Here is a 144,179-nt window from a genome sequence, read left to right as displayed (position 1 = left end):
ATTAGTAATTTCTATTTTTCTTGCCTGCCCTAACCTTCTAAAACTCAAATCATGAACTCAGATATTTTATTATTGATAGAATAGATGTCAAATGGCTTGATCAATAACCAGTTAGGAAGGTTGTTCTTACTGTAATAATCCCAAAATCTCAGTGTCACAACATTATAAAATTCTATTTCTCCGTATCACAGTCCAATGTCAATTGGGTGGCTCCTCTTGGTGTCTCCTCTGTAAGTAGAAACTTGAAGATCCAGATGCCTTTTTCCTTGCAATGTTTGCGTGTTAAATATGTGGCCTCCAGGGATTATTACAGAAGAGAGGGAGGTTCTTACTGAAGATTTTAGAAATCAGACCTGAATATGTTGTGTATTCCTTTAGGCCACATTATATTGCCCAGAATGAGTCATATGATTTCAGCCTACTGCAAGTCTTACTGTGTGTCCAGGAAGTGGAGATGGAATCTGTGAATACGGTGGTTTCTTTTCTGGACACGGGGCTGAAACGCAGCCACTGTGCATCAGTATGCTGAGAGTCTGTTCTTACTGGCTGGTGTCTTTGCTGTTGCAGTTGTTCAGTATTATGCTGGCTGAAATTGCTTGTTATAGTGATTAAGGGCAGTGTTGAAATAGGTTTATGTTTTGTTTCATTTCATTTCATTCCCTTCCATTTTACTTTATTTTATGAGGAGAGTGTAATTTTATTGCCACAAATTACCATCCCATATGTCTTGTAATTGTAGTCATAGAATATGTAGCCTTTCAGATCGAGGTTTTCACTTAGCAGTATGCATTTAAAGTTCATCCATGTTTTTGATAGCTTGATAACTTATTCTTTTAATCGCTTTGTTGAATTGGTGTACCACAGTTTGTTTATCCATTCACATACTGAAGGACTTGGTTGCTTCCAGCTCTTGGCATTTATAATACAGCGGCTATACATATTTATGTGCAGATTTTATGTATATATAAAGTTTCAAATCAGTTGGGTAGATACCTAGGAGCACAAGTGTTGGATTGCATGGCAAGACGATGTTTGATTGTGTAAGAGACTGCCAAAGTGTGCAAAACGTACCATTTTGCATTCCCAGCAGCAACAAATGAGAGTTCCTGTTGCTCCATGTTGTCACCAGCAATTGGTACTGTCAACTTTTTAAAAATTTGTCATTCTAGCAGGAGTGTAGTTGTTAGACATCTTTTTAAAGCTTCAAATATTCTGGGACCACTATAAACACAGCCAGACAGTGGCCTAGCAAATCCTCTTGACATTGACATTATTCACTCTGAGTGGGTGACTGGATAGGTGATGATGTAAGGGAAGATATAATTTTCCCCATGCAGATTGGATAAGCAATTGCACAGGGTTAAGCTGTATAAAATACTCATTCATTAGAGGGCTGAATGATCAGCTGGTAAAATCTCTGATTTGACCCGTCTCTTGGGCACAGTGACAGTGCCCACCACAGACAGAGTGGTGTTCTCTAAATCCGTCTCCTTCACACCTTCTTGGAACGTAAGTTTGTTGCTAGAGCATCTCTGTAATCTATTTTCCATGGCAGAATTAGAGATAGACAGATTTAAATTATCACTTAAATTATATAGAAAATCCTGACTCTAGGGTTTAAGGGAAACACAGAGGCTCGTTCTTATAGAAACCAAGAAATTGATTTCTAAGGAAAAGAATGCCCCCAGGGAAGAGGACATAGCAGATATGATAAGAAAGAATCTTGAGTCAATACCTCAGAAACTAAGCTTCCAGCTATTCAACTTTCTCTTCTGTTTACACAAAGCAAATAGCTAGTATGAAAGAATGGCCTCCATTCAAAGATAATTGATAACATCATAAGATTCAGTATTTTACCTATGTATGATACATAAGTGCAAAAACATGTGGGAGTACCTATATGAACAAGCCTTCACCCCATACTCAGAGGGAAATACATTACTGAAACCAGGCAAAAAAGAATATAAAATGTACAATCAGAAGAATAAGTGAAACCATAAATTATTTAAAAATATTCAGAAAAAAAAATCTCATTGTCTGGAAAGAAAAAAGTTAACTTCAGTAAAGAAAGAAGTCCATCAAGTATTATAAAAGAAGAAAACAAGATGATAGGGTACAGACATAAAAAGGGAACTAAATTAATTTTTAAAAAATTTAGAGGAGAATAATAAAACCATTAGAGAAATTGAATCATCATTAGAAGAAAAAAAAAAGTAGGATTAAAACTTTACCAAACATCAAAATTTGTGAAGGACAAGTTTAGAAAAATAAGATAAAATAACAAGAAATAGGAAAACAGTAAAAGTGATCCAAAAAATATAGCTAGGATTATGGAAGAAAACAACCATATAAATGATTAATGTTTCTGAAAAAGAGAACAAATTGGGTAGAAAACAATATTTATAATGTAACAGAAAAACATTGAATTAAAAAAATACATACACAAAGTGAAAGTGTGTACAAAGTCTTCAAAAATTTGATTTAGCAGAAAAACATCTAAAGAGAAACGTATCAAATGTGAGACATAGCTGTATAAGTTATTGTTTCTAAGATAAAAAACGACTCCTAAAGGCATTCAAACACACACACACACACACACACACACACACACACACACACACTCCCCTATGGAGAGGGGAATGAGGAATAGACTAGTTTCTGCTGGTTTTTTTTTTGTTTTTTTTTTTTTTTTTTCTAGGCAACAGTTGATGCTAGTAGACAGTGAAGCAATGTAGACAGGCAAGGTGTACCCTGCTCTAGGGGAAGGGAAGTGTGACCCAAGGACTTCGTGCCATGCCAAATTGGTGTTCAAGAATAAAGGCAATCAAAAGCCATTTTTATACATGGTAGAACTCAGAGTAAATGTCACCCATGAGCCTTTCTTGAAAAAAGATGTGGTCATAAAGTCCAGTCAACCAAGAAATGAAGCAAAATAAAATGCATAGAAATGGAGGAACTATAGTAACAAAGTTCTGTGTACTGAATTTACTTTTATTTGAATTAACTTGAAAGAATGGTTGGAATTTTGGTTAATATGCAAAATGCTGAGTATTATAAACCATGAAAATATATATGAAAATGAAACTAACGCAAATTAGAAGTGAGAAACAGGGAGGTGGATGGAAGTTTGTGTGTGTGTGTATTTGTTTGTATGTGCACACGTGCTAATTTTTAAAAGTTTTCATTGTGGTTGGATAATTTTATAAATATTACTTATATCTGAGAAAGGAAAAACTTATAGACATCATTAATAAAAATGAATGTAGCAAATAGGGTTTTACTTTTATTGTTAAAGAAACTTCTAAGTTATCAGAAGGAAACCAGAAATATAAAAGGAAACAACAAAACAGATGCCCAAAAGCAAAACATAGAAAATATAATGGCACAAAAATCAGAGATAAACATAAAGTAAAATGATGGAATGAAATCAAAACCAGACAGGTTCAATTACAATGAGATGAACTCACATATTATTTTTAAAAACCCATCATATTGATTCAGAAAACAATATGGAGTTAGGAGAAGTTAAAACAAGTGTCTCCAAACAATTGTAAAATACTAAATAGAGGCATACTAGTCTAACAAAAATAAATCAGAAATTAAGTTACAAGCATAAGATAAAATTGAAATCAGAGTTAAAATAATTAAAAGAAGAGCACTTTTGAATGATAAAACAATGGAGGTCTCATTGTCATGAATTTTTATGTTTCTAATATCACAGCATTGATATTTTTAAAAATGTAGGCCGGGTGCGGTGGCTCATGCCTGTAGTCCTAGCACTTTGGGAGGCCAAGGTGGGCAGATCACTTGAGGCCAGGAGGCCCGGACTAGCCTGGCCAACATGGTGAAACCCCATTTCTACTAAAAATACAAAAAAAAAAAAAAAAATTAGCTGGGCATGGTGGCAGGTGTCTGTAGTCCCAGCTAGTCGGGAGGCTGAGGCAGGAGAATCACTGGAACCTGGGAGGCAAAGCTTGCAGTGAGCCGAGATCACATCACTGACCCCAATCTGGGCAACAGAGTGAGACTCTGTCTCAAGAAAAAAAAAAAAAAAGTAAAAAATGTCAAAATTAGCACATACAAACGACATTGGTGAGGCTTTCCAATAAAACTGTCAGCTGAAGAAAAATAAATCAAGTAGAAGAAAAAAATTAGATGCAAAGATATTATGTAAATAGCATAACTAATAAGGCACATATTATTAATTTTATACCAGAGAACAGCATATTCTTTACAAATGCCCATGGAACATTTACATATCCCAATCTTGTGTTGATTTACTTCAAACTTGAAAACTTCAAAGTTAAAAAAAAGAAATTGCATAATTAAATTTCTGCTCACAATGAAATCAAAATGGGATTGCGAAGGCAAGATCAGAAACTCCATTTATCCCACACTCCAAATGATTCTTAGAACAAAAAGAAAATTACAACTAAAATTATTGAATATCTAGAAAATAATGATAACAAAAATACCATAGATCAGGCTACATGTCATAGAGTTATAATTATGCTTAGAGAATTCATAGTTATTAAAGTATTTATATATAAAAAAATGAAAATAAATTACTCATTCATCTAAAAAGTTTAGAAAATGAAGATCAAAGTAAACATCAGCAAGACAAAAGGTGGGAATTAATGAGCAAAAACCAAAATTAATTATTTTGAAAACAGAAATAGTAGAATTAAAAAACACAATGACCATAGTCAAAGGTTGTAGCTTTGGAAAAAATATTCCTTAACTATCTAATTTTCTAAAAAGTGTATGCATGTTTGTATGTGTTAAGGATGGCATATGTGACTAGAAAATGACAATATCAATGCTAAAACCAGATAACTGGAACAAAATAGAAAAATATAATATATCACATCTCTGGATATTGTTATAAAACTCTAAAGTCTTAGCAAATAGACTCCATCTTTATATGAATAAGGTAAACACATTATAATCCAGTTGTTTTCTTTTTTCTAGGAAGGAAAGAACTATTCAAGATCAAGTATTACATTAATATTATTCAATATCTTAATAAAGCAAAGGAAAAAAGACTCAGCATGTGGTTATCTCAATATACAGTCAAACAAATAAACTATAAAATGTATGTAATTTAATTTGTATATGCTTAATAAAATAATGGAATAGAACTTCTTTTTTTTTTCTTTTTTTGAGACAGTCTCACTCTGTCACCAGGCTGGAGTGCAGTGGCCCAATCTCGGCTGACTGCAACCTCTGCCTCCCTGGTTCAAGTGATTCTCCTGCCTCAGCCTCCTGAGTAGCCGGGACTACAGGCACGTGCCACCACGCCCAGCTAATTTTTGTATTTTTAGTAGAGACGGGGTTTCACCATGTTGGCCAGGATGGTCTCCATCTCTTGACCTTGGGATCCGCCCGCCTCAGCCTCCCAAAGTGCTGGGATTACAAGTGTGAGCCACCACGCCCAGCGGGAATAGAACGTCTTTAACCCCGTGTAAAACAAAAAGTTGTGAATTTTGAGACAGTAGAGGCATTTTTATTAAAGTCAAGAACAATGAAAAGAAAATACGGTGTAGGCTACTAAAAGTTCACAGTAGTGTTCTTTGGGGTGTGGACTTTTCAGAGAGACTGATTTTTGCATTATTTTACCATTTAAACCAAATATTTACCATATGCATGCATTTCTTTATAGTAAAATACCTAAAGGAGGTATTTTGTCTAAAGGAGACAAAATGGCCATACTTTCCATTGAATAAGTGAGAGCTATATTATATAATTTGTAAAGGATATTTTATAGTTTTTATCAATTAATTTACAAATAAATAAAATTTATTTTATCTTGAATAAAAGGAACTAATAGATGATTGATAAACTGTAACATAGTGGTTAAAATATTAGTCTATGGAGGCATGCAGGCTTAGCTGGAGTCATCATCCTGTCACTAAAACATGTGTAATCTCTAGTCTTCTTTTCAGCAAGCAACTATGCTCTAGGCGGTTTGCTTATTTTCTATGAACCTCAATTTCACATTAAGATGGGGATAATAATAGTAATAATAATAATGATAATTACATTAATACCTATCTCATAAAACTATTATGAAGATTAAATAAGCAAATGACCATAAAGCTTTTAGCACAATTTCTGACACAGTAATTACTTAAAGTATATTAGCTATAATCAAAAAGAGTAGAAAAAATATGCCAGCCAGTCACCTTCTCACTTTAGGATTACCTATTAAGAAATAAGGTGAGAGAGAGAGAGAAGGAGGGAGAGAGAGAAAGAGGGAGGGAGGGAGAGAGGGAGAGATCTGAGAGACACCTATGTAAAACAGACATGCCATTTATCTTATTTATCTTCTAAACAAAGTGGCATTCATATAGTTTGAAAGCCTGATTTTACTCATTAGCAATGTATTGCCAATATCTTTCCATTTCAGTAAGCACCCTTTTGTCTCTGCTGCCATGCCTTGATTCAAGCCACCATATTTTCTTGCCTGAATCTTTGCAACAGCTCCTAACCTGTCTCCTTGCCTCTCTTCTATTTCTTGTTCATGGTCATGTTTCTCAAATTCTTCAAACTTGTCAGCATTCCCCACTTCCCACAGGGCCCAAGCTCCATTATATGGCATAGGAGGCACTGGATGATATAATATTTGTTTATTTGCAGAGCTTTTTATTTCATCACATTCCTCCATGAACTTTAGGCTCTTATCACACCTTACTCAGCAGAGCAAAAGACTCTAGCACTTGCTTCTAGGAGGCAAAACAGTGGAACTTGGGCTTGGAAAGCACATGGACTTTGGATCCAGACCAATTTGTGTTTCTAATCTTGGTTTCAACACCAAGTTGATGTGTGATGTGTTGCCATAGGAAATTCATTTGATCTTATTTGCTAAGAAAATTTGCTTTTGATGAGAAAAACTTTTCTTGTTTAAACATCTAAATAATTGTTGGGCTTACAAACCAGAATACAGCAATAACTTGCAAAAAGCACAGTCTTTCCCAGATAGTAATAATTGGCTTTTTTTCTCCTTACAACAGAGGCAGGCTTTCTAATAGCTGGACTTTTCTTTAATTTCCACTATCAGTACCTTAGTTCCTTTAGTTGTTCTTACTTGGATTATGACAACAGCTTTCTAAACTGGTCTCCAAATCTTGATTTGGTCCCTCCTCCTATCCTTTCTTTCAGATTCATCTTTGTAAACATTTCTCTGATCATGTCTTTCTGCTGTTCAAGAATCTTCAATGATTTCCCATGACCCCAGACTAAGTTCCTACCTCCTAACAATCAATATGCTCTTCCAGCCCATGGTATCCCAGTCCCCTACCTTTGTCTTTGCTCCAGCATTCTCCAGATCTTTCCCATCTCTGTGTCTGTGCTCAAATTGTTCCTGTTTCCAGAATGTTCTACTCTAACCACTGCCTTTGGGGATATTACTCCACCTTTGTGCCCATATTGCCAACACTTCCATGAAGCTTTCTTGGACGCAAATGGGTTTCACTTCTTCATATTGGCACCACATTGTTCGGATGATTCTCACATGTATATATTATATGTTTACGTTATAAATCTTTTTTAAACCACCAGTAGATTAGGAGTTCCCTATGAACAAGGAAGATAACATTCATCTTTCTAATTCCATCATATGGAACCATAGTTGGAACACTACGATAATTTAAAAGGTGAAAGATTTATACGATTTGAAGAGAAACCGGAGTATAACACTATGATAATTTAAAAGAACGCTCATTAAATTAAGTGAGTGAATAAATGGCTCAGGAGCATCACTTTACCTCTACCTCACTACCAACATTGTGTGGTTGAAGTTCAGTTGAATAATGACTTTACTGCTGTGCCATTGTATGGAAGGCTTAACAGCAATAATGCCTACATTTTTTGACACACTAATTTTTGAAAAATTAACATATACATATATACAAATAATATGTATGTGTGTATATGTATTTGTGTATATGTATATACATATGTGTGTGTGTGTGTGTATGTGTGTGTGTGTATTTCATTTTATGCACATGGGGTATCTGGAAAAAGACATCAATTTTATGCTGGGCACTGTAGTAGTTATTTTATATTTTGGTCACATTTCATTCTAACATCCCAACTAGACCCATTTCATTATCCCTGTTTTACAGATGAGATAACTGAGATTCAGAGATGAAAACCTAGCATACTTGCCTCTGGCATTATACATTTTCCTGTTACATTACATAACCTATAGAAATACAGTTCCTTTTTCATGGCATAACAATGACATGCCAGCTTCTGTGTTTGGCCCGTTACATCTGTCTCTTCTTATCATTATGCCCTTTTGTAGGACATGAGATTCCAGAGGTTAAATGATTTTTCTCAAGGCCATTCACCAATAAAAAAAAAAATTAAAACTCCTATCTGTCTGGCTTTAAAACTCTCGGTGCCCTAGATTAGACTCCATCACTGCCTTAAAAGACATGCCACAAACTATTTTATTCCACTGAATGAGATATGATGTAATAACTAATTTGTTAGGCTGGTTCATGAGGTTCATACAGCAGCAAGTTAAGAGACAAAGTGTATAAGAATCAGATCACCAGGAATTTTGCATGCCATATGGTGCAGTTTGGACTCTCTCCTGTAGGCAAAGAGAAAACACTAACTTTAGCAGAGGATACACAAGCAGAAGAGATAACTATTGGGACTGTTGATGGTGGCTAAAGTATAGGTGATGAAGAGGAGTGGACTGAACTGAAAAAAAATATTTGGAAGGTTGTCCATTCAACACCTCTGACAATTGCCTCTTAAGCAAACTTTGCAACAATATGAAGTTCATTTCAGCCTCTAATGTAACTGTTAAAACTAAAGTGAAATTTGTGGTTACTATTGCCCATAGACCTCTTTCACCATTAGTGGGGATAAGATACTCTCCAATAAGAAAAATGATCATTTTACTTCACAACATCATTACATCATTTTAGGAGATAGCAAGATACTGCCCTCAGGTTGGTGTACAAGAGTCAGTCTTTCCTTTGTAAAAGAATCAATAGCTGTTCTACTAGCAATGGCTACAAAGCACCTTTTAAAAATAATAATCATGGAAAGGCCGAATCCTTCATAATAAAAATCTTTAAAACCTTTATAAAATCTCTCAGTAAAGCCACTTTCCTGGGGAGACCTATAATTATTGAAAGGCAAGATGAGAGCATCAGCCCATTTCACATAAACATGGGCAGTGTGAGCCTCAGCCAGGAAAGCTGAGGGCAGGGAAATAAAACTCAGATCTGAGAAAATGAACCAGGATCAATTTTTCTTCCCAATGTATTTTGTATTATACAAACAATAAAGCATAAACAGCTTCTGATTTCCCACCAGACTCTGCTGATTTTTTTCTAAAATGCTGTGTACTAACATTAAATCTCAAATCCTATCATTCTAATATACACGCCACATTCAAGCTCCATGCATTCTGCTGAAGTTAACCCTATTTTCATGCTGCCTATTGTACTTGAATTTTAAATTCAGGTATTTAGTTAACATTTAAAATCTTCTCTGGGAGCAGTGGCTCACACCTGTAATCCCAGCACTTTGGGAGGCTGAGGTGGGTGGATCACCTGAGGTCGGGAGTTTGAGACAAGCCTGACCAACATGGAGCAACCCCACCTCTCCTAAAAATACAAACTTAGCCAGGCTTGGTGGTGCATGCCTGTAATCCCAGCTACTTGGGAGGCTGAGGCAGGAGAATTGCTTGAACCCGGGAGGTGGAGGTTGTGGTGAGATCGCATCATTGCATTCCAGCCTGGGCAACAAGAGTGAAACTCCGTCTCAAAAAACAAAAAACAAACAAATCAACAAAAAAATCACAGTGGTGGGGTTAATCATACCCCTTCAATCTCTGCTCAATATACTAGATTAGTTGTTATTCAAAAGGCAATGAGAAGAGAAGCTGGTTAAAGTCAAGTTCACCCCAACTGCCCCTCCAAGCAATACTTCTGCTTTTAGCAACATTTTTCAAGGTGCTGTTTCCAACAAAGTCTTACAGGACTTAGACAAGTCTTCTTATTTTATACTGCATGGGCAGAAGAAAAAAACAGAAGGCCAAGAAACCAAAACTCTGTGTGGCCTTGGTGATCTATTTCATCACCTGGGTGTCAGTTTATTTAGCTCAAAAATGAGGGTGTTGGACCAGTGCTTTGAGGAGATATAGTTTTAATCTCTTGGACCAGTTGTGATCAATCAATAGTGACTGCCTCAAGTGTTGCCTGGATTCTGAAGTACACTCCAGCCTCAGGAGGGGAGGATATCATGATTGATTAGAGGTGTCTACCAAAAGTGCAAGATGTGGTAGCAGCAGCATAAATGCCAATTTTTTTATATTCTTGGAATATGGTACTTTTAGTTCCTGTGTGATTCCTGCTACCATTAGAAAAGAGGAGAAAGGCTATATACCTTAGACTGAGCATGTGGATTCAAGAGTTGTTGGAAGAGGAATTCAATATTCCAGAAAATGATGACAAAATGGGTATTAAAATAGAATCCAGAGACAAGTTATTGATCATGAAATAAGAAAATCAGGGAGATGAAACTGGAGAGAAATACACACAGGCATATAAATGGGCTGACAATTGAGATAAGTCATGCTGTATGCAGTTGGTTCTCCCTGGCGTGATGCTTGAGGTTTAGCTGTATATGATGGAACCCTCCCCCTACCAGAAAGACATATGGAAATGTCCCAAGACATTTTTGATTGACATGACCAGAGAGGAGTGCTACTGGCATCTAGTGGGTGGAGGCCACGAATGCTACTGAACATTCTACAATGCACATGACAGTCCTGCATAAATAATTATCCAACCTCAAATTCAATGATGTCAAGGTTGAGAATTTCTGTATTGAAAGAATAAATCAAAAATAAATAATTTAAATCCCCATTCTGCATGTAGTCTACCGTGCCAGGGACTCCAGTGTTCATCCACATGCTTGAACTTCTATTCTTCTTTAACCCACATCTGGATCATGTTTTCCATCCATTCTTTAAAGTCAGCTATGACCATATGATAGAGTTTGGTTCAATGGGATGGGAATGAAAGTTACATATGACACTTCTGGGACTGACCCTTTAATAAACCTTCCAATCTCTCTTTTTCTTCTTGCAATAGCTGAATGGAGAGGACTCGCTCACCTAGAGCAAGAAAAGCCACAAAATGAACGGAGTGTGGGCTTTGAATTACTGTGCAGAGAAGAGCATCCCCTCAACCCTTAATTCCTCACATTGAATTGTGTCGTGCAGGAAACATAAACTTTAAACTTTTATTTCATCAAACCCTTGAAAGGCAATGGTGATATACGACAGGAATTTGGCCACTTGAGTAAACAATTTAAAATCTGACCAATTGGACTGTCTTAGTCCATTCAGGCTGCTGAAACAAAATACCTTAGATTAGGTAATTTATAAAGAAGACAAATTTATTTCCTATAACTCTAGAGTCTGGGAAGTCCACTGGGAAGACATCAGTGGATTTGGTGTCTGGTGAGAGCTGCTCTCGGCGTCCAAGATGGCTCTCTGCTGCTATGTCTTCACATGGTGGAAGAGCAGAAGGGCAAACTCACGCCCTTAAGTTTTTTTTACAAGGACATGAATCCCATCCATGAGGTTGGACCCGCATGGCCTAATTTCCCCTCAAAGGGTCCACCTCTTAATTCCATCACCTTAGGGTTTAAGTTCCAACATATAAATTTTGGAGGGACACATGCAATCAATCCATAGCATGGACTGGAAGTTATTCCCTAGCAGGATCAGAAGATCAGAATTTTTTCCAGCCTAGGTCAATCAGTTGGTTTGTTTCTATTTCTCTCTTTCAACTGTCTTGTACATAGATGGAAGTTTTGTCAACTTCCCTTTTACGCTCTTTATTATCAGTGTAAACTTCCCCATTTGTAGGAACTCACTGTGCATCTTTTTTCTTTCTTTCCAAGCAGGTTGACAATCTGCCTTAGTAGCTACAATGTCTCACAAGCAGGAACAAGGGGATAAGTACCCCGCCCCCACCCTTTCTTATAACAGGATTTCCTAGATCCCTGAGGCATCCTGACTTCACAACAGATTACAGGCGCCTTGTATGATTTTATTTTTAAAAATGTAAAGTACTACACTAGGCTCTATGGGTGATATACATGTGTTTTATATGATCCTTGTCTTCAAAGAATTTATATTCTGGTAAAATAAACGTAAAAATGCAAGGAAAGCTAAGATAAATACATTATAAGAATTTAAGAATGTCCCAGAAGACTTCACAGAGTATCATATGGGGTTAGAAATTTCATAAAATGATGAAGTGAAGCACTGTCCTTTAAGGTTCGGGAATGGGTAGAACTTTGATGGTAGTATTTTGATGGTAGTATTTTTTTGATGGTAGTATTTTGATGGTAGTGTTTTGATGGTAGTATTTTTTTGATGGTAGTGTTTTGATGGTAGTATTTTGATGGTAGTATTTTGATGAGTGTTTTGATGGTGGTATTTTGATGGTAGTGTTTTGATGGTAGTGTTTTGATGGTAGTATTTTTTTGATGGTAGTATTTTGATGGTAGTGTTTTGATGGTAGTATTTTTTTTGATGGTAGTGTTTTGATGGTAGTATTTTGATGGTAGTATTTTGATGAGTGTTTTGATGGTAGTATTTTGATCGTAGAATTTTGATGATAGTATTGTGATGGTAGAATTTTGATGGTAGTATTTTGATGATAGTATTTTGACGGTAGAATTTTGTTGCTAATATTTTGATGAGGCAGTAAGGTGTCAATTATACTACGGGGCAGCAGAAAGCGTTATTGTTTAGTTTAGAGCGGTAATGTCCAATAAAAATGTGAGTCACAAATGAAAACCAGATGAGAATTTTTTCAAGTAGCCACATCACAAAAAATAAAGTACAGATAAAAATAATTTAAACAGTTAATTTTAACTCAATATATCAAAGATATTATTTTTCAGCATATAACAAATACAAAAATATTAATAAAATATTTTACTTTTTTCATGTGTAATACTTGAATTCTGTGTTATATTTCACACTTCTGTCACACCTCAATTTGGACTAGTCACCTTTTAAGTGCTCATTCATCTCCCATGTGCCTTGTAGCTATCATATTGGATGGTACAGGACTAGAGAACATGTAGGTTCAAGGACTTTATCATTTTAAAAATTATCTGCATTGCCCAGAGCACAAATATTTTTACAGTAGAGCTCAATGTGATCTGTTAGGAAGAATTGTTTTAATACATATTTCCATGGGAGACACAGGTTTATGAAGCTTCTAAGACAGACTTTTCTGTTGTGTTATAGAAAGAGCTATTTCACCACAGAAGAAAGTTTTAATTGGTTACCCCCTATCACCTTTCTGAATGCCAGTCTCTGATATTTGACTTTGACATTTTAATGCCTATCTTTCTGTCTCAGCTACAAGAGACTCATTGCAGTGAAGTCACCAACATCACCCTGGGACAGCAGGCTTTAACATTCTTAGACTTGTGAGCAACATCACCAACTTTAGTCCCTGAACCATGTCTGGGTCTTCCAGAGCTAATTCTGTGGTTCTGAGGGTTGCTGAAAATCACTTTTAAAACTTTTGGACATTCTGGATTTAAAAATAATTAAACCTGATGTCTGCATTTTCTGTTTTTTAAATTTTCTATTTTGTGTCTACAGTCATTTTTTCCCCCTTTGAACCCATGCTTGTCTAATCACCCTTGTCTTCTTAAATTATCTGCAAAAGTGTTTAATGTGCATAATGGAACTCTCCCCCAACCCAAAGGACATATGGAAGTGTCTGAAGACGTTTTTGATTGACATGACTAGAGAAGAGTGCTACTGGCATCTAGTGGGTAGAGGCTAGGAATGGGTAGTATTTTGATGGAGGAGTGAAGGCCAAGGCATTTTTCTTGTTCAGATACTCACTGCTTACTTGATTTCAATACCCTTCAAATTGACCCTCTGACTTAAGTCTCATCCCCCTCCATCGATTCTCCACACTGTTGCTTGAGTAGTACTTCAAACAAAGTTGGGGCGTGTCCTTACTCAAAAGAGTACCACTGCTTCTGCAGTGCTCTCAAATTATAGGTCTCAAATTAGAGGCTGCTTTTGGAGTTTTCTTTTATTTAGCCATGAACTGTGTATAATAAGAGTCATAAAACATAATTCCTTCAGGTGCCCTGCTGATTTCACCTCTTAACTGCAACTGCCTGGAATTTCCTTCTTAGTTCACTTAGCCTCCTTTTTGTGAATCGGAAACCCTAGGTTTATGGAACCAAGTCCAAACTTTTCACATTGATGGCTAATCAGTGTGGTCTCAGGTTACCTTTTACAAACTTGCACAAATTTCTTGATGCTTCTTATATTTATTGTTCCTGAATGCAAGCAGTAAGAGCTGAATAAAATTTCAGTGATTGTTATGTGCCAGGCACTGTGCTTGAAATGCAAGGGTTGCTTTAATTCTCAGTACAATCCAATGAGATAGATGACATTTTCTAGAGTCAGAAATCAGGGCTATGACCTTAATGAGGGTCACAGAGCTACTACATATGAGAGTGAGATTTCAACTGTAAGTACTATCAGATACTAAAGTCCAGCAGTTAAGTACTCAGCTGTGTTTTGACATCTCTGTAGTGTTACTCATGGCCTTCTATCACCCTAGAGAACCCCTCACTCCAATCTCCAGGTGGCAATACCTTTCTTATTTCATTAGGCACAGGCTAATTTCACCCTTCTTCATCTATGAAGCCTTCTGTGACATGTCCTGATAGATCATCCTATCCCTTCATTTGTACAAAAGGATTTGGCAAATACTTCACTAATACTGTCCTTTACATTGGTAGCTGGTTCAAAGTATTTCACCTACTGGCTCTTAATAAGTCACTATTTCTTGCACCTCAATTCCCTTTTCTTGACATGTATGTTCTAATAGTACATGTCTCATCATGTTGTTGTGAGAAATAAGTGCCAATGAGATAATTCTCGTAAAATCTTTAAAACAGGGACCGGAACATAGGAAATTATCAATATTAGTTAACAGCTTTGCTATTATTAATTATCCTTACCATTATTACCATTAGACTGTGTATAAAGTAATTTGGTTTAGATATTTCTATACCCCCTGTGCCCAGCATCACATCTTTGACACAGTAAGTGTTTCATAAATGTCTGGTGAGCTGAATCATGGTGAACTGCTATTTCTTCCATCTTTCTTGGACTTCTACTCTGCAGAGCCTCTTATATCTATCAGCTTTTTGCTTTTTACTTCATGCAAATTTCCATATTCTTTGTTTTAGAATATCTCTATCTGCTCACTCTAAATCTAGTTTCTCAATTTCTTTTTTTTCTTTTTTTTCACTTCCCCTGTTTTGTTTGTTTGCTTGTTTTATTTTTTCCTAAAGGCTGAAAATGAAGTAAGAAACAAGATAAGTTATTTTTTATTTATATGTAGCTTACTTTCTAGTGGATGAGAAAATGATATACAAGATAACAAGTAAATATACATACTCTGAAAAAAATCAGTGTACGATAATAGACAATATAGATTAATTGGGGATGGGCAAGCTATTTTAGTAGGTTGAATGGTTTCTCTGATGAGACTTCAGTGATAGATGAAATGAATCAAAAAGCCAAATAAAGGTGTTTCCAGGTAAGGTGCTTAAAGTAAAAGGTCTTGACTTTGGAATAGGCTTGGAGCTTACCAAGACTAACAAGAAGAGAGAGTGTTAGAAAACTCAGCCCGTGAGATTGAGTGATGCCAGCTGATTTATGGTCATATTATAGACTAAAGTATACATTTTTTCCCAATGATTCTTGGGTTGTGAACAGAGACACGATCCAATTTACATTATAAGTGGATCACTTTGGCTTCAGTGCAGAGAAAAGAAAGTAGGAGGACAGGAGAAGCTAGACCAGTTAGAAACCACTAGAAACTTCCAGATCATGGTTATGGCTTGAAATAGGGGCAGCAAGAGAAATAATGGGCTGTGTTTGTATTTAAGATAAGCCTTAGGTCCTGTCTACTGTTATATATCCTTCCCTTCCCTTCCTTCCTTCCCTCTTTCCTTCCTTCCTTCCTTCCCTTTCTTTCTCATTTTCTCTCCCACTCCCTCTCCACAGCAGGGGTTGGCAAACTGTTCCTGTAAAGGGCCAGATAGTAAATAGTTTCAGCTTTTAAGGCAGAAATTACTGTCACAATTACTCAATTCTGCATTGCAATGCAAAAGCACTCATAGACAGTATGTAAATGAATGAGAGTGGGTGAGTTTTAATATAACTTTATTTATAAGAACAGGTGGTAGCTGAATTTGGCCGATTGCCCATAGTTAATTGACCCCTGCCCCAGGGTCCTATGAGGTAAATACCACACATCTTATCCTATACTTCAATAATTAATTCAGTAAGTATCTCTAATAGATCAGAACTCTCTCTTCTCCCTCCTTCCTCCCAGTTTTCCTCATTTTCCCCTCCTCCTCATTCTTATTACCATATTACTATTATTGCACAACAGAATTATGCAATTCTTATCATGTAATACTCAATCTGTGTTTAATATTTCCACATTGTATAGTTTTTATTCCCAAATCAGAATCTGAACAAGATCTACACATTTAATATATTTGATATGCTTATTAAGTCTATTTTAATCAGTAACAGTTCTCACTCCCTCTTTATATTAGTTAATTCAAATGTTTTGGTTTAGAGTTTACTAATACACATCCTAAGTCTATATATCAGTACATTTTACATAGCCATGTCTGTAGAAGTACATGTATGCTCCTTAGATCACACAGATTATGAGCCAGATGATGTCTAGCCATATGCTCCTTTGAGCCTATATGCCCCCTGTAAAGAACCACCATTCTATTCTTTATAGTATAACTTACTTGTGCCTGTTTTTGAACTAGACATAAAAGGAATTTTTTTCTCTCTTACAGAATTAACATTATTTTTACTTTAGAGAAAAACTGGGCTATCTGTCATGCAGAATTTCCCACGTTATGTATCTTATCTGATTGCATCTTTATAGTGTTATTATATGTCCCCTTATCGTGCGTATTTCCTAAAATCTGAAAGCTATGTCTAGAGGATTGATTAGATTCAGGTTAGTAGATAGTAATGGGGACTTCCTATTGCATTCCAGGGACACACGGTCTGGTGGCCACTCTTTAAGTCACATTAAGGCTGACTAGTGGGTTGTGAATTATTTTCCCCTCTATATTGAGATCTCCTTCGGGCTGGGTCAGTACCTAATATATTCCTGAAAGTTAAACACCTTGCTTTTTGCCTGGCAGAGAGGAGGCACTGAATCAATAATAATGGAGGGAAGAAAAGAAGAAATGGCAAGTGGAAAACAAAAGTTTGAAAAGGAGGAAGGAAGGAAAAAGGGAAGGAAGGAGGGAAGAAATGAAGGGAAAAAGGAAGAAAATGATGAAAACTAGAAGGAAGGAAGATAGGGAGGAGAAAAGGATGAAGGAATGGGTTAAGGAAATGATATGGATGATCTTTTTTACTAGATGGAGTTTCTTAAGACTAGGGTAATTTTCCTGTTCATCTTTGTATCTCTAGTCCTTACCAAAGAGTAGTAATTATAAAAATAATAATAATAAATCCAACAAAAACACATTATCATGAGGTCATTCTTGTTTGCAAACATTTCATTTCATTCACAATTCACAGAAACTTTTAAAATTGAATACTTTTTCTAAACCATTATTTTTTCAGATGAATAAAATGAGGACCTAAGAAATGAAGTCACGTGCTCCTGGTCATTAAAATGCCAGAATCAGAATTTATTTATTTTTTTCCTGCGAGTCTCCATAATATCTTCTTGGGCTCAAAAGGCAGATAATGTTTGTTGAATGAGTGAATGAAGTTATAACTCAAGTGACTGGAACATAGTAATGGCTTATATAATGTCAGCCAATCTCATCATTAATTTTCTACTCATTTTTAGGGTCTTTATAAAAGGCCTCCTTCTCAGTAAGACCTCCCATGTTACCAGCATATATGGATCCTGCAACTGTTCATACTCATAACTTATTCACTAAATAGTTCATACATTTCTGTCTTGTCTTTTAGACTCAGTGAAAAGCACCTTGTGTGCAGAAACAGCATCTGAAAGGTTGTTATGTCTGTCACTGTTTTAACTCCAGTGCCAGCTAAACAGTAGGCACTCTATAAATGCCTCTGGATGGATTGGTTGAAGTTTAATCTGGAAGCAGCTCTGTGCAGAAGGAACATGAGATTGACTGGCGAAGGCTCCAATTCTGGCTCAATTACTGGCTGTACAGGATGAGGGGGCCACAGGAAAGCCAATTAAGTTCTCCGTGCTTTGACTTCCCAACTATAAAATTGAAACGATAGTCTCTATCCCCATAACTCTCAGGTGTATGGTGAGGTTCAAATAGGATAATACAAACTGTAAATTTCAGCGGCGATACAAGGTTTTATTATCCCAGTTACATTATAACCCTCTCTGTCTACTTGCTACATATTACCACCTTCTCACTTAGGTGAACACTCAATATTCACCAAATGATTTTACCTAAATCAATAATATAAACAAAGAAAACAAGATGATCTAGTAAAAGAGGCTCAGGAAATTGACTCTCAGAGTGTATGTACAGTATTCTCTTGGAAAGGGAGGCTGATATAATATGCCACTAACTCTCTAAGTCAGAGAAGAATTTACCAGAAAGCTTGCAAGTAAATGCATTTTCCACAATTCACTCTAGCACAGCAATTCTCGGGAGATAACACCATTAATACTCCATTTCAAATTAAAAAACATATGCTTTTTCCTCTTTAAGAAAAAAAGCAAGGGAACATGTCCCATTTTCTTCCCTTTACAAAAACAAAAGCTTTTAAAATGATAAAAATTGCCTCTGCTTGATAAAACAGCCATCTGTATCTGATTTAGTTAAGCATTATTCCTGTATCTTTTTGTATTATTATTATTGCTGGTTGGGGAAAAATGCATACATACAAAGAGAGGTCTTTGGAAAGGTCACACTATTTCTAGTTCAGTCATCCCTGAAACTTCACCACACCTTCAGATTGACCTTAAAATTGAATCCTAATCCTCAGTAGAAAAATTTGAAATAAAGCTTGAGAAAACGGTGCTCATTTTTTATATAGGATGTCTTACCTTCTCCCTCCCACACTTTTACGATGTTGGTGAAGAGATGAAGAAACTTTAGAATAAAGAATCCCTATTGCATTTGGCATTTATACGACCCTCTATTATTGTAATCATTTTTATTAGTTACTTCTCATGTCAGCTCTGGGAGACAGATTGGATAAGCTTAGTATTCAGAGTGGGTGAATTCCCCATATGCTGTTAACTCCAGAATGATGGTCATAAACACCAAATGGCATGCCACATGAAGCAAGCACAGGGCAGGTTTTCCAAATATGCAATTAAGATAAGGGGAGATGCCATCTCCTATACAAATGCTACAACAGCTTCAGAATTAATCTCACGGAAATAATTCCTTTGAGTTTAGAACAAAGAGAGCATGAGAGAAGGTTTATTGATAATGCCCTTAAATGGGCTGCATTGATATTACCAGCTGAACTCTGAAGATAAAGTAGCTGTGAGAAATGGGGCTGGGTGTGGTTTTGAATGTACATGTTTATGCTTTGATTAAGAGGTGGAAATGGTATTACATCAGATGAAGAATTAGAAAATCTGAAGACACGGATTCTGGTGCCCTGCTCTGCAACCTACACACTTCATGACTCAAATCCTGTTTCTTATATTTTTGTCTTCTGTAGAATGGGTATAGTGACTCTAGCATGTCAGCATGTAAAAAGTGGTCTTGTCAAAACAGGGCAACCTAGATAAGCAGAGTTATCAGAGCATTCTAAGCAGAATGAGCAAAGACACAGAGGGGAACAGTCTCTATGTATCTGATGCAGGAGGCTCAGTGTAATGCCATCTGATAGAGCAGTGGGATCTAAGATGAGACCAGATCATGGAAGAGTGGGGACACTGTGCCAGGAATTGTGCAAAATGAGCCGAGAAGCTGTGGCTTGCTTGCTTTTCCTTATAGTTCTTGGTTGGTTTGTATGTTTATTTTTTAGCAAAGAAGTGAAATGTTAAGTCTTTCAGGAAAAAAAAAAATTAATCCAATTAAGTAAAATGGATTGGTAGAGGAAGAAAAAAGGCAGGGAGGTCAGTTAAGAGACTTTTGAAAAATTTGGTTCAAATCAGGGCAATTGGAAAAGGAATGGAAGGCAGTGGAGAGTTGCAAGGAACAGAGTTGGGATTCTGCACGCAGCCCTTTCTGCATGACAGATCTATACAGGCAGGATGTGATATCCGTTATAATTTCCTCCGCTGGGCTGTCCTTCGCCATTAGGAGATGACCCCTCTGATGATGGTGACTGTGTTGTGTGCAGCTGTGGCTGAAGAAAGTAACTTGAGGGAGCAGGATTTATCACACAAGTCAGAAGGCAGCCTTGTAGAGATGAGTCTGTAAGGAAGAGCAGGCGTTTGCTCCCCTGACCTCTCTTTTCTTTCAGAGCTCTCCCAACCTCCTCTCACTTCATGTGCCCAGGATCCCTGTCTTCATAACGATAGAATCCTAGATGGTTAGAGCTCTGAGGGATGGACTCATAAAAGAAGAGTGACATACATATTGGCAGGTGTTGGACTAGAAGATAGTGAATTTCGAGAGGCAGGATGTTAGGTTCAAATTGTGTTTCTGTGGCATCCCCATAGTTTGCTGTACTATAATGTATATGTACTATACATTATATATGTTATATATGTGCATATATATAACATATAGTGTACATGTACTATAATGCATAAATGCATTAGTTTCTGAGCTTAGGCAAAGATAAATCATCTCTTAGCCTCTGTTTCCTCACTTGTAAAGTGGATATACAAATGCTTAAATTACATGTATTATTGTAGATTAAATGAGATAATGCATGTAAAACATTGAACACAGTGCCCTATGAACACAGTGTTTATGGAATGAAAGCCAAGAAAAAAAGGTAACTATTCTTTTTTTTTTTTTTTTTTTTTTGAGACAGAGTCTCAGTCTGTCACCCAGGCTGGAGTGCAGTGGCATGATCTCCGTTCACTGCAATCTCCGCCTCCTGGGTTCAAGCATTTCTCCTGCCTCAGCCTCTTGAATAGCTGGGACTACAGGCATGCACCAGCACGCCCAGCTAATTTTTGTATTTTTAGTACAGATGGGGTTTCACCTTGTTGGCCAGGATGGTCTTGATCTCCTGACCTTGTGATCCACCTGCCTCAGCTTCCCAAAGTGCTGGGATTACAGGCATGAGCCACTGCACCCAGTCGAAAAAAAGGTAACTATTCTAATGAGTAGGATTAATATTGCTTGCTATGAATGTCACATTTCCCCCTCTCATTTTCTTTTCTCTCTCCATTTTCCTCTCTTTCTCTCAATGCCAGTGAATATCCCCAAACAGGTTGCTCTCCTCAGAGAGCACCTTTTGGGATACTGAAAAGGCATCATATTGGAGACTAGCATGGTTAGTATGAAGCAAAAACAGGATGATATTTAGATGACATGCAGCCAGTGCACACTCTACATTCTGACATTTTTGAAGCAAACATCAACAAGACCTGTTACTGTGCAATAGTCTTGGCATACTATGATAATGAACTTGTAAGTAAAATGGACATTTTAAAATAAAACTTACAACTTAAAAAGTTTAGTTTTTAAAGGAGAAAATCAGTCAAGAGAGGGATTGTTAATTATGGTGGACATCGTGATTGATTCTCAAATGTTCAAGTTTATTGGTCCTATCCAGTGGTTCTCAACCCAGGGACAACTTTACCCCCAAGAGAACATATGGTAATGTTTGGAGATTTTTTTTTTTTCATAACTGGGGAGGAGTGCTATTGTCATCTAGCAAGCTAGGGATAATGCTTCTTCAATGTTCAGAATAGCATCCCCAGGACCAAGAATTGATTGGTTCCTAAATGTCAATAGTGCCACGGTTGAGAAATCTTGGTTTTAGTAAATCATGCTGACTCTTCTCTCTTTACCATTGATGGATTCAGGAATCCAACAAGCCAATGAGTGTATCTCATTGTGTTGGTACCTCTTATTCATCGAAAGGTAGGCACACATCAAAAATAGGCTAAAGGAAGAAGCACATTTCAAGATTAGGAATTTTGTTCCCTGCTCAATGTACACAGAGAAAAACAACATCGCATTTGCCCCGTGTCCTGAACTTCAGGAAGTTAGTCTGAGATTAAAGTTTATATTTCAAAAGTAATAGAGAGGAAGGACGGAAAAGATTCCACTTCTTGAAGACACTGAATCTATTTGCATGGAAGTCTACCCTACATTCAGAAATTTCATAATGTGAATAATAAATACCATCATTGCATAAGTTGGTTTACATTGGAGCTTTTCTTTTTTACTTGCAAACGTAATTATACCAACTAACATTCTGCACAGGTGATCTCATACTTTTCCAGGAGTTTTGTCTCCTTCTATGGTTTCCTGCTTGGAGTGCAATAATTTCCAAGCAATATACTCCTCCAGTACAATGCTTTGGCCCACCAGTTGGTACACAATTCTCCTTCTTTCTATTTCTCATTAATAGAGTTGAGACCAGATAGGATTCTATTTTTTTTTTTTTTTTTTTTTTTTTTTTTACACAGAATCTCGCTCTGTCACCCAGGCTAGAGTGCAGTGGCACGATCTCAGCTCCCTGCAAGCTCCACCTCCTGGGTTCACACCATTCTCCTGCCTCAACCTCCCGAGTAGCTGTGACTACAGGCGCCCGTCACCACGCCCAGCTAATTTTTTGTATTTTTGAGCAGAGATGGGGTTTCACCATGTTAGCCAGGATGGTCTCGATCTCCTGACCTTGTGATCCACCCGCCTCGACCTCCCAAAGTGCTGGGATTACAGGCAGGAGCCACCACGCCCGGCCAGGATTCTTAAAAAAAGAAAGAAGAGAAGAATACTTTAAAAGAAAGAAGCAAAATAAAACTCAGGAGAGGAAAAAGGGAAGTTTTAAAATGAAAGTTAAGTTACAAAGTCTCTAGCCCCAATGACTATCACAATTCAACTCAATTCAAAAAGCATCAAGCATCTATTCAGAAACACTGAGAAATTCTGTAGAGGCTGAGGATATATTGGTCAGAAAAGGCAGAAATTTTTTTCCACAAGGAGTCCAGTATCTTGTGTGTATGGGAGTAGATCAATAAGGAGTTATGAGAGTATGGTGGGATGGGCTCAGTAAGAGCACAGGGCATAAGGAAGATAGCCACCCAGAGGAAGGAGTGATGTAGCTGATCACTTTGCTGATTTCTTTCTTTGCATCTCCTAATCTATTTCAAAGTGAACAATTCAATGTTACAATTAACTGCATAGAATTATCTCCCAGCCACCGTGATCCCTTTATGATCAAGATCACTAAAGATAAATTCTCCACCCATCTACCATTCATCCTTTTGGTTGCTTTCTGGTTTGAGAGACACTATACACCATGAAACCCTGAATGACTGTGCCTTTCAGGGAAGAACATGCATACAACACCACACAGGCGAGGAGGGATAATCAGTCCAAGCATGCTTTACATTAATTACAATATGATTCAAAACAATAAGTGATTATGCAGTGCAACAAAAAGTTGTTGAAATAACAAAACTTACACAAATGCAGATGTAGGGGAATCATCCTTTCATAAACGCATACTAGGGACACAATGTAGAAATGCGAAGAGAGGTGAACAAAAAAATATGTTTCTAAGGAAGAATCAATAGGACTTAATGACATGAGGAATAAAGTAGGGAGTGGAGTGGAAATGCATCCAGCATTTGAATACCAGATTAACTGGAGAATGATTGTTTCACTCACTAAGGACAGGCTTGGGGGAGAGGTTAGGAAGAGAAGATGGTTTAGGAAAGTACTAAATAATTTATCTTGGTCATATTGCTTCATATCTACTAGGATTGCAGCCTACTGTTGTCACATTCCAGGACTAATTAAAGGAAGAGCCTGGGAACAGATGTAAGGAAGGAAACTTAAGAAAAAAAGAAAGAATAAAAACAAGTTTTTTCCAAACTCTGTCTACCAGTGGTCAAAGATATCGTGAGTTGATATGTCTCTTCTGTTTCCCATCCCTCCCATTTCTGTCAAGCACAAAAAATAGACCAATTTGTCACTGTGTCTGCATAATGTTGGATATGTGCATACTGTTCTCTTCCTTTAGCAGAGGTCACTGAAAAGAGTGTCTCTAAGATTGTCTGAAGGAAAACAAATGAGCAAGCCCAGAGATTGGAGGCAAGGTGCTCTGCTGCAGCAGGGGAAATGCAGAAATGATGACTTTTGGAAAATTGCACTGGGTTTATCCAACACAGGACTGTTTTAATCACTGCACCAGGGGACCTGCTTCAAGGACGGATGGATAATGCATGATTCAGAAGGCTGATAGGGAGATAGTGCGCATCCTCAAACGTCTTGAGCAGACCATTAAGCGAGCAAACATCCTTGGACATCGGCTTGGGGGCATGGGGCTCAGAGTTTCAGAGGAGACCTCAAGGTTTCCCAGTGGGCTCAAAGGAGCACTTGGGGAGGCAGACAGACTGTAGCAGTACTCTGGAGAGAGAGGAAGCACGTTCTGCTAAGTTCAATCAGGTCTTAACATTCCCCAGATCCACAGACAGTAACTGGAAGACAAATGATTGATAGGCAGATGAACAGACACTCTGACAGATACGTTGACCTTGTTATACTCTCATCTCCTAACTTCCCAAACCTTTCTTATGGAACTGATACAGGTGTCAAGGATTTAGGGAGGCACAAGGGAATGTGAGTGGGGGCTTATATCTACTGTCAACCTTGTGATTTTAAAGAAACAGAGAGAGCTGCGACATTGATTATCCAGGTTTATATCCTAGCTTTATTACGAATTACTTGGCAACCTTGAAGAGATCTCTTAACCTCTCTGGTTCTTCTCTTGTAAGTGGAATAAGTGTTCCTATCTGATGGCACTTGCAAACCTAAAAGGTTATACAAATCTTTGTTGCTATTACAATTATTATTTTTTAAATTTTTAGTGTTATTTTCTGATGAAGGAATTGCTTTCTGACTGTGGAAATGTCATATCACTTCTCTGGATGTTAATTTTCTTATATGATAAATTAAGTAGCACCTTGATTAATAACATAAACAATAATAATAATGATATTTAAGGAGCTCTTAATATGTGCAAAAATTATTCTAAACATGATACAGGCTCACTATACAGGCTACTTTGGGAATGTTGGAGATTTTGCACCAGACCGTTGCAATAAACCAAATACCACAATAAAGTATGTTACACAAAGTCTTATTTCTCAGTACATATAAATGTTGTGTTTACACTCTAGTTCAGTAAGTGTACAACAGCATTATGTCTAAAAAAACCAAAGTACATACCTTAAGTAAAGATGCTTTATTGCTAAAAATGCTAACAATCATCTGAACCTTTAGCAAGTTATAATCTTTTTACTATTGGAAGTCTTGCCTTGATGTTGATGCATGCTGACTGATCAAACTTTTCTTCTGCAGCTTCCTCACCTCTCTCATCCTTCACAGGCTTGAAGAGAGTTAGGGCCTTGCTCTGGATTAGGCTTTGGCTTAAGGGAATGTTGTAGCTGTTTGATCTTCTATCGAGACCACTAAAACTTTCTCCATATCGACAATAATGCTGTTTTGCTTTCTTATCATTCATATGTTCTCTGGAGTAGCACGTTTAGTGTACTTCAATAACTTTTTCTTTGCATTTGCAACTTGGCCAACTGTTTGATGCAAAAGGCATAGCTGTTGGCCTCTCTTCACTTTCAACATGCCTTCCTCACTAAGCTTAATCATTTCTAGTTTTGATTTAAAGTGAGGGACAAGCAACTCTTCCTTTCACTTGAACAATTAAGAGCCATTGTAAGATTATCGATTGGCCTAATTTCAATATTGTTTTGTCTCAATGAACAAGGAGGCCCAAGGAGAGGGAGAGAGATGGGGGAAGGGGTGATCGGGGGGCAGTCAAAACATATACATTTATCAATTAAGTTCGCTGTCTTATATGGGCATGGTTTGTGGGGCCCCAAAACAATTACAATAGTAACATCAAAGATCACGGATCACCATAACAGATATAATAATAATGAAAAGGTTCAAAATATCATGAGAATTACAAAACTGTGGCACAGAGCCTCAAATGGAGCACATGCTATGGGGAAAGTGGTGACACTAGATACACTTGCTTCACGCGAAGTTGCCATAAACTTGCAATTCAAGAAAAACACAGTATCTTCAAAGTGCACTAAAGCAAAGCACAATAAAACAAGTAATGCCTATAAATGAATTTACTAAAAAATAAGCTTATGCTATAGGTAACATTATTATCTATCTTTTGAATTTGAGAAAAATGAGGCACAAAGAGGCTGAGTTTCTTACCTCAAGGCACACAGTTTGCAGAACTGGGATATTATTTTAGACATTTTAACTTCAGGGCCACCTATCTAACCTCTTTAGTACCTTGTCTAATGTGTTAATCCATTTATGTGTTACTGTAAAAGAATGCCTGAGACTGGACAATTTATAAAGAAAAGAGTTTTAATTGCTCACACTTCTGCAAAATGTGTAGGAAGCATGGCATTGGCATCTGCTTCTAGTGAAGCCTCAGGAGTTTACAATCATGGCGGAAGGTGAAGGTGGAACCAGTGTATCACATAGTGAGAGCAGGAGCAAGAGAGAGAGAGAGAGGGGAAGTTCCAGATTCTTTTCAACAACCAGATATTACGTGAGCTAACCAAGTGAGAACTCACTTATCACCAAGAGGATGGTGCTAAGCCATTCGTGAAAAATCTACCCCCATGATCCAATACCTCCCACTAAGCCCCAACTCCGACATTGGGAGTTGCATTTCAACATGATATTTGGAGGCATAAAACATCTAAGCCATATCATTCCACCACTGGCCCCCCAGATTTTATGTTCTTCTCATATTTCAAAATACAATCATGCCTTTGCAATAGTCTCCCAAAGTCTTAACTCATTCCAGCATTAACTCAAAAGTCCCAAGTCCCAAGTCTGATGCACAAAGTTTTATCTGGAGATGAGTTCTTTCAACCTATAAACCTGTGAGATTTAAAAAATGAGTTATTTACTCCTGAGATACAATGGCAGTACAGATATTAGGTAGACATTCTCATTCCAAAAGGAAGAAATTAGACCAAAGAAAAGAGCTACAGGTACCACGCAAGTCTGAAACTTAGCAGGACAGTCGTTAAATCTTAAAGCTCCAAAATAATCTCCTTGGACTCTGACCCACATCCAGGGCACACTGGCATGAGGGATAGGCTCCCAAGGCCTTGGGCAGTTCTACCCTGTGGCCTTGCTGGATGCAGCCCACATGGCCGGTTTGATGGGTTGGAGTTCAGTGCCTGCACCTTTTTCTAGGCTAAGGATCCAAGCTGCCACTGGCTCTACCATTCTTGGGTCTGGAGGGTGGCAACCCCCTTCTCAGAGCTCCAGTAGGCAGTTCCCTGGTGGGAACTCTGTGTGGGGGCTCTAACCTCTAGTAGAGGCTCTCTGTGAAAACTCCACCCCTGCAGTAGGCTTCTGCCTGGCACGCAGGCTTTCCCAGATATCCTCTGAAATCTAGGTGGAAGCCACTAAGCTTCCTTCACTCTTACTTTTTGTGTACTCGCAGGCTTAATACCACATGGAAGCTGCCAAGGTTTATGGCTTGTGGCCTCAAAGCAGTGTCCCAAGCTGTACCTAGGCCCCATTGAGGCAAGGCTGGACCTGGAGTGGCTGGGGTGCAGGGAGCAATGTCCTGAAGCTGAGGAGGGAAGCAAGACCCTGGGCCTGGCCCCTGAAATCATTCTCTTCTCCAGGCTTTCTGGGTGTGTGATGGGAGGGGCTGTCTCAAAGACTTTTTTTATTTTTTTTTATTTGAGACAGTGTCTTGCTTTGTCACCCAGGCTGGAGTGCAGTGGAATGATCATGACTCACTGTACTCTCAATGTTCTGGGCTCAAGTTATCCTTCCACCTTAGCCCCTCAAGTAGCTGGGACCATAGGTTCAGGCCACTGTGCCTGCTTATATTTTATTTTTTATTTTTTTGTAGAGATGGGGTCTCCCTATGTTGCCCAGGCTGGTCTCAAACTCCTGGGTTCAAGCAATCCTCCTATCTCAGCCTCCCAAAAGGGTAAGCAACCAAGCCCAGCCCCAAAGACTTCTGAAATGCCTTCCAGGCCTTTTCCCCATTGTCTTGGATATTAGCACTTGGCTTCCTTTCAGTTACGGTAATCTCTTTAGCAAGTGGTTGTTTTGTAGCCTGCTTAGATTCTTTCTCTACTACTTGTCCAGGTTACAGATTATCTAAACTTTTATCCTCTGCTTTCCTTTTAAATATAAGTTCCAACTTCAAGTCATTTCTTGGCTCTTGTATCTGATTATAGGCTGTTAGAAGCGCTGCTTAGAAATTTCTTCTGCCAGATACCCTGTTATCACTCTTAAGTTCAACCTTCCACAGATAACAAGGGCACAATGAAGCCAAGTTCTTTGCTAGGGCTTAACACAGGTGATCGCTACTCCAGTTCCCAGTAACATCCTCATTTTCTTCTAATATCTTGTCAGTCTGGCTTTCACTGCCCATATTTCTAGCAACATTTTGGTTGCAACCATTTTACCAGCTCTAAGAAGTACCAAACTTCTCTCTGTCTCTCTTCCAGTCTCTAAAGTTTGGAACTTATTAGAGACTGAGAGAGAGAGATGGTGGGGGAACTTCTTAGAGACTGAGAAGGATAGAGACACAGAGAGAGAGAAAGTGAGAGAGAGAAATAAGTGGAGATGCTAGGCTTTTAAGCAAACTACTAACTGAGCGAGAATTCACTTATCACCAAGGGGATGGTGCTAAGCCATTTGTGAGGGATCAACCCCCGTGATCCAATCACCTCCAACCAGGCTCCACTTTCAACATTTGGAATTACATTTCAACATGAGATTCAGAGAGGAAAAACAGCCAAATCATATTATCTAACAATACATGACATGAGAATAACACAGGGTCAGAAATGGCTTCTTTACTGGTCTTTGTTTTGGTCTCATGGATATATCTTCCTCTCCAAACATGTCTTATAATTAACCTTAGAACAGAAACCCCTGATAGCACTAGCAGCTTCTCTTGGTGTGTAGATCTGAAAGACTAGAAGGGGAATTACTTTAATACAGGTAATGAAAACAGCATTTTTAGAGAATCTTTTGAGGAGGGAGCTGTAGAGTCATGGAATGTATCAAAGATGGAAGAGGCAAAATAATCCACTTTTCTCCATTTCTAGGTGGTGAAACTGATAGAGAGACAGGGAATCTGGCCCAAACTTCTGCTAGTTAGAAAGTAGCAGAATAGGGACTGGAATTCTGCTGATTCCTAAGCCAATTCTCTTTCTCTTACATCATATGCCAAGCATTGAACTCAGACCTCAGTACAGTATTGAGTCCTTGCTATGATCTTTTATGTGCATAAGATTAAAACATTATTGTCAAAATACTAGTTTATTTTCATTTACAGACTGAAAAAATTGACTTTGAATAACGTGGAATATCTCTGTTGAAGCAAACACTTGGTTAATTGCTTAGTACATGATTGGGTACACAGCAGGTATTTAATCAATACTTCTCAAATTAGACTGAATGTCTTGTATGGCAGACACACAGCTCTTCCATCTGTCTTTAAATTGTTCCTTTCATCTCAAGTCCTTAGCTGAGTTTATACTTCAAGGACATAATTTATCCTCATAATTTGTGAATCAGCAAATGGATCATACTTTATGTGATGAGCAACTTGAATTTAAAAAGACAATATTGAGGTCCTAATGCCATGCCATTGAAAGAGGGCCTGAGCACAATTCCTGTCTCACAGTAACTCTCCATAAATATTACCTATAGTATTGTTATTGTGAGAGCCCATAATACACTATAGAGATAAATGGTGACTAACAAAGTTTTGCCATTTTCTCCAGGAAGCCCCAATAATGGGGATATTGCCACATTAACAAATACTTATAATACAATTATTATTGGTGAGATGACAGATAAATGTAAAAGACATGTGGTTGTTAAAAGGGAGTAATTAATTATTCAATGTTCTTAAAGGCAAGCTCAAAGTGGACCTCATAGAGAGGAGATGTTGAATGGGGTCTTGATGGGTGAGTGGGAGCAAGGAAAGCTACTCTAGTAAAATCAAATCACAATGGGAGACCACAGGGCTCAGATCATGAAGAACCTTCATGGAACTGAAAATAGACCATCAGTCATTGAGCAGAAGTACTGCATGTCTGTGTTGGAGCAGCGTCGGGCAGAGATGAGGCTCCAAGGTAGGAAGGGGCTGACTCCTTTATGCCAGATTCAGAAATTTGAGTTATAGACTGAATGTAACAGGGAACCTGTGTAAGGTTTTAAATGGGAGAGCAACATGATCAAATTTCCATCTTAGAAAGATGACAAATAGCAGCATAGATACTAGGAAGCAAGGAAGCAGTTGCAGAGAAGAGGGAATTATCTGGGAGGCTTTTGAAATAACATAGAAAAGATTATGGAGGCCTGAATACTTGGATTTTGTTGAGAGGCAGACAGAAATTTAAGAAACTAACTTGTCGAGCCTTGGTAAGAGATTGAATGTAGAAGCTGAGGGGGTGTGGGTGGAGCTTACTTCCCATGGTGTGATGAAACATGTACCTTAACAGACTCCTCCTCTCTCTAGTGAGCTCACATTCTTTCCAGCACAGGTATTCAAATTCCCCTCGTTTGCAAGAACTAAAATGTAAAAGATGTTTGCTCTCTTTCCAGAGCCAGCTATGAGTGAGGATGCTGAAAAAATCTCCCTCCTGCACCTCTCAACCCTGTTGTGTTTATCATTCGAGCTATTTGTCTTTGTTGAGTGAACATGACCATCTGTTACTACAACCCAACTATGAAAAAGAGATGCTTTTATTTTTCTCATGTCACTTTGTACTGCTTGGGTGACACCTCAAGGAAGAAAAAAGGGCAGAAAGCAACAACAAACAGCATCCGTGATGAAAAGGAAGAGGCTAAGCTTCCATTCCTCACACATTTTTGCAACTAGCCACATAAAAGAACGCACAAGATGTGCAGTAATATCAGTGCAGATACTCATCCAGCTGTCTGTATACATTGTGGCTCTCACAGAGCCCATTTCTTACAGTGAAGTTATTTTTTTTTCCTTTCTTTGTAATCTCTTCACCTGGCAACAAATGTAAGTTTGTAAAAGCATACTCTAAGGTCAATAAGTTTTCTGAATCTCTCTTTAACACATGGTGTCTATGCTGGAATTATTTAACCTGTCAACTAAACCTCTTTACAATACAAACTCAACTTACTTTTCCCTCACGAACTCCCAATTTGCTTCCTCAGGTATTCAAAGTCCTTACCAAATGCAGTTACCTGTATTTCTAAGGAAAGTTTATGCCTTTTTTCCCCCCATATCTATTCCGTAGCCCAGAATATCCCTTCCTATTGTCCCTTCTTGATTCTTGACTCTACTTAACTGACCTTGTTTCTATTCCACAGACACCAAGCTCCCTCTCTCTTCAGGGCTTTTGCACATGACAGTCCTTCTACCAAACTCTCTGACCTCCATTTAACTCAGTCACTGTAGACATCAATGCATTGTCACTTCTTCATGCATTGGACACGCTTCCCCACTCTCATTGGATCACATCAAGTCACACTGAACATTTCCTTTTTTGTTTTTTAGCTTTGATTTTAGGTTTGGCGGTACATGTGGAGAATTGTCATATAGGTAAACTACATGTCACAGGGGTTTGGTATACAGATTATTGTCACCTGGGTAAAAACTACAATATCCAAGAGGTATTTTTTTTTATCCTGTCCCTCCCCCAACTCTCTACCCTCAAGCAGACCTAGTATCTGTTTTCCCCTCTTTGTGTCCATGCATTCTTGCTGTTTAGCTCCGATTTATAAGTGAGAAAATATAGTATTTAGTTTTCTGTTCCTTTGTTAGTTTACTTAGGATAATGGTTTCCATCTCCTTCCATTTTGCTGCAAAGGATATAATCTTGTTCTTTTTTATGGCTGCATAGTACTCCATTGCATATATGTACCAAATTTTCTTTATTTGGTCTACCAATAATGGGCATTTAGGGTGTTTCCATGTCTTTGCTGTTGTGAATGGTGCTGCAAAAAACATGCGTGTATATATATCTTTATGGTAGAACAAATTATATTTCCTTGGCTATATACCCTGTAATGGGATTGCTGGGTTCAATGGTAATTCTGTTTTAAGTTATTTGAGAAATTGCCACACTGCTTTCCACAAAGATTAAACATTTCTTATTATGTAATAGTTAGAATCATTGGTAATGACACGTATATGTGATCATTGGATTAGTGTCTATGTCCTCACCTAGACTGCAAGCTCCATTATGCTCACCATCCTATCCTCAATGGCTAGCATAGTGTGGGTACAACATATAGTTTCAACAATTATGTACTAAATAAACAAAGAACTAGAGAAGTGAATGAATTAATACATAAATGTGAAAATCGTATTCATTTCTCAAGGACTATCTCTAATGTCACTACTCTTATAAAACCTTTTCACATGTTTCCTCTCATCATCTTAAAACAAAAATGCCAAAAGTGATTTCTTAGTCATTTGAATATTTAGAACAAATTTTCTATTCTTTCTTGTGCAACTTGGAGGATGGCTTCTATTGGAATAGTAGCATTACTTTTTGGATCCCAAATTAATGGCAGAGTTCATAGGAAAACTTCTCTTAAAAATTGCTCTTCCTTCTTATTTTTTTAAGGTTAGGCAAAGACATGACTTCTGAAAACTTTTCTGGGATTATCTATTAAATAGAGCCCCCTAAAATACCTCTAAGGTATGTTCAAACTCTGTGTACCTATTTTTAAGTGGTTCAAATTAAAGATGAGGAATTTGTGATTTCTAGAAAGGAAATAAGTCGCTAGCAAGTTAGCGGCAAAATGTGATCTAGTGCCCAGTTTCCCAACTTCCAGTTTAGTCCTATCTTTAATATTCTATGTTTATTGTCATATAGATACAAATAGATATTAATATGGCCAAAAGAAAATAAATAGCTTATTTATTTCCCCCAATTGACACACATTTTCTTAATGGGACACCCAAAGATATTATTTACCTTCAACGGTGGGTTCCAATTTTAATACACCAAGCCTTCTTGCCAAAACTGGCAGGGCAATTCTCTACAAAGTTGCAAAGAATCTGTAAATTAGCCACATCCATCACACACTGACATGTTCCTGGGATGACACAATACTGAGAACCCGGAGCCCCAGTGTAGGTGTCATTAATAACAAAAAGTAATTTCACAAAGCAGAATACTAACAGAAAGACTTTTGTAATTTTAGAGCTGGAAATTGTGTTGGAATCATTACTGATTTTACTTGAATATATATGTATGGAAGAGATGGTAATCGAGACTGTTTTAGATTTAACTCATTTTAGGAAGACAGCATGGTTTGCTGGGAAGAAGTCTGTTCTACCACAAACTTGCTGTGTAACTAACCTTGGGCAAACCAACTCTTCTCTCAGTTTCATAATTTGTAAAATGAAACTATGTTGTCCCATGTAAATGCTAACATTTAATGAATCATTTTGGATTGGCTTAATAGAGAGTTTCTCCATAAATAACTCCAGGCGTTCACAGTTCAGTTGAACACACAGTAAGTAAAGACCTACAACGTGAAAGGCACTGTACTGGTGTTTTAGTCGTAGAAGTAGGCAAAGCATAATGCCTGACTTCAGGGTGTTCACAGACTAAAGAACAGGACTCATATATAAACAACCAAATTAAATGAGTGTAATCGAAAATAGGAGAAAACTCAAATAAACCACGATAGGAAACAGAAATAACTTATAACCGTGGATACAGAGAAACTATATATGGATGAAAAGATGAAAGAATGATGGGTGAAAGAATGTAATGTGCAATGCTTTGCTAATAAACTTTAAAATATATAGAAAATTACTTCTGAAATAAATATAAATTATAAAGATTGATGTAAGCATATGTTGAAAGTACCCATGGATGTAATGTGAAAATTATTCAAGTAATACAGAGACAGCAACGCCCAGAGTGTTTAATAGAAAGGTCTTTAAATTTTTTTAAATGCAGTTTCTATGTAGCTTAGTTATTTAAAACAAAAGGAATTTTTAAAAATTTATTTCACTAATTTGGAATAAACACCATACTTATTCTAAAATGTGATAAATATAGTGTATGATTTTTTTTTTTTTTTGAGACGGAGTCTCACTCTGTCACCCAGGCTGGAGTGTAGTGGTGCAATCTTGGCTCATTGCAACCTCTGCCTCCAGATTCAAGCAATTCTCAAGCCTCAGCCTCCTGAGTAGCTGAGATTACAGGCACCTACACCATGCCAGGCTAATTTTTTTGTATTTTTTAGTAGAGACAGGGTTTCACCATGTTGGCCAGGCTGGTCTCAAACTCCTGACCTCAAGTGATCTGCCCGTCTTGGCCTCCCAAAGTGCTGGGATTACAGATGTGAACCACTGTGCTCAGCCAATATATTATATAATTTTATCTATACATATAAATGAAAAATAGCACAAGAAAAACTATTAAATCAGGGCATGACTTCTAATAATGACTGCATGATGAGGACAGGTGATTTCTTTCACAGAAAATAATGATAAAAACTGGAGAAGATCAAGGTACAGTATGATGTTACAATGCATGTATATTATGTACAATTATTGTATCAATTATAAATTTAAATATAGTTTAAAAACTGGACATTAGTTTAAAAAAAATTTAAAGATGAGTAAAATAATAAAGAGCAGGTTAAAACTGGAGGAAAGCTCATGCTTCAGAGACTGTCATGCACCAAAGAAGAACCAGGAGATTGTGGCTTTCTTATCCCAGCGTCTTGTCCAATCCTCACAGATTGGATGATGGGAAACCACAGCCTTGTTGGTTTGAGGGTAAAGATGACAGAGCAAAGGAAATACTGGAAATTTAAAAGAGAGTTTTTGAAGTCAGAAAGCCATTGAAAGACTTATATCTAAAATTTGAGTAATAAGGCTGCTCTAATCCCTAGCTGGTCAATAAACTACTCACACGGAGGACCTCAGAGAGCTCATCAAAAGAATAAGTGAAAACTGAAAGGGTCTACAGTTGAAATAAAAGAACTACTCCTAATATGATTTCTGTATTTGCTTTACCTTTGACTGAGTTATTTTCCAACCCACACAGAATTTCAGTGAAACCGTCTTGGCTTACAGTGTTCAAGTAGCAACAAGAGCTGATAAAGGAATCAGAAAATTAAGTGAGAAACCTTGGGATCATGAAAATCACAGAGAGGCTAAACCCCCCCAAATCTGAGGATAGAGTCTACCCTAAGTTTTGGCTGACCACTAAAGATATGCAGATATGGGAAATACCCGGAAGATGTGCCTTAAAAAGCAGTAGCTTGGAAGCCAAGATAAATGAGCAAATATATCGGCTGCTGTACACCACAGGCAGACAGATTTCATAGTTTCAGTAAAGGCATGTTAACTGCCTGTTAGAACAATCAATTGACAGTATTCAGAGGAACCCAACAAATTCCAGAATCCCTATAACATATTATCTGCAATGTTCCATTTTCAATCAAAAGATATCAAACATGCAAAGAAGCATCATCAATATATATGCAGAAAAGCAAACAAAGAAACAAACAAAACCCAGTCAATAGAAATTGACTCTGAGTGTGTCCATCTGTTGGATTTAGTAGTCAAAAACATCAAATTAACTAATATAAGTGTTGTCAAAGATTTAAAGGCAAATAAACTTGAATAATTAAGACTATATGATATTAATGAATTAACAGATTTAAAAAACTGAGAGAAATAGAAACTATAAAGAGTAACTTAAAACACTTGAGATCAGAAGAAAAGTATAACAACTGAAGTGAAAACAAATCATTAGATGGGTTCAACAATGGATTTGAGATGGCAGAAGAAAGAATATCTGAACTTAAATGTAGATCAATAGACATTTTCTAATCAAAATAAAAGAGAGGAGAAAGATTGAAAAAAAAAGTAAGAAGCCTCAGAGACCTATGGTGAATATTGAGCAGCCCAACAATTAGAATCCCAGAATAAAAAGATAGTATAGTGCAGAAAAATACTTGAAGATGTAATGATCAAATTTTCCCTAAATTTGTTGAAATAAAACATTAATTTATTGATCCAAGGAGTTCAAAAACTGTCAAGGAGTATACGGATGAGTACACAACATGCACACACACATACACATGCTCACACACATACACATGCATACACACACAAGCACATCATAGTAAAATTGCCAACAGCCAAAAATAATACAAAAAAAGCAGCAAGATAAAAAACAACACATTACATGCAGGGACACAATGATATGATTAATGCTAAATGATCATTGGAAACAATGAAAGGCAGAAGACATTGGATTGAGATATTCAAAATGCTGAAAGAAAAAAATGTATGGTGTAATGAAGTCATTTTCAGTTAAACAAAACTGACAGAATTTATTGCTATGAAACACAATTTAGGAAATGATAAAGGAATCATTTCCAGAAAGAAAAAAATAGTATCAGATAATGACTTTCGTACTTGTATATATAAGAAATGATAAAGAATACTAAAAATGGTGGATATATATATATATAAATCAGTGTTTTGTAGTTTTTCTTGTACAGAACTTTCATCTCCTTGGTAAATTTATTCCTAAGTATTTTAATTGTTTGTAGTGATTGTAAATTAGATTTGTTTTCCTGCTCTTTTATTGTTGATATATAAAAATGCTACTGATTTTTCTATGTTGATTTTGTATCCTGAAACCTTACTGAATTTATTTATCAGTTCTAAAAGTTTTGGTGGACTTTTTAGGGTTTCTATAGATAAGAGTATGTGGTCTGCAAACAAGGACAATTGGACTTTCTCCTTTCCAATTTGGATGTCCTTTATTTCCTTTGCCTAATTACTCTGGCAAAGATTTTCAGTACTATGTTTAATAAGAATGGTGAGGTGGGCATCCTTGTCTTCTTTCAGTTATCAGAGAAGAAATTTTCAGCTTTTCCTCATTCAGTATGATGTTAGCTGTGAGTTAGTCACATATGGCCTCTGTTGTGTTGAGGTACCTTTCTTCCATATCTAGTTGGTTGTGTGTCTTTTATCATGAAGGGATATTGAATTTTATCAAATGCTTTTTCTGTATCTATTGAAATGATCATATGATTTTCATCCTTAATTCTGTTGATGTGATATATCACATTTATTGATTTGAGTATGTTGAACCATCCTTGCATCCTGGGGATAAATCTCACTTGATCACAGTGAATGCTTTCTAATGCGCCTCAGTGTTTGGTTTGATAGCCTTTTGTTGAGGACTTTTGCATTTATGTTCACAAGGAATAGTGACCTGTAGTTTTCTTTTTATGCTGAGTCCTTGTCTAATTTTGGTATCAGGATAATGCTGACCTTATAGAATGAGTTTGGAAGAATTTTTCCTCTTCAATTTTCAGCATGTTCTCTTGAAGGTGATCCAGGAAATTCCTCTCCATAGTGATTACACTTTATTACTTTAAAGGCTGTTTAAAGCAAAAATTATGACAATCATTTTGGGTTTATAACACATATCTGTGAAATATAAATATAGATGTGGACTCATGCTATATATAGTGTATATATATATATACGCATGTGTATATATATACACATGCGTATGTGTGTGTGTGTGTGTGTGTGCGTGTGTGTGTAATATATGGCAACATAGTACCAAAAAAGGATGAAGGGTGGATAATTGGAAATTTACTGTAGCCAGAATTGTCTATCCTTATTTTAGTAAACAGAAGACATTCAGTATTAAGTACATTGTGACAAATTAAATATACATATTGTGTTTGCTAGATCAAACAAAAGTAACAATTCATGAAAATGTATTCAAAAATTCATACACTAAAATTTTTGTTTAAAACAAAAGGATGAACAACAACAAAAAACCAAAATGGGACATTTGGAAAAGAAATCATAAAATTGGTGGACCAGGAGACACAGTAATTCTATGTTTGTATGCACTTAATAACTGTTTCCCCAAATATATAAGGCAATGAAATAACTCAAGAAGAGAAATAAATAAATCCACAATTGTGGTAGGGGGTTTTAAGGCACTTCTCTCCTGAATTATAATGAGAGTACATAAAAGATCAGAAATATATAAATATATGAACAATTTTTATGTTCTCACACCTCACTGCACAAAGACAACAATTGACATATATAAACACTGCATTCAATATTCTTAGCTGAGACATATAAAGTAGTTACCTAAAGTGATTATGTGATAGTACATAAAGCAAACCTTAACAAATTATGAAGACTTGAGATCATGGAGAGTAAAATCCTGACCATAATGGGTTTAAAACTGAAAATCAATAACAAAATATAATTTGAAAAATCTATAGGGCCGAGAAATTAAATAATTTTAGGCCAAGAAAGAAATTGCAATAAATATGTTAAAATATTTGAACTGAATAATATTGAAAATGTGACCTGAAATTTTGTCACATGCATCTGAAGCCATGCTTACACTTAAAATATTTAAATACAGTAGATAAGGAGTAACACTGAAAATCGATGATCTAAACTTTTACCTCTTGATATTAGAAAAGGAAAAGCAAATCTTGTTGTGACTATAAAGAATAAAGAATGAAATAGCAAAAGCAGAGGTTAATTAAATAGAAAACAACAATTTAATAGAGAAAACCAACAAATCCAAATGTTAGACATTAATATATTAAGGAAATGTATATGTTATTAACTTCTAGTTAAGATGTATGCCCTTCCTGCCCTAACAACATAAAAAAGCCAGATAAGCTAACCCTTTGGATAGCTGTAGACCCAAAGAAACCTACATAAATTAATTTTTTAAAATGAGACATTCTTAGTAAAGCAGTAGCTTGCAACTGCTGTCGTCTTGTTCAGAACAGAAAGAGGCAGAAGAATCTGCCATACATGTGGGTAAAGTGAAAGTAGCCAGACATTTTACCAAACTTTTTATATCTATGTATGGATTATTCTGATGGATTGGAATCTCAAGACAGCCCAGCTACAGAGTAGGCCTGCACCCACTCACCAATTCTTTCCCATTGGCCTTTACCAAGTAAGTGAGCAAGACAGGGTAGGATTGCTGAGAGACATCCCTTCTTTGGTAGGTTGTGTCTTACCAAAGTACAAGCCAGTGGTCTACTGAATGCTTAGAAGAGGTTAGGAGAGTCGAAAGAAATTTCTCAAAGTCACATTCTTGAAGGTATTTTACTGCACAACAAGTAAAATAAATAAAGGGCATATTAATTAGGAAAAAAAGTAAAATGTAAATCTCCTTCTTCTTTTTTTGAGACAGGGTCTCGCTCTGTCATCCAGGCTGGAGTGCAGTGGCCCAGTCACAGTTCACTGCAGCCTCCACTTCCCAGGCTCAGATGATTCTACTACATCAGCCTCCCAAGTATCTGGGACTACAGGTGTGTACCACCATGTCTCGCTAATTTTTGTATTTTTTTTTTTTTTTTTGTAGAGATGGGGCCTTCCCCTGTTGCCCAGGCTGGTCTTCAATGCCTGGGCTCAAGTGATCTGCCAACCTTGGCCTCTCAAAGTGCTGAGATTACAGGTGTAAGCCACTGTGTCAAGCAATTGTTTCTCTTTGCAGATGATATATACGCATACAGTTGACCCTTGAACCACAAATGTCTAAACTGCTCAGGTCTGCTTATATACAGATTTTCTTCTGCCTCTGCCACTCCTGAGACAGCAAGACCAACACCTCCTTTTCCTCCTCCTCCTCAGCCTACTCACTGTGAAGGCAACAAGGATGAAGACTTTTATGATGATTCACTTCCATGTAAGGAACAGAAAATATATTTTCTCTTCCTTATGATTTTTTTAATGGCATTTTCTTTCCTGTAGCTTACTTTATTGTAAGAATGCAATATATAATACATATAACTTATAAAATATGTGTTAATCAGCTATTTATGTTGTCAGCAATGCTTCCAGTCAATAGTAGGCTTTAGTAATTAAATTTTTTGGGAGTCAAAACTTATATGTAGATTTTTGACTGTGTGTGGGGGGGCATTGGTGCCCTTAGCCCACACATTGTTCATGGTTCAACTGTATATTTATATAAAGGTTGTAACATATAATTCTGATAAATCTAAAATTATTAGAAGTAATAAATGATTTCAGCAAAGTCACATCATATTTCTGAAAAGTTGCAAAAAATAGAAAATTAAAGTTAAATATAGAATATTACTTACATTATCACTAACATTGTAAAGCATGAAGTATATAAAAATAAATTTGACAAAATGAGTGAATTACACACTAAAATTATAAAAAATTATTTAGAAAAGCCAAATAAGAAAAAAAAAAGACACATACCATTTTCATGGATTGTAAGTAACATACAATACTTTCCCTATATTAAGTTTAGGTTCATTGCAATCTCAATGAAAATCACAGCTGTAAGTTTTTGACATAAATTGACAAGCTAGTTCTATAATTTCTGTAGAAATGCCAAAAACCTAGAATAGGTAAAACTATTTTTAAAATAAAGAATAAAATTACAAACTTTTACACTATCTGGCTTTAAGACTTACTATATAGCTGCAAGTGATCAAGGCCGTGTGCTATTGAAAAATAACAGACCTATAGATCAAGAAACAGACCCACACTTATAGGTTTAATTGATTTTAGAGAGAGTGTCGTACGTAATCCAATAGAGAAATTAGAGTATTTTCAATAAATGATGCTTAAACAACTGTATCATTATGGAAAAATAAACACCAACACATAAATCATAGCAGTCATATCATTATGTGATGAGAATGGATCATATATGCCTAAATATAAAAGGTAGTAGTATAAAAGTTTTAGGAGAATAAACATAAAAAATTATCTACAGACTTAGGGTAGGCATTTATCATAATAGGGAATTAGACTTCACCACAATTAAAATATTTTTTCTTTCAAAAACTAAGGTTGAAAAAAGCAAACACAAAGAAAATATTTTATACAAACATACACGAGAGTGTGTATATATATGTATATAGTTTATATAATTATATACGTGTATGTGTGTATAATCTGACAAAAGACTGCTATTCAGAGTACATAAAGACCTTTTCAACTCAATAAGAAAACAACCAAATTTAAAGGTAGTCAAAGGTTTGAACAGATGTTTTAAAATATGAGATAAACAAATATCTAAAAAGCACATGAAAAGACATTCAACAACCTATTTAAATCTGTATGTCTTTTTAAAATTCAAAACCACATAAAATTAATTAATGGTGTAGAAGTCAGGACAGGTTTGATGTGTGGGAAGTAGTAATGAGTAGAAGAGGGCACAGTGGGGCCTCTGTGTGCTGGTCAGTTTCTTGGTCTGGATATAAATTGCACACGTTTGTTTGTGGTTTATGCATATATGAATGTTACAGCTCAATAAAAAGTTTACTAAAAAAATCAAAAGCTGTTTTTTTATAAAGTTGATAATGTTAAAGTTTATCTCCAAGAATGAAACTTCTGAAAATAGGTACAAAACATTTTTGGAGCTGAGTAAAGTATATGGATTTGGGAGTTTGTAGTTGTGGTGTCAGGCTGACCTGAGTTTTAATCTCAGTTTTACCAGATAATAAATAATATTCACCTCAGTTTCCTTAGGTGAAATACTTATATAATAATTGCACTGACTTCACAGGATTGTTGGGAAGAATAAATCCGACATATTTTGTAAAAGTAGTAAGCATTGTATATTGAAATATATATTTTGGCCATGATCAATAAATGGTAGCTATTAAAATAATAACAGTATGTATGAGAATAAGAATAATATTGATATGAACCAAAATCATTTTAAAATAGAGTAGTGATAGGGGAACAGGCTGATGGATTATTCTTAAATGTTCATAAACTGGTCTGAGTATAGATAGGAATCAATACATAATACTGGTAGCATTTCAAGCCATGGGGATTAGATGAATTGAATCATAAATCATTTTCAGACTCAAAAGCAGACAGCAAAAGGTGATAAAATTTTCATGTGGCTTACATGACAGACAAAGGATGATATAAAAAACTCACGAATCAATGAGAAAAAAAGATAAACAACTCAGTGTAAAGTGAATCAAGGACCCAATTAGGAAAATCACAAAAGAAAAAAATATATTTAAATACTATATACATAAATTTAATATGCAAAATAAAGCATATTCGCATATACCCCATTGTTATAACCCCATCACAGATGAGTTATATCAAATCAACAAGCTATATACTTTTTGCTTATTCAATGGCTTATCAAAGATCATATATTCATGTTACCTTTGAGAGGAAGCAGATGTACTTTGCGTTCGAAAGTGAAAATTGGTAGTCTTTTTGGAAGATAATTTGGAAATATGTACCAAAAAGCTTAAACTTGTGCATCTTCATTGATCCAGAAATTAGTTTTGTTAAAATTTATCAAAGAGAAGTAATTGTGATCATACTTAAGGGTTTAGATACAAAGAGAATAACTGCCTTCTCATTTGTAACGTGAAACTTTGGTTATAACTGTAGTTCAGATAATAGAAAATTATTCCATTCATCCAAGGAAATACTTTTTAGCACTGACAATGATACTAAGAAATAAGTTTAAACACAGGAAATAATTTTTACAATATATTCTTCCATTTCAAAAAAGCCCATTACAAAACAATATGGATAATATTATTCTATTTTTGCAAAATAAACACGTATGTTTGGAGAAAAGACTAGAGGCAGAGTCCCACAGAATATTAAAAGTAGTTGCATCTGAATGACAAAATTATGGATGATTTAATTTTTTTCATTCTGCTTATCTATATTTTCTCAAGATTTTATAAGGTACATATATTACTTTACAATAAAAAGAAAGTTACAATATTTCAGTGCAATTTATGTAAAGGTAGCACCATTTGATGCACTGGTAGTAAAAATAAGGGAGTAATATATGCTCTCTGCAAGGACAAATGCTATCTTTTCAAAACCAGAGTTTGGTAGTCAAAAAAAGACAATAGGCATGCAGAAATTGTGGAAAGCCTTACAACAGGCAAGGGAACATTATCTAAAAAGGTCAAGGAGTTGCAAACCATTTGGCAGACAATGGACAGCAATTACATGCCTACAGTTGCTGAATCTCTGCCTCTTGGTTAATCTGGGTTAGAGGTGAAGTGGGAGATACAAGCAGAAGTCAGATTCTGCTAGGTCAGCCGATCATGTCATGCTAAGGAATTAAAACTTAATCCTGTAAAAACTGGAAAATAATTGAGTTAGCAGAGATCATGACCACATCTGAGTTTTTAAAAGTCCTGGTAGCATCGTTGGGGATGAATGGTATTGCTGGTGAGCAAATGGATATCACTTACTTAAGATGTCATTGCAATGGTCCATGCATCAGTGAAGACTTGTAATAAGGCAGTTATGATGGGAGCTAAGGGAAATGTGAGTCTGAGAGAAATTTAGGGTGTAGAATGAACCGAAATTGGTGATTATTAGAATGCAGAAAGTGGAAGTGAGAAAAACATCAAGGAATCTCCAATATGCTATTTTGAAGTATGAGGTATAGATAATGTTAATATTGCCTATATGCTCTGTATTTACCAGATTTATATGGATAGATAGATAAATAGGAACTAGGCAAAGCCAAGCTTATACAGGTACCAAGTATATATGGATAGATAGATAGATGCCTATCCATATATATGTATATACACACAATTAATATATACATACAATTAATTAAATTATACACACAATATATACACACAATTAATTAAAGACATTGTGGTGATTCCTCAAAGACCTAAAGACAGAAATACCCTATTTGTCTCAGCAACCCCACTACTGGTTATATACGCCAAGGAATATAAATCATTCTACTATAGAGACATATGCATACACATGTTAATTGCAGCACTATTCACAGTAGCAAAGACATGGAATAAATCTAAATGCCCATCAGTGATAAACTGGATAAGGAAAATGTGATTCATATACACCATGGAACACTATGCAGTCATTAAAAAAAAAAAACGAGGTCAGTCCTTTGCAGGGAAATAGATGGAGCTGGAGGCCATTATCCTTAGCAAACTAACACAGTAACAGAAAACCAAATACAGAATGTTCTCATTCTTATAAGTGGAAGCTAAATAATGAGAACACACGGACACATAAAGGGGAACAACACACACTGGGGCCTATCAGAGGGTGGAAGGTGGGAAGAGGGAGAAGATCAGAAAAAATAACTACTGGATACTAGCCTTAATACCTGGGTAATGAAATAATCTGTACAACAAACCCCCATGACACGTTTACCTATGTAAGAAACCTGCACATCCTGCACATGTACCCCTGAATTAAAAATGAAAGTTAAAAAAAAATTTTTAAATATGTCTTTAAACTTACCCAAACCAAACCAAAACAAATAAAAATAATTAAGGTAAATAGGGGAGTGAGAAATGACAAGAAAGAAACAAAACTTACAAAGAAAATAGGAACCAGGCCAAGCCAAGCTTATATAGGTACCAGGTAAAACCTTTTGGCCACAGAAGCGCTTGTGAGTGGATCTATGAATCAGAGGATTAAGAAAGCACAGACAATGTTTGCTTGTGTGCTATAGATTCTGGTCTTCATGTAGAACCACTTTTTTTTCTGAAAAAAACAAAACCCGAATGCATTTTTCATGTTAGATAATGCAACTTGATTTCTTCCATTTTTTGTTTCATTTTTATTTAAAGTTTTTCACGATTGTTACTGCTTGTTAAGAGCATAACTATAGCATTATATAAGTGTTTGCTGTAATCATGACTTTTTGTGCTTTTGTGGAAGAATTAAGTGTGGGCAGGAAGGCACCTTGGGTGGAGCAGAATGTACAGATTTGCTAGTCATAAGAGCTTTTCCTGGTGTCTGTAGCACCCACTCCCGTCATGGCTGTTTACACAGCATACAATGAGCTGTTGCTTACATTTCTGTCTCTCCCATTTGAGGGTGCATAATGCAAGATGAGGCAAGGGCTTTCCTAGGTAGACAGATGGATGGACGGACAGATGGATGGATAGATGATAGATAGATAGACAGAGGAATAGATAGGTTGGTGAGTCATTCATTAAGCAAATGTTTAGTGAGGGGCCTTTCTGTGCCAGAGATAAACATGGTCAAGTTCCTGACATAATGGAGCACACACATTACCCAGTTTCCTCCACCATTGGCTAAAACAGGCTGTGTTTAGCATTGGCTAAAACACGGAATTAGCAGGCGCTCCATACTCAGCAGCCAACTGTGTTGACCTGGATGTTGGTCCTGATTATTTGCCTTTTAACGATGTGTCCCTGCACACGTTGCTTGACTGAGTCTTCTGTTTTCACTGCAAAAGTTATATGTGCTGAGGGATGATAAAAGAAGTGGGGCCAGTATCAATGCAGACATTTTTATAAAGTGAATGAAAAGTGAGAGGCAGCTCATCCTATCTGCAGTCTGAAAGTTGTCTGGGCAGCAGAAGCTGTCAAGTGTGTGTTTCAGATAATGACAATGGGGAAGGACTTGGAGGCGGAAGTGTTTCTTGTTCATGTGGTTATCCAAATGCCTGGTGATTAAGAGCACAGATTGTGGAATCACCTAACTCAATTTTTTCGCAGCCTCCGGCTTTACTGAGGTGCAATGACAATTAAAAACGTGATGTTTTGATATATGTATACATTATGAAGTAATCCCCACAATCAAGTTAATTAACATGGCTATTACCTCACGTAGTTACCTTGTGTTTAGGATGAGAGCACTTAACATCTATTCTATTTGCTATGCACCCCATGAATATGTACTATTATCATTTGCCAATTAAAATAAAGAAGAAGAAAAGATCTACTTTCTTAGCTAATTTTAATTATATAATGCAGTATTATTAACTGGCGTTACAATGGCGCACATTAGATCTCCAGAACTTACTCATCTTGTAACTGAAAGTTTTTAAACTTTAACCCAAATCACATTTTCTCCACTCCCAAGCCCTGGCAACCAATGTTCTACTCACTGTTTCCATAAGTTTGATTTGTTTAGAGTCCACGTATAAAATAAGATCCTGCAGGATTTATCTTTCTGTGTGTGGCTTATTTCATTTAGTATAATATCCTCTAGACTCATCTATGTTGTTACAAATGGCAGGATTTCCTTCTTTTTAAAGGCTTAATGATATTTCATTCTATATGTATTACATACCACAATTTCCTGATCCATTAATTCATCAAAGAACACTTACTTTGTTTCCATATTATGACTATAGTGAATAATGCTGCATTGAACATGGGAGTACCAATATCTCTTTGAAATACTGATTTCAATTCCTTTGGATATGTACCATTTTTTTTCAAACAAAAATAGAAAAGGCGATCCTAAAATGTGTATGGAATCACAAAAGACCCTGAATAGCCAAAACAATCTTGAGAAAAAATAAAGCTGGAGGCATCACACTATCCAATTTCAAAGTATAGTATAAAGCTGTAGTAATCAAAACAGTATAGTATTGGCATAAAACAGGCACATAGTCCAGCAGAACAGAATAGAGATAAACCCATGCATATGTGGTCTACTTATATTCCACAAGGGCACCAAGGGTGTGCAATGGAGGAAGGAATAGTGTCTGCAATAAATGATACTGGGAAAACTGAATATCCACAAGCAAAAGAATAAAATTAGATCTTTATGTTATACCATACACAAAAAGTCAACTCAAAATGGACTAAAAACTTAAACATAAGGTCTGAAACCACAAAAATCTTAAAAGAAAACATAAGGAAAAACTTGACATTGGTCTTGGCAAGAAGTTTTTGGATATGACACCAAAAGCATAGGCAACAAAGGCAAAAATAAACAAGTGAGACTATATCAAACTAAAAAGTTTCATCTCAGCAAAGGAAATAGTAAAATAAAAAGATGTGCTTGCTTCAGCAGCACATATACTAAAATTGGAACGATCCAGAGAAGATTAGCATGGCCCCTGCCAAGGATGACACGCAAATTCGTGAAGCGTTCCATATTTTTATTAAAAAGTCAGGAAACAACAGGTGCTGGAGAGGATGTGGAGAAATAGGAACACTTTTACACTGTTGGTGGGACTGTAAACTAGTTCAACCCTTGTGGAAGTCAGTGTGGTGATTCCTCAGGGATCTAGAACTAGAAATTCCATTCGACCCAGCCATCCCATTACTGGGTATATACCCAAAGGACTATAAATCATGCTGCTATAAAGACACATGCACACGTATGTTTATTGTGGCATTATTCACAATAGCAAAGACTTGGAACCAACCCAAATGTCCAACAATGATAGACTGGATTAAGAAAATGTGGCACATATACACCATGGAATACTATGCAGCCATAAAAAATGATGAGTTCATGTCCTTTGTAGGGACATGGATGAAATTGGAAATCATCATTCTCAGTAAACTATCGCAAGAACAAAAAACCAAACACCGCATATTCTCACTCATAGGTGGGAATTGAACAATGAGAACACATGGACACAGGAAGGGGAACATCACACTTCGGGGACTGTTGTGGGGTGGGGGGAGGGGGGAGGGATAGCATTGGGAGATATACCTAATGCTAGATGACGAGTTAGTGGATGTAGTGCACCAGCGTGGCACATGTATACATATGTAACTTACCTGCACATTGCATACATGTACCATAAAACCTAAAGCATAATAAGAATAATAATTAAAAAAAAAAATAAAAAATAAAAAAATAAAAAAAAATAAAAAAATAAAAAATAAATAAATAAAAAGAAAAGTTAAAAAAATAAATAAATAAAATAAAAAAATAAAAAAATAAAAAGACAACTTATGGAATAGGAGAAAATATTTGCAAATTACATATCTGATGGGAGTTGGTGTTGAAAATTTGTAAGGAACTCACACAACTCAAAATTCTAATTCTAAAAGTTTTTGTCCCACTAGTCTTTCAAATTTCATCAAGTTACATGACTTTTTTCTTCCTGTATAAAATGAATATAACAATAGCTTCCATTTATTGAATGTATGCTGTATTCCAGAAACTACTACATAAACTCATTTTCTCTTCAAAACTGTCTCTATGAAGCAGACAATTTCCTAATGTCATTTTATACATAAAAAAGCTGAGAAACAAGAGTGGCCAAATAACTTGCTTAACATCACAGAGTAATGAGAGTTAGAGTTCATCAATGGTAAGCTGACTGATTCCAGGACTGTACTCCTAACCACCACATTACATTGCCTCTACTTATAAGTAATATGATGCAGTAATATAAAGCTACATTATAAATATAAAAAATGGAAAGGGACTTCTTTAGGCTAAGAAGTAGTGGAAGTGAATTGCGGGCACAAAAAAAAAGCATCATTATTATAATGATAACTACCATATCCTGAGTCCACATAATACAGTAGGCAATATGTTGGGTGCTTTAAAAAGTTCATTTCAGCCGGGTGCGGTGACTCACGCCTGTAATCCCAACATTTTGGGAGGCCAAAGTGGGTAGATCATGAGGTCAGGAGATTGAGACCATCCTGGCCAACATGGTGAAACCCTGTCTCTACTAAAAAAAAATGTAGCCGGGTGTGGTGGTGTGCACCTGTAGTCCCAGCTACTCGGCAGGCTGAGGCAGGGGAATCGCTTGAACCCAGGAGGCGGAGGTTGCAGTGAACCAAGATACACCATTGCACTTCAGCCTGGCAACAGAGCAAGACTCCGTCTCAAAAAAAAAAAAAAAAAGTTTATTTCATTAAATCTTTACATATCCCTTGACAGGTACTTGTTACTATTTTTATTTTGTAGGTGAATAAACTGAAAGGTTAAATAACATGTGAAATGTCCTAGTAGTTAGTGAGTGGCAGAGCCAGAATTCAGACCTGCCAGATTCTGAGATCCCTGCTCTTTTCTCTATGCAGTTTCTGTTCACAGGTGAAGGGTCAAAGGTGAGAAATGACTGGCTCAGAGCTCAGGTTTGTCACCTGGGGGGAATGGTGGGTAATAAAGCAGAAGCAGAAGCTTGTTCAAATGCAAAATGCAAACTAAGAATCTTTGACTTTACCTTGCAGACAATGGTGAGCCATTAATATCTAAGCAAGAATGTGACCGGAAATTATCCTACAAATATGTTTCTGTTTCTTGTTGTTGCTGACATGCTAACTACTCTGACTTCCAAATGCATCCCTCAAAACTTGCCAAGAAGTTTTTTTCTGAATAACCATTCTATAGTGGTTACAGCTTCCTCTGAAGCTATTCACTGATGGCACTTCCCATGGAACAACAACTGGTATTTATATTGTACTTTTCATTTTTTCATTACTCGCCTTTTCATCTAGGTTGTGATTTCTTGGAAAGTTGGCATTGTTTCTTAGGTTTCCGCGTGTTAAGTGCCTATCTTCATGTTTGCACGAAGTTAGCACTTAAAAAGGCTAACTCTTGATGACATAACTGGTATGGCATCATTTTAAAAGGGCTGTCTCATCTCCAAAGGAGCAAGATAGGAGAAAAGGAAAGTTTCTTCTTAGTGGAGTCAGAAGATTTGAACACATCACAAGGTGACGGACATTGACCACATTGGGAACACCAATTTCCTTAGCTATACAAAGGAGTCAGCATTTCCTCTGAGAACTAGGTTTGAAAAAAGGAGTGATAAAGCACTATAAACTATGCCTAGTACATAGGAGACCTTCATTAATGGATCAGAGATGGAAGGATGATGTGTGCTTACAATGAGAATATCCTATATTTAACTTCTGATTTCATTAGGGTACAGGCTACTAGTTGACTCCCCCTACCCCAACACACACCCAAAGTTCAACACACAGTACCTCAGAATGTGACTATATTTGGAAATATAGCCTTTAAAGAGGTAATTAGGTTAAAATGAGGTCATATGGGTGGGCTTTCATCCCCTAAGGCTGTTCCCCTTATAAGAAGAGATTAAGACACACACAGAGAGAGACCATATGAAGATATACGGAGAAAGTGATCATCTGCAAACCAAGAAGAGAGCACTCAGAATGAAACCAACCCTGTCAACACCTTCGTCTCGGGCTTTTACCCTCCAGAACTGTAAGAAAATAAATTTTTGTTAAGCCACCTGATCTGTGGTACTTTGTATGGCAGCCCTGGCAAACTAATACTTTACTTCTCTGAACCTCAGTTTGTAGTATAAAAAGGGAATTTTTGTGAGAATTAGATGTGATTTATGTAAAGTAGGTGCTCTATAAATGATACCTGGAAGTTGCAGTGATGGCAGTAATAGTAGCAGAAGGGTTGGTGATTGGAAGAATATTATTGGCTCCATCCTCAGGGCTGTTGAGGTGATCAATCGCAAGGATAATTTGTATGCAAAATATAAATTTCAACCTCTGAAATTAAAGGACCTAAATGTGAATCCTGGCTCCACCATTGATCACACAGCTGATCTGGAATATACTCAGTCTCTCCAGACATCCCTTTTCATACCATTAAATCAGGTAAAACCTATTTATTAATGAGGTAACCTATTATTAATGAAGTAGAACCCACCTCTTTGGGTTGTTAAGAAAAAGAAAAATGGTTAACACTCATGGAATACTTATTAGTATGTGTCAGGGACTATTCTAAGCCATTTTTCTGCTTTTACTTGTTTAATATGTATGAAAGTCCTAGAGATTAAGTAATATCGTTATCCCTGTTTTTTAAAAAAATAAAGAATCTCTGGCATAGATGGGAAAGTCACTTACTCCATGTCAGAGAGTTAGTAAAAGATGGAGCCAGGCTTCAAACTTGAGCAGAAAAGCAGAGATGAAAAAAAAATAAGATATTTGTTCATTATATATTGTATTATCTGACTTTATTATTCCTGCCCAGGCTTTGTTGTGGGTTTCTTCTTAAACCCTGAGAAAGAGTGAACACATTTCTACCAGGACTAGAATCTTATCAGGGAGTATTTGGAGACCTGCCCATCTCTGAGAATATTATACTGGCATAAGCACCTCTTAGGATTTTCTTTCTATGCCCACATTCCTTGTGGTAGACACTACTGCTGTCTCACTCCTGAGCACATAGCTTTGGCTCCCTTGTGGGGAAGTTGGGACATGTCACTAGATCTAGTCAATAAGGTATGGATATAAATTATATGTGTTGCTCTTGGATTCAGAGCACTTAATGCTGGTAGACTCTCCTGAGCTTAGCTGCTCTTCCTTTGACATGGTGACCAGCAATGGTTGTGAGGCTGCCTGCATTGCCTGGGTTCCTGAGTGACTGCAATGACCAGAACAGTCCCTCTGACTCACAATAGACATGCAGCTTAAATGAGAAGTAGTGTTGATTTAAGCCATTGACATTTTGGGTTTCTCTGTTACTACAACGTAACTTGGTCATTTCCATCCCCTCTCACCCGCCGACTGACGCATTCATCCTATTAATTTTAACCTTCTTCTTCCTAGAAGCCTTCCAAGTTTGATCATGCTCTCAACCCCTGAAGTCTTCTTTCTCTTTCTGTCACTTTCCTACCTTCAATTTTGTCTTTCTGTCCTATAAAACTTCTTTCTGCAGTCCTGCTCACCTTGGGGTGTCTCTATGGGGTAACCTAAGTATAAATGAATTTAGGGGTAGAGTCACTTTATCTACCCTCTGCTCTGTTTCAGATTATGATCAGAATGTGGAGTCAATCCTAGGTCCTGCTTATGAAATTCACCCACTAAAGCCTGGTTTCTGAAGACTTAGGTGCAGTCTGGGTCACTGCAAGCAAATCATGCACTTCAGACCTTATCTTCTTGATGATAAGATTGTGTCGATCCATGACTGAATGGAGAATGTCCATTTAACAAGGACAAAAGAAGCTGATTTGTTCCTAAAGGGCCTTGAAAATTTACTCCACTAGCATGAAATTGGTCAATAAAAACAAGAAATGAAATTGAGGTCAGAGACTTTCTCTGGAAGAGATAGTAAATAGAATCTTAGGCATCCTCTATCCTTCTGTCCCCACAGTGCTGCTGCAGATTCATCAGTAAAGGTGCTGATTAATAGCCAGAGGAAATGTGTTCATTACTGAGTGGGGCTCCAGGGAACACTGTCCCCCTTTCCCGGGGAGGAAACAAGGAGCTGTGGGGAAATCTTGCAGGCCAGGCTGCACCCTTAACAGGAAAGATCATTTGCTTCAATTCCTAATTCTATACTTGTAGCTAACATCCCAGGTCTATGTTTACTGATTTTGCAGGAAGATTTGATTGGATTATAAGTATTTTAAGAGCAGGGAGTAGGTCTCATTCAAAATTATATCTCAGTGCCTAACACAGTCCATGACACATAGTAAATGCTTATGAGTTTTGATGAATGACTGGATGGATCTATTGATACACTGAACAAGTTTCTCTCTTCATCTCTCTCTCTCTCTCTCTCACACACACACACCCCCCACACATGTTCCAATTCATTAGCTACATGCCTTATAAAATTACATATATTCTTTCCTGTTTACAAATGTATCCATTGCATTTTCCACAGTGCCCTACTAACAGTACTGTGGTAAGTGTTTGTGGGATTAATGATCTAGCCATCATTTACTATATGTTAATATGTAAGGAGAAGAGAACATTGGAATGGAAGACAGGCCACAAATATAGTTAATTAAACACTTATTGAGTGTTTACTATGTGACTGTTCATGTGCTAATTAACAAGCATGAGGATATGACTAAGGCAAGACTCCATTCTCATTTTCATAAGTAACACAGGCCTTCTTGCAAAGGATCTCAAGTGTAGTGTAGCTAAAAAAAAAAAAAAAGTGTGGATGCAAATGATATAGAGAGGCAATCTCACCCAGAAGAGAGAGGGAGAGGAAATGATGACCTCTTGAAGTGACAATCCTTGATCTGACCATTGAATGGATACATCAGAATTTGTCATCGGGCTGCATCAGAGAATGAGTATTCTGGGCAGAGGGAAAGAAATTGGAATAACATGTTATAGTTCACCTCGTACTCCAATATTTATTTTAACATTTGACCTTTCCAATAACCCTGGGAATATGAATAGGACGGAGGTTGTGTTCCACCCTGAAAATCTTCAGGAGAGACAAAGTGAGAACTTCAGCTTCCTGCATCTTAACAGGCTTCACTCTTCAGTGTGGTTTGTTTCATCCTTTGAAGCTCAGATCAAGTCTCACCACTTCCAAGAAGACTTCAGATTCATTTAGCAAAGGTTTCTACTGCTCTGTGATCTCAGAGTCTGTGTCTCAAGCAAACTGCGTGATATCACAGAAGTTATTTTTATTTTTCATCTCTTGAAACTATTTTAATCAATAACATAGCACATAGCACAAAGTTCGGGATAGTTACTCAACAAATGCTTATTGAATCTGTACTTTAAATATTTCAATGAAGATAATAAAACCCATTTATTTGCTTCTGTGCAAGGATATGGTGAGGTTCACACGACGTATGCATGTGAAAGACATTGCTTGGAAAACTATTAAAGGATGTAGCTTTATGCTTAACTCTAAAAGCATAAAGACTGGGGGCTCTGGAGCCAGAACATGGGAGTTTGACTCCCGTTTCCACTACTTGCCAGCTAGGGGAACTTCAGCAAGTTCATTAACTTCTCAGCTCCATTTTGTTGTTGTTGCTGCTGCTGAAATTATTTTTTTCTCATCTATGAAATGTTATTAAAATAAAATGAGTCAAGAAAGGTAAAACACTTAGAACAGTGAGTGGCACATAAGAAGCACAGATGAGTGTTAAATATTATAATTTTTACTACACGTTGCTTCCATTCCTTAATACAGACTTCTTAGGATTAATAATAATAGTATTACTTTAAGCCTCCTTCCCATGCTTATCTCAATTATTAAAGAAAATGGTAGCCTGAGATCAGGGACTCTGTCAGAAAATTCTAACTCATGGTTCACGGTCCCTGGGTCATAGTCACCAGCCTGCATGCTGTAGAATCAAGGCTGGTGAATCATCTAAGCTGCAGGCACTCTGCTCCTCTGAGCCCTCTGCCCTCCTCCTTGGCTGGAGGACGTTGTGGGGTTATCTGCTTTTTCTCCAGTAATGCTGGCAATACAGGCTTTTCTGATGCTAAAAATATGCAGCTCAAGATTCAAGGTGAACCAAATGCATTGATTTTCAACCTGGACAAAGATGAGAGGGAGGGAAAATAGAATTCAGAAACTTCTGCTTGGATTGAGGTAGGGGGGTGGGGTACCGGACTTACACTTTTATTTAAAATAATAAAAACATCTATTGGCATTTCTAACTAGTTTGATTAGCCATTGTTAAAGTAGATTCACTAGCAATGTCTTTTTGATAGGCAGAGATAAAGAATTTCTCACTATGAGACACAGAGCCTTTGACATCATCAAAGAGTTTACCATTCCTCAACTTGACCTTTATCTCTTTGGGTTTCTTCTCTGATGATTTCTGGTCCATGAAGTTTACAGAGGCCTGCAATCCAAAAATATCCAGAATCCTCTCTTCAAGAGACTTCCATGAATTGTGACTTCTGAATTAAAACTACACATGTAATATTTCTCCAACAATAATGACATGTCATGTGAGCAGCACTTTGTTCTAATCTGCATGTTTTACAGATGCCATACAGCATATCTGTATAAGGATGGCAGAGACTTAGGAAACAAAAATACTACAAAGGAAATGTTATAATGCTTGGCATATTTAGTCAATAAAAAAGATAAAAAGTTATATATGTTGTACATATAACATATATATACACAACAATATATTGTATAATCTTGATAACCTCCCAATGTTGAGAATAAACATCTATTGAGCATTTTGTCCAGGCAACAGCCTAGATGCTTTCCATAAATTGCTTCACATAATCCATACCAACAAGACGATGACAAAGAAAGCAACAGCGCCATTTTACACATGACAACATGGAGACTCAGAAGGATAAATCAGCTTGCCTAAGATCACACAGGAAATGAAGAAGGAAAGATTAGGCCAAGTCTCCAAAGCTAATGCTGTGTCTACTTAAAGAAGCACTCTCTTTCAGGCCAGGGAGAACCAGGCTTTCAGTTCAGAGGACAGTACAGTGCAGTCTGCCCAAGTGAGGTCCCCGATCTGCAACACCATCATCACCTGGGAACTTGTTAGAAATATAAATCCTGGAGCCCACCCCAGACATACTGAATCAGAAACTCTGGAGGTGGAACCCAGCAATCTGGATCTTAACATGCCCTGGGAGTGATTCTGATGACTATTGTGGTTTCAGTAACATTGGTGAAGAAGTCGAGCCTCATTGAAGCAGAGTAAATTGCCCACATTCCCAGAACAGAGCCAGGTTTGGAAGTGAGGTTTTTCATCCCTTAAACGTTTAATGTTGCATGAGGTTGTTTCTCAAGTAGAAAAAATTCTGTAGTGCCTAAGCTTTAGTTTTCTTAGCTGTCAGAAACAGTATACTATTGCGGTCAAAGGTGAAGTTTCTAGATATCAACAGCACGTCTCCTATTTACTTGCTATGTGCTTTAGGCTATTTATTAATATCTTTGTGCTTATAGTTTCTTATCTGCTAAATGCTTATGCAGGCTGCTATGACAATCAAAGAAAAACTGCATGTTAAATGTTTTTGTACAATGCCTGCCACATAATAGACATTCAGTAAATAGATAATTTGTCATTGATATGAATACCTCATTCTTTCTGTCTAGATAGAGAATATCCTTATCCAGTTCCTGGAGCATAGCAGATACACAATAAATGCTCACCCTTTTTGTTCTTTTCCTAGTAGAGACTTCTTTTAGTCCCCTTTAACAGGCTATGTATCTACCAAACTGGTGTTTCACCTTCTGAATTTTCTTACTGCAGCCAACTCCTCTAATATCAAGCAACAAAAATGGATCCTGGGGAAATCAACTTCAAAGTCATCACAATAAAAGAGTTAGCTCTAGTCAACTTTTGCATTGAACTCTTACTAAGAGAGCCTCCTCCACAGAGGAGTCGGCCTGCAGCCCTTTCTCTTAAAACCTCAGCTTATTAACTATTTCCCCCAAAGATGCACCCACTCTTCTCCTCCTTGCTCCTCACACACCCTCCTTCTATAGAACTTTTAAAATTCTTTTCCTTTTGCTGTAGCTTTGAAGAGAGTCACTGCATCCCACTTAGTAAAACAGCAACTTAATACTATGCTTAATTATTTTTGAACCAACAACAATATTTTGCTGAATACTGTAATTGCATTTTCCATTTTGCTAGAAAATTGAAAACTGACGAGCACTGGAACTTGTCACATCAGTATACCTAACAGAAAAGCAACAGACACACAACTGAAGGCTGTGGCTTCTTTGGCAATCACCTGTAATACCTCAAACCCTGAGAAACAGGTTTTGAGGACTCTCTGAACCCAGCATAAGAGAAAAAATTCTTTGTATGTATAATTTGATTGGTAAAGTAGATAAGTAAGTAAAGCTAGACAGGCAAGGATTCTACACAAGGATTTAACAGTTGCTAATACGTAATCTTATAATGAAATTGCAAGACTTCTTCTAAGTCTTAGCGTACCTGTCTCTGAAATGAGAAGAAGAATCATGTATATGCTATTGGTCATTAAGAGGTTTAACAGATACCACCAAAGGTAATGGCTAACACTTAGTAGGTGTTCAATAAAAACAAGCCTTCCTTGTGGTCCGAAAAAGAAAATGTCTGAGAGAAATCGATTTCAACACTTAATGAACAAACACAAGTAAAACAAACAAAAATGGGAGAACAATTCCTCCAGGCTTTGTGTAGAGGAAGCCAAGCTCAAAATAATTAAAGTGAGTCATTCTGGTGCTTCTCCCATCTGTGTTTATCACTCAGTTCATTGTCACACTTCTCCTGCATTGTCTCTATACTTTTTGTCACCTACACATGGCAGATAGCGCCTATGACAAATTGCTGTTTCCATGAATCACAGGGCTGTTAATCCTCACCGTGTCTCCTTAAAACCCATTGCTGCATTTCGCATGATGCTGTGCCTTCTTTACAAATCTTTTAGTTGCCTAGTTACTGGCATAATATTGATAATACCTGCTCCACGCCTATTTACCTTGCTCTTCTCTGCAGCCTAGAGGGTCTCCAAAGCACCCTGTGGGCGTGCTTCTGCCTTCAAACTGCTCTCTGTGGTTTCTCTTCCTCTAGTTTCCTCTTTCCAGGCTTCTATTTCTCCACTCCCTTAAAAATGTCATGCAAATGTTTCAAAAGATAGGCTCTAGCTTTTTCTGTTCTTGATACTCAAAACATGTCAAGCCATGACCCATTATGAAGGCCAAAGCAGTTTGAGCTCTATGGATGTGTCACAAATTGGGAACAAAGAAGTTTATAATCTTGGTAGTCTCTTAGTCTTTTTTTTTTGTTTGTTTTTTTTAAAGGTTTTACTTTTCCGCTTTAAAAATGAATCTAATCATTATTTAAAAATTGAAAAAAATCCTGAAAATAAGAAAAGCAAGAAAACATAATATACATAATAATGGCACCTAAAGGTAACCACTTTGAACGTCATCACATATTTGTTACATGTGGAATAGATTCTTTCAAGTTTGGCTTTTATAATAATATGATAAAACTTATTTGTAATTTTATATTCTGATTCTTTTAATTTATCCTTTCCATGTACCAGCTCTCCTTATTACACTGTCTTCATAAACGTAACTTAAATGGCTGCATATTATTCCCCTGATGAGAGGTATCAACTTCGTTAAGTATTCCCTTAATTTTTACATTTCTAGGTTTGTTTTTCAATTTCTTAGTATAACAAGTAATTCTGTGATCGGCCACTTTGCCAATAAAGCTTCCATTCCAGCAGGAGGCAACAGATTACAAATAGGAAACATAAAATAAATAAATAAATAAATAAATAAATACATGGCATATTACATTAGGAATTAAGGAGATAGGAAGCAACAATGGGCCAATGGTCACTTTAAAATAGTGGTCAGGGTAGGCCTCGCTGAGAACAAAGACTGAAAGGAGATATTCTCACTGAGAACAAAAGACTAAAAGGATATAGCCATGCATAAATGTAGGGAAGATCCATTCAGGAAGGAGGAATACAGAATGCAAAGACTTTGAGGTAGAAGAATTAGAACGTGAAGACAAACATAATTTAAGATAATTGTCCAAAGTCACATAGATAGAAGGTCTTGACAAAATAGTTTTAGGACCTAGATTGCTAGGATTCCATGCAGTGTGTCTAAGTTTTCAAACCTGAAAGCATCAGATGATAGAGCAAAACAAAGAAGACCATAATATTCCCCTTAGGGCAACTCAACTTTACACAAGTTTTTCTGATTATAAGTCCCTGACCTCCCTTTTCTTATAGCATTTACTTTAGGAAACTTTCAATTGTTATTCTTTCTCTACCCCTTTGGGATGTAAATCTTCTCCCAGCCTCTTGAAAGATTTGCAATCTAGAAAGGTCTTTCTCAAGGACCTGGGAGTCATTCTTTAAAATATCATCAAAGAAGATAATGCCTCTATCTCCCAATGGCTGTGGGTAGGTAGGAGCCTAACTTTATAAGCATCAATTAGCAAGCACAGATGGCCAACCTCCCCACTAACATCATCCAGTACCTTTCCGCTAGCTTACCATGGCTCTTAAAAATACTCCGCCTTTTGTTTCAGTGAAGTTTCATCTCCCCTATAGCAAGTCTTAAACTCTATTTCAATAGTCTTGAATAAAGGCTTCCCTGCCTGTGTAACTCCATCTGGTGCAATCTTTCTTTGACAAGTGTAGTCTAACATTTTTCAAAATGTCTTCCTTGGAACTCTGGTCCTCAGTATAAGCCTGCAAGTGTTCATCTTAACAATCATAACACACACCAAATTATTTAAGGCTATATTCCCACAGTTCCACAGCTGCATAGACCCAAAACCTAAGAAGCATTTTTTCACTTTTCCCTGCCACTTCACCTTCCATCAACAAATCCTATTGTCTCTACCTCCATAATACATCCCAGATCTAGACCTCTTCACTTTTACCTTAACCACTGGTCATACCATCATTATCACCTTCCACTTGGAATATTGCAGTGGCTTCCTAACTGATTCCTGCTTGTTTGTCCTTTACTGCTTATCTCCACAGAGTAGGAAGGAATCTTTTTTTTTTTTTTTGAGACAGAGTCTCGGTCTCTTGCCCAGGCTGGAGTGCAATGGTGCAATCTCAGCTCACTGCAACCTCCACCTCCCCAGGTTCAAGTGATTCTCCCTGCCTCAGCCACCTGAGTAGTCGGGATTACAGGTGCCCACCACCACACCCAGCCAATTTTTGTGGGTTTTTTTTTGTATTTTTTTTTAGTAGAGATGGGGTTTCAACATGTTGGCCAGGCTGGTCTCGAACTCCTGACCTCAGCTGATCCATCCGCCTTGGCCTCCCAAAGTGAGGAAGGAATCTTTTAAAAGTAATAATGCACTCTCCTCCACCCCAGAAGCCTCCTGTGGCTTTCTATCACACTTTCGATAAACTCCAAAGTCTGTCATTGCTCCAAATACCCTACCTTGCTTCTCTGATCTCATCTTTCACCACTCATGTTCTTATTCATTCCATCCCAGCCATTTGACCAACAATGCTCCTACTCCAGGGAGCTGTGCACCTTGCTGTTGCTACTGCACCGACCTTCTGTGTGGTTTCTGTTCTCACTGTGTAGCTACCTGCTGATATATCTCTTCCTCTTTCCATCTGATTGTCCCATCTGAAAGAGTAAGTCTTGGCATTCTCTATCATTGCAGCTTGCTTTCATAACACATAACAGGACCTGACACTATGGATTTATTTTATTATTGTCTAATTCCCCCACACATACAAACACTTGAATGTGCCATTTTGTTCACTGCTGCATTTTTGTAGCCTGACAGGTCCTGGTACAAAGTAAACAGTAAGTATTAAGAGAAGGAGGGAATAAGTGAAAGATATTAAGAAGTCTTGCAGCATACACACAATAGTTGCTCAACTTTTTTAACCCACTATTTCCCAAACTTACTGACCACCAAATCCTTTTCCATGCAACATCTCTTAATTTGGAACCCAGTCGGAAAGCACTGGTAGGGCACATTAAAGATGGCTGCAAAACCTTGATTCTTCTCTGATCAAGAGATAGGATCTATGTTCCCTCTACCTGAATCCATGAAGCCTCTGTGACTGCTTTGTATAATAAAGTGTGGTGGAAATGGTGCTGTGCCAGTTTACTGACTCAGCCTTGGCAGCATTTGCCTTTCATATTGGAGCCATGAGCTGCCACAGAAGAAGTCTCATTACCCTGGCAATGTCATGCCGAAGAGGCCATTCATAGACATTCCAGTGCACAGTCTCAGCAGAACCCAGCCTTCTCACCATCTCCCCAAGGCACTAGATACATGAGAGAGGGTTCTCTAGATTCTCCACCACTCAATCCACCAGCTAAATACAATTGAGTCATGCCTGTAATCCCTGCACTTTGGGAGGCTGAGGCGGGCAGATCACCTGAGGTAAGGAGTTCCAGACCAGCCTGGCCAACATGGTGAAACCCCATGTCTACTAAAAATACAAAAATCAGCCAGGTGTGGTGGTGGACACCTGTAATCCCAGGTACTCGGGAGGCTAAGGCAGGAGAATCGCTTGAACCCAGGAGGCGGAGGTTGCTGTGAGCTGAGATTGCGCCACTGTACTCCAGCCTGGGCAACAGAATGAGAGAAAGAGAGAAAGAAAGAAGGAAGGGAAGAAAAAAAGAAAGAAAAGAAAAGAAAAAGAAAGAGAGAGAGGAAAGAAAGAAATTAAGTGACCTCTGTTGACATCAGATGGAACAGAGAATCTCCCACTGAACCCCACCCAACTTCCTGACCCACAAAATCAGAAGATGAAATAAAATGATTGCAGTTTTTAAAACAACTTAAACCAGTCTGTGTCTTGGGAGTTTTGTTATGCAGCCAAGAGATAACTGGAACACTGATGAAATTCACTCTCTTCATTTTTTTCAAATGGGGAAACAAAGGCCTAGAGAGGAGACTGATTCTGTCCCATGATCTCTTAGTTCATGGTAGAACTGGAATAAGAAAACACATCTCCTGTTTCTTGTCTAGCCTTCTCCTTATGGACAAAGAGCTTTAGGTGTTGCTGTGAATCCCAGTTGCCTCTTCTCTCACATGGGCTTTCCCGTTCAGATTAAACTGGCATTATTAAACACATTCTGAGTGTCAAACCACAGGGCTAGGAATGTTTACGTACTCATTTCATTTAGTCTCTCCAGCCAGGGGAGTTCTTTGAGAATACAGACTGTGCCGACGAGCAAAGAGGGATGTCACCAAGGCTATAAAATGAAAGGCAAGTCCAGCCAGAGTGTAAATTTACCAGAATATATTTCATTCTTCTGGCTGTGAGGCCTCAAGCTTTTGAATGAATATGTGCTTAACTATTTATAATTGACCTTTGCACAAAGGAACATGAAATTTTTATAGCCCAAAGCTTCATTTATTAACTTTACTGGAGTGTAAAATATTGCTGTTTGCCATAAATTTATACCAGGACAAACAATATATATGCTAATCAGTAGTCTTGCCATCATCTGCACGCTGTTGTGTTGGCTGGTCATTTCCAACAGGCAAAATAGCAGAATTCAATCGACAAATGACAATTGAATCGCTTGATACTTGCTGTTTACACAGTGAAGTCTGGAGTGGTGAATTAATGGTGTTCATTATAACGAGTCCATTTCCTTTTCATTTCCTTTATAAATTAGTCCAGGTAACACGCTGAGTTCCTTCGAGAATGGCTCCTTGGGAACCTGCTGGGAAACACCTGCAAAACCCACAACTCAGCAGAATCCCTCCAGCTCTCACCCTGCAGTTTTCATGTTGCTTCTGGAGTTTCAAAAATGTACTGATGCTTCAGGCTTGAAAAGGGCCTCAGAGATCATCTCTACTTGTTTGACAGAGGAGATTGAGGCTGAGGAAGGTTAAGCAAGTTGCTCAAATTCACACAGAAAGGTAGAGATGGAGTCAGGACTCAAGAGTGAATGTCAATGAAAAATAAGCTGAGCAGGCCTTTAGCAATCACCTTGTCCTACTCATTAAAAATATGTAGAAAACTGAGGATCAGCGAGGACAAGTTTAAATGTTATATACTTTGTGAAGCCTGGCACCGCTAAGCAGAACCTGTAGCTTCATTCCACCTATTTATGCATTTATCTATTTTATTGATGTTTAATGATGAGTACCTATTATGTGCTAGGTATTGGAGATAAAATTGTTATTAAAGAACACATATCCCCTTCCCTTATGGAGTTTGAAGTATAGAGGGAGAGGCATATATGAAACAAATGGCACATATTGATATAATAGCAAGACGTGGTAGACACCAAGAGTGTTATGAGGATGACAACAAGGAATGTAATCTAGTCTAGGGGACTCAATATTACATGTGAGCTGGGATCTAAATGATAAAGGGATTGACAGATGATGTAGGTTGAGGAGTTGGGTAAAAGCATATTCTAGACAGAGGAAATGTCACGTGCAAGAATCCTGAAGTACGAAGAAGCTTGGTCCATTATAAGAAGGAGCAAGAAGAGCATGAGATGAGTCTAGTTAGGTGGTCCCAGTTTATATTATACTGGACTTTGTGGGTTGCAGTTTTTTATACTAAGCCATATAGAGAACAACAACAATAACAAAAACAACTTTAAGGGACATGGAAATGACATGCAAAACTAAAACACCTTGTTTGTCTCCATTGTAGAACATATTATATTGAATTGCAGTGTTGCTTTCGTGGTGGGATCCTTAACTGTGAAATGAGGACTGAAATCAGGTCTATTTCTACTTTATGTTCATGGCACCTAGCTCAGCTTTTGGTACGTAAGGAACACTTGAATAATGCCTGCTGCATGAAAAGACAATTATTCCAACATCATCCACAAAATACTGGCAGAGAAATGCCTACTGTTTCATCCTTATATCACATGGATCATTCCTTCTTTTCTCCGTTATAAGTGTGAAGATGCAAAACGTGCCAAAGCCACCCCCTCTTCATCTTTGCTGACACAATCTATTTCTGAGAGCAAATTCTCAGCTCCATGTTCCCCCAGTGATATATAAGCTGAAGCCTTCTGAAATCTTCCAGAAAGGCTCTTATTCCTCAATAAAAGGGGCAAATGAAATTGGTATATCTCCTCAGCCTCTTTACCTTGAATTCAGATGCAATGACTGGAGCTGCAACAACTGTCTTGTGATCGTGAGTGGACAAACATTACAAAAAATGGCAAAAGGAACTAGTAATCTATAGACACCAATCCCAATATTCTCGAGCTGTTAAAACAATTCTTCACTCTGAACCCTTATTTTACAAGACAAAATAAACTCCTACTGGTTTTAGCCACTCTAGTTAGATGTTTTTGTTATTTGCAGCCAATCACAGCCCCAACTGGTACAAAGCTCAAATATAGCACCAATCACATAATAGAAACTTAATAAATATTCATACTTTTCCCAATTCAGTCACCTGATTTTCACCAATAAATGTTTTTTTCTTATATATTTCTCTACTGTTTCTTCTCTTTATTTGGTTTATTATGTGTATTCTAATATGAGACAGAGAGAGAGAGAGAGAGAGATTGCAATTACCCTGAGAAGCTTAAAGTTCTGTTGGAAGTTGAGACACAGATACTGTAAAATAATAACTTCATACCTCATCTTGTTGAGATACATACAGGGACAAGATCTGTGTTCCAAATCCTATTATGCTATTAACAGTAGCATAATTTTGGAATGTCACTTCATTATTTGGACCTTTATTAACTCTTTTGCAAAGTGAGGTTTTGATCATCTTTAATTTGGTGCTTCTCAAAAGATATTTCACAAACCACCAGCATCTATATCACTGATGAAGCTTGTTAAGTGCAGATTCCTGGGCCCCACCTGAGACTAAGTCAGAGTCTCTTGGGCTGAAGACTAATGATTGGCAAAATAAACATGCTCCTGGAGTTGTTATAGCACTGAAGTTTGAGAATCATAGTTAAGTTCTATTCTTGATTTAGCATTATTTGATTCACTTGGAATTGAATTCACATGGTAGATTTTACATTGTACAGATAATGTAGGAAATTGATGTTTTAAAGCTTTGTTTAATTGATTTAAGAAGATTAACAGATAAGGCCCTAATGCAGCTGGAGATTCCAGCGCCTCCTGAACCAGAACTTAAGTTTAGTGACAATTGTTGGCTTAAATTATAAGAACCTCCACAGTATTTGCTGCTGGAGCTGTTCACAGTGTTGTCAAAATACCCTCTGTGCATATGTGTCAGTGTGGATGTGTGTTTGGACACATGCATGCCTGTGTATAAATATATGCATGGCCACATATGGATGTACACGTGGACATGTGTATTCCCATGTGCTTAGGCATATACTAATGTGTGCACATAGGGACTTACTGTATATCTCTATATGTAGCTACCTGTGTTTATAGATGTAGACATTTTTACACATCTGCACTTGTACTTTCACATAAGAATACACATATGTATATAGATTTTTTTTTTTTTTTTTTGAGACGGAGTCTCGCTCTGTCGCCCAGGCTGGAGTGCTGGAACGCAGTGGCGCTATCTCAGCTCACTGCAACTTCCACCTCCTGGGTTCACACCATTCTCCTGCCTCAGCCTCCCGAGTAGCTGGGACTATAGGTGCCTGCCACCACACCTGGCTAATATTTTTGTATTTTTAGTAGAGATGGGTTTTCACTATGTTAGCCAGGATGGTCTTGATCTCTGACCTTGTGATCCACCTGCCTCAGCCTCCCAAAGTACTGAGATTACAGGCATGAGCCACCGTGCCCGGCCAGATGTACTTCTTTTTTACATCATACTCACAATTCAATTGCAGGTTGAGTTGTGAGTAGAAAACAATAATCTTTATATAGTAGTCCTTGAAGTGTTGGGAAATAGAAGAAACTGGATGGTTTGCAGAGGTTAGACTCATGATGTTAATTTCATTTAGTTTCTTGAAATGCCTTTTTGTAAAGATAGTTTTTGATAACACAGTGCTAGCACTGTACTGGTACTAGCACTATGGATAATACATTGAATGGTCTTGGGCAAATCAGGTCATCTCCATGAGTCTCAGTTTTTTCTTTTTCTATAGTCTCAGAGCCCTTTGTTCAAATCTACGTGACAATACTTAGAGTTTGTGTTTACCTCTTTTTCTTAAAATGTTAATATCCCTTTGATAATAGGAACTATTCAGCTCCACAGCCCTAATGTCTATAAGACAGTCTAGCATACCATGATGGTGGTGGTGATGAAGATGATGATGGTGACAATGGGAGCTAGTATCTATTGAGTTCCATGTTATAACTGCACTTTCAAGCACTTTACATGGATCACTTCATTTAATTTTCACAACAAACCTTCAAGTAAGTAATAGCATTTTCCCCATTTTAGAAAGACATAGCTCAGAGAATCAATTAACCTGCACAGTGCTAGCAGGCTAGGAATTAACATAGCTTGAATCCAAATCTATGCCTGTCTGTCTCTGAGTGACCTTAATGGACCACTGTGAGATACTGCTCAATAAAGTGTTATTGAATAGCACAGTAATAGAATAATATTTAGTAGAATGAAATGTTTATGGGAGGCTCTTCACAAAGAACCTCATTTACAGAGAATAGTTTAGTTAACGGGAGAAGCTCGTTTAGGATCAAATACAGAAAGACACATTTTAAAAGTAAAAGTGATCACAAAGCTCATCAGACCCAATGACTTTTTTATATATTAAGGAATTCGAAGCCTAAGGAGGTAAAGTGACTCACTCAAAGTGATACAATTGTAGTTATGTAGTAACAATAACACTAGTATCTTCTGTTCTTAATTCCCAGTCCAAGCCTTTTTTCTACTATACCTGAGACCTTGCATCATTTCCTCCTGTTATGCAAAAAGACAAAACAAATTCCAGGTTACCTTGCAGGGGTGCCCAGCCTTTTGGCTTCCCTGGGCCGCATTGAAAGAAGAAGAATTATCTTGGGCTGCACATAAAATACACTCACACTAACAACAGCTGATGAGCCAAAAAAATTGCAAAAAAAAATCTCATAATGTTTTAAGAAAGTTTATGAATTTGTGTTGGGCCATACTCAAAACCATCCTGGGCTGCATACTCAAAACCATCCTGCAGACTATGGGTTAGACAAGGTTGCTTATGGTATCTACGACAATGAAGAAAACAAGTGGAAATTTCCTCTACACAAACACAAGTTACAATTATCATTGTTATTGTCATAGTTATGCTGCTTATGCCTCTGATCTCTGTCTGCTCTTAGAGTCAACGGACAGTCACCAGGACAAGCAAATTAAACACTCATAAGTGCCTATCACGACTCCATGTGAACCCAGGAGACAAAGCTCTCATGGGCCAATTGTCTTATTCTCCCAAAGTGCCTCATCGCATAATTAAAAATTAAACCGTTTTCCAATGAAATAATTTTGTTCATTCTTCTTGCTCCCGCTCCAGAGCCTGTGGCACCAGCTAAATTTCAAATTAAATAATTCAACTGCAATACATTTAAAACAGATCACATTTAGGGCTACACTTTCAATTGGCTGCAAAACCAGGCCAGTTGTACAAGATCCCTGTGGATGTCACTCACCAAGGATGTACAAGGCATGGGATTCTGTTAATGAAAGCTGGCTACCTCTCCCTTCCCTTTTTTCTCATTATCGGCTCTAGCATCACAAAATCTTTTTTTTCCCCTCTTATCCATTTTGTCTCCTTTTTATCCCTTTGTTCTCTTTTTTCCTCCCCTTTGATTAAAAGCTTCCTTAAAAAAAAGGGAAAACCAGAATACTCCAGTTTGCTTTTCTGATGGGCTGTTCTCTGTTCGCTTTCAACATCTGCTCACTTGCTAGGACAATAGAGACACATTATAACTCTCTCCATGCAAGGGGGGTGTAGGTGGCAGGATGGATTGACTGACTGCGCTGAGTCAAATGCTTTCTTCTCCTGGGGCTGCCAGTTTTGATCTGGCTTGGGTTTCCAGGATTTCAGAATCATTATTTCATTTGACAGATGATATTGTAAAAACAGCTTGCCCTGCTAATAGTCTTTACCTGGGGAGTCAGCATGGCAGTGATGAGTGCTGTGGCCAAGTACCCCAGGCGGGCAGGGGGCATGGGTTTGATGTCCAGCTGTGTGATCTTGAGGGAGCCACTTAGCCACCCTGCACCTCAGTTTCCTCAACTGAACTCTTCTTTGCTCAGACATAGTCATAGTTTTATCTGTTCCCAGGCTTACAAGTAACAGGGAAATTTAAACTGCACAGGAACTTTAGGGAAGTTCCACCAGGATTACATGTTAATGAGGACAGTCAAACTAGGAATATCAACTGTTAGGAAGAGAACACAGATGATGTTTTCCCCACAAATCAAGTATTTGTTAAGTGAAGGAAATTCCTATTCTACTGCCAATTTACTTTCCACTTCTCTTTGCTTTCATTCTTTCTGTTTCAGAGGATGGGCAATCGCTTGCTGAGGTTGAGAGAAGGATCTAGGTGCGCTCATCAGGCATTTCCAGGCTGCCTTTTTTAGAGCTAACCTGTCCACAGGACCTGCATATCTCCATTATTCTATTGATAAGCTTTTAGAGGCAGTCTCTGCTCAGATCGAGGTGGGGGTCTCGGGGCACAGTGGTGCAGGGCTATCTACGACGGGCAGGTAAATTTAATTCAAGGGTGAGGTAAAGGAAGCCCCGAATGACCGCTCACCTGTTTTCCCATCCCAAAAGCTTTTGTTGGTAGTAAACCTGAAATGTTTGATCTTTATTGGTGTGCTTCTTGAATCTTATTACCAATAAGTTCTGAATATTCTAGAGAAAGAGGCAGTGTTATTCATTAGTCTTCTAAACTCTTTTTTTTTTTTATTGCAGAGGCCTGAGGAAAGATAAAACATGCCTTAGAAAGAAGGAAAAGTTTGGCTCTTTGAAGCCCTGCAGAGCCACTTAGGACCAGCTATGGGAGGGAAACATTCCCATGGGAGGGAAATAGTGGAGGGGAAATCTCTGGAGGTAGTGAGCTCTCCATCACAGGGTGTGTTCTCTTCTGGTACCATTAATCACTACTATGCACTTTCAGGCACTGATTATTTTACATTGATGTGGAGATAGATGATATAATTGGGGAGCAGGTTTGGCAATACTCCTGGGTACTACTTGACAGGTGTAAGTCCTGCCCCTTTCTTCCACAAGGGCTTCCTCAGTGGCAGATGCCAGGATGGATGTGGCCTTGAATAATTAGTGATTGTGTTGGTCATTTGTGGTTGCGTGTTTATAGAGAGAGAACACAAGTTTACCATGCCATGCTAAGGACATAGCAAATGCCTTTACTCCCTTTCAATGCACCTATGGGGATATACAACACACATATATCCAAATATATATTGGGATACACAACACACAGGCACACAGACACACACACATATACATGCATATGCACACACACATATTCAAGGATGCCATTCATTTGTCCTATTTATTAAAATGTGCTTGAGAAACATAGTCATTTTGGAGCAAATACAAGGATCAAAAAAATAGAAATCTATGAAAAGAAAGTGCAGAATCACTTCCCAGAGAGACTACCAAGTTATGGCACAGTTAGAACAACCGATCTAAGACAAATAGAAAAAATAGCAGACTAGGAACTCTACTGTGTGGCATGGCTTCCAGAATTGTGGAGGCCACCATGATTAGAGACTAAGGGAGGAGATCTTTGATCATTACATATTATCACAAAGTAGCTGATGCTTGTCAACCTACTTGCAGTAGCTTGTGCTTGATTCTCGGTGCTACTAATTGATAAGCTTCTACTGATTTTACCTGTGGTCATAACTGGCTCTAGTAGGACAGGATCTGGAAGCAAAGGAGCCTGCCAGCCTCAAAGGCATAGAGAGGCCTGGGGCTCACACTGGTCATTGAGAAGAGCCCCTTCTTCATTCCTAATTTTATCCCGGCCTCAGTGGTCACCAGCACGTGAGCATTAAAGTCACCCATGCATATGCCACATTCTTGTTTGTTTGTTTTTAAGCTGAATATTAATCAGCAGTAGGGAGAACACAGGATCTACAGTCAGTGATTAAAGTTTAAGATCAGGCAGGTGGTGGCCGGGCATGGTGGCTCACGCCCGTAATCCCAGCACTTTGGAAGGCCAAAGCAGGCGGATCACCTGACATCGGGAGTTTCAGACCAGCCTGGCCAACATGGTGAAACTCTGACTCTACTGAAATACAAAAATGACCCAGGCATGGTGACATGAGCCTGTAATCCCAGCTATTCTGGAGACTGAGGCATGAGAATTGCTTGAACCCTGGAGGCAGAGGTTGCAGTGAGGCAAGATAATGCCACTGCAGTCCAGCCTTGGGCGACAAGAGCAAAATTCTGTCTCAAAAAAAAAAAAAAAAGAGCAGGAGGTGGGAAACCAATTTATTAACAGATTCGCCGTCTGAGGTGTTAAAACTGCCATGCTTTTCTTTGCAAGCTTCAAGTCGAATCTAGAAAAAGAAAGTGCAAAGAAATTTGAGGAAAGGCACAAAATGGAAGGTGTCCCTTTCCTGAACAAGGCTCTTTAGTTAATTTCCCATTCACCCAAGTCACAGAATAGTGCAAAAGAGGCCCAGTTTCTATGGCTGAGGACCTGGGCTTGAGAAAGCTTTATTGTTTCTAATGCTGTGCTTCTGGGTAATTTGCTTACCTTCTGGTCCTCAGTTTTCTCATCCATTAAATGGAGAAGAGGGTCATAATAACAATTTCTTCACTAGGTTGTAATTATTGGAACCAACTGATATGAAAGTATTGTACAATGTAATATACCAGCATTCCTACTGTTTCTCCATCTAGAGTTCTGTGAGATTTCTATGGTTAACTAAAATACGCGACATTAATATAATAATGGCTCTGATGATACCTGATGTAAATAAACACAGAGTAAATATAAAGAAACAAAATTCTTGCTGAGCTTCTCAACCTAGTAGTTTTAACATCTGACTTTACCCTTGAATTCAGTCTCCCGGCGGTGCCACTTAATGTCCCATTTCATATGCTTTGAGGAATTCAAGGTTATGCAAAGAACTTCTGTTTTGGCAAAACGACTAAGCTTGGGGTAGGAGAGGGATTGACAGGCAAGTCAAGGAACGCACTGAAGATCATATGGTGCCACCCAACCCCACGCCAAATGTTTTCGCTTGACAATTTTCTGAAAGTTTTGTCATGGGTTAGATCAGGAAACCATTAAAAACATGGCAACATCCCTAGAAGTCAGGTTCAGTGGAAACCTGGACAAGTTCTTTTTCTTAAAAGGACCTCTATTTCCTCATCTGTGCTCTGAGGCAAATATCTAGGGTCAGTGTCAACCATATAGATCATCAGCAACAGAATTACTCAGGTTTAAAGACAGATTCCTGAGCCCCACCCAGACTTAGAATAGGGAGGGAATATTCTCATTGTCAGTAGTTTCCCCAGTGGGAAATTTTATGCTCCTGAGTGTTTAAGTGGTTGTGGAGAATAATCTCCAAGCTATACCAACTCTAGCATCCTTAGCTTCCTTTACATTTATGTATCTGAAGCAAGATGTCCACAGAAAAAAATAAAAATAGAGATCAGGAGCCTCAGACAAAAAGCATCTCCTCCCCATAGGGAAAAGCATGGAAGATCAGCCAATACCACCTGCACACTTGTCAGAACCCATAAGGAAAGCAAAGCAGAGTTGGCCTGTTATCTTGCCCTTCCATTGTAATTCTGGAAAGGTTCATGCACACCTATGTAGATGACTCTCTGAACTGGCCCATCTGAAGTCAGGACTGTCAGAGTGAAATACAAAATATCACAGACTTGATTTAATGGCCTTTAAAAGTCCCTCCTGAGTGGCTGCGGAGCTCCTTGTCTGTTTCCCCTCGCACTGCTGTGTTCTTAAAGATGTCAACATTAATCACTGCCCACCATCCTGATAGCATTTGGTCACACATCAAGGGGACGCAAGTGGTTTCTGAACGGTTCTGGTGTGTGATGTGGCCACCTTGACCCTAAACCAAGGCTCCCTTCATTTTCAGTGGTGGGTGTGGCATCTAGTTTCTACTAGACACCTCTCTGGAGGTGTCTGGAGGTAAATGCTGGCTTTACTTCTTTTAATTTTGAATATTTACTCCCCAAACTTCCTGGAGGCAGAATCTGAATATATTCCGAGTATTATTTGCTTCTGCCTGAGCCCTAGCATTAATTCACCTATCTACATCTGTGTATTTCTTGGACTTTGTTTTTCATGGTCATTATTATAGACTAATGCTGTCCAATAGGAACATAATGTGAGTCACAAAGGTGAATTATATATTAAATGTTAAATATTCTTGTAGCTCCATTTAAGAAAGCAAGAAGAAACAAGTGAAATTAACCCTTAAAATATTTAATAGTATATTTTAACTCAATATATTCAAAATATTATCATTGCAACATAGAATCAATAACAAATATTTATAAAATTTTGTTTTCTTTTTATTTTGGGAATAGGTCATTGAAATCTGATATATATTTTATACTTACAGTATACATTAATTTGAATTAGCCACCTTTCGAGTAATTAATAACATGCATGGCTACCATATTGTACCACAAAGTTTCAGAATGACAAGAGATAAATTGGCTGATTGATTACTTCACCCATTCATTCAAACACATACTAAGCACTGACTAAAGAATAGACATATTTCTGGGCACTAAGCTATAGAGATAAAAGTCATCTGAATTTCCTGGAATTTATAGTCAATTAGGAGTGACAGGCAATAAAGGAGAGGAATAAACGGACAAAATAATTTCAGGCTATAGTAAAGGATATCAAAGGAAAAAAAAGGTTGATATAATAGAGGGTAACCTAGGGAGAGGAGAGGGCTGGATTAGAACAAGTTATGAAGCAGAACCTCAGAACAAAAGACTGAATGGCAAAAGTTCATTCACTTACGTTTTCATTGTTGAACAACAAACCATGTACCATCTTAGGACCTAGGTAGAATAAGGTGCTATATTAAATATTTAACTACATTTCTGGTGCATAAAGAAACACTAGACTATAGTGAATATTAGACTGTCATCTCCAAGGAAGCAAGAAACGTATCCTCAGGGACTAGAAAGATCTCACTCATAATACCTACTCAATATATATTGATGGTTGGACAAGTGAATAAAGGAATAGAAACCCCTCATGAACCTTGGGTTTGCAATGAAATACATAGCGGAAGGCTGAAAATGTTAATTCAATTTTTGTTTGTTTGTTTTTAGGATTGTGGGGTCTGGATTCCTTAAGCAAGGACATGATCTCAATAGGCACTCTACCACTGCAGACGGATCTACCCACTGGTGCCGAGAAAAAAGATATTTTTATGCTCATCCTTCCTAAGACATATGAATAGAAGAACAGGCTCAGAAAAATGTGCTCTTAAGTGCTGAGCTAATTTTTGAAAATGCCAGGCCTTCCTTACATGAGCAATTTGCCAAGATATACAGAAAAGAAATAAAATTAGAAATGTAACAGCCATTGTATTTAAAATGAATAAGAGCTAATGTGGTGTGTGTGTGTGTGTGCATGTGTGCACGTGCACTGTTGTTTTAAGAAGTATAGTGTTTTATAAAACCATGGGAAGAACTTGCCTCAACAGATCAATATTTCCAAAACAATAAAAGGTGATTCAGGAGAAGGGACACCCATCAGATTATATTCTTACTGCAGTCAAATCTGGCTCATTAAAGAAAAAGATACATTTAGAACTTTTATTTATTGTGTTTTCTTTCTTTCTTTCCTTCCTTTCTTTCTTCTTTCTTTCTTTCTTTCTTTTCTTTCTTTCTTTCTCTTTCTTTCTTTCCTTCTTTCTTTCTTTCTTTCTTTTTTTTTTTTTTTTTTTTAGCTTTGCTCTTGTTGCCCAGGCTGGAGTACAATGATGTGATCTTGGTTCACTGCAACCTTTGCCTCCCAGGTACAAGGGATTCTCCTGTCTCAGCTTCCCAAGTAGCTCAGATTACAGGCATGCACCACCATGCCCAGCTAATTTTTTTGTATTTAGTAGAGATGGGGTTTCACCATGTTAGTTAGGCTGGTTGCGAACTCCTGAGCCCAGGTGATCCACCTGCCTGGGCCTCCCAAAGTACTGGGATTATAGGCACGCACCACTGCGCCCAGCCGTGTTTATTCATTTTTAACGTTCCTTTACCTTTCTCTTTCCTTTGTGACTTTGATGTAGCCAGCTATAGTTCTGCCAATAATACAGTAATAGCCGTCACATATTTGCATGAATATGTCAGGCAATTTTCTACTTACTTTAAATGAATGATTTTGTTTGATACTCAAAACAGTCATTAATTTGGGAAGACTGGTATGGCATTTTAGAAATATAAAAACAAAGATTAGTGTTAGTGGGCAAACAAATATTTGCCCAAGATCCCTGGAGAGCAATTCTCAACTTTTTGTCTCATGATGTGTTTACATTCCTAAAAACTGGTGAGGACAACTGTACTACTTTTCCATTTCTCCTATAATAAATTACCATAGGCTTAGTGTCTTAAAACAACAACATTGCCACAAGTCAGTGGCACATTTGTGTAGATCTATTTTTAGGTTCTCTATTCTATTCTATTGATCTATGTGTCCATCCCTGCACCATCTTAATTAATGTTGCTTATTATAATAAGCCTTAAGATCAGGTTGACTGATTACTTTCACTTTTTTTGTCTTTATCAGAACTTTAAAATAATTCTCCATATCTACAAAACTACCTTGCAGTGACTTTGATAAGAATTGAGTTAAAACTGCGTATCAATTTGAAAGAATTGAAACCTTTATTAGGTTGAGTCTTCCAATTCATGTGCACCATATGTCTCTCCACTTATTTAGCCCTTTGATTTCTTTATTCAGTGCTGGGTAATTTTCAGCAAATAAATCCCATACATGTTTCTTTAGATTTATGCATATTTTGTTAAGTTATTGTAAATGGTATTGTGTTATTAATTTTGGTGTCCACATATTTATTGTTAATATAAGGAAATACAATTGATTTTCATGATTACTTTGTATGCTGTGACCTTGCTCAACACACTTATTAGTTCTAGGAGTGTTTCGTTTTATTTTTAGGCTCCTTGGCATTTTCTATGTTTATCCTCTGTAAATACAATTTTTTTTATTTATTCTTTTCTGATTTGTATGCCTTTGAGTTCATTTTCTTACTTTACTATACTGGCTAGAACTTCCAGTACTATGTTGAATAAGAGGGGTGCTATTGTACATCCTTGCCCGGGACTTCGAGCCAGTCTGACCTCTAAGGAAGAGGTGGAAGCTTAAGGTTAAGCCCAATCTCGCTGCTAATGATTTAATAAATCATGCCTACATCATGAAACTCCAATAAAATCTCCACCCTGTGAAGTTCAGAGGAGTTAGGGCAATGATATTCACTTTTTCATCATTTAGTAAATTGTTAGCTGTTGTTATTTTTTAAATAGATACTCGTTTTCAAGTTGAGAAAGTTATTCTCTGTTTCAACTTTCTGGGAGATTGTATCATGAATGGGTGTTAAATTTTGTAAAGTTTTTTTTTTTATGCAATAGATATAATTATGTATTTCTTTCTTTACCTTGATAAATAGTGGATCACTACTCTAAGACCAGCTGCTCTGTTTCAACCCTATCTGTTCTGACACCAACAGATATAGTACAATTCAGTTATGACACTCACACCTGGAGTTAGTGTAGACCTCACAAAATGAAGGGCAAAATACACAACAAGACTGCCCTCACTTTAAATGCCAGCAAAAAGTTCAGTAGGTCCCAGGTCATCCACACTTCTGATGGGCTGGCTACAAATCTCAGGGTTACCATGACTCCTTCTGGTTCATAATTTGGTGGAATGACTCACAGAACTCAGGAAAACACTATAGTTACAATTTAAATTTTATTATAAAGGTTAAAACTCAGGAAGAGCTAAGTGAAAAAAACATATAGGGTTAGATTTGGAAGAGTGCTAAATGCAGATCTTCAGTGCCCTCTAACTGAAAAATCACATCACATCATCCTCCAAAGCACATTGATGTATTTACCAACTGGGAAACTCCTCTGAACTTCAGAGGCCAGAGATTTTATTGAAGTTTCATGATGTAGGCATGATTGATTAAATCATTAGCAGTGTGACTGGGCTTAACCTCAAGCCTCCACCACTTCCTCAAAGAGGTCAGACTGGCTCAAAGTCCCAGCACTCTAATCATGCAGGTGGTCATCTTGGTGACCAGTTCCCAACCTGAGGCTACCTAGGGGCCCACCATGAGTCACTTCATTAGCAAAATGAGAGTGATAGCATAGTAATTCAAAGGGCTCAGGAATAAATAAAAGACACTTCTCTCAGAAAATTCAAAGTGCACTAGAAGGAATTAAGTACGAAGACCAAATATTATTAATATACAACAATAATATTGATAGATTTTTCAAATATTAAACCAGCCTTGCATCCCTGGAATAAACTCCAGTTGGTTATGGCAATCCAAAGGACTCAGGAATAAAAAAAGACACTTAAATCACTCAGAAAATTCCAAGTGCATAAGAAGGAATTAAGTACAAAGACCAGAAAACTTATTATACAACAATAATATTGATTGATTTTCAAATATAAACCAGCCTGGCATCCCTGGAATAAACTCCACTTGGTTATGATATGAAATTATTTTTATATACTGCTTAATTTTATTTGCTAGTATTTTGCTAATGATTTTTGTGTCTATATTCACAAGAAATATTGATCTACTATTTTGTTTGTTTTTTTCTTTAATATTGGATTTAAGTGACATTTGCATGAGGAAAATATTGGCTTCATGAATGCATTGGAAAGGTTTACTTTTATTTTCTTTAATAAATTGTGTAGAATTTGTGTTATTAAGAAAAATTAACACCAGGCACAGTTGCTCACAACTGTAATCCCAGCATTTTGAGAGGCTGAGGCGAGTGGATCACCTGAGTTCAAGACTAGCCTGGGCACCATGGTGAAACCCTGTCTCTACTAAAAATACAAAAATTAGCTGGGCATGGTGGCGCATGCCTGTAATCATAGCTACTTGGAGGCTGAGACACAAGAATCGCTTGAACCTGGGAGGTGGAGGTTGCAGTGAGCTGAGATCGTGTCACTGCACCCCAGCCTGGGCAACAGAGCGAGACTCTGCTTCAAAACAAAACAAAACAAAATTATTGAGTAGTTGTTTTTTTTTTTGGTAGAACCATCAGCGTCTGGAGGAAATTTTTAAGTTATAAATTTATTTATTAAAATTGTTATAAGAATATTCAAATAATTACTGATTTCATGTTGGGTAAGTTGTACCATTTGTATTTTTCTTGGAATTTGTCCATTTTTCTAACTTGTAAAATTTATATGTGTAGCATTGTTTGTAGTATTTATTTATTATTTGATATATGTTGGATCTTCATAATATCCTTGGTTTTATTCCTGATATTGGTAACTTGTAATTTCTTTATTATTTTTCCCAATTGATTTTAGATTTCTAATTTAATTGACTTCTGATCTCATCTTTATTATTTATTCTGCTTGCTTTGGGTTTAGTATCCTTCTTTTTTATAGAATCCTGATGTGGCAGCTGAAATTATTGTTTTAGCTGTGACTCACACATTTTGATATGTTGTGTTTTCATTTTCATCCAGTTCAATGTATTTTTCAGTTTTATTGAAAGTAGCTCTTATGAGCCTGAATAGCCAAGTCAATTTCAGCAAAAAAAAAAAAACAAAACTGGAGGCACCACGTTACCTGACTTCAAACTATACTGCACAGTACAGTAGCCAAAACAGTGTGGTACTGGCACAAAAACAGGCACATAGATCGATGCAACAGATTAGAGGGCCCAGAAACAAGGTTGCACACCTATGACAATCTGATTTTTAACAAAGCTGACAAAAGCAAGCAATGGGGAAAATAATCCTTATTCAATAAACGGTGCTGGGATAACTGGCTAGCAATATAGAGAAGACTGAAATGGAACCCATTCCTTACACCATATACAAAAATCAACTCAAAATGGATTGAAGATTTAAATGTAAAACACAAAGCTATAAAAACCCTGGAGGATCAAATGAATGAAATTAAGTGAGAAGAGAAGTTTAGAGAAAAAAGAATAAAAAGAAATGAACAAAGCCTCCAAGAAATATGGGACTATGTGAAAAGACCAAATGTGTGTCTGATTGGTGTACCTGAAAATGACAAGGAGATGGAACCAAGTTGGAAAACACTCTGCAGGATATTATACAGGAGAACTTCCCCAATCTAGCAAGGCAGGCCAACTTCAAATTCAGGAAATTCAGAGAACGCCACAAAGATACTCCTCGAGAAGAGCAACTCCAAGACACATAATTGTCAGATTCACCAAAGTTGAAATGAAGGAAAAAATGTTAAGGGCAGCCAGAGAGAAATGTCAGGTTACCCACAAAGGGAAGTCCATCAGACCAACAGCTGATCTCTCGGCAGAAACTCTACAAGCCAGAAGAGAGTGGGGGCCAATATTCAACATTCTTAAAGAAAAGAATTTTCAACCCAGAATTTCATATCCAGCCAAACTAAGCTTCATAAGTGAAGGAGAAATAAAATACTTTACAGACAAGCAAATGCTGAGAGATTTTGTCACTACCAGGCATGCCCTAAAAGAGCTCCTGAAGGAAGCACTAAACATGGAAAGGAACAACTGGTACCAGCTACTGCAAAGAACATGCCAAATTGTAAAGACCATCGAGGCTAGGAAGAAACTGCATCAACTAACAAGCAAAATAACCAGCTAACATCATAATGACAGGATCAAATTCACACATAACAATATTAACCTTAAATGTAAATGGGCTAAATGCTCCAATCAAAAGACACAGACTGGCAAATTGGATAAAGAGTCAAAACGCATCAGTGTGCTGTATTCAGGAAACCCATCTCACGTGCAGAGACACAGATAGGCTCAAAATAAAGGGATGGAGGAAGATCTACCAAGCAAATGGAAAACAAAAAAAGGCAGGGGTTGCAATCCTAGTCTCTGTTAAAACAGACTTTAAACCAACAAAGATCAAAAGAGACAAAGAAGGCCATTACATAATTGTAAAGGAATCAATTCAACAAGAAGAGCTAACTATCCTAAATATATATGCACCCAATACAGGAGCACACAGATTCATAATGCAAGTCCTTAGAGACTTACAAAGAGACTTAGACTCCCGCACAATAACAATGGGAGACTTTAACAACCCACTGTCAACATTATACAGATTAACGAGACAGAAAGTTAACAAGGATATTCAGGAATTGAACTCAGCTCTGCACCAAGTGGATCTAATAGACATCTACAGAACTCTCCACCCCAAATCAACAGAATATACATTCTTCTCACCACTGCACTGCACTTATTCCAAAATTGACCACATAGTTGGAAGTAAAGCACTCCTCAGCAAATGTAAAAGAACAGAACTTATAACAAACTGTCTCTCAGATCACAGTGCAATCAAAGTAGAACTCACGATTAAGAAACTCACTCAAAACTGCTCAACTACATGGAAACTGAACAACCTGCTCCTGAATGACTACTGGGTACATAACGAAATGAAGGCAGAAATAAAGATGTTCTTTGAAACCAATGAGAACAAAGACACAACATACCAGAATCTCTGGGATACATTCAAAGCAGTGTGTAGAGGGAAATTTATAGCACTAAATGCCCACAAGAGAAAGCAGGAAAGATCCAAAATTGACACCCTAACATCACAATTAAAAGAACTAGAAAAGCAAGAGCAAACACATTCAAAAGCTAGCAGAAGGCAAGAAATAACTAAAATCAGAGCAGAACTGAAGGAAATAGAGACACAAAAAACCCTTCAAAAAATCTATGAATCCAGGAGCTGGTTTTTTGAAAAGATCAACAAAATTGATAGACCGCTAGCAAGACTAATAAAGAAGAAAAGAGAGAAGAATCAAATAGACACAATAAAAAATGATAAAGGGGATATCACCACCGATCCCACAGAAATACAAACTACCATCAGAGAATACTATAAACACCTCTACACAAATAAACTAGAAATTCTAGAAGAAATGTATAAATTCCTTGACACATACACCCTCCCAAGACTAAACCAGGAAGAAGTTGAATCTCTGAATAGACCACTAACAGGCTCTGAAATTGAGGCAATAATTAATAGCTTACCAACAAAAAAAAAGTCCAGGACCAGATGGATTCACAGCCGAATTCTACCAGAGGTACAAGGAGGAGCTGGTACCATTCCTTCTGAAACTATTTCAATCAATAGGAAAAGAGGGAATCCTCCCTAACTCATTTTATGAGGCCAGCATCATCCTGATACCAAAGCCTGGCAGAGACACAATAAAAAAGAGAATTTTAGACCCATATCCCTGATGAATATCGATGCAAAAATCCTCAATAAAATACTGGCAAACCGAATCCAGCAGCACATCAAAAAGCTTATCCACCATGATAAAGTGGGCTTCATCCCTGGGATGCAAGGCTGGTTCAACATATGCAAACTAATAAACATAATCCAGCATATGAACGGAACCAATGACAAAAACCATATGATTATCTCAATAGATGCAGAAAAGGCCTTTGACAAAATTCAACAACACTTCATGCTAAAAACTCTCAATAAATTAGGTATTGATGGGACGTATCTCAAAATAATAAGAGCTATCTACGACAAACCCACAGCCAATATCATACTGAATGGGCAAAAACTGGAAGCATTCCCTTTAAAAACCGGCACAAGACAGGGATGCCCTCTCTCACCACTCCTATTCAACATAGTGTTGGAAGTTCTGGCCAGGGCAATCAGGCAGGAGAAGGAAATCAAGGGTATTCAATTAAGAAAAGAGGAAGTCAAATTGTCCCTGTTTGCAGACGACATGATTGTATATCTAGAAAACCCCATTGTCTCAGCCCAAAATCTCCTTAAGCTGATAAGCAACTTCAGCAAAGTCTCAGGATATAAAATCAATGTGCAAAAATCACAAGCATTCTTATACACCACTAACAGACAGAGAGCCAAATCATGAGTGAACTCCCATTTACAATTGCTTCAAAGAGAATAAAATACCTAGGAATCCAACTTACAAGGGACGGGAAGGACTTCTTCAAGGAGAACTACAAACCACTGCTCAATGAAATAAAAGAGGATACAAACAAATGGAAGAACATTCCATGCTCATGGACAGGAAGAATCAATATTGTGAAAATGGCCATACTGCCCATGGTAATTTATAGATTCAATGCCATCCTCATCAAGCTACCAATGACTTTCTTCACAGAACTGGAAAAAACTACTTTAAAGTTCATATGGAACCAAAAAAGAGCCCGCATTGCCAAGTCAATCCTAAGCCAAAAGAACAAAGCTGGAGGCATCATGCTACCTGACTTGAAACTACTACAAGGCTACAGTAACCAAAACAGCATGGTACTGGTACCAAAACAGAGATACAGACCAATGGAACAGAACAGAGCCCTCAGAAATAATGCCGCATATCTACAACCACCTGATCTTTGACAAACCTGACAAAAACAAGAAATGGGGAAATGATTCCCTATTTAATAAATGGTGCTGGGAAAACTGGCTAGCCGTATGTAGAAAGCTGAAACTGGATCCCTTCCTTATACCTTATACAAAAATTAATTCAAGATGGATTAAAGACTTAAATGTCAGACCTAAAACCATAAAAACCCTAGAAGAAAACCTAGGCAATACCATTTAGGACATAGGCATGGGAAAGGACTTCATGTCTAAAACACCAAAAGCAATGGCAACAAAAGCCAAAATTGACAAATGGGATCTAATTAAACTAAAGAGCTTCTGCACAGCAAAAGAAACCACCATCAGAGTGAACAGGCAACCTACAGAATGGGAAAAAATTTTTGCAATCTATTCATCTGACAAAGGGCTAATATCCAGAATCTACAATGAACTCAAACAAATTTAAAAGAAAAAAACAAACAATCCCATCAAAAAGTGGGCAAAGGATATGAACAGACACTTCTCAAAGGAAGACATTTATGCAGCCAAAAGACACATGAAAAAATGCTCATCGTCACTGGCCATCAGAGAAATGCAAATCAAAACCACAATGAGATACCATCTCACACCAGTTAGAATGGCAATCATTATAAAGTCAGGAAACAACAGGTGCTGGAGAGGATGTGGATAAATAGGAACACTTTTACTGTAAACTAGTTCAACCATTGTGGAAGTCAGTGTGGCGATTCCTCAGGGATCTAGAACTAGAAATACCATTTGACCCAGCAATCCCATTACTGGGTATATACCCAAAGGATTATAAATCATGCTGCTATAAAGACACATGCACACATATGTTTATTGTGGCATTATTCACAATAGCAAAGACCTGGAACCAACCCAAATGTCCAACAATGATAGACTGGATTAAGAAAATGTGGCACATATACACCATGGAATACTATGCAGCTATAAAAAAATGATGAGTTCATGTCCTTTGTAGGGACATGGATGAAGCTGGAAACCATCATTCTCAGCAAACTATTGCAAGGACAAAAAACGAAACACTGCATGTTCTAACTTATAGGTGGGAATTGAACAATGAGAACACATGGACACAGGAAGAGGAACATCACACAACGGGGCCTGTTGTGGGATGGGGGTATGGGGGAGGGATAGCATTAGGAGATATACCTAATGTTAAATGACGAGTTACTGGGTGCAGCACACCAACATGGCACATGTATACATATGTAACTAACCTGCACGTTGTGCACATGTACCCTAAAACTTAAAGTATAAAAAAAAAACCCGGGAAATCAATTTAGGGAATACTATCCTGGACATAGAAATGGGCAGGATTTCTTGACAAAGACACTAAAAGCAATCGCAACAAAGCAAAAATGAGCAAATGGGATCTAACTAAACTAATGAGCTTCTGCAGAGTAAAAGAAAAAGTATGAACAGAATAAACAGACCACCCAGAAAATGGGAGAAAATATTTTCAAATGATACATTTGACAAATCTCTAATATTTAGCATCTATAAGGAACTTAGGCAAATTTACAAGAGAAAAACAAACAACCCCATTAAAAAGTGGGCAAACGACATAAACAGACACTTTTCTGAAGAAGATATACATGCAGCCAACAAGCATATGAAAAAAGCTCAACATCACTGATCATTAGAGAAATGCAAATCAAACCCACAATGAGATACCATTTCACATCAGTCAGAATGGCCATTATTGAAAAGTAAAAAAAAAAAAAAATAACAGATGTTGGCAAGGTTGTGGAGAAAAGGGAACACTTATACACCTTTTGTGGGAGTGTAAATTAGTTCAATCATTGTGGAAATCAGAAAGGTGATTCCTCAAAGAGCTAATAGCAGAACTACTATTTGATCCAGCAATCTCATTACTGGGTATATACTCGGAGGAACATAAATTATTCTGCCATAAAGACACATGCATGTGAATGTTCATTGCAGACTATTCACAAGAGCAAAGACCTAAATGCCTATCAACCTAAATGCTTATCAATGACAGATTTAATAAAAAAAAAAAATGGTACATATACATCAGGGAATACTAGGTAGCCATAAAAAGGAACAGGGTCATGTCTTTCACGGGAACATGGATGGAGCTGGAGGCTATTATCCTTAGTAAACTAACACAGGAACAGAAAACCAAATATTGCATGTTCTCACCTATAAGTGGAAGCTAAATGATGAGCACTCATGAACACAAAGAAGGGAAAACAGACACTGAAGTCTACTTAAGGGTGAAGGTTGGGAGGAGGGAGAGGAGAAAAAATAACTGTTGGGTAAGAGGCTTAATATCTCGGTAATAAAATAGTCTCGGTAATAAAAACTCAAATCCCCATGACATGAGTTTACCTATATAACAAACCTTCACATGTACCCCGGAACCTAAAATAAAAGATAAAAAGAACTACCTCTTTTTTTCATGAATTATTTAAAAGTGTGTTTTATAGTTTACAACTGTGGGGGAAATTGTTTTTTACCTTTTGTTATTGATTTCCAGTTTGATTCCATTATGGTTGATTCACATTTTACATATTTTGAAGTTCTCGTTTGGTGACGCGTATCTTGAGTTGTTATGTTTTCTTGGAGGATTGACACTTTTATCAATATATAATACCTTTCTTGGTAATCTTATTTGCTTTGAAGTCTAATTTATTTGATATTAATATATTCCTCCTGGTTTCCTTTGATTAATAATTTCATGATACATGTACTATGATATTTTCACCTTTAATCTGACTGTATTGTTATATTAAGGTGTATTTCTTGTAGAAAATCTTTAGTTCAGCCATATTTTTAATCCAATCTGCCAATCTCTGTCTATTTAATTGGTATATTTAGACAATTTATATTTAATATATTTTAATATATTAGGACTTAAGTCTGCTATTCTATATTTTTCCTGTTTGTTTTCTTTCATTGTTCGTCTGTTTACTTTTCTGTCTTCCCATAAATTACTTACTTAAACATTTTTCTTGAATTCCATCTTGATTTATCATTAGTTTCTTAAGTTTATGTCTTTGAATAACTATTTAATGTTTGCTCTAGGTATTACAAACTTTTTAATGTTTGCTTTAGGTATTACATCATATATGCATATATATGGTCTACTGGTGCCATCATTTTACCAGTTTGAATGAAGTACAGAAATCTTAGCTCCCTTACTGTCTTTTTACCCTCCTCTACTTAAAATATAATTTCCTATATAAACATGTAGAAATCAGACAATGATATGTCTTTGCTTCATCTGTCAAATTCAATTTAGAAAAAGGAAAGGAATGCCTGTTACATTTCCCCATATTTTTGTGTATTCTAAGGATTTTTAAAATTATTCTTTTATTTCTGTTTTGGGAACTTTATTAAATTCATTTAGGGCATATTGGCTAACAACAAATCTTCTCAGTTTTCCTTGATCTTAGAATGTCTTGATTTCCTCTTCATTTCTAAAGCATATTTTGGCTGGGTGTAGGATTCTGGTTTGCCAACCCTTTGTTTTCAAAATTTGAAAAATATTGTGCAATTCTTTTTTGGCCACCATGATAGAAAATATGCAGTCATTTTAAGTGCTTTTCTCTTGTTAGTAAGATGTCATTTTTTTTTTTCTTGCCACTGTCGAGATTTTGTATTTGGCTCCTACTTTCAGAAGTTATAATGTGTCTTGGTGTGTGTTTTTGTCTTTCAGTTTATCCTATTTGGAATTTGCTTAGCTTATTGAATCTGTAGACTTATGCCTTTTTTTATTACTGAAAAAATTAAGAGATAGAATCTTGCTATATTGTCTGGGTTGGAGTGTAGTGGTTATTCACAGAGGAAATCAATCATAGTACATTGCAATCTCAAGCTTCTGGAGCCAAGTGATCCTCCCAACTAGCTGGGACTACAGGCCCACCTGGGTGTTTATGGCTAGGTTTATGGCTTGACAAACTTAAGAAGTTTTCAGCCTTCACATCTTTGAGTATCATTTTAGCTGTGCCATTTTTCTCCTTTCTTTCTGGTAAGTTGATGACAGAAATGCTAAACCTATTGTTATAGCCCCACTGCTCTCTGAGATTTACTCATATTTTTCAACCTATTTTATATTTGTTGTTCAGATTGAGTGATTTCTATTGTTCTCTCTCCTAGTTTACTGATACTTTCCTTGGTGTCCTCCATCTGCTGATGACCCTATCCATTGAACATTTTTATTTTGGTTTTTATTTTTCTGCTTTATTATTTTCATTTAGTTCTTCTTTATATTTTCAGTTTCTTTGCTGAGACTTTTTATTTTTATAATTTGTTTTAAGCCTGTTTGTAATTGCCTATTGAATCATTTTTTTCAGTCATAGCTACTTTAAAATCTTTGTCAGATAATTCTATGTTCTTGGTCATCTTAGTGTGACATATATTGATTGTCTTTTTTTTCCATTTGGTTTAGGACCTTCTTGGTTCTTTGTGTGAAGACATGTTCTGTGAAAACCTATGTTTTTTCATATTATGTTATGAGATTCTCTATCTTATTTAAACCTCTTTTCAGCTAACTTTCTCTGACACTACTTCAGAAAGAGGGGCTGCTGCCTCATTACATTGCCAGGAAGTCCAGGTTTCCTACTTGACCTTCATTGTCACTAAGCAGGGAGCATTTCTCATTCCTGCTTCTCATCACTCCTTATTTCTGTCAGCTTCCTGTATGGTCTCCACCGATACTGTGCTGAAGGTGGCCTAGTTACCACTTGGTGATGGTGTAGGGCTGATTCTCCATAGGCCACCTCTGAGGAGGAATAGAAATAGTTTGTAACTGTAGAGTGGGTGTGGAAGCCCAGGCTTCCTATGTGGTCTCCAAGGCACCATAGGGATCCCAGCTTCCTACTTTGCCTTCTCTGACACCACCTCAACAGGGATGTTGGGTGTCTCTTTCTAGCTTCATGAGAGTGAATGTCTAGGTTCTCCACTTGGTCATTGCTGATATGGGTGAGCATGAGGAACACTTTTTTTTTGGCCTGGAGTAGAACAGCTATTCTGTACAAATTTTCCTTCTTGCTGAAAACATCCTTTCCTTGTCTTTTGACTAGAGATTGGGGTTTTGTTGGGGCTTTCTCTGTCTCTGCCCACAGGTGTCTGTGGGTGGTCAGCTTCTTCAACTCTGGGATCTATAAATGAGAACTCAAGGAACCCACTACCATGCCATCCATTACCTTCCAAGGTCCCTGAATAGTTTTCTTCCTCTTAAAACCTATCAGTCTTATATTTGTTTTATATGTAATGCCCACTGTATTTAGGTGCATTGTGCTGCTTATTTTCATGAATAAGGTTTTATAGGAATACAGCTATGAACATCTGTTTACATTTGTGTCTATATTATCTATGATTACTCTCAAACTACAATGGCAGAGTTGAGTAGTTGAGAGAGAGACTGTATTGTTTGCAAAGCAGAAACTATTTGCTATCTGGCTCTTTACAGAAAAACATTTGTGGAATCCATTCTCTTATAGAACATTTCCTGGAACTTGCAAACAGCACTTCTTTATTCTATTCACCAGAAAGTGATCATATCAGGAAGCCTGGTAAAGATAATATCTGTTCTAAATGGTTTGTGTTGAGCTAAAATTTACAGGTTTTATGACAGAAGAGAAAATGGATACTAGAGAAAACTAGTAGTCTTTGTTACACAAAGTATTGTAAAGATCTTCTCTCTTGAATCTTATAGCAGCTATTTTTAAAGCTTGTTTGTTTCAAACAAACAAACAAACAGAAAGCAAACAGAAAAACAACAGCTAAAACACTAGCTTCATAGATTTCTCCCCCAAACCAACCAAACAAAAACAATCACGACAAAGCAAAATTGAAATTATATAGTTAAACACTGACTGACTCACATCATATAACACTTTTGTTTGCTCATATATGTCAATAGTATATATGATCTCTGAGAAACTGAAATTAAGAGATTTCATTAACTATGTTTTTGTTTTGTTTTGTTTTGTTTCATTTTGTTTTTGAGATGGAGTCTCACTCTGTCACCCAGGCTGGAGTGCAGTGGTCTGATCTCAGCTCACTGCAACCCCCGCCACCTGGGTTCAGGTGATTCTCCTGCCTCAGCCTCCCGAGTAGCTAGGACTACAGGCATGCACCACCATGCCTGGCTGACTTTTTTATATTTTTAGTAGAGATGGGGTTTCACCGTGTTGGCCATGCTAGTCTCGAACTCCTGACCTCAGGTGATCCACCCACGTTGGCCTCACAAAGAGCTGAGATTACAGGCATGAGGCACCGCACCGGGCCAGAGATCTCATTAACATTGAACTAACATTACCAAAACTTATTGAAGGAAGATCTCCTATTAATTGCATATTTTTTTCAAGTCAACCTTGTTTGAACTAACATCTTACAAACTTATTGAAGCAAGACCTTCCATTAGCACTTTATTTTTTTCCAAACTGTATTTATAGTATTCTGGCTGAATAAACTCTATTTGATTTCTATATCCATTGTTTGCCAAACTTAGTTGACTATAAAATCATTTTCTTTACACAACACTTTATAAAATACCCAGGTTTGCCATATTTGTGGCTTATGTTTTTATTAAGGCATTTATTAAATTTTGTTTTCTATTACAAGTGGATAAAATGATTTGGTTATTCTAAGTTACAACTGTTACAATCTATTTTTATCTATTTTTTATCGACCTAATTTGAGATATTGTTGTCAAAGCTATGATATGATTAACAGCCATTACCTATTAATAATCATTAACTTTAATAAAAATTAACTATTAACAACAAAGATGGATTAAATGTGTGTATATACATATAAAAATACATATTATATGGCATAGAGTTGTCACTCTTTAAATATTAATTCATAAATGTTTGTTTGCTTCTTCCTTTTTACCAAGACAAAATGGCCATGTTTTACTCATTTTGTCATTCACAATAATAAGATAACAGCTACCATTTATTGATTTCCTATGTGCAAGATTGATGACATATATTTCATCTTCATAAAAGCCCCATGAGATAAATATTATGATCTTTAACTACCAAAGAGGGAAACTAGTCTCAGAGAACTGAAGATACATACTCTAAAATCACACATCCAATAATTCTAACAATGGTCTCTCTGCTTTTAATATTGTGATTGTTTTACCACCTATTTAAAAATATATTCCACATGGCTCCTGCATTCACAGGTCAAGGATAAGTAACTCAATTGCTCTCCATTAAGCTGACTAAACTAGCAGAACAGACATTGACTTAGATTTTGAAAAGACTTCTGTAGATAAAGAATGCTTTTTTCTCCCTCAGCCTGTTAAACCAGGGAAAGTGGGACATGTTTAGGTTGCCGAAATGATCATTTATATCTTCTGTTAATCAGCCTTCATTTCTTGTATCTCTCCCCTCTGAGGGACATCTTGACCTCCTGAGCCTCATATTCATTGATCCTTCAGCTTCAGTTTTGAAAGCTAGCTGCCATATCAATAAAATCTCTACTATTATTATTTTTTTCCACTAAATCATCATAACAGTGGGCTATCAAGATGGAAGACAGGTTTTAGGTTAGAATCAACAGGACTTGGTGCTTGATAAGAGGGTAAGGAAGACAGTGAAGGAAACACGGGAACCTAAGGTGACTGTGTATGGTTTGTTTTACACAAGACAGGGACAAACAGCATAATTAATAGTAACAGTGATGATCGATAGACAGATAGGTGACATTTATTAAGAGCTTACTACATATGAGGTCTTATTTTAAGAACTTTTAATGTATTAACTAATTTGATTCTTATACTAACTCTTTAAGAAAATTATTAGCATTCTCATTTTACACTTGCAGAAATTGACATAGGGGAGATGAAGCCACCTGCCTAAGGCAGAAGATTAAAAAGAGAGTAATCAAGAGTCTAGTTTTGTGTTTGAGTTCCAGGGAGTGGTAGGATACCCAGTTGGAGTTCCCTAAAGCACTTGTGCATGTTCAATTCCACATAGTTGAAGGAAGTGTGAACTGGTAAACGTGCGTCAGCTCTAGTATTTCCCTGAACACTAGCCTTTTGAACTGAAACCTTCCTGAACTGCAAAACAGGATTAATAATTAAACTATGACTCTCAGAAGTATCCCCAAATCTCAATAAGGTAAAGTAAATGAAACGCCTAGCCTCTTGTAGATTTATGGCCAATGCTTCCTTCCTCCTGCATTCTCTCTTTTCCCCTTCATCCCTCCTTCACAGGAGTACCTGTGAGAATCAAATAAATAATGATTATAAAAGTGATATATCAATATTGATACGATTTTGCTGTGTCCCCACCCAAATCTCATCTTGAATTGTAGCTCCCACAATTCTCACGTGTCTCATGGGAGGGAGCTGGTGGGATGTAATTGAATCATGGGGGTGGGTATTTCCTGTGCTGTTCTCATGATAATGAGTAAGTCTCATGAGATCTGTGGTTTTATAAAGGGGAGTTTCCCTGCACAAATTCTTTCTCCCCTTCCACCAGGTAAAACATGCCTTTCATCTTCTGCCATGATTGTGTGGTCTCTCCAGTCACAGAGAACTGTGAGTTCATTAAACCTCTTTTTCTTCATAAATTTCCCAGTCTAAGATATGTCTTTATCAGCAGTGTGAAAATGAACTAATACAAATATATACTTACTTACCTACAGAACTTTTTAGATTGCAGAAGTAAAACTATTTTCCAACGCACATAAAAAAGTAAAAAGGAAGAGATGGAATCGTGTTCAATACTATTAGTCAAATACAACAGCTCTTACCTAGGTGAGACTGTAAGTTCCCTGAAGGCATCGCCCACACCTGTATCTATTAAGCAATGTATTGCCAGCATCTGGAATAATGCCTGGCACAGAGTAGGAACTCCGTACAGATTTGATGAACAAAAGAATATAACTGTAGGTGTTTTATTACATATTAAAAAGGTTTCTTCAGTATCTACCATGTTCCTAACCTGATATTTCTTGCTGTTATAATTCTAGTGTTTCATTTTCTTAGCTCGTGTGGGAGTGCATTTCTGTTGTAGATATAAGATGCACTATAATGGATGTAATCCATTCCCTACTGTGGATCATTCAGTTCCTCTTTTTTTTTTTTTTTGGTTTATTTAATTAATTAATTTATTTTTGAGCAAAGTCTCATTGTGTTGTCCAGGCTGGAGTGCAGTGGTGTGATCTCGGCTCACTGCAACCTCCACCTCCCAGATTCAAGAGATTTTGCTGCCTCAGCCTCCCGAGTAGCTGGGATTACAGGCACATGCCATCACACCCAGCTAATTTTTGTATTTTTAGTAGAGACGTGGTTTCACCCTGTTGGCCAGGCTGGTCTCAAACTCCTGACCTCAAGTGATCTGCCTGCCTTGGCCTCCCAAAGTGTATTTTATTTTATTTTAAATAATGCTAGTATAGTCAGAGGCATTTGAACCAGAGCCACTCCATCTTTGATAGAGTCTGGGTAAAATGAGGCTGAGACCCACTGGGCCACATTCCCAGAAGGTTAGGCATTCTCAGTCATAAGATGAGATAGGAAGTCGGCACAAGATACAGATCAGAAGACCTTGCTGATAAAACAGGTTGTGGTAAAGAAACTAGCCAAAACCCACCAAAACCAAGATGATGAAAGTGATCTCTTGTCATCCTCACTTCTCACTGTATGCTAATTATAATACATTAGCTTCTAAAAGACACTCCCACCAGTGCCATGACCATTTACAAATGGCATGGCAACATCAGGAAGTTACTCTATATGGTCTAAAAAGGTTGGGGGGACCCTTAGTTCTGGGAATTGCCCACCCCTTTCCCAGGAAACTCATAAATAATCCACCCCTTGTTTAGCACATAATCAAGAAATAGCTATAAGTCTACTCATTTGAGCAGCCTGCACCACTACTGTGCCTCTGGAGTAGCCATTCTTTTGTTTCTTTACTTCTCTAATAAACTTGCTTTCACTTTACTCCATAGACTTTCCCCAAATTCTTGCTTGCATGAGGTCCAAGAACCCTTTCTTGGGGTCTGGATTGGGACCCCTTTCCGGTAACAGTACTACTGTGCTGCTTCTAGTGATCCTTGATACCTTTGTGATTATTTCTTCAAGGTAAATTCTCAGAAGTAGAATCGCTAGGTCAAAGAGTCTGTGCATTTTCTAAGATTTTGACATGTATTTCCAACTTACCTTCCAGGAACTTTTCTTTATCCACTTAACTAACATATATGACATTTAAAAATGTTTTGTTTCATTTGCTTGTTGTCATCTCTTACAAATTGTTTCTGTCCTTTACAACTCTTAGGGCTGTGTTATATACCATGAGAAGCCTCAGAGAACAATCCACATGCAAGTAGAAAATTTACCTTTTTTTATATTCATAACAGAAGAAAAACATTCTTATAATATTGTATGAGAAGATAAAAAAGAGTGACTCGAAACACAGTAATAATTTTGAAATCTACAGTGGGCTCTTATATAGGAGAAGGCTATAAAATATTCTGCTGAAAGGCTAAAATTGGAGAAGAAAGAAAAGTGGATATGGAATTTAGTTATCAAAAATGGCTTCTGGTTATAAAGAATTTGCTCATTCAAAAAGTTTGCTGAATATATTAAAGAACCTCTTTTTTGAGGTGTTTTTTTTTTTTAGTTCCCCAAAAGTCTAGGTTTTTTCCTGTTTGGGACATTAGAAGCTATATTCTATTTAAACACAGAGAAAAGGATGGCTTGAGTTGTTGGACCAGGTCTGTGTGAGATTGGGCTACCTGCTTGCCTGTTCTGGGCCTCAGTTTACCCATTTCTAAGATGAAAGACATGGCTTGATTGTCTGGTCCTGCTCACTTGCCCCATCAGCTCCCTTGCTCTATGTATAGTGGCTGTCTTTATCTTCCTAAAACTTGTCAGCCTTCTTTATAGCTTAGGACCTAGGGTGCTCACCCCAACCCAACTGGTTTGACTCATTTTCACTGTCTTTCAGCTCTCTTTCTCTGAGACACCCTTTGATATATTATTTCTTCATCCTAATTCCTAACCATTAAGCACCTTGCCCTTTTTCTTAGCATGATCCACATTGAAATTAAATAATTATTTATGATTTAAAAAATTGACCACCTTTACTGTATTCTAAGCTCTGTGAGACAGCAACCACATGGTCATTTCCCTTATTGTCTTCAAGCAGCTGCTCCTATGTCCAGTATGAGCTAGATTCTCAAAGTTGCTGAGGGAAAGAATAAATAAATGAACAAGTGAAAGGGCTGATTCACATCATTTTAACACCTGAACTATCCCTTGAGTCCATGCCATGACCGCTAAGGGCTAGTCCTAGTGGCTCTTACACTTAGGACACAAGATTTCCAGTAAAGAATATTTTTCTCAACTTCCCCTTTGCAATTCATCAAAACTTGTAAACCAACTTCTGGCCAGGAAACCCCAGGCAAGTAAAATATTACTAAACTCCTTAAAAGGGACTTAGCTGCTGGTGGTTGACACATCCTCTCAGGAATGGAGCAAGAGGCTCTCTCTAGTCCTGTGGGGCTGCAGGAAGAGGACAGGCGGGAAAAAGCAAGACTAGCTTTTGCAGAGTCAGGGCTGGTATACAAACACACAGACAGACACACACTCACACAGGTGACCATGGAGTGATTTTTCTTTCTTAAACAGTAGCAGAAATATAGTGAAAGAGAGGGATGCGCACATTCTTTGGGAGATTTATGGAAGCATGAACAGTGTCCCCCAACCTAGCATAAGACGTAAGCAAGGAAGAGCCATAGTGATTTCAAGAGCTGCCTCACTTGCTGTCTTAGGTGAAGTGCTGCTGTAGTTCACTTCAAGTGGAGGATGGGTTAGCCTGCCTTACGACTGCTCTACTTCAGTCTAAACTCCTAGGGGGTTATTCTAAAGACTCCGGCAAGGCAGCATAATAATTCCTCTGCAATGCTGCTGCTCCTTCCTCTGCTGGGCAGGATGCAAGCAGGGTTCTGTCTCTGCTTGTCCCTACTCCTCTAATAGTTCACTTTTCAAATGGCAGAGGGCAGTTGGAAGATAGAAAAGTTCACCTAGCCATTTTTTCCCCTCCCTGTCCCGCTTTCTCACCCTTCATGGCTCTTTAGAATGCAGCCGGGTTTGAGAAGCAGTGGTACGCAGAATTGAGGTGCTGCCAGGTGTCCGTAAACTGGGTTCTGGGCCTCTGGCAAATCGCCCTCAAGCAGCTAAACTTAGATCATCATAACTTCTCTATGAGTTCACCCTTCCCTCCCCTGCTCCAATTTTATTCCCCCACTAAAAGACAGTTTTAAAGTGCCCTCCTTCACTATCCAACTTTATGCGTCATCTAATTCTTCTTTTCTCAATGTCGTGTGGACCTCCTGTGATTTACCCCATTTCCTTGCTTAAAATACTGTGATGTTGGCTCATGGACTATAGACTAAAGCCCACACAATTTAATATGGTAAGCCCTGTTTCCTACTTTCTTTATTTACTTTTCTAGCCTCACCTTCTGTCCTTGTCTTTTCATTTAGAATGTCTTGCAGTTCTTGAAATGTATCATATTATTTATTCTTTTCAGATATTTGTGCAGTCACATTTGCTGGTAATGTCCTGTACTCCCTCCGTTCACAGCTTTTATGGGGCCCACTCCACCTATTCTTCAGGTCTTATTACGGGCCTTGCTTTTTCATTGACCTCTATTCACAGCAAGAGTAATTGTCCATGGTCTATCTCCCAAGTCCATCATACAAGTTCATGAGGGCAGGGGCCATGTCTATCCTTTACATTGTTGTCTGTCGAGTATAGTTCTTATGGCAAAGAACGCTAATTGTTCACCAATATCTATTCTCCCCTTGTTTAGCAGTGTATACGGACATCCTAAATTTTAGCAGTGTATATGGTCACCCAATTACAGACTATATATTCTAGCTACTCTTGTAGCTTGTTATGGTCAAATAATTAAATAGTGGTCATTAGAATGTAAGTAGAAATAATGCATATCATATAAAATAAACAGCTGCATACCACCTTGACTTTTAACACTTCCTTGATGGCCAGAAAGGGATGAGAGCTGAAAAGTCACTTTAGACCCAGAGATTATATAATGCATAGTTTATATGTAAATATAAATTATATGTACATATGTACACATGTAGATATCATATACACACAGATCTCTGATATAATACATATATATTGAGAGAGAGAGAGAGACGGGGAGAGATGAAATAATAGTAAACTTTTATTATATTCTAGTTATCAATATATCAAAGTGATAGGCATTGCTCTAGGGACTTTACATGCATTAATTCATTGAATCCTTACTAACATTTTATGAATAGGTACTATTAATATCCTCATTTTACAAATGGGGACAATGAGGGCCAGAGAGGGAAGTGACTCACTTGAAGTTAAATACAGTTGTGATACTACTTTAAACCCACAGTCTGATTCAGAACCTAAATTCTTAATCATTGTGCCATACTGTCTTCTGAAGAACAAAAATCACCAAAAACGTAGAATGTCAGAGTCAAAATAACATTAGAAAATACTTAGTCCAATTTCTTCGTTTTACAGATGAGGAAACAGAGCCCTAGTGAGAAGACATGATTTCTTCATAGTAACACAACTAGAAAGAGATTTTTTATTTCCTAGAACAATAATTAATTCCAGGGGTAGCATTTCCATCAGTTGCACATTGAAAATAAGCAAGGAAAGAGTGCCATGACAGGAGGAGTGATGCATGCCAGGGGTAGAGAGGAATGAATGGCAGAAGGCACATATGCTACATTGGATATTTGGTCCCAAATCTTCACTTCTCTGTTACAGAATTATACATTTGTACCTTTCATCATACAAGTTTATGGTGCTCTCCTATTGTGTACAAGAGTACTGTCCTATGCTATAGATAGTGAGCTTGGTTATGTAATTTGTTTTGGTCAATGGAGTGTTAGCAGACACACTTTGAGAAAAGGTAAAAATGTGCTTCTGTATGCTCACTTGTTCACTTGCACTCCTTTGATTTACCCTGAGAAACATATGCCTCACTATTCTGATTCAAGGAGAGGACAGAGATACATGGAGTAGACCAAAACGGAACCTGAATCCTGGGAATGAACCCACTGGACCTGGACACTAAAACAAAGCTTCCAGAGCCACCCACAGACCCACAGGTGAGAAAAAGAAATTCTTGTTGTCATCAGCCACTGAGATTTGGGGTGGTTCATTATTACATCATTATTATGGCAATAGCTAACTAATGCAGTATGATTCATCTTTGCCATCTGTGCCTAAATACTAGACCATTTTATAACCATTGCACATTCTCTTGATATCAGTTTACTTGCTAGAGCTTCCAGAATTTTGAAACTTTTGAAAGAAGATGAGTATCATCCAATATGCTTTTATAAACTTGTAAAAATTTGGAGGGATGTGGAAAGTAGAGACTGGGAGAAGTTTTGAACACCTTCTCCTTTAGAGAGCATGGAAAGTCTTTTAAAGGTCATGGGACAAATAGCTGTTATCTTATGGGATTCCCAAATATGGAATATAAGGAACATAATAGTGTAGCCTATAGAGGAAGCAGCGTGGAAAACTCAAGTGTTCTTTAAGATCATTCATGTAATAATCTGGTTGAATACAACACTGCTAATTCTTATCACTCTTTATGTACTTTGTTCACTGTGATGTAATTTTTGTGTTCAAGGCTGTCTCCATGACTAGCAAGTCAACTAGGTAAGGGCTTAGACTTATTTCTTTGAAATAAAGGTTAAAATCTTGGTAGTATCAGATGATGTTACGGTCAGAAATCTAGGAATCCCTGATCTCTGTTGTGCTAATCACTTCTGCTTCTATGGGATCCCAAGGAGCTAGTAAATAAACAAGTCATAACACCACAGGATTAATAATTACCTAAGCACCTGATACTGTAGCACAGCACTCCAGGTAAAGACTGGGCTGGTGCACATGACTTTGGTTTAAGGTCTACAGGGAATTTACTTCTCTTATTGCACACACTGTCTCCATTATAAATCTTGACATCTGATGATTTTCTGAGAGCTGCTTGAAAGAAGTATAATGGAGGGTGGGTAATAACGTGGCTAGGCTTGAGGAGTAGAGTGTGACTCAGTTTAACTACTCTACCATGGGGTGTAGAAAGCAAAGCACAAAAGATTAGACTTGATTGCCCTAAGGAGGCTGCTTTTTGTCTGAGTATGTACATGAGAAGCATGAAATTCTGTATTTAAGGCATAGTAATCTCACGCCTTAGAGAATGTGGCCTCTGCTCCCATCAATCAGATGACTCTTCTTTCTTTGCTGAGTGTCCCAGGCAGGATTGACATAAAGATAAGGGACTGAAGCTCTGCCTCTCCTATGCTGTGAATCACTATACCTCATCATTGATGTTAGGTCCAAGTAGATTGTAGCCACACAAGTGTATTTGTTGAACAAATGAAGAGTTGTGCTAGAGACAATGGAGTCCAGCAAAAAGTAAATAACAATTCACAAACTGCAAGAATTGGTAATCTATGAGGAAAGATTAGAAATGCTCCGATGTCAGTTGGTCAACACACAACTGTTATGTTCTCTGTGATAAAACTTGGGAATACAAAGGCAAATGAGATTGAATATCTGCCCTCAATAAATTCATGGTCTGGGGAAGAACATAATTACATTGATAACTCTGGCAAAAGCCATGATAGAGCTAATAGAGGAATCTATGGGATGACAGAGAGATAGATGAACTTCACATCACACAAGTGAGGACTTCGCTTTTGAAGATGAGGAGGTGAAATCTAAGCTGGTTTTAGAGAGTTAATTAAAATAAGAAAGGAAGACAGGTAAGCAGACAAACCAAGAAGGCTTGTGTCCGTTCAGGCTGCTATGGCATGAATTCCTAAGGTTCCACTTCTTAATACTATTGCATTAGGGATTAGTTTTCAACAATTGATTTTGTGTGTCTGTGTGTGTGGAGGGGGTGGGTAACAAATATGGAGACCATAGTAGCTTGCAAAACCCTGGCATGTTTGAAGAATGAATGTAAAATTCTGTATGATTAGATTGTAGGTTGTATATGTATATGTTGGGGTTTTGGTCCGGAAGAGGATATAACAAGCTGGACAGTTAGAAAGTGGCAAATGATGTTCAGAAATTCTATGAACAAGATCAGATAAGTGCAGTAGAAGGCTGGCATGAGATTGCAGAGTAAAAAAGAAATTGTTTATAAGTGAGGCAGTATTATTCATATTGTTTATGAATAATAACAAAAATAGACAAAGCCACGACTCTTGCATCTTTAATATGTGCTAAATATTTTATATATACCATCTCATTGTATCCTATCTCTTTGCAATAGATATATTTGTTTTCCACTTTTTAATAGAGGAAAATGCAGCTCAGAGAGGTTATATGACTTGCCCAAATCACACGGCAGCAACTCCAGCCCATGCCTGTCTGCTCCTAAAACATATGATGCTAACCTTCAGCTCTTGTAACTGTGAAATGCATTTTAATGACGGGCAAGATGTGGGAGGCAGAGATGGGGATTATACATTTTATATAAAGACTACAGCATTGGCCACCTCCAGAGTTCTGAGGTACTGGGCCCCACAGGGAGCCTGAGAAATTACAAAGATTATGAAATGGATCCCCAGGTGTCAGCACTTACCTCCCCAATGCATTACCCCAGAAGAGTCTGCTGTCGTCTATTACAAGAGACACATATTCACCCTGAACTTGTAAAGAGCAATTTATAAAATGTGCACCAAAAAAAAGAAAACCTAGTACTGGAAGCTGACACTTGGACAAACTAGGGCAGAGAATCATTTATTATTATGCTTTAATTTTCCAAAAAGAGAGTGCAGAGTTGTATCCTATTTATAATAAAAGTCACTGATATAATAAAAGCATCTCATCACATCAGCAGTCATTTCTACAAATAGAGCATTGATGGTTTAGATATTAACATGTGCTATAAATGTCATTGATATATTAAGACATTTTAGACTGTCTATCTAAAAACAGAAGGAAAGCCATGGGGAGAGGAAGACACAGAACTAATTCAATCAGAATGTGGAGAACCTATTCTTGAACAATTAAGTCTTATATTTGTGAGCGATGCAAGTAAACACCTGAATCTGATTGATGATTTGAATTTGATTTGCCAGCAAAGTGTGATGCAGATAGGGGAAAAGAGGCAGGGAGAGAGGAAACGAGAGTGGGGGATAAAAATATGTGGAATTAAATAATTTTAATATTGAAAAAGACTCAGTTTTATATTCTTCAATCATATTCCTTTGCAGCTGTTGAAACTGAGTTTTGGGAAGGTTATGCAATTCATCCTAGGTCAGAATTTCGTGGTGAAAGTCTTCTTAAATCTGACCTGCATGTCAAATCTTAAAGGGGATAATAGGTATTTTTCTCTAATGAAAAACGGAAAGCTCTGTGGGTCAGGGAGAAAACAACTGACAAGGTGTGGGCATAAGAATTAAGAAGAAAGAGAAGGGGAACATCAATGATATTTTGTACCTACCGTCTGATGAAAGTATTTCATATAATATCCAATTTGATATTCAAAACACCCTTGGAAAGGAGGGCAATTAGATTCATTTATGAAGACACTCATTTTATTCATGAAGGCTCAGAGAAGTTAAGTCATGAGCTCATGGATTGATAATTAAACTGGCATCACTGATTCCTGTCACCTGAGGTGCCAGGCTCATTCTTGACTGTCGAGTCCAAGGATAGAGTTCCTGCTTTACATTTCAACCTAAGCCTTGACCTTGGCTTCTCAGTGCCCCAGAGTGACAGGGCAATCACCTGCACTGCCGCCTCACTGTACAGGAGGCAAGGCTGAAAGTCAGAGGGGAAGGGCTTTCTTGAGGTCTCACAGAACCCAGTTAGGAGTTCTGTTTTCTCTGCCTGACACAAACCTTTAGCATTGTCTCCTTTCCTTCTTTCCCTTGGATACAGTTGTAGGACAGGTCAATTCTTGTCCTGCATTACAATTTCCAAACTGTCCAAAAACAGGAAAAAAGTAAGAGGACAGGGAAGGTGCTGGATGGGTGGCCTAATTAAATTAAATTTTATTTTATTTTATTTATTTTTTGAGATGGAGTTTCGTTCTTGTTGCCCAGGCTGGAGTGCAATGGCGTGACCTCAGCTCACTGCAACCTCCACCACCTGTCTTCAAGCGATACTCCGGCCTCAGCCTTTGGAGGAGCTTGGATTACAGGTGCCCATAACCATGCTCAGCTACTTTTTTGTATTTTTAGTAAAGATGGGTTTCACCATGTTGGCCAGCCTGGTCTAGAACTCCTGACCTCAAGTGATCTGCCCACCATGGCCTCCCAAAGCATTGGGATTACAGGTATGAGCCACCGTGCCTGGCCTGCCTAATTTAATTTTAAAACAATAGGAACCAGTTATTGTACAATTAAGTCTTGTATTGGTGAACTATATAAAAAACTAAAAGTCTAGTTTATGCCTTGAATGCAACTCATTATCACAGTATGTTATTAAGCAGGTTGAGAGATGCCACCTGGCGTGGGGAAGGGCACATGGGAAGAGGGAAGGAAAGAAGTAGAGAGAATAGAGATTTTGTGGGATTTAAAAATAAATGCTATGATCATTATAGTTGTAGTTTGCTAGTGTAAACTAGTGTTGTTCCTGTTGTTATTATTTTAGGCTCCTCTTAAGCTTTCCTGGAAATAGCCATAAAAAAGCAAAGGAGGCTTTTTCTTTTTTTTTTTTTTTTTTTTTTTTTTTTGGACTTTTTTTTTTTTTATTATTATTATTATTATTATTATACTTTAGGCTCTATGGTACATGTGCGCAACGTGCAGGTAAGTTACATATGTATACATGTGCCATGCTGGTGCGCTGCACCCACCAACTCGTCATCTAGCATTAGGTATATCTCCCAATGCTATCCCTCACCCCTCCCCCCACCCCACAACAGTCCCCGAAGTGTGATGTTCCCCTTCCTGTGTCCATGTGTTCTCATTGTTCAATTCTCACCTATGAGTGAGAATATGCGGTGTTTGGTTTTTTGTTCTTGCGATAGTTTACTGAGAATGATGATTTCCAATTTCATCCATGTCCCTACAAAGGACGTGAACTCATCATTTTTTATGGCTGCATAGTATTCCATGGTGTATATGTGCCACATTTTCTTAATCCAGTCTATCATTGTTGGACATTTGGGTTGGTTCCAAGTCTTTGCTATTGTGAATAATGCCGCAATAAACATACGTGTGCATGTGTCTTTATAGCAGCATGATTTATAGTCCTTTGGGTATATACCCACTAATGGGAAGGCTGGGTCAAATGGAATTTCTAGTTCTAGATCCCTGAGGAATCGCCACACTGACTTCCACAAGGGTTGAACTAGTTTACAGTCCCACCAACAGTGTAAAAGTGTTCCTATTTCTCCACATCCTCTCCAGCACCTGTTGTTTCCTGACTTTTTAATGATTGCCATTCTAACTGGTGTGAGATGGTATCTCATTGTGGTTTTGATTTGCATTTCTCTGATGGCCAGTGATGGTGAGCATTTTTTCATGTGTTTTTTGGCTGCATAAATGTCTTCTTTTGAGAAGTGTCTGTTCATGTCCTTTGCCCACTTTTTGATGGGGTTGTTTGTTTTTTTCTTGTAAATTTGTTGGAGTTCATTGTAGATTCTGGATATTAGCCCTTTGTCAGATGAGTAGGTTGCGAAAATTTTCTCCCATTTTGTAGGTTGCCTGTTCACTCTGATGGTAGTTTCTTTTGCTGTGCAGAAGCTCTTTAGTTTAATTAGATCCCATTTGTCAATTTTGGCTTTTGTTGCCATTGCTTTTGGAGTTTTAGACATGAAGTCCTTGCCCATGCCTATGTCCTGAATGGTATTGCCTAGGTTTTCTTCTAGGGTTTTTATGGTTTTAGGTCTAACATTTAAGTCTTTAATCCATCTTGAATTAATTTTTGTATAAGGTGTAAGGAAGGGATCCAGTTTCAGCTTTCTACATATGGCTAGCCAGTTTTCCCAGCACCATTTATTAAATAGGGAATCCTTTCCCCATTTCTTGTTTTTGTCAGGTTTGTCAAAGATCAGATAGTTGTAGATATGTGGCGTTATTTCTGAGGGCTCTGTTCTGTTCCATTGATCTATATCTCTGTTTTGGTACCAGTACCATGCTGTTTTGGTTACTGTAGCCTTGTAGTATAGTTTGAAGTCAGGTAGCGTGATGCCTCCAGCTTTGTTCTTTTGGCTTAGGATTGACTTGGCGATGCGGGCTCTTTTTTGGTTCCATATGAACTTTAAAGTAGTTTTTTCCAATTCTGTGAAGAAAGTCATTGGTAACTTGATGGGAATGGCATTGAATCTGTAAATTACCTTGGGAAGGATGGCCATTTTCATGATATTGATTCTTCCTACCCATGAGCATGGAATGTTCTTCCATTTGTTTGTATCCTCTTTTATTTCCTTGAGCAGTGGTTTGTAGTTCTCCTTGAAGAGGTCCTTCACATCCCTTGTAAGTTGGATTCCTAGGTATTTTATTCTCTTTGAAGCAATTGTGAATGGGAGTTCACTCATGATTTTGCTCTCTGTTTGTCTGTTATTGATGTATAAGAATGCTTGTGATTTTTGTACATTGATTTTGTATCCTGAGACTTTGCTGAAGTTGCTTATCAGCTCAAGGAGATTTTGGGCTGAGACAATGGGGTTTTCTAGATATACTATCATGTCATCTGCAAACAGGGACAATTTGACTTCCTCTTTTCCTAATTGAATACCCTTGATTTCCTTCTCTTGCCTAATTGCCCTGGCCAGAACTTCCAACACTATGTTGAATAGAAGTGGTGAGAGAGGGCATCCCTGTCTTGTGCCAGTTTTCAAAGGGAATGCTTCCAGTTTTTGCCCATTCAGTATGATATTGGCTGTGGGTTTGTCATAAATAGCTCTTATTATTTTGAGATACGTCCCATCAATACCTAATTTATTGAGAGTTTTTAGCATGAAGGGTTGTTGAATTTTGTCAAAGGCCTTTTCTGCATCTATTGAGATAATCATGTGGTTTTTGACTTTGGTTCTGTTTATATGCTGGATTACATTTATTGATTTGCGTATATTGAACCAGCCTTGCATCCCAGGGATGAAGCCCACTTGATCATGGTGGATAAGCTTTTTGATGTGCTGCTGGATTCTGTTTGCCAGTATTTTGTTGAGGATTTTTGCATCAATGTTCATCAAGGATATTGGTCTAAAATTCTCTTTTTTTGTTGTGTCTCTGCCAGGCTTTGGTATCAGGATGATGCTGGCCTCATAAAATGAGTTAGGGAGGATTCCCTCTTTTTCTATTGATTGGAATAGTTTCAGAAGGAATGGTACCAGCTCCTCCTTGTACCTCTGGTAGAATTCGGCTGTGAACCCATCTGGTCCTGGACTTTTTTTGGTTGGTAAGCTATTGATTATTGCCACAATTTCAGATCCTGTTATTGGTCTATTCAGAGATTCAACTTCTTCCTGGTTTAGTCTTGGGAGGGTGTATGTGTTGAGGAATTTATCCATTTCTTCTAGATTTTCTAGTTTATTTGCGTAGAGGTGTTTGTAATATTCTCTGATGGTAGTTTGTATTTCTGTGGGATCAGTGGTGATATCACCTTTATCATTTTTTATTGCATCTATTTGATTCTTCTCTCTTTTTTTCTTTATTAATCTTGCTAGTGGTCTATCAATTTTGTTGATCCTCTCAAAAAACCAGCTCCTGGATTCATTTATTTTTTGAAGGGTTTTTTGTGTCTCTATTTCCTTCAGTTCTGCTCTGATTTTAGTTATTTCTTGCCTTCTGCTAGCTTTTGAATGTGTTTGCTCTTGCTTTTCTAGTTCTTTTAATTGTGATGTTAGGGTGTCAATTTTGGATCTTTCCTGCTTTCTCTTGTGGGCATTTAGTGCTATAAATTTCCCTCTACACACTGCTTTGAATGCATCCCAGAGATTCTGGTATGTTGTGTCTTGGTTCTCGTTGGTTTCAAAGAACATCTTTATTTCTGCCTTCATTTCGTTATGTACCCAGTAGTCATTCAGGAGCAGGTTGTTCAGTTTCCACGTAGTTGAGCGGTTTTGAGTGAGATTCTTAATCCTGAGTTCTAGCTTGATTGCACTGTGATCTGAGAGATAGTTTGTTATAATTTCTGTTCTTTTACATTTATTGAGGAGAGCTTTACTTCCAAGTATATGGTCAATTTTGGAATAGGTGTGGTGTGGTGCTGAAAAAAATGTATATTCTGTTGATTTGGGGTGGAGAGTTCTGTAGATGTCTATTAGGTCTGCTTGGTGCAGAGCTGAGTTCAATTCCTGGGTATCCTTGTTGATTTTCTGTCTCGTTGATCTGTCTAATGTTGACAGTGGGGTGTTAAAGTCTCCCATTATTAATGTGTGGGAGTCTAAGTCTCTTTGTAGGTCACTCAGGACTTGCTTTATGAATCTGGGTGCTCCTGTATTGGGTGCATATATATTTAGGATAGTTAGCTCTTCTTGTTGAATTAATCCCTTTACCATTATGTAATGGCCTTCTTTGTCTCTTTTGATCTTTGTTGGTTTAAAGTCTGTTTTATCAGAGACTAGGATTGCAACCCCTGCCTTTTTTTGTTTTCCATTTGCTTGGTAGATCTTCCTCCATCCTTTTATTTTGAGCCTATGTGTGTCTCTGCACGTGAGATGGGTTTCCTGAATACAGCACACTGATGGGTCTTGAGTCTTTATCCAACTTGCCAGTCTGTGTCTTTTAATTGGAGCATTTAGTCCATTTACATTTAAAGTTAATATTGTTATGTGTGAATCTGATCCTGTCATTATGACGTTAGCTGGTTATTTTGCTCGTTAGTTGATGCAGTCCCTTCCTAGTCTCGCTGGTCTTTACAATTCGGTATGATTTTGCAGTGGCTGGTACCGGTTCTGCCTTTCCATGTTTAGCGCTTCCTTCAGGAGCTCTTTTAGGGCAGGCCTGGTGGTGACAAAATCTCTTAGCATTTGCTTGTCTGTAAAGTATTTTATTTCTCCTTCACTTATGAAGCTTAGTTTGGCAGGATATGAAATTCTGGGTTGAAAATTCTTTTCTTTAAGAATGTTGAATATTGGCCCCCACTCTCTTCTGGCTTGTAGGGTTTCTGCCGAGAGATCCGCTGTTAGTCTGATGGGCTTCCCTTTGATGGTAACCCGACCTTTCTCTCTGGCTGCCCTTAACATTTTTTCCTTCATTTCAACTTTGGTGAATCTGACAATTATGTGTCTTGGAGTTGCTCTTCTCGAGGAGTATCTCTGTGGCGTTCTCTGTATTTCCTGAATCTGAATGTTGGCCTGCCTTGCTAGATTGGGGAAGTTCTCCTGGATAATATCCTGCAGAGTGTTTTCCAACTTGTTTCCATTCTCCCCGTCACTTTCAGGTACACCAATCAGACGTAGATTTGGTCTTTTCACATAGTCCCACATTTCTTGGAGGCTTTGCTCATTTCTTTTTATTCTTTTTTCTTTAAACTTCCCTTCTCGCTTCATTTCATTCATTTCATCTTCCAGGGCTGATACCCTTTCTTCCATTTGATCGCATCGGCTCCTGAGGCTTCTGCATTCTTCACGTAGTTCTCGAGCCTTGGTTTTCAGCTCCATCAGCTCCTTTAAGCACTTCTCTGTATTGGTTATTCTAGTTATACATTCTTCTAAATTTTTTTCAAAGTTTTCAACTTCTTTGCCTTTGGTTTGAATATCCTCCCGTAGCTCGGAGTAATTTGATCGTCTGAAGCCTTCTTCTCTCAGCTCGTCAAAGTCATTCTCCGTCCAGCTTTGTTCCGTTGCTGGTGAGGAACTGCGTTCCTTTGGAGGAGGAGAGGTGCTCTGCATTTTAGAGTTTCCAGTTTTTCTGCTCTGTTTTTTCCCCATCTTTGTGGTTTTATCTACTTTTGGTCTTTGATGATGGTGATGTACAGATGGGTTTTTGGTGTGGATGTCCTTTCTGTTAGTTTTCCTTCTAACAGACAGGACCCTCAGCTGCAGGTCTGTTGGAGTACCTGGCCGGCCGTGTGAGGTGTCAGTCTGCCCCTGCTGGGGGGTGCCTCCCAGTTAGGCTGCTCGGGGGTCAGGGGTCAGGGACCCACTTGAGGAGGCAGTCAGCCCGTTCTCAGATCTCCAGCTGCGTGCTGGGAGAACCACTGCTTTCCTCAAAGCTGTCAGACAGGGACATTTAAGTCTGCAGAGGTTACTGCTGTCTTTTTGTTTGTCTGTGCCCTGCCCCCAGAGGTGGAGCCTACAGAGGCAGGCAGGCCTCCTTGAGCTGTGGTGGGCTCCACCCAGTTCAAGCTTCCAGGCTGCTTTGTTTACCTAAGCGAGCCTGGGCAATGGCGGGCGCCCCTCCCCCAGCCTCGCTGCCGACTTGCTGTTTGGTCTCTGACTGCTGTGCTAGCAATCAGGGAGACTCCGTGGGCGTAGGACCCTCTGAGCCAGGTGCGGGCTATACTCTCCTGGGGCACCGTTTCCTAAGCCCGTCGGAAAAACATAGTATACGGGTGGGAGTGGCCCGACTTTCCAGGTGCCGTCTGTCACCCCTGGAATGGGAACTCCCTGACCCCTTGCGCTTCCCGAGTGAGGCAATGCCTCGCCCCTGCTTCGGCTGGCGCTCGGTGCACTCACCCACTGACCTGCGCCCACTGTCTGGCACTCCCTAGTGAGATGAACACGGTACCTCAGATGGAAATGCAGAAATCACCCGTCTTCTGCGTCGCTCGCCGCAAAGGAGGCTTTTTCTGCTCCTCCTCCTCTTCCTCTTTCTTCCGCTTCTTTCTCTGCCTCTATCTCCTCTTTAATCTTACCCTTGCCTTTCTTTTTTTCACTTACATGGTCATTAAAATTATAAATATGTATATATTATATTTCCCCTACATGGAAGACTTAGCTCTTGATAGCTTAAAATGCCTACCAAGGTATTTCACCTCTGCATTTTATTTTTTCTAAATACAAATTACTTTTCTGATAAAGACCAATACTTGCTTAATGTGAATATAAACTAAACAAAATGAAAGCCTATACCACAGAAAGTGAATGCTCTTCAATGATGTTTACAGGCTGTATAGAAGCAGCACTCAGTGGTGAACCCCACTGCTCTGCCTTCCTGCCACCTGGGTCTATGTCTCAACTTTACCACTTTCCCCCTGTGTGACTTTGGGAAAGTCACTTAAATTTTCTGAGACTCAGTTTCCTTAGGTGAAAAAATTGGGACTCAACCTCATAACCTGCCTCTCAGGATTACTTGTGAAGATTAAGTACAATAAGACACGTTAGCACAATGGCTGACAAACGGTGGAAACTCTCACATGTTAGCTACTCCAGTGAGTCCCTCCAGATATGCAAATGCATGTGAGCAATAGGCTAATTTTAAGTATTGTATGCAATGAATGCTTTTTCCCCCTAAAATATTACATGGCCTCTCCCGATGTCTGTAGACAGGTCTCATTTTAAAAAAATATTTACTTCATTTTGTAGCTATACCTACTCAGTTCCTCAATGACAGTAATGGAGAAGATATGCTTTGTAACTTGGTTTTCTTTTGTAAGCAATGTTGCAGAAAACGTGCTAACTCAAGCATCTGAAAACTACTCAATTCTATCACTTAGTTGGCCTGGTTGTTGTATGAGGCCTGCTGGGTTGCATAATCCCTTTTGAAAGAGGGGAAAAGATTTCCACAATTCTTGTGCTTGGACTTTCCCTGACTGGGCCTCCCAAGACAGCTCATTCAGCAAACATTTATCAGGACATCCCATGTATTTGAAGACAAACCCAGAACAGTTCTGGGTGTGGAGACTCACAGTCTGATGGAGGAATGAGATGAGATACTATAGAGACACTGAGAAATTAAACAGCAAAAACAAACTTGAAGTTATCTCCCAATTCTGGTAGAAAAGGGTCAGAATTTACATTATAATTGCTCTATAAATGTCTCCCAGATTTTTGGCTACTCTTGAGATTCTTTGAAAAAGATAATTTGGCCTCAGGACCCCTGGGGCCTGAGGATGACCTGGGTCTTAGAAGAGTCTAGATAGGTTTATCTAATTCTTGTCTTTGTCCTGTTTCCTTGGTCCCCACTACAACCACAACCAAAGGGTGCTATTAGAAACCTCTGATTTTCTACTTATCAGCAGCTAAACTCTGCTGCGCTTAGGGAAATATTTCCTTGAAACTTTTCTATTTCAAAATACCGCAGGCAAAACCTCTGAGACTTGGGTCTGTAGCAGTGACTGGAAGGAAAACCAGAGAAAACAATAACTAGGGAGAGGAGAGGGAAGAGCTGACATTTTCTTTGAGACTGAATAATGCATTTGAATGTTTCATTTTGCTGTAGATTGAAAGGGGCTTAAGGGGGAAAGAGGTGACAGGGGGAAGGAATGAGAAAGACAGAGAGATGCAAAAGCCCCAAGAGATGGGCATTGCAATCTAGAAAGTTATTTCTCAGCTGGGCTGAGTTCTAAAGTTCACCACTGAATTATGTGTTGGATGTTTGGAGACTTATCCCTGGTGTACTTGCAATACCTGTAATAGAATATTCTGGGTGTGGAATGATTCTTCCACTTCAGGACATATTGCAACTTGTTCAGTTTCCTTCTGTGTGTTTTGTTTCTTTTTTTGTAACTCTTATTTAATTTCGCATCTCTTTTTTTATCATCATAGTTATTTTTAAGTTATAGCATAGAGGCTTAGAAAATGTTTTCTCACAAACATTTGAACATCCGCTTTCTATAATAGAAATTATTTAAAACAATAAGACTAGATTTCCATTATACTAAAAATACTTCAGACAGTGTGTAATCCCTGTGGAACAAAATATGCTTTAAGTTATCCCAAATGATTATTTTTAAAAGGTGCATGAAGAAAGTCTTCATTTACTTAGTCAGAGTCTCTCATATATTATGCAAATGTTCCTTTGGGAAAATAAAAGGTCAGAGGTGGATGAAAATTACAGTTAAGACTTCTGTAAACCTTCTTAAGTAGGTCATAATATAAAGAAAATATTAATTTATCAATTTGATTTTAATGACACCCAAAATCAGTTACAAAATATAAATGCAAGGTAGGTGAAAAAATTTCTTAATTCTGGCACAATGGCTTAAAGACTTGAAAGGGTGAAAATGCAATGGCAACTTAAGCAAAATATAGTGAGAATGAAGACCCTATTTCAGCTTCTAGCAAAACTTAGCTCATCATGGATGCTCTAAATTTGTGGTGAGGAGGGAAAGAAGGACATAAAGGAGTAAAGAAGAAAAGGTATAAAACGAAGAAAGGGAGAGGATGAAGGATCGGGAAGGGAAAGAAAGACAAGAGTGCAGAACAAGTAGATGAAAGTAAATAATTGCCCTGACTTCCTTATTTGGGTTGAAAAAGCAAAGGAGAAAATATTCATTGTGAATTGGTGCTAGGAGAAACCACTAAAGAGAGTCCAAAGGAAAATTACTTGAAAATCTGTAAGATTATGGCCACGTCAACAGCAGGAAGTAAAGGGGAGTGTTTCAGGGCCTGGCTTAATTAACTACCTTCAATATCAGACTAGACTGTGGTTCCTTTCCCAGTTTTTCTGTTTACTAAATGCAGGGACTTGGACCAGTTATTCAACTTCCCTGTGCCTCAGTTTCCTCAAATATAAAATGGGACTCATAATACTTAGTGCCATAGAAAGAATGAAATGCTGAGAGTTTCGCACAACATCTGTGCAGATTCAGTGTCCCTTCTTGATATTATTATTTATTTATTATTATTACCCTTTTGGAAAGCAATGGCTCAATATGTAGAAAGAGCCCTATGTGTATGTATTCCCTTTGCCCCAGGAATCCCCTTCCTGGAAATAAATCCCAAGAAAACAATACAACACAAAGATAAAGTGCTGAGTGACGATCACTATACCATTAGCATAATTGCCCCCCAAAATGAAACAACTTAAATGCCCATCAATAAAGGAATAATTTATAGTAAATTATGATATATCAACATTATAGGATATTATGCGACCGTTACAATGATAATTATGATGACAATGTAGTGTCACAAGCAAATGCTTATAATTTAATGGTAAGTGAAAAAATGACATATATCATACAATTGTAGCTTTGTAAAAATATGCATACATACGGGCAAATACTGGCATCTTACAAGCAAAAATTGAAATAATTATGTATGTGTGTACACTTAAATTTTTTTTTCTCTTTACAAATTGTTTTTTAATATTGTTTGGAAATCATCTATTCAATAATAAAAACATGCAGCAGGAGATGACTAAATAGAGAGGCATACTTGTTATAACTCACATCAGCGAATTCATGGTAAAAACAGATTTGCTTAGAGAGACACATACAAGGGCTTTGGGACATCTGCATGGAAATATGAATAAATAATAAGCAAATAGCTAACACATATAATTTTTACTATGTGCCAGGCACTAGTCTGAGTGCTTAATTCATTTTACACTCTGAATTTTCCCAAAGATGCTATTTTACAGATAAGAAAACTAAGACACAGTGTGGTTGAGAAACTGGCTAGAAGTCGCATAGCTATTAAATAATGGCCTGGGATTTGAATATAGGCAGTCATATTCCAATATCCATGCTCCTAAGGTTGCACACACAGCCTTCAGCTATGGCTAGCTTCATGGGTGTGCAGCACAGGGCTCTGCACTCACAAGGTTTGCATACATGGGGTTTCATGCTCTGCTGTTGCTGTCCTGAAATTGTTAATTTTGTCTTTGAATTTGCTTTTTGGAAGTGAAGTGTGATGGGACAGTAGAGCACATGCTGAGGTCTGAGAGCTGCTGCTCACATGTGGCTCTGCTTCCTTGGGATGTACTCAGCTCCTAGTCTCCATTCCTGGAGACCTGGGCCCTGCGCAGCCTCCACCTCCCTACCTCCACCCCATGGCTATTGCCACTTTCCATCCAGAGTGGCAGCCAGATCACACTGGTAGGATGGAGACTGAGTTCCACCATCAGCCTCTTTCTCAGTGGAGCTCTGGCATATTCCCTGGGCACCTTGGGGTGGGATGAGGTGGTGGGCATCTTTGCCTCCACCTGGCATCACTGTGATGCATTTAGTGGGTAACTCAGCAGCAGCCTCTAGCCTACCTCTTATCTAGATACTGAGAGTGTGCTGTTGTATTCAGAGGTTGTAATACCTGGGGTGTTGCCTGTCTGCAGTGGGTTAGGATAGTGAACCTGTGTGAATTTGGCGTTCTCACCCCTCATCAGGACTTAATAGAACTCTGTTGCACTGGTTCCCACAAATGGCAGAGTTCTTCCTACTTCCATCATGATCTTATGAAAAAAAAAAAATCCAAAACAACCCCGTGAATATGGTTCAAAGGTCAACTCCTAGGCTTGGCCTACCACAAATCAGAGGGCACAAAAGAGGGGAGAATTACAGAAATGACGCTTCTGCCAGTGCCCTGAAATTACGTGCTTGCATAATTTTATTTCCATGATCTGACTTAACCCAGGGCTAGAAGTTATATTATCTTAGCTGTCTCAAATGCCAGAAGTTGGCAGTAAGTTTTGGTAGCCACTGCGTCATCAGGAGGCAATACTGCTCCATGGTTAACACTTATGCTTGTCACTGTTGTCTTTGTGTTGACATCCTAGGTATATCATAACTGTGTTACCTAAGTGACATTTAATTTGCCACTTTATCCATAAAAAAGGGATAAGTTACCTTCTCACAGACTAGTTCTGAGGAGCAAAGCAGATAATGACTGTAGAGGAGCTCTTAGTATAGTGCCTGGCACAGAGTGACCACTCAGCAAATGTGACATTTTATCCAAAGCTGAAGCTTATACAGCACCCCAAGCATGAAAGGAAGAACATTGTGCTTCAGATGCCACGTGGAGGAGCGGACGGTGGGGGCTGGCATGCTGCTAGGAAAGTTTAAGAACCAGATAACCAGATATTTAAATGTTCCCATAAGTTAAACATACATGAACAGCAGGTTCTAACAGGTATATATACATATATATGTGCATATATATATACACACACACATATATACCTGTTAGAACATATATAATGTGTATATATACACACACACACATATGTATACACACATATATGTATATATACCTGTTAGAACATATACACACACACACACACACACACGCACACACACAAACATTTTTCCTTCAGAAATATGCTTTGAATGCTTTCAGGTACTTTTTAACAATTGCTTCAAAGAGAATAAAATACCTAGGAATCCAACTTACAAGGGATGTGAAGGACCTCTTCAAGGAGAACGACAAACCACTGCTCAATGAAATCAAAGAGGATACAAACGAATGGAAGAACATTCCATGCTCATGGGTAGGAAGAATCAATATTATGAAAATGGCCATACTGCCCAGGGTAATTTATAGATTCAATGCCATCCCCATCAAGCTACCAATGACTTTCTTCACAGAATTGGAAAAAACTACTTTAAAATTCATATGGAACCAAAAAAGAGCCTGCATCACCAAGTCAATCCTAAGCCAAAAGAACAAAGCTGGAGGTCATCATGCTACCTGATTTCAAACTATACTACAAGGCTACAGTAACCAAAACAGCATGGTACTGGTACCAAAACAGAGACATAGACCAATGGAACAGAACAGAGCCCTCAGAAATAATGCCGCATATCTACAACTATCTGATCTTTGACAAACCTGACAAAAACAAGAAATGGGGAAAGGATTCCCTATTTAATAAATGGTGCTGGGAAAACTGGCTGGCCACGTGTAGAAAGCTGAAACTGGATCCCTTCCTTACACCTTATACAAAAATTAATTCAAGATGGATTAAAGACTTAAATGTTAGATCTAAAACCATAAAAAACCCTAGAAGAAAACCTAGGCAATACCATTCAGGACAGAAATAGGAACACTTTTACACTGTTGGTGGGACTGTAGACTAGTTCAACCATTGTGGAAAACAGTGTGGCGATTCCTCAGGGATCTAGAACTAGAAATACCATTTGACCCAGCCATCCCATTACTGGGTATATACCCAAAGGATTATAAATCATGCTGCTATAAAGACACATGCACATGTATGTTTATTGTGGCACTATTCACAATAGCAAATACTTGGAACCAAGCCAAATGTCCAACAATGATAGACTGGATTAAGAAAATGTGGCACATATACACCATGGAATACTATGCACCCATAAAAAATGATGAGTTCATGTCCTTTGTAGGGACTTGGATGAAGCTGGAAACCATCATTCTCAGCAAACTATCGCAAGGACAAAAAACCAAACACCGCATGTTCTCCCTCATAGGTGGGAATTGAACAATGAGAACACATGGACACAGGAAAGGGAACATCACACACTGGGGCCTGTTGTGGGGTGGGGGGAGGGGGGAGGGATAGCATTAGGAGATATACCTCATGTTAAATGACCAGTTAATGGGTACAGCACACCAACATGGCACATGTATACATATGTAACAAACCTGCACATTGTGCACATGTACCCTAAACTTAAAGTATAATACCTAAAACTTAAAGTATGTACCCTAAAACTTAAAGTATAATAAAAAAAATAAAATAAATAAAAAATAAAAGGCTTGGTTGAATTCCTAGTCATATGAAATGCCACAGCAGGGAGGCAATTTTGATTTGACAAATCAGAGCAAATGCTTGGTCATCCTTTTGTCCATTAAAAAAACCAAAAACTTAGCATTTCCACATGGAGTTGGACAGTTTCATAATTTCACGTAGATTATTAAACTCACAATTGCGGGAGGCTTTTTCTAGCCCCTTCTAATGAGTAAGTAAACAATAAGTTAGCTAAAACTATGAGGGAAGAAAGGGGATGTTGTTGACAACATTTAATGTGATAAAATCTTTGTATATGCTTTAAAATCAGTTTTATTGTTGCATAATTTACACACAGTAAGATAAATGTGTTCATTTTAAGTATTCTATATAATTCAATGAGTTTTAATGATTGTGTACATACCTATGATCACCACCTTGGTTAAAATAGAGACTACATCCATCATCTCCCAAAAGAGCCATTGTGTCCTTTGCCACTGAATTCCCCACCCCTGACTCCAGGCAATCAGTAATCTGATTTCTATTACTCTAGATTAATGTACCTATTCTAAAACTACGTGTAAGTAGAATCATACAGCATCTCCTCCTGAGTCTAGTTCCTCTTGTTCAGCGTAATGTCTCTGAGATGCACTGACACTGCAGATACTAATAGTTTATTAGTATTGCTGAGTAGTACTGCATGTAGGGATATACCATATTTTGTTCATCCATTCTACTGTTGATGGACATGTTTCCAGTCTTTAGTGATTTAAGATAAAGGTGCATGAACATTCCTATGTAGGTCTTTTTTGTGCATACATATTTTCATTTCTTTGGGGCAAAGAGACATTTTCATTTCTATTAAGGAGATTGTTGAGTCATGGCATAGGTGTATATTTGTACACACCTCTATGAGAATCTTTATAAGGGTCTGCCCCACTGCTTTTCAAAGTACTTATACCATTTGATACTTCTACCAGCAATGCTCAATAAATATTTGTTAAATTAATACATTATGTCTTAATTAAATACTTCATTAATAATGAAGAAAGGAATCAGAGGACTTCAATTTTCCACCCAGCATCTCTGTGAGAAATTGTTTCCTTTTTCTTAATAGCGTAACAAGAAGACTCATCATACATATCAAATTTATACCTGCACTAGTTAGGGCTGTTCTAGAAAAGTACCATAGACCAGGCAGTGGATAAACAATAGAATTTATTTATCCCAGTGCTGAAGGCTGGGAGCCCCAGATCAGGGTGCTAGCATGGTCTGTTCTAAGAGGGCCCTCTTCTGGGTACAGACTGCCATCTTCTAGTTGTATCCTCACATGGTGGAAAGAGGATGAGAGAGAGCTCTCTGGGGTCCCTTTTGTAAGGCATTAATCCCATTCACGAGGGCTGTACACTCAAGACTTAATTACCTCCCAAAGGCCCTGTGTTCTAATACCGTCATATTGGGAGTTAGAATTTCAACATATGAATTTTGGGGGGACAAAAACATTTGGTCCATAATAATAACCAAACTGTTTTTAGAAATAAGAAGTCCTCAGATGTTATGCATGCTTTAAACATTAATTTTGGCACAATGCTATATATAGACAGTTTAGCATATCAGTTTGACAAAAAAGATTCAGAGTGAGCAATATAGGTAGTATATTATTAAGCAAGAGAAGCTGTTTATATTTCAACTGCAAATAACCGACTTTGGATATATACCGCTTTTGTCCTCTGTGATGTGTTAGTAGGATCTTATTCTCTGTTACAGAAAATCATACCCCCTCTCATGGGGGCTAGCTATATGACACATTGTAGTTGTGTTTGCACCGTCCATGAAATGCAAAAAAAAAATAGAGAATGATTATAGAAATGCAACCAGTGCTAATTAACATTTTAATATTTGCCGTCATAGTTTTCTTGCATAGACCCAAGGAGGCAGAAAACCCTCAGAGAATGATCGTATTCACCTTTGCATCTACCATATTCAGGAGACCTAGGTGCTCAATACTCAGTAGGAGCATAGCATATGAAATTAAACTGATTTTTATATCCAGCAGGTCATCATGAGCTCAAGTCATAGTGGCATGCAAATACTAACCTTTGCATAACACTTTACGGGCCCCCAAACACTTTGTTCCTTATGGTCTGATGTGATTGAACAAACCTTCTGGAAAGTTTGTACAACAGAAATTCTTATTATCTTTACTTCCAGATCTATTGCACTGCATGGTGATGACAGTTAATAAAAATGTATCGTATATTTCAAAATTGCTAAAAGAATAGATTTTTAATGTTCTTGCCACAAAAAAGTTGGTGAGGAGAGGAATATGTTAAATAGCTTCCTTGAATCTTTCTACAATGTATGCATAGATCAAGACATCACATTGTATCCCATACATATACACAATTATTATTTTTCAGTTAAAAATAAATTAATAAGAAGTTGATGTTTAGGGAGTTTAATATGCTTGCCCAAGGCCACATGGACAACAGCACTGCTGTAACTTGGTGTCAATGGCAGGTCGAAGACCTTTATCTTCTGTCCTCAACTCCAGTGCTCCTTGGGTGACCATCACTTTACAAACTGAATTCCGTATGTCAAGAATATTTCCCTTTTTGCTCCATAGGAGAGAATTCATGATCTGAATCATAATATCATCCTTTTTAATCTTTCTGATAGCCTTTGTACCAGTAGCCTGAGGTCCATTGTGAAGGTGTGAATTGAACTTACAACTTACAACTTCTGATGACAAAATTCCCTGGGCCATGCACAAGACTGTGTTTATACATAATAATCTCATCGGGGGTTATAAGGCCTAATTAATTACTGTTGGTACAGCAGCCTGATATATGAAACTGAAAGATTTTACCAGAGTGCACAATATTCATAGTATAATAGTAGCATGTATAGAACTAACACAAAATGTCACATAGTCAGTGAGGCAGAGAGAGTCAGTGGGAGGACCTAATTAGTGGAGCGCATATAACATCCTGTGAGATTCCTGGGAACCACAAGTTTAAATCCCAGAAGCTAAACTCTAGTCTCTTTATATTCTGATTATAGTCAGATGAATGAACTAATGATGGAACTTAGTGGTAGCTTGGATTTGACCTTGGAGTCTGACTGCCTATGTCTTTCATTTTGACGGACTGTGTTTGTAGAAGACAGATCAATGGGATAATAGTTTCATGGTCATTTTCATTTATAAGATCACACTTGGAGATGTCTTTTATCTTTTAAGAAGAATGAGTACTCTCCTGAAAAGGATATTTAAACTGTTGTAAGGAATTGTGGTTGAGACATAGGCTTGGGGTCAGATCTGAGTTTAAATTCCTACTCCTTGCTAGTTGGATTAACTTGGCCTAGTTACTTAACCTCTTGAGCCCTCATTTACCTCATCCATAAACGTGTCTGTTGCAAATGAGAAAGTTAAATTAACACTTACTGGAATTTTTGGCACGTTGAGACTATTCTACCGATGAGAGCTTTAGTAATTCAGAACAAAGACCTCCTAATACCCCCTAACCCCTAACACCTTCTAACTTCACTGTTTAGGAGATGAGGAGTCTCAGAGAGAGAAAGTTGTTTACTAGAGGGAGAGACAAGTGTAAATCTTGGGAAGTTATATTTCTCAAGCCAAGCTTTGCCTCCTACACTATGAAAACACCAAGATGTATTAAGAGGAAGTGGGCTTCTCATGATTATAAGAGTTCACACAGAGCCTGAATTATTTTATTATATAATTAAAAAAAAATCAGTCTTGAAATGTATCTGGGCTTCTAAGCCAGAAAGATTGGGGTCTATAACTCACTCTACTCACTCACTGTGTAACGTTGGGCTATGTCAGAGCCTTAGTTTCCTCTTCTGTAAGAATCAGGATTGCATATTGTTATGGACTGAATGTTTGTGTCTTACCCCAAATTCATATGTTGAAACTTTAAGCTCCAATACGGTGGTATGATGAGGCGGGGCCTTTAGGAGACAATTAGGTTTAGATGAGGTCACAAGGATGGGGCCCCACCATAGGATTAGTGTCCTCATAAGAAGAAGAAGAGACTAGAACTCTCTCCCTCTGCATCATGTGAAGACACAGGGAGAGGATGGTTGCCTGTAAGCCAGGAAGAGATTCCTTGTCAGAACTAGACTATTCTAGCACTGTAATCTGGGACTTCCTTCCACTAACCTTTGCATAACACTTTATGGGCCCCCAAACACTTTGTTCCTTATGGTCTGATGTGATTGAACAAACTTTCTGGAAAGTCTGCAGGACAGAAATTCTTATTATCTTTACTTCCAGATCTATTGCACTGCATGGGGACGACAGTTAATAATAATGCGTCGTATATTTCAAAATTGCTAAAAGAATAGATGAGTGAGAAATCAATTTCTGTTGAACAGTGAGAAATCAATTTCTGTTGTTAATGCTACCCATTCTATGGGATTTTGTTATGGTAGCCTGAGATGCCATATTATTAGCACTATTTTATAAATAATATGCATAAATTATGTGTGTGGGTATATATATACACAATCATTTTGAAGGTCAGATAAGTCTAATAACCTCAGTGTTAATGTGATGAAGTCACAATAGACACTAGTTCTCATCTTCTCTTTACTTTTATTGTAAAAGTCAGTAATTTAGCTCTAGTTCTTGGCTGAATGACCTTCCTGATTCTTGGATAACAGAATTGGATGCTTGACAATCATTCCAGATGCTAACGTGTTTTAGTATAAGGAGGGAAACCTCCAAATGAAAAGTGTATTTGTATCTGCAATTCCATTATTATTATTGTTTCCCTGCAATCAGAGAGCTGCTGGTAAGACAGAATTGCCAGCAGGTTAGCAGGGTTGTGATTTATTGGTCTCTTCCCTTTAGTAGGAGTTGAAGTGAACTCTTATTTTTTGGAACAAAACTGCAAGAGACTGTGATTTCCTCTAACTGGCAAGCTGAGACAATAGGAGTGGTTAATGTATTTCACAATGAATTCTGATTTATAAAATGTCTAGCAGCTTATGAATATGGATATGATTTCTGCAAACAAAAGGTCACATGGCTAACAACTGGGGGAAACAATATTTATGAATGCAATGCCATAGCAAGGACTAAGGTGAGAAAAGAAAGACATTTAAGAAGGGAGACACAGGAGTCCAAGAGGATGTGCAGATTGGCAAAGATAGATAGATAAAAATCAAACAGAAGGCAGCAAAGAGAGGCTGCACTAATGCAATAGAGAGACTGGCCAAGGAAAGTATGAAAGGTGAATCAAGAGCGGTAGGAAGAGGTGAGAAAGGTAACGTGGGGGCTCAAAGCAGTTAGGGAAGAGTAGAGAAGAAACAGGTCAAGGCCACTTTGAAGTATTAATGTCTTCAGAGTGAATGAAAAAAATCTTAATAATAGATTGGGGAAAATTTTTTGAAAGTCTTTCTCCTATGGCATTTAAACTAATAAATATGTATAACTCTTAGGAACTGTATGGTGTGTGGTATATGGAAGCACAGCTATTTTTGGTGTATTCAATTAAAGTATACTCAGAAGAATATAGTTAGGCATCCTATAGTACTGACTTCATGACCATGCTTAAAGAACTTTTTGAGTGCTAGGGGGTTTGACTTAGATTCTAAGAAATGATACCTGGATTGATATTTAGGTGTTAACAAGGCTTCCCGAATTGTTTGATTGGCTCACTAAGACAGTAAAATAGCATAGAAGGAGTGACAAAGGAAAGGAGTTGACATTTCATGAGGATCTCTTATGGCCAGGACCCTGTACACAACCATCTAACTTACATTTTCCAAAAAATGAAAAAATGTTGTGTCTTTGTTTCATTTGAAGTTCAATCCAAAAGGAGAGGGTATGATTCTATAGCATACATCCTGTAATTCCTAACCTATGTGTTTCCATTTTGAAAATAGGATGCCAAAATTATTCAATGCTACTCTTAATTGATGTAGGTAATATGGACATTATTTTATCTTTTTTTTTTGAGACGGAGTCTCGCTCTGTCGCCCAGGCTGGAGTGCAGTGGCACCATCTCGGCTCACTGCAAGCTCTGCCTCCCGGGTACATGCCATTCTCCTGCCTCAGCCTCCCAAGTAGCTGGCACTACAGGAGCCCACCACAACGCCCAGCTAATTTTTTGTATTCTTTTTAGTAGAGACGGGGTTTCACTGTGTTAGCCAGGATGGTCTCCATCTCCTGACCTCGTGATCTGCCTGCCTCAGCCTCCCAAAGTGCTGGGATTACAGGCATGAGCCACCATACCTGGGCCTGGAAATGATTTTATCTTAAGGTCCAGAGATAGATATATTTAATCAGAACATTGTATCAATCTGACTATAATCATCATTGGTTAGTTCAGAGATGGGTAAAGGACCCAATACTGTAATAACAGAATAAAAACTTGACAATAATTAGAACCCAGAAATAAACAGGGACTCAGTCTTAATGACTATGTTTGAACTTCTGAATCTAGGCCCTTCTTTAAGAGAAAAAATACATATATATTCATTCTCTCTCTCTCTCTCTCTGTCTCTCTCTCTCCTGCTTCCACCCTCCCTCCCTATTTTGAGTTTGGCTCTATTGCCTGTAAATAAGAGCCTGGCTACCATTGATTTCATTATCAATATTTTTGAAGACATTGGATCCACACATTTCTTTGACCAATGATTTTGGGAGACATTAAATCTTACATATCTTCTCTAGAGATTCATAATTTATATTAACATATAGAAGTTTTATAAAGTTCTACCTCAAATAAATCTGTTTAATTTTGTTTAATACAGCAATTCCCAAATACATTTGATCATGACATTTTTTCCCCAGAATACTTATTATATGTTCTGTAATAAACATTTTACAGAATATTCTTAAGAATCTGCTGGTCTAGATGAATCCTTATAAAAATTATAAGGAAGATATTCTTCTTCTTTTTATATAAATAAACTGAGGCTTAAAGAGCTGACTTACCTGATCTAAGTCTCAGAGTAAATGGCAAAGTTGAGAGATGGAACAGGAACTCAGTTCTCATAGAAACTCAACTCTAAAGAGCCTTGAAGCCAAAGGGAGCCTAAGGAAATAGGTAAGAGATCAGAGCCCAAGCCTCATTTATTTGTGGTGTCCAGAGACTGAACAAAGAATATTTGATAAGGTTTCTGTGGAATCGCTACCAAATATTCAATCCTATTGAAGCTGGACCCCATGAATGCACAGAGGGTCCTTCTTCATTTAGTATCCATTGGATATATTTTGGTAACTTCTGGCCACATCCTGTTGCCTGCTTTCCAGAAGTTTAAACTCTAGCTTTTTCATTATCACTCAGAAAACAGGTAAAGAAGTTGGGGTTCTAATTTATACATGTCTGAAAAAGTATATATATATATATATACTTTGAATAACTCATCTATTTCCTCCTTGAAACTGAGGTAAGAAATATATAGCTATAGCTTTTTTTCTAATGAGTCATGTGAAGAGGTGTTAATGGAAGATGGTCAAAAGATGTGCAGAGGAGTTCAGAGGAGGAAGTGCTTAGTTTAGGCTGAAAAGGATCACAAATAATTTCACACGGAGGTAGCTTTTGAGTTGGGTTTTAAGAGATGGGTGGAATGTTGACTGAGATCATCTCCATATACTGCTTTATTTATCTTGGGCAATGAAGAACTGACATCAAGTCTGGAATCTGTTAACCGGTGAGTATCTTTTCCTAAAGGAATGGCTGGCAGAGACTAATGCTCAGTTACATTCTTAAAAGGATTTCTCCGTTAAACTACCCTTGACCCAAGGACGCTTACAATTTTAAGAGAGAAGATTGACAGATGCACAAAAATTATAGAAAAGTATCATTTTGGATGGTCTTGGTAGGAGGAAGGACCTGCCCTGGAGGATAAGAGTCTCACAGACTGTCTAGGGAATGGGTTCCAGCTTCGAGTTTCATTTCACTCAATAAACAACACCTAAATGAATATAGGAGAACTCGGATGTCCACATTAGGATGTAGGTAAAGGTGCTTTTGTAATAATTGCTGGTATTTACTTAGTCCTTACGAGTCAGTTACATTGTGCACACGATATCCATCCATTATCTCAATGAATCTCATAAAACATATGCCACTATCAATCCCCATTTTCCAGATAAGTAAATTAAGCTTCAAAGATTAATTACCATACACAAAACCACACAGTTAAATGCAGATCTTGGATTTGAACTCAGGATTTCCAAATCCAATTTGTTTTGAATTTTTCTGCTTTATTTCCTTCCAAATGCCTCCTCCTCTCCATATGTCACTGCAGCTGATAGGCACAGAGGCTTCGAGCCGCACAGTGAGTCACAAACTTTCCAACTAGTGTTTATGCTGAGTAATGTGGAACAAATTTTCCCTAGTATTTCAGATCACACTGGAGGTGGCTAGAAAGTAGGAATTAATGACAAGTCAGTTTTATAGTACTTAAAAAAATATAATTGTATTGAATATAGGTATATCTTACATCCCTTTAAAGAGTGTAGAGAAACAATAAAAGGCAGCTATTTTAATTGAGTTGAAAAATTGCTACTTTAACTAGGCCTATGAAGGACCTGCTTTAATAATTATCTAAAATTATGTGTAACTATCATATAGATTCAGGAACACTGCATCTGCCTCAGGGGTTGGTTGGTTCCATAGCCAGTGTGTTAAGCAAAAATTGTCTGTGTTCTAAACTACCTTTGAAAATTTCTCAAATAATAACAATTACAACCACTACATATATAGTACTTACTATGTGCCAAATACTTTACATAGTGATGCATTCAATCTTATGAGGAAGTCCAACGATCAGCCCCATTTTGTAGATGAGTAAAGTGAGTCAATGAAATGTTAAGTCCCTTCTCTAGTGTCCTATTGTTAACAAGTGGCAGTTACAGGAGTTGAAACTGATCCATTTGGCCCCAAAATGCCATGTTCTTCATTACTATGCTCCATTGCCTGCTATAGGTAATAATGCAATGCCACTCCTTATCTCCTTTGCTGACTTGGTTTAGGAGCTATGGTGTATAGTTATTTATTTCTTTAAACATCAGAAACACCTCATCATGGCAAGGTGCTCAAACCATGCTTCAAGAACAGCTGATTCAGACTTTTCATACATAGCATAGGCCCTCTGGAGTATACACACATTGAATGGACTGTTGAGAAAATTTCCCAAATTAAATATATTTTTATAATCTCTTTCTTGTTCTCTAATAAAGTTAGTATTTGAGTAAATTTAATGTGTTTAGTTGTACACTTATTATTGCAGAAAGGACTCATCATCCTCTTCACACCATCACTGGAATTCTCTCCAAGTCAAATATGTTTAGGTTGCAGCTTACTCTATTTTGTGAATTTTTCTCATCCTACTGAAGACTAATAATAAACTGATTCCAAAATTCTTCTTAAAACATTCTATTTTCCTCCTCAGTTTAAAAACCCTGGCTTTATCTTTGAATACGATTAGCTTTCCTATAAACAGACTTGAGCTACTGATATCTCCACTAGAAACTGCAAGCTAGTGATGTCTGAATTAGAGTTAACTTTACTACTGTCTCCTGAATCAATCCATCAAATATCTGCAACGCCCTGTCCACTCAGGTGAGTGCAGCCAGTGATAAAACGGATCCATACGACAGTCCTTACCATTAAGGAGGGACAAGATTTACAAACATGGATTAATTAGTGAATAACAAAAGACATGCATTTTGTTGTACGGAATTCAACATGCATAATGCAGATGATTTGTCAGAAAAAGAGGAGATTACCAATCAACTTTTGCAGGAAATTCTCTTTAGATGGGGTGAGAAATGGGACAAAGTAGAAGCTGACATTTTTGAATATCTACAATAACAGTGATAATTGCAGCATTAATGATAATAGATTTTTCTGAGCACCTATTATGCTCAGTCAGCATTGTGCCAGTCCATGCTTTACCCGCATTGCCCTTATCAGATGTGTGATCTCATTTGTCTCATCCGTGTATATTTTGAATAGGTAGAAAAATAATCTTAGCTCAATTTTGTAGATAATAAAGGAAAAGATTGAGAAAATATATACAAACTGCCCAAATTCATGTTCATTCATTCAAAACTATTCATGCAATGTACTCCGTGAAAAGCCAGGAATATGTGTTCAGCAAACATATAATGGTTGCCCTCTCAGAACACAGAATCCTTAATATATTAATTATGTTATAAAAGAAATAAGAATATAGAGGCAAGCTGGGATAAGTGCTACACAGGAAAAGTTGAAGTGTCATGAACATGTAATAGTAACAGAGACTAACCCACTTTGAGAAACTGAGGCAGATGCCCCTGGTGGAGGGTCCTGTCAACTGCTGTCTGCAGGAAAAGGACAGAATTAATTAGTTGGAAGTCGGGGAAGGTAAGCAGGGAAGAATGGGGTTTCTTGAGACTTTCCTGGCAGAGGGAAGACACTGTATGAATAGACTGAAATTAGGAGAAAGGGTTTCCCAAAGACAGAAAACATCTTTGGAGCTCAGGGGCAAAAGGGAGTATTGTAAAGGCTAGACAAAAAAGTCCAGATTATGCAGAGTTCTGTGAGTTGTGTTAAGACATTTGTTTTTTTATTGTAGAGAAATAAGGAGCCCTTGATAAGTTTTAAGCAGAGGAATAACTTTTGTATTAAAAAAATCTCTTTGGTTGTAGAGTAGAGAACATATTAATGAGAGCTGGAGTAGAGACACGGTGCTGGAAAGGAGGATCTTCCAGGAGTGAAGAGGGGCGTGGTGGTCTGACCTAGTTGGTGTCAAAGGGACTGGAAAGAAGTCAGTGGGTATGAGAGATTTTTAAGACATAAAGTTAACAAAGCTTGAAGATTGATTGGCATGGGGGTGGAGAAGAGGCTAAGAAACGGCAGAGCCAGTCATCTCAGATTCAAGTCTAGGGCTCTACACAATGTGACAAGGCCTGCTGGAGCCAGGGACTTGTTCTTAATTTAGATCTTAACTATATCTGGGCAATGAACAGTGAGTGTCGGAACTAGGGATACAGAGACTGGTTAGGAAATGAGGCCACTTCCCAAGCTCTGCTGTGGTATTTTGGATGCTGGAGTTGTGGGAATCTGTGGAGGAGGTGTGTGTGTGTGTGTGTGTGTGTGTGTGTCAGAGAGAGAGAGAGTTAAGTTTTCTCTCCTGCCCCAGTTTCTATGAGCTGCTCTGTCTTTTGTGTTCTTTGCCAAGAGGAAAGAAAACAGATTGTTCTTGCTTAGAGCATTCAGCTGACTCGACTGATGCCAAACCAAAAAAAGCCCTAAGAACATAATAATAATTGCTCATGTGTACACATCACTTTACAGTTTACCAAGGGCTCCACATTACACTTATAAAACTGCAAAGCCTGTGAGGCAAGCACTCTGCCATTAATTCTACTTCAATTTGAAAGAGACAAAGAATGTTCAGGGAGGTTAAAATGACTGGTTTCAGCCATGTAGCATATTTGCGTAATCCAGATCTTCTGACTTTACACTGAAGTCTTCTTCCATTAGCTGCAGCAGGCTTGGGTTCACTGTGAAGGGGTCACCAATGACATGAAGGATTCTGTGTAGTCCTTCCTCATTTACAAAGTCCTTCTATATTGGACATTTTACTTTTATTATCACAACAAGACTCAGGTTATTGGTCTCATCCTATATGAGAAAGCAAGGTACCCAAGGTCAAACACAGACACCCAAGGTCAAACAGTCAGCAAGTAGTACAGTTGGAAATTGAGCCCAGTTCTTATTTTATTGCCTGTTTTTGCCTCCCAGAACTACTGTTAAGCTAAGGGGGATGAGATCTTAGGTTCAGAGTGAGAGAGATTTAAATAATTCAAATAAGATGTGTGTTGGGGATGCTCTCACAAATCCAGAGTCCAGGTTAAAGCTCTCCACTGAATGAGGCCAGGTTAGCAGCAGTGAGGAGTGGTTGGGTTAAGAGCAGCTGTCGCTGCAATCTCCTAATTGGAAATAATTGGGATTCTGTCTCAAACCACAGAGCCCTGATTTAGCCAACTCAGCCTCAACCAGGAAGCATCTGTTGCCATCTCCAATGGCAACAGTTCAATTCCCCACTCCAGCGCACCGTTCTTCCCTGCCAACTGGCAGGCAGTGACTACTCACAGCCTGCCGGCTTCTAGACCCAGCCCTGAGGCCCCGGGAAGAATCAAGTTAGGTCAACATCTCAAGTTAGGATAAGATGAAGTGGTGGAGGCTGAGGAAAGGCTTAGTAGCACAATGCTAAATGACTGTCTTTTGGGAAAAGGGAACTAAGATTTCTGAGGATGTATCAGACACTGTTCTGGGAGACTGACACATGCAAATCTATGTCATGTATAGATTCACAGGATAATGCCATTTTACAGAGGAAGAGACAGACTCACACAGGTTATACTGTTGGTCCGAGGTCACAGAGCTGGTGAGTGGTAGAGCTAGGATTAGATCTCTTGTCCCTCCTGTGCTAACGGTCTTTCCACATTTCTACTCAAGTTCATGTTTTGTCATTTCTATTGCTTTTAGACTCTATCTGGAGTGTTCCTGGTCTCATTTCTACCTCTATCTCAAAAGTAGAGATTAAGAGCCACCTGCTTTTTGAAAATGTCCCTTTCCCCTCAGATAAAGGCATGGGCAGAAAGTAGAATCCCAACACTAAAAAAGCTAGGAGAGGACCTTGGGAAAAGAACCCACAAGTTGCTGAGCAGCAAATGATGTTTGTTGTTATATTACCTTGCTTGTGTGATACTGGAAACAGACTTCTGTTTATTATGTTAATGAATCCTCTGTGATTCTCCATTGCTTGTGCATAATTAAGATGGCCTTTTAAAAAATACCTTCCTCTGAAGTTTGGGAAAACTAAAGTGTTTGTTTGGATTGGTAATAACTAATAACAATAAAATATGGCAACTGCTTCCAAAGGAACTGCAGGAAATGAGCTATCTGCTAGCAGAAGGAGGATGTTGAGGAGGACCCAATGACCATAACTCTGTAGGGTGCAGGATTAGGGAGGCAATTACCTATTCTTCTCCAGTCAACTAATTTTAAGGGATTCGCATGCCACATTTTAGGAAAAATATTGATAATTGGAACGTGTCCAGAGAAGAGTCTCCAGACGGCAGAAAGGCTTGGGATACTTCCACAAGGGCTTGGTAAGATGGATAAACTCCTCTGAAGCTCATTTTTCTCATTTTAAAGATGAGCAAATTTGAGGCAATTGGTGTTTCTCAGTTTTACTTTTTTGTTTGCTGTTTATTATTTGTTGTTTGTTTAATGTGGATGGAGTGGAGTAATGGATCACAGATCACTCTGAGAATCTACCTAGCAAATATGTATTGAACACCTACAATATGCCTGCTACAATCCCAACTACTCAGAATACATCCATAAACACAGGCCTGTGTGGGATGAAAGAAGCAAATAAACCAACATATGGAGAAGAATAATTTTAGATTATGATAGGGGATGTCAAGAAAACAAAACAGAATAATGAGGGTAATGTGATAAACAAGGAATGGAAAAGTTAATACTTTGGATGTGAAGATGGTAATAGTTCAAGTTTAGGATTGAATGGTCAGACGGAATCAACCAGGCACAGATCTGGAAGCAAGGTGTTCCAGCAGGGGTGACAGCTAATGCCGATTCCCTGCAGCAGAAGTCAGTTTGGTGTCTTTTTGGAATACAAATAGGCCTGGAGTAGCTGCGGCTCAGTGACTAAGAGGGAGAGGAGAAAAGATAAGGGCAGAGAATAACCAGGGGTCAGATCACGTAGGACCCGATCATAAGAATGTGTTCTATTTCAAGTACAATGTGAGGAAGCCTCTTGAGGGTTTCTGTAAAGTAGTGCATTATATTTATGTAATGATATATATGGACTCTCTCCATAATTAAATGTGCATAATCACAAATTCAATTATTGTTTTAGAGGTTCCCTGCTCTCCCTAAATCCCATTCATGCTCCCTGCTATTTTAGAAGATTCTTAGGCTCTTTGTAGTTCTCACATGATGTGAGTCTATAAAATGCATATTTGAAGGAATTAGCATTGTCTAGCTAAAAGGCAGTAATTGACAACAATGTTTGATAATATAAAGAATGCTGAGCAAGAGAGGGTTTGTATTTATTGAATAGAATGCTGCAATAGTTTGCACTGCTGGCTCCCATTTCACACTCCTCCCTGCGTGCCCTTTTCCACTCCCTGCTGCATTGTTGTGTTGAGAGTTACCTACTGGATGAAAAGACACAAGTCCTAACTGGGACCAATATTTAGAAAAGACAGGAAAGGAGCGTGTACCTCCTTTTATTCAAATCCTAACATTCTTACTATCTCTTTCACGAAACCTTTCCAAATACTTGCATATTTATTTGTAAATATGTTTTGTTTCTTCAGCTTGAATTTAAGCTCCTAGAGTGCTGTATGCTGCATGATTTATATTTAGATAGGGTCTTGCCTCTCCCACTAGCCTGAAAAGATTTCAAAAATAGAGACTGTATTTTCATATTTTTTTAAAATATGCAACACAGTGTATTGTGGGCTGAATAAATTGTGTCTCCCTGCCCCCAAATTCCAAATTCATATGTTGAAGTTCTAGCCCCAGTATCTCAGAATGTGATTGTATTTGGAGATAGGGCATTCAAAGAGGTTATTAAGGTAAAATGAGGTCATATGAGTGAGCCCTTATCTAATATTACTGATGCTCCTATAAGAAAAGGTGGGCGGATCGCCTGAAGTCGGGAGTTTGAGACCAGCCTGGCCAACATGGTGAAACCCCATCTCTACTGAAAATACAAAAATATTAGCTGGGCATGGTGGTGGGTGCCTGTAATCCCAGCTACTTGGGAGGCTGAGGCAGGAGAATCACTTGAACCCAGGAGGTGGAGGTTGCAGTGAGCCAAGATTGCACCACTGCAGTCTAGCCTGGGTGACACAGCGAGACTCTGTCTCAAAAAAAAAAAAAAAAAAAAAAAAAGGGCGGGTGGGATTAGGACACAGACACGCACATACACAGAGAAAAGACATCTGAGGACACAGCAAGCCAAGAAGAGAGGTCTCCAAAGAAACCAAACCTGCTTGATATTGGACTCCTAGCCCCCAGAACAGTGAGAAAATACATTTCTGTTGTTTAAACCACCCAGTCTGTGGTATTTTGTTATGGCAGCCCTGGAAAACTAATAGAGCCTGCCACAGTGTGTGTGTGTGTGTGTGTGTGTGTGTGTGTGTGTGTGTGTGTGTGTGTGTGTGTGTGTGTGTGTGTGTGTGTGTGTGTGTGTGTGTATAAATAGGTGAAACCACTCATTATTGCCACAGTGTGTGTGTGTGTGTGTGTGTGTGTGTGTGTATAAATAGGTGAAACCACTCATTATTCCAGAAGTTAAATGTCCTAATATTATTGTAAGCTTTTTGAGGGAGACTATATTTCTTCCTTTCATCGCTACATCTAGTTTAGCACTTAGCACATTGCAGGCATTCAAAGGTATGTTTGTTTAGTCATCAAATGAACCGAGATTTCCTGAAGCTAGAAGGGATCTTCAAGGTCACTTAGGCCAGTAGTTATTAAACTGCTTTGTTCTAGTAGTATCTTTCTGAGAAACAAAGTCTTATATGAAGGGTTACTATATAAAGTGGTTAAGAATACAGCTGCTGTGGTTGAAGAGAGAGTTTATAGACCAGGAGGCCTGGCCTCTCCTCAGCTGACTTGTGGACATTCTTGGGTAACTATGATTGATCTAGAGGCAAGATCAGCTAACTTTTCCCATAAAGGGCCAGTGAGTAAATACATAGGATTTCTTTATAACTATTCAATGCTACCATTTACCAGAGGTATAGTCATGAGCAGTGTATATAAAAGTGATAGTGACTGCATTCCAATAACACTTCATTAACAAAAACAGGAAGGAGGTCAGATTTGGCCCATGGACCATAATGTGCCAACCTCTGATCTAGAGCAACCTAACTATTTCGCAAGTGAGGAAATGAGCCCCAGAAAGGACATTGGATGGCTGCATTTATTAAGGCTCTGCTACCAGTTTAATTTCCTGCATTCTATAATAAGAGGTATCATTTTTTTCAGGACATACATGATCGTATCTCTCCTTAGTTTGTTCAAACTCTGCAAGACTCCCCAACTCCAACGGGATAAAGTCTCAATTCCATAGACAGGCAAGAAAGTTATTTGTGGGTTGATTACTGCTAATTCTTCACATCTCCTCTTCTCTCACTTCTCTATATCGTCAGCAGCCTCCACTCCCATTCACATCAGGAGCATTCTGAATTATCCTTTTTCATGTCTCTGAATCTTTTAATATGCTATTTTCTTTATCTGCAATTATTTTCCTATTTCTCGTCATCCTGGATATTCTTTCCTATTATTCAAGATTTTGTGCAAATGTTAATCCCTTCTTTAACATGAAACTGTGTATTAGTGAGGGTACAGGATAAGGGCTATAATAACAGAGAGAACCCAAGACAATAGTTCAAACATTTACTTTCCTGTCCAGAGATAAGTGGTCTAGTCTCAGTTCTATGAGGTCATACGATGGCCCAGGTTACCTCCAAATTATTACCCCACTGTTCTCTGGGAGTATTTATCTCCCCCAAGCAATTAAGCCTGGCTCACCAGCATCTTGTATTCATTAGGACATGATGGGGTAGGAGGAAGACAGTTCGTTGAGGACAGAAGTTGTCTTTTTAAAGATCATGACCCCACTTCCATTCACATCTGTTAATCAGAACTAAGCCCCATTCCTATGATAAGGGGCAGGGGTCATGCAGCCAGCGAAATCTTGGCAGGTTCCATTGTTAAAAAGAAGGGAAGACTGGATGAATCCTGAGGGAATATTAGCTAGCTCCACTACATTACCTGTTTAGCCTTAATCTCTTCTTCTCCTCTGACATCATAGACATGCCTTTATTCCCAACCTTATCACCTTGTTTCACAATGAATTCTAAATTTGTCTAGATTGTAAGAACTTCAAGGGCAGCTGTTTTCCCTTACTCAGCTTTGTGACCAAGGTTTTTAGCACTAGGCTTAGCACTAAGTGAATGAATCCAAACAATAAAAATGGCAGGCCCAGAGAGCTTAAGTGATGCTTCCAGTTGAGTCAGTACCAGCAGAAGAGCCTGGCTCTTTTCTGCCCTGATTTGGAGAGATCATAAAGAGATGGTTATAAAAGTCAGATTTCAGGTAACAGAGCTAAGGTTTTAGGAAGCACCGATAACAGCTACCAGGAGAGGCTCAGGTCAGTTCACAGGGACAAATGAGGCTCACCCATCCTGCAATGTGTGTACTTGAGGGAGATTGCTCAGTCCCCATATGGCAGATGGGGACAGTTGTGTCCCTCTCTCCATGCCAGCTAGCCACTCTGTGCCCACTTCCTAGCTCTCTTCAAAGGCAGGAAGTTGTTTATCTAACTGGTCAAGTCTGAATCATTAATTGGGCTATAGAAGGAGAGTCGACAGGCTTACTATGCCTGGAAAATCAGAAATCAGATATTAGCACTTTTCTTGCCCGTCCTCTACCTCCTCTAGAGGCAGAAAGCACAAGCTAAACCAGCGTCCCCACGGGGAAAAAGCAGTCTTTCTCCCTTGGGCAGGCTTGAGTGTGCTAGGGCAAGTTAGACTTCAGGAGCAGGAGAATATATATTTAAGCTTTAACGCTAGGCACCAGCTCCAACCAAGCTCTTTACCAAAGAGCTCAGCATTGTTCTCTTAGACACTTGCACAAGTATTCACACAAAGTGGGACATTTGATTTTCATGGAATCATTGTTCCTTTATCTTCAAAACATAATGCATGGATTAGTGCAGGCTTCAGGTCCCTTTTCATCCAAACCCTCTCTTCAGCTATCCTATCACCTCACAGCCCCAAAGGCTCTCAACATCACCCGAGCTCCGTGATGTTTGCACAGAGACAGTTGGGCTGCATGGCTGTGGGCGGTTTAAGATCCTGTGAATTACGCAAATCCTGGCTCTTATATCATCAATTATTCTGGTCCTTCGTGTGGGCCTGCGTGGGCTGCAATAGTGTGATTTCTGGTTCTCGCCCTGCAGGGACACTTAGCAGCCTGACCTTTTGAGTCACTTCTTTACTGAATCGCTTTCCTTATTTGTAATGCCACTGCTCCCACCTTTCTCTACTTGACACCTTTTTTGACTAGCACACTGATTCCTAACTTGCACAATTGTGTTCTCAGGTTCTCTTTCTCCCTTTTGGGTGTAGAGTTCATTATCCACCTGGAAAAAAAAAAAATGAAGTGCAAATGTTTCCCCTTTAGTTTCCTGATCATTTTAAAGCAACGATTTGTTTCCAAAAATAATGAGGACAGGGCAATGTTCTACAAGGGTAATAGGGAAAACAAAACAAAACAAAAAACCTTTCTTGTCTTGAGCACTGAATTCACTTTCACTTTTAAAATTATATATATGTGTATATATATATAATATATATATAGAGAGAGAGGCATAAACATATATATCTTACTTAAAGAATAGTTTTCGCATCAGAAAAAAATAGTTATCAGAGATAAACTAAAATACATAAATAATATAAATGTGTATATAGGTATAGATGCAATTTTATACCACAGTCTACTGGCAGAAATAGCCTCCTGAGGGTGGCTGCTCTGGGCATTTCATTCCCTTTTTTTTGTTTGTTGGTTTGTTTTTTTAGACAGGGTCTTGCTCTGTCTCCCAGGCTGGAGTGCAGTGGCATGATCTTGACTCACTGCAACCTCTGGCTCTTGGGTTCAAGTGATTCCCCTGTCTTAGCCTCCTGAGTAGCTGGGATTACAGTCACGTGCTACCACACCTGGCTATTTTTTTTTAATTTTATTTTTAATTTTAGTAGAGACGGGCTTTCACCAAAATGGCCAGTCTGGTCTCAAATTCCTGACCTCAAGCAATCCCTCCTGCCTCGGCCTCACAAAGTGCTGGGATTACAGGAGTGGGTCACTGTGCCCAGAATCATTCTCATTCTAATAGAGATCCAGTGGTACTTACATAGCAATGTGCCACCAGATAACTGCTGCTGTTGCTTCATTTCTATAGTTCTCTGAAGCCAGAATAATGTTACCATCTCTAAAAGCTGGAATCTGAGAGTAGGGGTACACAGGTTGCTAAGTACCCCTTCTCCCAAAACCCTGGATGAGATAGCTGCTGAAACCATGGGGATGAGCAAGTCCCACGACACACATTGGCTTCCCAACCTGTCCGTGTGTGGAAGGATCATACTGCCTAGCTGGTCAGGCGAAATGTGGTCTGGCCCACACTTAACCACCCTCACCAATAAAAATCTTTGCAAATCATGGGGTTAAACTTCTGCATCTATATAGATTTAATCATAATTGGCATTCTTTACTTGTAAGTTTCTCTCCTGAATATGCAGATATCAAATCATAATGAAATGCTTTAAAATAATGTTTCTCTCCAAAAACCCCCTGAGTGTATCACACTGTGGAATCTATATTTAGAATTTGTCTATAAGGCCACCTCCTTGGCTAATACACTGTTTACTCCAGTAGCAGTTTAACCGATATATAATTGGGGCTTTTCTAGATTACTGATTTCTTATACAATTCAATTTGTTTAAAGTCTGTACTCTGTAAGATATTGATTTTGTAAAATTTATTGAGACTAATTTAATAATCCAGCATATGGTCTATGTTGGCGCACATCCCATAAACACTAGAAAAGTTTCTATTCTTGGTAGTTTCTGGGTGTAATGTGGCAAAATTGTCAATTACATCAATAGATCTAAAAGTGTTATTCATGTCTATATCGTTACTGATTTTTTTGTTTAGTTATCTATTAATCATTGGAGAGGGGCATCATGATATTCAATTACGATTATGGATTTATCTTTTTTGCCTTTAATTCTGTCGGTTTTGCTTCATGTTTTTTCAATAAGGCATGTATATATTTATGATTACTATGTCTTCCCAACGAATTGGCCATTTTTCAGTCTCAATTGTTGCTCTTTATACCTGGTTCTTTATACCTCTTGGCTTTCATTTGGCAACCACCATAGTAATAATTGCTTCAGTAAGCATCACCTATGATTGCTAAAACAGGTAGGTGAAAGTTTAATGAGAACTAGGATATTTTCCTGTTGTCAAAGTACCTCCCAATAAGATACTTCTTATTGACAAAACAAAAACAGTAACCTTAGAGAAAAAACTTGGCAGGAAACACCTTAATCAAAGTGACTAAAGTTAATGACCAGAAATAGGACAAATTGATACAATTTTCTTCTGGATGTTTTGCAGTGAAAAAGACACAGTATTACTCCAAGGTACTCCTGCCAAAAATGCATAACCTCAGACTAATCATAAGGAAACATCGCATAGGCCTAATTTGAGGAATATTCTACCAAAGAAGGCCTGTGATTTCCCCAAACCTCAAGGCCATGAAAGACAGGCTGAGGAACCATTCCACAATAAAGGAAAATAAAAGGGCATGACAACTAAGAGCAGCATTTAATCTGGGATTAAATTCTGAACTAGAAGAATTATTTTTACTATAAAAAGAGCTTAGTGATATAATTGGGAAAAATTAAATAGGATCTGTAGGTTAGATACTACTATGTTATCAATGTTAATTTCCTGATTTTGATTTTTGTATTGGTGTCTATGTAATGTCCTGGTTTTTCAGAAACACATAATGAAATATTTAAGCATGAAAAGGAATTATGTATGCAGCATATTCTCAAATGGCACAGAAAAAAATCTGCCGGCGTATGTGTGCGTTTGTGTGTGTGTGTGTGTGTGTGTGTGTGTGTATGTATGTGTACAGATCTACACAGATAAAGACAGAAAGGGAGAGGGTATTGGAGGGAGGCAGAGACATGCAGTGAGAAATGCGGAGAAATGTGGTAAATGTTAATATTTGGTGAACCTGAGTAGACAGCATATGAAAATTATTGCAACTCTTTTGCAGCTTTTCTGTATATTTGGAATATTTTTAAAATAACGTTAAATACTTTTGTCTTAAAGTCTATTTTGTCTGATATTAATATAGTTATTCAGCTTTGTTAATTTTATTGTTCACATGGTTTTTTGTTTTTTTTTTTTGAGATGGAGTCTCGCTCTGTCACCCAGGCTGGAGTGCAGTGGTGTGATCTCAGCTCACTGCAACCTCCATCTCCCAGGTTCAAGCGATTCTCCTGCCTCAGCCTCCTGAGTAGCTGGGATTGCAGGCATGCACCACCATGTCCGGCTAATTTTTTTTTGTATTTTTAGTACAGACGGGTTTTCACCATGTTGGTCAGTCTGGTCTCGAACTCCTGACCTCATGATCCACCCATCTCAGCCTCCCAAAGTGCTGGGATTACAGGCGTTAGCCACTGCGCCCAGCCCACATGGTATTTTTAATTCCATCCTTTCACTTTCAAATTGTTACTTCATATTTAAAGTGCCATGCAGTGACATTACATCTTACTGGTTTTTTTTTTCTCTTAATCTATCTTAACCTTTTAATTGTAGGGTTGAGTTTATTTAGATTTAATATTATTATTCATATAGTTGGATTTAGGTCTACAATTTTCTTATTATTCTGAAGTTTGTCTTTCTGTCTTCATTTGGGTTAATCAAATATTTTCCAGCATTTCATTTTAATTCCTCTTTGGCTTTTCAGCTGTACTTCATATTTTTTTAATGGTTGCCTTAGGGATTCCAATATGCATCCTTGTTATTACAGACTACTTAGAGTTAATGTCAGTATTTCTATTTCTAGAAAGTAAAAGAGCTTTGCAACCTTACAGTTCTATTTATCATCCTCTTTTTTATGGTGTCATGTCTTCTATATCTGCAATATATATGCAATATTGTAATTTTTGCTCTAATCAAATGCATTTTAAGTAAAATAATAAAATATAAAAATACATTTTATATTTATTCTTATGCTTACCACTTCCGGGGATTTTTTTTTTTTTAACTTTTATATTAAGTTCAGGGGTACAAGTGCAGGTTTGTTATATAGGTAAACTTGTGTCATGGGGGTTTGTTGTACTGATTATTTCATCACTCAGGTATTAAGCCTAGTACCCATTAGTTATTTTTCCTGAACTTCTGCCTCCTTCCACCCTCCATCCTCCGAAAGGCTTCAGTGTGTGTTATTCCCCTTTATGTCTCCATGTGTTCTCATCATTTAGCTTCCGCTTACAAGTGAGAACACAAAGACTTACGTGTAAAACCCAAAACCATAAAAATCCTGGAAGATGATCTAGGCAATACCATTCAGGACAGAAGTACAGGCAAAGATTTCATGACAAAGACACCAAAAGCAATTGCAACAAAAGCAAAAATTGACCAATGGGATCTACTTAAATTAAAGAGCTTCTGCACAGCTAAATAAACTATCAAGAGAATAAACAGACAACCTACAGAATGGGAGAAAATTTTTGCAAACTATGTATCTCACAAAGGTCTAATATCCAGCATCTATAAGGAACTTAAACAAATTTACAAGAAAAAAGCAAACAACCCCATTAAAAAGTGGGCAAAGCTACTTTTCAAAAGAAAACATACACGCAGCCAACAATCATATAAAAAAAAAGTTCAACATCACTGATCATCAGAGAAATACAAATGAAACCCACAATGAGATACCATCTAACACCAGTTAGAATGGCTATTATTTTATTTTTTATTTTTTAATTTTATTATTATTATACTTTAAGTTTTAGGGTACATGTGCACAACGTGCGGGTTTGTTACATATGTGCCATGTTGGTGTGCTGCACCCATTAACTCGTCATTTAACATTAGGTATATCTCCTAATGCTATCCCTCCCCCCTCCCCCCACCCCACAACAGGCCCCGGTGTGTGATGTTCCCCTTCCTGTGTCCGTGTGTTCTCATTGTTCAATTCCCACCTATGAGTGAGAACATGTGGTGTTTGGTTTTTTGTCCTTGTGATAGTTTGCTGAGAATGATGGTTTCCAGCTTCATCCATGTCCCTAAAAAGGACATGAACTCATCATTTTTTATGGCTGCATAGTATTCCATGGTGTATATGTGCCATATTTTCTTAATCCAGTCTATCGTTGTTGGACATTTAGGTTGGTTCCAAGTCTTTGCTATTGTGAAAAGTGCCGCTATAAACATACGTGTGCATGTGTCTTTATAGGAGCATGATTTATAACTCTTTGGGTATATACCCAGTAATGGGATGGCTGGGTCAAATGGTATTTCTACTTCCAGATCCCTGAGGAATCGCCACATTGTCTTCCACAATGGTTGAACTAGTTTACAGTCCCACCAACAGGGTAAAAGTGTACCTATTTCTCCACATCCTCTCCAGCACCAGAATGGCTATTATTAAAAAGGTAAACAATAACAGATACTGGCGAGGTTGTGGAGAAAAAGGAACGCTCATACGCTGTTGGTGTGAGTATAAATTAGTTCAGCCATCGTGGAAATCAGTGTGGTGATTCCTCGGTGCCTGTGATTATCTTTCTGCAGATCTGTGAATATCTTTTAGCATGAAGAATTACCTTCTGTATTTCCCATAATTCCAGTCTTTTTGAAACAAATTTTCTCATTTTTACAAATCTAAAAATGTTTTGATTTGCATTTATTTGTCTATGTACATTTTTGTTGGATATGGAATTCTAGGTTGACAGATTTTTGTATCCCCACCCCATAGTACTTAAAAAATGTCATTTATTTGTCTTCTATCACCCACTGATTTTAAGAAATTAGCCATCACATACCATTGTTTTACTGATATAAAGTATCATTTTCTTTGGCTTTATTCAACATTTTCTTCTAATTTTTGATTGACTATGATGTCTCTAAGTATAGTTGTCTTTGTTTTTCTCTTTCTTGAAGCTCACTACTGATGTTCTTGGACATGTAAATTTTGTTTTCTACAAAACTTTTGGAGAATTTTATCATTATTTCTTTAATTATTTTTCTATCCTCATTATCTGTCTCCTCTGTTTTTTGGACTCCAGTTATATGGATATTGTAGAGCTTGATACTGTCCCACAAGTCATTGAGGCTTTGCTATATTTTTTTCAGCCTTTCATTTTCTCTGTACTTTATTTTGAGTTGTTTCTTTTATTATAGCTTCTCTTTATCTGCTGTCTTGTATCTGCTATTAAGTAAAATCAGTTAAATTTTCATTTTGGATATTATATTTTTCATTTCTAAAACTTTAGTTTGGTGTTGATGGTTTTGTTTGTGTGCTATAGATTAACTTATTATGAACATACATTCCTTAAAGTCCTTGAACATATTCATAACAACTTTTTTAAGATAGCTTTTTGCTAATCTCTATACCTGGGTTATCTCAGGGTCAGTTTACTGATTTGTGGCCACATTTTTGAGCTTTACATGTCTAGGTATAGTATCATTATTATTATTGCTATAGTATGCTGAACATTATGGATTCTACATTATTGAGACTGGATTTTCTCGGCCTCCTTTAGAGTATTGTAGGTTTTTTCATTTATGGACAATTAATTTATTATAGAAAATGTCATCATCAGCATCCCTGTGAGATTGCCTCCCATCATTTGCTTGAACACGTCTTGCAATGGGGAGCTCACTACCTCCTTGAAGAAGCCTAAATCACTATTTGATGACTCTATTAAAAAGGTATATTTTTGTGTTTAATCATAATGTGCTGTATTTTTAATTTCACCAAAGACATGTCTGTTGCCTTTAAAAAAATGAAAGCACTTTTTGTATCTAAAAACAGTGATCATATTTCCCACCACTCATTTTTGTAGCTTTTCATTTAGTCAACTGCTTTCCAGTTTCTTTTTTAACAGAGATTTCATGGAAAAACTTTTGAATATTGTTCAACCCCTGAAATTGTGTGCCATATTGAGATTGTTTACACACGTGAGAAATTTTCTGGGAGAGGCTTTCACAACTTTTATCAGATTCTCAAAAACCTCAGTATAGTCTAGAACTTCATAGAACGCAGTTATTCGAATCTTCACTCATCTTTGGATTATTTGAGACACTATACATAGAGCTTAAGATAAAAGACTCTGGAGCCAAACTGTCTGGCTTCAAATCCAGCTCTGCTATGTTTCCTTAGACAAATTACATAATTTCTCTGTGCCTTAGTTTCCACACCTAAAATGATAATAATATTAATTACCTACTAATTGGACTGCTGTGAGGATTAAATAAATGGATATATGTAAAATTAATTAATAGTTCCTGGCATATAGTGTTTCATGAGGATCTATTATTATAGAATTAAAATTTCTTTTGGAAACATTTTGCAATATCAAGATAAGTGGATTGATCATGATCTACTTAACATAGAAATTATTTTTTCAACTGCTATGGAGAACAAGTTGATGATACACATTTTAAGGAGAAATCTGGGGCAATACCTCGGGTGGGGAGAAGGAGTGGGGTAGAGGCAGAAGCGGCAGATGTTGAAAAGCTCCCTATAACCTGTAAAAAGGCAAAGATCAGAGCACAGCTTGACCCGCTGTGGGTCCCAAACTGATTACATCAGAATCATCTGGGAAGTGTTTAAAAACTTTGTATTTCAGAGTCCCATCTCAGACCCACTAAATTAGAATCACTAGGATGGGCCCCTGGGAATCTGCATTTTAAAAAAAACATTCTCGTCCATTCCCCATCCCTCATGATTCTGAAACATCCTACTGACACATGCCCATGAAGCAGTGTTCAGAAAACTGTAGGCAGATGATTCCTAAGGGCCATGTCAGCATGAGAGTGGATGCTTCTAGGTAAAGGCAGTGATTAGCAGCTCCTTTGTTTTACTGATGAGTGCACGAAGAATGAGAAAGAAAAAGTGACTTTTCTATCCACTCAAAAAAATGGAAAGGTCAGTCCAAAAACTTAGGTCTACTGACTTCACAGCAGGTGCTTTCAGTGACACACAATTTTATCTAGTGATTGTTTCAGTCAACCCAGAAGCTAGGCTTCTATCATCTGCCAAATGATCTGTCTTGATTTTCTGCTTTATGAGAGTCCTTATTATCTCAGTTTATCTCTCTCGAAAATTGGTACAGTCCTGACCTCAAGGAATTAGGATGCTGTGAAGTTTAATTAATGTCTTCTGAGCCCCCAGATGCTTTAGATGAAAGGTGCTGTATTGATGCAAAGTATTAGGATTATTATAGTTTACCAGTTGTCAGGGCCAGATCACCTGCTGGGCTGTGCATTGTGTCACATCTGAAAGAACAAGACAGAAACGCTAACATATCAGCCGCTGCCTGGAAATCCAACCTGACCTTGAGCTTGCCAATTCCTTATATTCCTTATACCTGAGCATGGAACCCATGTCATACCAACAGGGGGATGTGCAGCTTTCTAAAGCTCCTAGAGAAAGCTTGTCGGGAAGCAATGGGATAAAAAGAAATGAGCTCCAGCTGCAGGGACAGAAGAGTATAGGTTTGGATCCTGGTCTCCTGCTCAGTAACTGAGTAACTACCAGGAACTCTTCACCTCCTCTTGATGTAATAAAGATAATGCCTAACTTTGACAGGCTACTTTAGGTGTGTAAACAAGGTAACGTACGCAAAACACTTTAGGTAGCATATGATGCTTGCTAAAGGCTGCCTGCATGATGGATTCTAGAGGAAGAAACGGATGTAAAGATATCAGGAGAGAAAATAATAATAAAAGAGAAGAGAGGAATACCAGATCATAGCCATTCTGTAAAGATTATATAGCTACCTTGAGGCAATCAAGAAAATAACCTTAAGCTGATATTTTCAGACAAAATAAAGGCAGGTAGAAGTTGATAAAATTATTCTGTTCTTATATCAACCCTGATAGGTGACTTTTACTGTCTTCATTTTACTGATGTGGTAATTGAACTTCGTAGACAGACTTGAGGTCACTGAAGTCAGGAATGGTGGAGATGCGCTATGACGTGCATTCTTTTTGCTACATGACAGCTGCCTCTCACTCATATCCACATAGTGGACACAATGTGTGTGATTCATGGTCGCATGTTTTGTTTTGATTTTATCCCAATACATGATTTAGTATTTGACAAAGTTACTTTTGCAAATCTTAATAAAACAAACTTAAGGGGTCATTTTAACATCTGAACATCAATTTTACTTTTTTCTTCTCTCACAACTCTGCAAGGGAAACAGAATGGACATCATTTTTCCCATTTTACTCAACTGGAAACTGAGTCCCAGAGAGCATGAAGACCCAGGGAATTACCAATTAGCATAATTTATACAGAGATCAAACATCTCTAGGGAGCTTACATACATTTTGCTTCCCTATTTTGTTCCTAATCATATCATAAGATGAAATCGGCATTTCCTAAGGATTATTAGGCAGGGCATACATGTATAAACAAACTCTCCTTTTTATCTCCCAAGAGTAGAAGCAGTCACCTTCCGCCTAAACTGAAAGAGGCTCTAGGAAATAAACACTTTCCCTCAACACAGGCACAGGAGCTCCCAAGTGGGATATTTTGTGCTTGAGATATTCAGCCCTCAGTTCCCCTGTCCCCCTGCTGTGTCCCTGAGCAGCAGTAACACACTATCTGCCATGGTGAATAACAGCCTTCTTCACTGTGCCCCTTAGGGTGGAAATGATCCAAGGGATCCTCAGAGGGCTTGATCATGCAGGGTAGTTGCAGCTGAGCCTGAGACACGGCAAGGTTCACTGAGGTCTGGGGTTTTATTCTGCTTTTGTTCCCATCCTGATTAATATCACAGCTAATGACTCTCCAGACTTGGTGATATATGATGCTCCATTGAGGACAGAAAAAAAAAAGAGCTTTTACTAATTAAATAGAACATCTTCATATGCTGAAAGGTTTTGCAAACGAACGTAACTCACACAGAATTATGTTGGCAGGAGAGTCCCATGGAAAAAACTTTTAAGACCAGGGAGCAGTGAAACGAAGACCTAGTGTAGAAGAGAGGGAGGGAGACTTTTTTCTAAGGCAGAGGTAAAAAGCTAATGACATGTGTATATTCAGAGAGAGAAAAAGAGACACACAAAGGAAACATGTAGCTTAACATAAAGGGATAAAAGGCAACGTAGAAATCTATACAAAGTGATATATATTAACGGCACACTTGATTATTTTAGTGAGTAGACTCATAGAGGTATTCAATAATATTCTGCTGACATTTTGAATACTTATGTCATATCAAGATGTCTGCTAAACTTCTGTTTGTTCAACAAATGTTTATATCGAGCACCTTCTTTATGTAAGGTACTGTGCTAGAACCTGGAGATACAATGATAAGCCAAACAAATGCAAAACCTCCTCGCTGAAGTCTAGTTAGAAAGACATTGATTAAGCAGAAGAATAGAAATAAATAAATAATTTTGAGGTTGCAGTTACAGTGATGGATAGATGTATGGGTGTAGAAAGACATGTCCAACAACTAAGTTCCATTAAAGTGTAATATAAGAAGGAAAGTAATAACAGAACATAAAATCTATTTTTCTCTTTATACAATTTTAAGGTTCAGATAAGTAGAAGGTTGATCAAATTCATTGAGAAATGTATCTATTACATCCATTTTAAGCAAATTAAACATTTTTGTTTAGAAATTAAATAATTGTGGAATAGCTCAAACATGTAGAAATGCATGGAACATGATACTTGAAATGGCCATTCATCACTGACTACCATAATTTGGGCTATAATCTGTATATTCACGTCCTCCTGAAACTCATATGTTGAAATCTCAACACCAAAGGCAATAGGATTAGGAGGTGGAGTAATAGAATTAGGAGGTGGAGTCTTTGTGAGGTGATTAGATTACGAAGGTAGAGAGACCTCATGAACAGGATTACTGCCCTTATAAAAGAGGCCCCAGAGAGCTCGCCTAACCTGCCACCTACATGAGGACACAGCTTAAAGGCCTCATGTATGAAGAAACATGTTCTCACCAGATACTGAATCTGCTGGTGGCTTGATCATGGACTTCTCAGCCTCCAGGACTATGAAAAATGATTTTTTGTCATTTATAAGCTACCAGCCTCCAATATTTTGTTATAGCAGCCCAAACAAAGACAGTTCATAATTCTAAATTTCAATCACTTAGAAAAAGGAAAGAGGAAAACTGACAGCCTTCTATCAGATACCTTACTTTCATTGTTTGATCTTCACAATCTCAAGATGCAAATATCACACCCTTTGTACAGATGAGATAACTGAGACTCAAAAGGTTAAGAAACTTTTCCAAGTGTGAAACCTTGTAAGTGGTATAGTAAATAAAATTCTGCCTGGGCATGGTGGCTCACGCCTGTAATCCCAGCACTTTGGGAAGGTGAAGTGGGTGGATCACCCGAGGTCAGGAGTTCAAGACCAGCCTGGCCAACATGGCAAAACCCCATCTCTACTAAAAATACAAAAATTATCCAGCTATGGTGGTGGGCGCCTGTAATCCCAGCTACTTGGGAGGCTGAGGCAGGAGAATCGCTTGAACCCGGGAGGTGGAAGTTGCAGTGAACCGAGATCGCACCACTGCACTCCAGCCTGGGTGACCAAGTGAGACTCTATCTCAAAAAAAAAAAAAAAAAAATTCCCACCTAGGGTTTGTTAATTTCATGCTCTTTCAGAAATGGCACACTGCTCTAGAGTAAAGGGCAAAGAAAGAATAAAGAACGTTCAACCCTGATATTTGGAAACAGGACACCAGAATGCTTTCACTTTCTCTTCTGTCCTGCTTCCCCTCTTCTCATTTTATTGGCAGGCGATTAGGAGACTTATTTCTGTTCCTTACGGATTATTCACATGTTCACTCCCACTTCATCTCAGGCCTAAGGAATGTTGGCAGAAAAAGCAGCACACCTGTTCCTCCTTTTCCACTTCTTCCCTTCCTGTTCACATCAGCATCTGAAGCTGCCATCCTTTGTTAACTCATTGCCATGATCCCTCACTGAAGGCAATATGCTGCCAACTCATGGGTGTTGCTATGGTGACTATGATGTCATAAGGTGAGGCTACGTGTTTGGGTGAGTGCAAGGATGAATTTTTTCTTAATCTAAGATATTAACTTCACAAATACAGAATGTTATATATTAAAGTAGAAAGGAAACTGGGTTTTGCAGAAACCCAACATTAGTGTCTATTTTTCTTCTGAGTAATCAAGTTGGACTCAACAACCTCCATATGGTCTTTGCCTGCTCTAAGATTTTGTAATTACGGAAGTTGATGAATAATTACTTCTCTCAGACAGAAGCAGCCTCACTGGCCTAAGGTTGCAAGGGTTATGATTTAAATAGGATTCAGTTGAAGAGCAAGATTGTCTTCCGGAAAATCTTTAAGATCTGGGCTCACTTCCACATAGCATCCGCGAGGTCTTTCTTCCTCCTAGCCTCAGTTCTACCATCTGTTAAATAGAAATGAAAGCATCTAGTCTCAGAGAGCTACTGTAAAGACTGCATGAGAAAACATGGTCAAAGCACTTAGCACATAGTGGCTGTACATCGATGTTATTTTCTTTGCTTTAAATTCATTCAAGGCTATGTTACTTCACAGCATTAACTTAGGCAAGTCATTCTATTTCTTTTAGGCGTAACTATTTTATTGTTGTTTATAAAAATGAGGAAAGTTGGAGAAAATACAGAGGAGATACAAAAGGTGAAAAAAAGAGAGTTATAATTTTATTAAAGTCCTTCTGATTCTAGACTCCACAATCTAGAATCTAAAGCAAATGATTCCAGGAAAAGAATAAATATATGTGTGTGTATTGTTCCTTTCAATTATGCAAACAAATCCAATTATTGCCAAATATAGCAACTGATAAATGAAGTAAAATACTTGTCTTCTTAGTGAGTATTGACGAGTAGGATAACGCCCAGAAAAGGTGGCTGGGAACTTCAAACCTACTAGAATTATTGGTTGGACAGGGGACGTTGAAATTGAAGGGAGAGAAGTTCCAGGGAGAGGCATGATACTCATTCTCAACTCTTTGAAGGCATTTTATATCCTAAAGGTAGAAGACTTGCTTCACTTGGCCACAGAAGTTAGGAAAAGTGCCCCTGGATGAAAGTTAAAGATTATGAACTTTAGGTAGAAATTTCTTATGATCAGACTTCCAGCAGCTGAGTATGAAAAATTCAGAGAAGCTGAATTCTCCATTGCTGGAAATGTCTTTTTCAAGGTTAAGAAACATGTTGAGGTGATTTGAGGGACCTAATGCATTAGATAAAAGTGTACATGGCAGGAAGAAAGGTTAGGAAGCAGTGGACCAGAGACCTTCAAGACCAGTAGTCAATTATCTGATCTTAGGAGGACATTTTACTATGAATACATTGCATTTGTCTCAGGCAACAAATTTGGAATTGATACATAGACCATATATGCCTGCAATGGAAATTGCTGTATAAATGCATGTTTTTTTCCTCCAGCTTCAATTCAACAGCTAATGTCTTACATTTTGGGGGCATCTTTAAGAGATGAAATCTCTGGTTGACTATGAGAGATGGTTATTTATGAATGATGTAGCGGATAGTCAAGGAAGCAGCTGGACAATGCAAAAGTGAAAAATAGTTCATCTTTGATTAAAAGCAGTTCCATACAAATTCAGTAACTAGCCATGAACATGTAAGTTTCAATCTGTGGCTACCTCAAAGTATTCTGGTGATACTGGAGGCTAAACATGGGACATAAAATAAAATCATTCTAAAAAGAAACATCACAAATATCTTAGTCTAGAGGGATGGGCCTTATAAAGGGGGTTGATACGGTTTGGTTGTGTCCCCACCCAAATCTCATCTTATATTGTAGTTCTCATAATCCCCATGTGTTGTGGGAGAAAACTGGTGGGAGGTAACTGAATCATGGAGGAAGTTTCCCCCATATTGTTCTCATCGTAGTAAGTCTCACGAGATCTGATGGTTTTTATAAACAGAAGCTCTTCTGCACAAGCTCTCTTGCCTGCCACCACGTAAGATGTGCCTTTGCTTTTCTTTTGCCTTCCACCATGATTGTGAGACCTCCCCAGCATTGTGAACAGTGAATCAATCAAACCTCTTTCCTTTATAAACTACCCAGTCTCAGGTATGTCTTTATT

General features: G+C 37.8%; 1 long non-coding RNA gene and 1 other non-coding gene across 3 annotated transcripts; one reads left to right on the top strand and one right to left on the bottom strand.

The window, feature by feature from the left end:
- Positions 1 to 37,168: 37,168 nt before the first annotated feature.
- On the bottom strand, positions 37,169 to 142,130 carry LOC129048005 (uncharacterized). 2 transcript variants are annotated; one of them, XR_010136591.1, is made up of 5 exons: positions 141,953 to 142,130; positions 119,157 to 119,256; positions 72,063 to 72,103; positions 52,933 to 53,044; positions 37,169 to 37,641 (listed from the first exon to the last, which is right to left on the bottom strand). It is a non-coding gene; the product is annotated as an uncharacterized LOC129048005 (long non-coding RNA). The 2 variants fall into 2 exon arrangements; XR_008509977.2 differs by lacking the exons at positions 37,169 to 37,641; positions 52,933 to 53,044 and adding an exon at positions 69,519 to 69,606.
- Positions 47,050 to 47,155, top strand: LOC112135091 (U6 spliceosomal RNA). The gene has a single exon (XR_002916389.3). It is a non-coding gene; the product is annotated as a U6 spliceosomal RNA (small nuclear RNA).
- Positions 142,131 to 144,179: the final 2,049 nt, after the last annotated feature.

Source organism: Pongo abelii, chromosome 13 (assembly GCF_028885655.2).
Source record: "Pongo abelii isolate AG06213 chromosome 13, NHGRI_mPonAbe1-v2.0_pri, whole genome shotgun sequence".
Taxonomy (NCBI): domain Eukaryota; kingdom Metazoa; phylum Chordata; class Mammalia; order Primates; family Hominidae; genus Pongo; species Pongo abelii.
This window is presented reverse-complemented; position numbering and strand designations above follow the sequence as displayed.